This window comes from Dermacentor variabilis, chromosome 3 (genome assembly GCF_050947875.1).
Source record: "Dermacentor variabilis isolate Ectoservices chromosome 3, ASM5094787v1, whole genome shotgun sequence".
NCBI lineage: Eukaryota > Metazoa > Arthropoda > Arachnida > Ixodida > Ixodidae > Dermacentor > Dermacentor variabilis.
Window position 1 is genome coordinate 189,287,201 of NC_134570.1, and position 144,179 is coordinate 189,431,379.

The 144,179-nt window shown below is 46.9% G+C and overlaps 1 protein-coding gene across 3 annotated transcripts; it reads left to right on the top strand.

Moving 5' to 3' along the window:
* Positions 1 to 27,744: 27,744 nt before the first annotated feature.
* On the top strand, positions 27,745 to 101,550 carry LOC142576572 (3-oxoacyl-[acyl-carrier-protein] reductase FabG-like). Of its 3 annotated transcripts, XM_075686753.1 has the most exons (9): positions 27,745 to 27,835; positions 51,421 to 51,560; positions 64,868 to 64,960; positions 66,303 to 66,441; positions 75,314 to 75,354; positions 76,087 to 76,156; positions 95,662 to 95,698; positions 96,961 to 97,024; positions 100,917 to 101,550. In XM_075686753.1, the coding sequence occupies exons 1-9, from the start codon at positions 27,799 to 27,801 to the stop codon at positions 101,106 to 101,108; spliced, it is 813 nt and encodes a 270-aa protein (XP_075542868.1). In that variant the 5' UTR covers positions 27,745 to 27,798; the 3' UTR covers positions 101,109 to 101,550. The 3 variants fall into 3 exon arrangements, with proteins under 3 accessions (XP_075542868.1, XP_075542869.1, XP_075542870.1); XM_075686754.1 differs by lacking the exon at positions 64,868 to 64,960; XM_075686755.1 differs by lacking the exons at positions 75,314 to 75,354; positions 76,087 to 76,156.
* Positions 101,551 to 144,179: the final 42,629 nt, after the last annotated feature.

Sequence of the window (144,179 nt, forward strand, 5' to 3'; positions counted from 1 at the left end):
CCTTCTCATCGGGACCGGTGCTCTGTCATTCTGATGAGACTGCACCAACACTCTTGCATAGGGACCCTAAAAGCCATTGAATTGCTGCTGTCCTCCTCCAGCAAAGCACCTCTTTGCGGGGGACAGCCGTTGCATATGCAAGCCGCCTACTCACACCTGCCGAGAACTTTACCATCATCGAGCAGGAATGCCTAGCTTTAGCTTGGTCCGTCCAGAACTTTCGCCCTTGCTCTACGGTCGCCATTTTACCATCGTTACGGACTTATGTTGGCTCTGGAAACTCAGGAACTTGTCAGAACGTCCTGGTGGATAGATTATTCGTCTGCAAGAATATCATCTACAAGTCTGGTAAAAAGCACCAAGACCCAGACGGTCTTTCTTGCTGCCCGCTTCCTACAGCCGCACTCATCAATGACTGCGCAACCACCTCCAGGGACGGAATCACTGACGTCTCTTCAACAGCGATATTGTCATTCGCCACTTTTGACCATCTCCCTTCAGACGACCATTATTCACTTTCGTCTCAACAGCTTGCCGATTCGTACTGTCGATGTATTATAGACCGCCTTCGCGGAGCTTCGGGCCCGCCTCACGCCAGGCTGGGTGAACACGGACAACGCTGGGTGCCCGTACTGTCTCTCTGCCTTCGTGCTCGTGTCCTTCAGGCCTTTCATGACAATTTGAATGCTCGCCACCTTGGCGTCTTGAAAACGTACGACCGCATACGAAGTCGTTTCTACTTTCCTGGCCTCTCTACCAGTGTGGCGAGATACGTCTCTTCCTGGGCCATTTGTCAGCGTCGAAAGTGGCCACCATAAGCTCCTGCTGGGCAGCCACTACCGGTCTTGTATCCTGCGGAACCATTTGTGGTTGTTCGAATTGTTCTCTATGCGCCACTTCCCACGACTCCTGCCGCTAGTCGATAGATAAAGCCGTCGAACACTTCACGCGCTATGCCGAAACAGCTTATGACGATCAGTTGGGCATATGCTTCCGACGTTCCTACCGTCATTCTTCAAGCCATAATCCTGCATCACGGCGCCCCTCGTGTCTTTCTGAACGACCGCGGCAAGAAATTTATTGCAGAGCCGGCAGGCGAAGTTCTCAGAGCTTCTGGCACAACTCACAAGCCTATTTCAGGTTGCCATCCTCAGACCAACGACCTGACTGAGCGGTTTCGTCGTAAGACCCCTGACATGAGTCTCTGACTTCGTGGCCGCCTATTTTAAACCATATCACAGAAATTAGGATGCAATTTCGCCCTTAGACTTTCGCGTATAGCACCGCCGTTCAACGCACAACCGGTTACTTGCCATTCTACCTTGTTCATGGCCGTTCGCCCAGTTCCTTTCTCGGCGTTTCTTTCTTCTCTGCCCCTGTCAGTCAATCTCCATCTTCCTGCGAAGAATACGTTTCCCGCCTCGACCATGGTCGCCAGTGTGCTCGCTTCAACACCGAAGGCAGGCAAGAGGACCGCAAGGATCATTATGACGCATCTTTTTTTTTTTTATTGCGATGAAGGCTTGCCTTTAAGGCATAATTCGTGGAGCGTATATCTGTATTATATGTGTGCTGTGAGGCCTGTGTTGTGTATGAATTGAAGCAGTGTTTTGTGGAATCTGTTGTCATGTATCCAGCGGTCATAGCTGGTTGTCACACTGTAGCGGACGCCGGCTTGCAGTAGGAGACGCGAGCGTTCCGATTGTAAAACCGGACATGTCCATATTAGGTGGTAGGCATCTGATTCCACCACAAGAACGTAGCAGTATGGACACGTAGCACCCAGTGGTAAATGCGACCAGTTCCACCTTTTGACAACAGCCGGTGTAAGGGCCACCCCGGCCCGAAGCCTCGTAAGCACAACTTCCTCCGCCCTAGTAAGGTGAAGGGGGAGGGAGCAGACACACGGTGGGATAAGAGCGCGTGTGACCTGCCGGAGAACATTTTACGGGCTCGCAGCGAGTGACGGGGTTGGGGTTGGAGGGGTTATAGCTGGAGGATCAGGATCAGGAGGGCAGTGTGCCTGCTGGTCAGCAGCAATGTTGTGACGGTTCGCTGAATGGCCTTGAATCCAGTGTACCTTGACGAAAGTAGCTGTCTTACTATTCATAGTGTGTATTCTCTCGCAGAGTTCCATCGCCTTATCAACCTTCTTGAGTTCCTGAATAGCTGCTAAAGAATCAGTGAAGATATCTAGTTGCTTGATGGTAGGCAGCTTAGATGTCGCATCCTGCACAGCGTCGTGGATGGCTTGAAGTTCCATTACTAAAGCGCTGGCTTCCGTAGACAAATAGCGCTGGTGGCCGCTGATGAAATAATGCGTAGTACTCAGGAATGATGTCCTTCCGCCGTCTGGGAGAATGGCAGCTTCCATATAGACTTTGCAGGTGTTAACGCATGATGCATCGACGATGTTGTGTTCGTCAATAGTACCTGTTGTATCGCTGCGTCGTAATTTCGTTGGCTTATTAGTTGTGATGCTGGTGAATTCCCAGGGAGGCATTGGATAGGGTTGATTGTCAATCCGAGAGCCGCGGTGAAAATGAGCATGCAACGCAGCGACAGCCGGAATAAGTTGCTTTTTTATTTCACGTGCTTTTTCACGTTGCAAAATTAGCTCTGCAATTGTGTTGAGCTGGGCATGTTCCTGTAAGGCTGGTTTCGGAGTGATGCGGGGCAGTGCTGTGATTGTGTGCATAGCATCACGATTAATCGTCTCCAACTACGCATCTCATCGCGTAGTTTTCTACGAGCCTGGTGATGAAGTGCTGCTCTGGACACCAGTTCACACTCCTGGATGGTGTGAGACGTTGCAGTTCCGCATTTTTGGCCCATACAAGGTCCTGTAAATGACTTCTTCCGTTAATTATCGTGTGACCCCTGTTGTTGCGTCAAGTGGCCGCCGTTGCCGCTCTACCGAAGTGGTCCACCTTTCTCGTATGAACCCCTTCACGCGGCGTTCCCCGTATGTTTAGGCTGCGGCCACGATGGCCGTTCTAATGCGGAGGAAATTAGTGTGGGAATTTATTATGCACTTCGTCATCTGTATATCATTATCATCATGTGTGCGCCCTTATTTATTGTGCGGGTAGGGGCATCATCATAGTGGACTGTGCCGATGGTCGTTCGCCGCGTCTCTCAGGCTCAATAAAGGCCAGCCCTCACTGGGACGTCACAGTATATATACATATATATATATATATAAATATATATATATATATATGTAAACATGCTGTTCCTGTATCCTACATAAGTTTTCCGTCAATTTTTATTATCAGCGACCTTGCTGGACTGCAACATCGCCGTCAAGACGTTATTTCAACAAAGTTGTGAGTTAATAGAGGGGCAAGGCACGAATAAAAATGTGAAGTAACTGCGAAATGCACATCTTGAAGAGTACGCGGAAATAAATTGCGCACGTGCAATGAGCATTGACACAGGGATAACACACACAGGAAATGCATTAAATATCGTGATATTGAAAAAATGAAACGAACATGTCGGCACTAAATTTAGTCAGGAAGTTTTCTTAGGAAGTATGTATGTAACGCTGTTTATTTGCTTGCTTCTAATAAGGACATTTATTTAGGGGACGAAAAAACTGTACGGTTGCGCGCCAAGGAATATGGCAAGTTTATAATCATTTTGGAGCTGGAAATTAGATAACTGGTTGAAGGCTGCTACACGATAACTGCTACCTGTTCTTCTTTGAGTGACAAAAAAATGTTGTGAGCCCTAAAGCCTGTCTCGGTCCAGCTGCATAAACAATTGGGCACACACCAGCATCATCTGCTCTAATGTGCAATTCAGTGAGTCTTTCATTAGGCGTGTGCTAGATGTTGGCATCACAGCCAAGCCCTCGGCCGTGCCCGGGGTCATCACCTACCGTCTTCAAAGCCGGGGAATCGTCTTCTTATTGCTGACAATTTGTCCTTGTAGATTCATGATGCCCTTTGGATGTGGAGCGTATTTTGAGGAAACAGTAGTGCAGATCCCTGCAGTAGGTAGAATACGTAGAATTCGTGAAAACGTAGGATCAAGGAGAAAAGGTCGAGAGCGCGCGCATTATTTCTATACTGCAAATATTGCAGGGTAGATATTTGGGATTGTTCGTGTAACATTTTGCAGTTTTTTTTTCCTATAGCGCAACTAGCTCAAGGACATTGAAGAGAAACCCACAGGTGCTTACTTCGAACAACAATTTATATCCGCGACATACGTCACTTTTCATACCCTCACTTTCCCTATCGCTTTTGTTTCACAAGCACGTGTCTACTGACGGGGTAAAAGAACACATGATAGTATAAAACACTTGTAGACTAGGCAAAAGCTATTATGTTCAACAAATGCGCGAGATTCCCTACTCCTTAGTGGATAGTGACAGTATCGATTTGCTAACATAAACGTCGCCAAACTCTTCAAAGCGAACACGGGTTAATTCACATTTGCTTCTCGAGCTGATAACTGCATGTTTAAAGCGGGGAACGCGTCTACACTTGTGACAATTGATTGCGGGGCTGGGTTCCACACAATTAGGTTGTGTCAATTGCTGAAGCATTGCTCAGAGCAACGCAGTCTGGAAAGGCTAGTTTCCTGACCTCAGCTAGCGCACAGTCTGTTAAAAAGAAAACGTTCGCGGTAATTCCGTACATTCACCGCCTATCGCATAACCTGAAAAAGATAGAACTACGTGGAAAGGTTTACATGGTATTCTCAGCTACAAACAAGCTTATCGGCTTGCGTGGAAAAGCAAGGTCATATGGTATAATAAGAGACACGTGCGATCAGCAGCACAGAAAGGGCACGTTAACTGCAGGACCTGTGTTATTTACAGAATTCCGTGGACCCATGGAAATAGTTATATCGGTTGAACCGGCAGATGCATCAATGCTAGGCTTAGGGAGCACTTCAATCAAGGTAACAAGCCTTCGCCGGATCACTTCCTCCCAATTCATTATCACAAGTGCAGGGGCGCTTACGCGTCGAATACAGAGTTCATACTGGGAGAAGCAAATGCGAATTAACTCATCTTATCAGTGAAAGTGCTCACCGTGAAGAGTCTGGTGATGCTTGTGTTAGCAAATCGTCCCTGTCACTGTCAAACAGGAATTGATTTCTAGCGCATCCGTTCAACATGATAGCCTATGCCTAATCTGCACGTGTGTTGTACTATCATGTGCTCTGTTACCTTGTCAGTAGACACTTGCTTGTGGAAAAAAGCTGGAGAAAAAGGAGGGTATAAAAAGTGGCATCTGTACCGGAAATAAATCTGTGCTGGAAATTAACTGACACCACCGCTGAGAAACGGCTCTCAGAAATTATGAGCTCGAAGACCAGCTCTGGGCCGTCCGGCGAGCCGAATGTGCCGTCCGTGTTCAAGGACATCGAGCCGCCACGTGAGGCCACCACAACCAAAACCGCCTGACCATTTCTTTATTAAAGTTTATTTTCGTCTTCTTCTTGGTAATTAGCGCTTGTGTGTCTGTTTTGCTTCTATGTCCTTGTGCTATTTGCGCAACATAAAAAAAATCAAATTATTGCCGCGCCTGGCTTTCGAAAGAGTCCATTTTTTTCGCAAAACTGGCGCGCCATTCCAGCAGTTCCTTCGCGCGACGTTTTTGAAGAAAAGAGCAAAAAGGCTCCTGCACCGATGTACATGTGTTCATAGGCCGCATTTTTAAAGGAACTATTTTATTTTCTATTTTTTTCCAACCTCGGCAATGTTTCTAACATGGCTGGCAGCGGAAACGCTGCGACGCATGATTAAAAAAAGAATGCAAAATGAAATAGGACGCTACGAATGCGCTGCACCTATTTACGGCTTCAACGCCAACATGAACTCATCTGTTATTCGTTCATGCGGTTGAAAGTGACTAAAATAAATAGAAAGAAAATAATTAGGTCGCAACGCGCTACGACGCGCTGCTAGCCATGGCTCTAGCCTCTGCCACGTCGTTGGTAACCGATACGGCCGCCTGCTGGAATAAGTAAAGGAAAATAATTAACGTTTTACATTCAATAGTGTGTTTTATGTTATTTAACTGTTGCGAATAAGGTGTTTCGGTTTTCTCTTCCCGAGCTCAAATTAACGTGAATGAAAACACGGGACTCTTTTCGGGAGCGCTCTCACTTGTGCGCGCTCTGGCGCAGTAGCTTTCCCTTAATTGCCACAGACAGTTGTCAGCTCGGTCGTCGCGCGGCTCTAGTGGCCACCGCAAAGCCGTCAGCTAACGCGACAAGGCCCCGCCTCGCGCACCACTTCAAGCCCGCCGCTGGGACATTGAGTGCTCGCTTTCTCTCGAGCGTAGGATGCCGGACCTGAAAGGCAAAGTAGCCCTGATAACAGGTGGGTTCTCTGCATTTCCGGAAGATAGGCAATACGCGTTATAGCCAGCCTCATCGGAGCGGTGTTCAGGATGTGGCATTAGTCAGCGTTTAGAGCATTTCTCACAGGAAATCTTTTTGTCCCGCTTGTTCTTGTACTTCTAAAGTGCTATGGACTCGATCTTGACATTGCGCACTATTGTTTACTGGAGAGCGCCAGAAATAAATACTCGCACAGCCTGTTACGCAACTAGGTCAAAATTAGAGCATCGCACGCGAAATGCGAAGGTTGTGGGTTCACTCCCCACCTGCGGCAAGTTTTTTTTCATCCACTTTCATTTCGATTAATTTATTCGCTTCTTTATTTCATTTATTAAGCACAAGTAATTTCCCCTATTTGGTCCTCGGTGTCAGTGTTTGTTGGATTCTAATGATATGACTAATAAAAAAATCGGGCCCCTCGGTTACGCCCCTTCCTTCTCGTTTATTACATAACGAGGGTCTCGAATCCGGCAACATTGATGCCTTCAAGTAGCATGTGTGGGTTTTTTGATCAGTCCCCTTCACCCAAAAAGATCACGTTCTCGTGATGCCTGCGGCAGAAAGGACGGTCTACGTCCGCCATCATCATGATGGTGATGAGTACTTGAGAAAGCGTATGGCATTGCCGTGACAGTTTCTAGCGGTGCGCCACACTTCGATCCGTGAGAAGAGCCACACCCACAAGCCAACACGGGAGAAAAGGGACGCCAGCTTGCCTAATTCGGGAAACCGTGCAATATACGGTGCGTGAAATGTGCAACGGCGAAACACCGCATATATCGCTATACTGGCAACCACGTTTCCACTTCCTATTATTCAGTTGGCCATGCGTTTCAGTAGTGAACACACCTTAGTGGAATGGGTCTCTTCCTATGCCGCTTTGATGTAGGGGCAGAAATTAGGAAGACGAGAAGCAGCCACCTAAGGTTGCAGAAATGTATTGCACTACAGATATACAACGTAGGCATAAAAGTCAGCCAAGTGACGCTTTCGGTGATTTCGCCTCTTTTGCATACGCAAGTAGGCTTGAAGCTACGCCCTTTCGGTCGCCTTTCTCTCTCAGTTTTGCCGTTGCCATCGCTTGGACGAAATGCGCAGGTCTCATTGCTCATATCACTGCCGCTGTCGGCTTTTCACCCTTTTACCACATAATTCCCTCTTAGCGCCCTCCGCAGTCATGCAGGCTCTCGAGGAGACAAAAAAAATGGTATGGCTTTTTCATTACAGCGAGCTTGTGTGGTTATCGGTCACTGTATTGAAGCAACTGCTACAATTTTCATTGCTAGTAGATGGAGTGCAGAGCGGACCTGCTTATGCATAAATTATTCATAATACACAAGTACGCCATAGGCTCCCTACAGTCGAGTTTGCGGCTACACTGGCGCCAGCTGTCGCGGCGACGCCACAGCACTGGGAAGGTGGCTCTGTGACTCGAACTTCTCGACGCGTACTACTTCAGGCGCACTGCGTTTTGTGTCGCCCATGGTTGGGGCCATTTCGCTTTGGGCATTAGGCCCCCTCCCCAACCCCACCTTTTTTTTGTCACACCGCTTGCGACAGAGCGATGGCATGCGCTTTATGGGCAAGCGTCGAAATTGCGGGGGTGCGAAAAAGAAGTGGAACCGGCGTTACTGCTGCGTATAAGGCTCACGGCCGCGAAGCCCACCCGGGAAAAACTGGTACAGATTTCCTGGCAAGCCTTACGAAATAGAACGGCGCAAGAAATGGATCGCAGCTGTGGATGGAGTAAAGTACGTCAGATTCTGCCATCATATTTGGGTTTGTTTTGTTAATCGTGTCACACGTGCTCATGTCGCAGTTTGTGCGACGCCAGCGATCATGCCAGGGTGGCATTCTCGACATTCAAAAGCCATTTCTCCCGACCGTGCTGATTTGATGACTAATTACAGTAGGCTTAGCATTTGGTGTGACCAGATCTCCACTGGTGTGTACGACGAGAAATAATTCAAGCCGATGAAGCTTATTTGAAGCAGGCGAGCGCTAATTCATAGACAATACTCTTTTAGGCTAGTGGCGTCAAAGGCGACGTTTCACATGGTGCGATTTTCTTGCGCATTTGCATTTGCAATATCGAGTTGCAAATGCAAAGCGCATATGGAAGCAGAGGAATTCGCAAGTGCAATCAGACCATTTAAAAAGGGCATAATGAACCTCGATCCTTACACATGAAGAAAACCAAACATTCGTGTCATGTAAATTCTGATTCCTTGGTTAATAAATCTCATTTCCGCTGAAGGTGGCTACGAATGCGTCCCCAAGCGAATCAACCGGGATATGCTTAAAGCATTTCGTCAATGAAAAAAAAAAGCAAAGTCGAAGGTCATACTGACAACAACCCTACGCCTTTTGCGGAGGTTTACAAAGTGCAGCAAGCTGACGAGAATTATCTGACGAATAAAAAGACCTCATAAATATGGTCAAGTTTTTCTCACTTGCAGCGCGAAGCCACTCGCAGTTGCACCACTTACGTCGGCAAGTAGGTCCCGGTTGAGTATTTACAATTGCTAGTACGTACAGCAGGGCGTGGCGTTTCCCCCAGCGCTCCACGTTTCTACGCAGGCGCTAATAAAAGCGGGTGCGAGAGAGAAAACCTGGGGACCTTGCTCCTTGAATATGTGACTTCCTAAGCACTACGGAAGAGGTTTCTTAGCGCCTGTTGTATGCGTTTGTCCCTTAGACATGCCAGCAGTGCGCAGTGATGTCGAGTTTGTTCACGCTCCGCCACTGGCTGCCCGCGCGGTGAGTTATCGGGCACAGACGCCCCATTAGGTGATCGTTATGTCTGAATGGGCGAGGTTCTGACTGGCGTTGTAAAGGCGCGGGTCGCTCTTTTCGTCGTGACGATAGCGTTTTTTGCAAGCACTGCTAAAGGAGGGCACATGTAACTGGCAAACGGATGCCTCAGGAGAGCACCTAACGTTATAATAAAGCAGATGACAGCGAGCTCCAGGGCACCCCAGGAGTAGCGGGAGCATCAAATCTGCAAGCAAGTCGGCGACGTGGGTTGGGACCGCGGTGGCCGAAGCGTGTCAGGGGGTGGTCCCATAAAAAAACAACCTATCGTATATACACCTGGCACGCACAGGCCCCCATCCCCGTTGCCTCTTTGGTGTCCCGGAGGTCAGGACAGTGGTGTATAAGATCGGCTGTTAGCTGTCGCGGACAGCCATTTTTTTTATTGGAACACCACCTGGCACGCTTGAGCCTCGGCGAGCCCCAAACCACGGATCAGTCCGGGTCAAGCTTTGATGTCCTCCTTGCCACTTCGGTGTCCTGGAGGCACCGCCAATAATGCGAAATAATAAATAAATAAACTAGTAAAAATGCTCGATTGAATAAATATAACTACGTCCAGCCGCCAACTTGCAACGCTAAATTCAGCACTACCACGCCCTGCGACTTCTGCCTGCACGCCTAGGCACAAACGCCTACAACACGCGCTAAGAAACTTCTCCGTGGGGCCTAGGCAGGATCGTATATTCAAGGAGTGAAGGTCCCGCCATTTCCTCTGTCGCACCCGCTCTTATACGCGCATGCGCGAAAACGTCCACCGTCTCTGCAAGTGCCACACCCGGCTGTACCTACTAGCAATCGCAAATACGCGTCCAGTTTCTGTGTTCAGCAGTGAGCAATGACAGGGCCGCTTACAACTGCTTCCCAACTGCAAAAGCTTTCGTTTGGCACCGTGCCAGCCGACGACGAAGCGCACAGAATCTTAGAGCACCACGGCCTCAAACAGTTACTTTAAATCGAGATGGCGCCCTGTCGGATCAAATTTCTCGATTTCGATCAAGAATGGTCGCTGCTGTACAATCCGAATATTCGAATCGAGTTTATTTAGCTTACTCGGCATGACCTTGTTGAAGACAGCCTACTATCACAATAGTGAAGATCGAAATCGATGCGTGCATCGCGATCGACTGACCGCAGATCCAGTAAAATCGAGATTCAAACTGACTGTGCCAGCTGCAAAGTCAGTTTGAATCCAGATCGGTCGCGATGCAGATCGAATCCAGATTGAATCATGATTCCATCAAGATTGAATCCAGACCGGTCCAGGTCGAGCTCTATGGCGGTCCAAAGTAACAATCAGACATGGGCATCGAATAATGGGCCGTGACGCACAATGCGCAGGGTGGAATTGAGGTATGCATCGCCAACAGTGAGGCGTCTAATAAAAAAAGCAACTATATTATAGGATCTTACGTGCGAAAACTATTTTTTGATTGTAGGCGCGCCGTAGTACGGCTCTCCAGCATTTTGGATCCCGGGAGGTTCTTTAACGTGAACCTAAATCCAAGTACATGAAAGTTTTCGCATTTTTCGCCCATCGAAATGCCTTCGTCAATTGCTTTTCCTGCTGCGGATGGCAGTTAGCGTGAGCGACAAGGCCATCCACTTCTTTCGCGGAGAGCAAATGTGAAGTAGCGTATAACTTGTCTCCGCTGGTTAACGCCGCACAATGGAAATACTCTCCTATTCCTCTAATATGTCTATACACGCGAAAAGTATTTGCGACATCAGCGATGGCCACGCTTGCACCTTCATTTACACATGAAACGGCGAATCACGGATGTGCGTCTGGCTTTCGGCGACATGAGCACGAAATTTAGCTTCCACGGTCTTCCCACATTCCCAGTATTGTGCCGCTAGCTACAGGCAGTGCTGAACAGCGCGGATCCACTGCTTTTCAGTGGCGCCGCCTACCTACTGGACGGAGCCTATCGCTGTTTGTTCACTCCTGCCCATCGCTCGCTTTGATGTAGACGCGCTGACAGAAATGTGCCTCTTCGTCTTTATATTATTGAGAAACAGGGAATTGAATTATTCTCAAACAATATATATCGTGTAAGACCGAATATTTTTAGGCCCACTAATTTTTCACCACTTTTTGTTGGCGTCGGTAGTGGTACTATCCTTCTTAAGATTTGTCAACCGAGATACGTGAAAGCTGAGGATAAATTACCCTTCCGTCAATGCCGGGAACGTGAAACTGCTGAAATGAATATAGACAGTCTAATGATGTGCGCATTACACTGTTTAACGTGTTTCAATAATTCGGTAAAACTGTACGTCGTTTCTGTTTCGTGATGCAAGCATTGCTTAAGTTTTCTTGCAACGATGGATATTGCAAATGTTGCAGCAAGAGTACATAATCAATCATGTGCTTAAAGATGTTACGTGCTCGAGAAATATGCTGATCAGCTCGCTATCCACATGAACAAGACATCCGTAAGGTAATCATCACTAAAACAACGGCAAAACTTTGTTCTAGAAAATCTCCCGACATTACGAGATGACATTCAGCAAGAAATCATATCTATGCCATCACTCTCTTGTAATTAAGCATAACGCATAATACAGTGGGCTCGTCTATATAGCTTCTGCAGATTACTTAAAGGCGTGCGATACATGCTATGAAACTCAAAGGCGTGGAAAAGTTGTAAAGGCTACTCTATCAGCTGACTTGTTACATTTCACATATACGATGGTTTTCATAGAGTACATGTTCTCTAGCAGAAGTAGCGCATGTTTGCTCTGCCACTTCTAACTCTACTGAGCCGTAGGCGATTAGCTTCAGCAGCGCTGCTGCATAGCCTGCTAGAAGAGCTTATGGCTGCTGTAACTGCAGTACGTAGTTAGAGTAACTGCTGTACAGTTGTTGCAGCTGGTCAGAATAAGTGTAGTGGTGTTAATTTTACTCCATTGCAGCTGGTTGTGGCTGCTGTTCTCCTGCTTGTAAAAGGGAATTGTTACTGAAAGTCGTTTCACAAATTACAAGAAACCACCAACTCTGAAGGGGTGTAGTTATGCCTAGATACGCAGTTCCTGTCTCGCACTGCAATGTACGCAGAGTCCCAATTCTAAAGGCTGACTCATACAGGCGGCTTGAGGATGTCGCGCAACCATTAGCGACTGTTGCTCACACCTGCATACCCGGCTGAGCACGACTTGCAAGTCGCAATCCCGGTCATTTTTGTTCTCAGCGAAAACTCTGGGGTTCTACGCAGTTCGCGTGCACCATGACTGGATTCACTTTCCGGTAACAGCGACGGATTTTGATTCGAGCGACGGTAAAGACGTCGTCACTGTGCTCATGTGCTCTGCCGAGGTATCAACTGTGGCAATGTGCAAACCACCGAAGTAATATAAAGCGAAGCTTGTGGGTGAGCCCATGCCTCCGTTCGCGAGAAGTGGCCCACCATGCAAGCCGCCTTCCGCCACAACTGCGCGCGCATGACGAGGAGTATTCTCGAGAGTAAGTGGTAATTCTTGTTCGCGTTGTGTGGGGATCTGCGCCCAATTTTTCTACTTTATTTTGATACAATTTAGATTCCTGCGAATGCCGCAGTGTACATTCGATACGTTGCTGGAACATCTTCTTCGTCAGCGTGTCACATGACCCCCGGCTACCGAAGCACCGCCTCGGTGATGGTTAGGAGGCGGGCGAGTGATACAACTTAAGACGCGCGACGTGGACCACGTCGGGGCGATGCGGAGCCACGGTTGGCTCAAGAGGGGCAATTTCGTACGTGACGTCAGTTACTTGACGCAAGACACGGCAAGGGCCGGAGCAGCGTGAAAGTAACTTCTCAGAGAGGCCAACGCGTCGCGACTACAGGAAAACGGTGTGTAATGGACGTCACCATGGCGGGCGTCATACAAGCGCCGCTGTTGTCTTTCGACTCCACAAGTCGACGTCGAGCAATATGGCGTGCCTCTTGTGCTTTGAGGGTGGCTTCACGGGCGTACTCGGATGTGGAATTCAGACTCCGCAGTGAGAACGGTGTCTAACGGTAACGTAGGGTCGCGGCCAAACAAGAGGAAGAATGGAGAGAAGCCGCGGTATCATGGCGAGACGAATATAGGCGAAAGTAACGAGCGGCAGCTCAACATCCCAGTCGCCATGGTCAACGGAGACATACATGGACAGCTTGTCAGTAGGGGTGCGGTTAAGGCACTCGGTTAGACCGTTCGTTTGTGGATGGTAAGCAGTAGCAAGTTTGTGTTTAGTCGTGCACGAGGGTAGAATGTAATTCACAACTGTAGAAAGAAAGCAGCGGCCTCGGTCGGTGACGAGCTATCGAGGGCCGCCGTGGTGAAGAACGACGTTTTCTAGGAGGAAGTCGGCGAAATCGGTTGCACAGCATGTCGGAAGAGCCCGTGTGATTGCATTCATCGTCTTCTTCCGACGATGATTAAAACATCTTCTTCGTCAGCATGTCACAATGTAACGGGATATTCCAAAGTTCTGTAAAATTGTGAGCGAGGTAGATAACTATTAACCTCTAAATTGCCCATAGCGCAGTTGATCTTGGGCTGTAATGTGCTATCATATTGCAACGAACAATATTTAGCACATCTTTGAATACTAGAAAGTTCATTCGCAGTGCAGTTATTATAGGTTCCCTAAGCTTTTCAGAAATATTCAGGAAACAAAGCAACAGTTTATTCCTTTGTCCGAATAAAAAGGCAGATTTCATCACTTTGACACATTCTTTTTTTGCCAGAGGTGAGACGCAGCCGGACATGTCGCTCTACTTCCTTGTCGGCAGGTCAACTGAATCCTGAGTAGTGTCTGCAGTGTCCCAAGCTCTGTGGGCCGCGTTGAATCCTCTCTATCTTCGGCATCTACAAACAGCTGACGAGTGGCTATACCTATTTAACTATGTCTTTCCGAACAATGAGTTGTAACATATTGCTTGTTCCTACTATTTTTTAGCATATTTCATAAAAGAACCCACAATGAACATTTCTTCCCCACAACCGTCAAGTTACAAGATAAGCCGACTGCGATAAACATGTCACTGAACGCGCTTTCTTACTTATAGGGCTTCACGCTATTAAGGCATTGAGGGTAGTGATCGATGGATCGACTTTGCCGTGTGTCCAAGCTTATTCTTCACCAACGGACTTCGACATTGCTTACCGCTGAATAGAATATTATCAGACTTCACTGTAATTATACGGTGGGAGCGGACTTTTACAGCGCTCCGCAGGCCAACACCTGTTCGACTTCCACCAGCGCGATTGAACCAATGTAGTGTTGGCACAGTCTACCCCCGTTAAAGCATCACCACGGGAACCTCCACTGAAAACCGAGGTTAACTGTACAACACGGGTTAATTTGCGTGTTGTGCGTATTCCTACCAGGTTTCCCTTTAGTCGCACACATGGTAAAGCATATGCCTCGCTTGCAAATTCTTTTGTAAAACTGTTAGATGCAGCAGTTACTTCAGATATACCTTCAATGAATTCCGCATTCCAGTGCAGTTAGCATTCGCGAGTGAGTTCTGATACAGCTCTTAAATTAGCTGCAGTGAGTATTTCATGTTCGGCAACAAAACAACAGAATCAGGCACGATTACTTATGCTGGCGCTGTCGTGCCAGCATACGACGCATAAAGCATAAGCATAAAACGCTCAAGAAATTCCGCAACTGCAGATAGGTACACGCCAGCTACAGTCAGAAGGGCTGCCGCATCTCCACACTGCGCCACCAAGACAGATACAAGGAAAGCGAACAAAGAGGAGAGGCTCGCCCGTCCTGAAGAATGGCCTGAGCTACCGAGGGCACAACTCCCTGCTAAGTCACCTCAAAACGCCCCGACTTCAACGGCTTCTGCAACTGTTGAAAGGACGCTGGCTAATTATCTCCAGGTCATCAACATTCTGCGCTCGCTCTTGAGTGCCGTTCGCGTTATACTTACCAACATGAAGTCTTCGTCTTCGCAAAGCGCACTACAGGTGCTGGACACTTTGAGTCCCGTACTTGCAGCTCTTGGTTAAAATCATGGCTGTCCAGAAGCCGTCGTTTCGTGACGAAGTCCGAAGCGCGTCGATATTTCAGTGGAATGCCAGAGGACTGAAGTCACGCATGTCGGACTTTCGACAGTTTGTGTTCACGAATAAGTTCCCAGTCATCGTCATCTGCGAGCCCCTATCAGATAACATCAGACTGTCCGGGTATGAATGTTTCATGTCCGCCACCCACGGAGAATGCAGCAAGATCATCGTATTCATGCGACGTGATCTTACGTATGTTCATCACCCAGTGTCGCCTGACCAAGAAAACCAATACGTCTGTCTGACAGTGAAGAAAGGCAAACTCACTTTCACAATAATTGGAGCCTACATATCGCCCTCAAGTCGGCTGGACTGCGAGAGATTACGGCGAATCATCACAGCGACTCCACAGCCTTTGGTGATTACTGGAGATTTTAATGCCCACCACCATCTCTGGGGAAGTTCTAAGATAAACTCGAGAGGCAGAAGATTAGTGTCATTTGCCTCCGAACAGGAACTGTGCTTGTTAAATGATGGAAGCCCCACCTTTCTACGTGGAACTGCCTACTGTAGCTGCCTGGACCTGACCTTTGTTTCACGCTCCTTCACTAGAAAGGTCAGGTGGTTTCCGGATATTGAAACGCGGGGAAGTGACCACCTACCCACTTATCTTAGGGTTGAAGGGTTGACGGACTCCAGGTTAGCCGCCGTCACACAATGTATCGACTGGCCAATGTTCAAGTCAATTGTCGAAGACGGCTGTCCTGATGACTTGTCCACTAGCCTAGAGGGCATCATAAAAGGTGCCCTAGTGGCTGCGAAACATTCGCTTCTGAGAACGTCTACACGCACCGAATACGACATTGAGCTAGAGAAGCTTCGTGCAATTCGTCGTCGTGCAGAGCGAAGATACAGGCGCACGAAGTCTGTACATGACTTGAGGTTGGCCAGAAGAACTCAAAAGGAAATTCAGCGTCGCATGGACAAACTTGCATCACAAAGATGGCAATCATTCTGGGAATCTTTGAATCCACGAAAACCATTGTCTCACATATGGAGAACTGTTCGTGGTCTCCGTGGAACCCCTCAGCAGCGCCACCCTTTTAAGTCTTTGGCCCTTCACCAACAATGCAGCGAGCTTGACGTAGCGGAAGCTTTCTGCAGGAGGACTGCTGGTGATACTAGTTGCGCTGGAACATCGACGCTCCGCCACTCACCGATTTCACACGACTCCCGCATGGATAGTCCTTTCTCCATGGACGAGCTCGAAGCTGCACTGGCCTTGTGCAAGCGTTCATCTTCACCAGGATCCGACGGTATAACCTACCGTGCCCTGTGTAATCTTGGCGATGAGGCTCGAGAAGTGCTCCTGCTCCTGTTCAACAGCTCCTGGAGGACAGGTACGGTTCCCCAAGAATGGAAGACTAGTCGCCTAATTCCACTGCTCAAGCCTGGCAAGTCGCCTGTAGACATTGCATCATACTGACCAATTGCGCTTGCCAGTTGCATCGGAAAACTAATGGAGAGGTAGGTTCTAGCACGGCTAGAATGGTACCTCGAACATTACCAGGTATATCCAGATGCAGTGGCCGGTTTCAGGCGTGGCCATTCTTCGATAGACAACGTTATCGACTTGGTGACGTACGTCGAGCACCAGAAGTCCTGCAAAAGATTATCTGCTGCACTGTTTCTGGATGTTAAAGGAGCGTACGATAACGTAACGCACGAAGCGATTTTCAACGCGTTAGAGGCAGTAGGACTTGGCGGCAAAGTATATTTTTGGATAAGTAGCTATCTACATAAGAGATCCTTTTTCGTACTTACCGAGGATGGCCCGACCTCCCAGCATTACAGTAACCGTGGGGTGCCTGAGGGCGGAGTACTCAGCCCAACGCTCTTCAGTCTGACACTAATTGGACTCACCGTCATCCTGCCAGGCACTGTTAGACTCTCCATCTATGCCGACGACATTTGTGTTTGGACGTCGGCTGTGACGCGACTGCAGCTTCGCGCGCGGCTTCAAAAGTCAGCTACTTTAACATCATCCTACCTTCGAGAATAAGGGCTTCGTATATCATACGAAAAGTGCGCAGCGGTGGCATTTACCGGGAAATCAATGTCTCCATACGTGATATCCGTCGACAGACACATGATCTCGTACAGCACGAGTCACAGATTTTTAGGGGTGGTCCTTGACAAAAATCTCTCCTGGACCCCTCATGTGAATTATGTGAAAAAACGCCTGACAGGAATTTGCCATATGATTAAGTTCCTTGCAGGAAAGACCTGGGCAGTGCCAATACAGTCTATGCTGCAACTGTACAGGATCCTCTTTATTGGATTCCTGCGGTACAGCCTACCTGTCATGTCCAACACCTGCAGAACTAACCTAAACATAACCCAAAGCATCCAAGCCCAAGCACTCAAGATATGTCTCGGTCTACCGCGGAGTGCGTCAACGACTGAAGTTATTGCAGTGGCTGAAGATTTCACTATTAGAACGCACATTAGCATTGAAACAATGCATGTGCACATAAGACACTTCGCCCGGACCCCTACCCACCACCTAGCAAGTCTCCCAGTAGATAGGCCCCACACAACATTCAGTGCGACTGTCTTCGCGCACCGTGCCTCTTTCAGGTCAGATTACACACCTGCGGCAAGGCCTTCTATTCCTCCATGGTGTATGCGCCGTACTCAAGTCAACCTTACTGTCCCAGGACTTCATAAAAAGTCGGACTTACCATCATCAGCGCTTAAGGAACTAACTTTACTTCTCTTGTACGAGAAATACAGCAACTTCACATACGTCTACACTGATGGATCAACTACATCAACAAGATCCGGTGGCGCTGTAGTTATACCAGCAATGAGAATAACCAAGCGGTTCAAGACTTCCCATGTCACTACGTCTACAGGTGCAGAGCTCGCGGCTCTCCGCGACGCGCTTCAAGTGATAAATACTGAAAGTCCTAGAAAATGGCCAGTCTTCTGCGATTCAAGGCCGGCCTTGCAATGTGTGCATTCATTTCTCCGACATGGAAATCACGATCAGCTCACGTGCGAAATCGCGGAACTTGTCCATCACTTAAGAGAAAAAGGCCACGATATCTCTTTTCAGTGGATACCAGGTCATTGCGGTGTCATTGGTAATGATGACGCCGATAAGGCAGCTCGGACGTCAAACCAAGAAGACCGCTGCGTCCCCATTCCGCTCTCAAGGACCGACGCCGCGAGACAACTTGGCATTCTGGCACGCACGATCTCCTTAGCAGAGTGCAATACCGTACATACAAGGCGCACAAGACTGCACCGACTAAACTCATCACTTCAACTCAGACCTCCAGCCGGTGTGCACCGGCATGAAGCGTCTCTTCTGTGTCGGTTATGGCTTGGAGTGGCCTTCACGAATGCCTACTCAGCACTAATTGGAATGGCTGATAGTCCTGCATGTGATGTTTGCGCATGCGAGGAGAACAGTGACCACATATTGTGCCATTGTCCTCAATTTCAAGCACAAAGACAGTATTTGTCCGACACATTGAGGACACTAGACGATCGTCCTCTGAGTGAACAGACAATATTAGAGCACCGTCCCGACCGATCATCGGCTCAGAAGTCAGTGAAGGCACTTCTGTGTTTTCTCAGAGCTTCTGGTTTGCTCGAGCGACTTTAACTGAAGTGCTGTACGTACACGTATCTACACCTTCTCTCTCCCTTCTTTCTCTTCCCCTTCTCCCTTCCCCCAGTGTAGGGTAGCCAACCAGACTATTGACTGGTAAACATCCCTGCCTTCCTGTATTCTTCTCTCTCTTGTGCCCAGTCGAAATACACCACTCGCAGCCTAGACTGCTCAGTGCTTCACATGGTGTTAGGATTCTGTATGGGTACCATTTCAACGTACGGCTTTAGTACCCAGCCAAAATAAACTCCTTGCTTCACCTGGTAGGCGCGTAACTGAGCCTAATGGTTCAATGCAGACACCTTCAAAGGAATGACTGATGCGCCCTGTCTTCATGTTTTCTCTGAGCACCTAACGCTCACGTCTGCGAACCTTCTTGCTCACATGCAGTTCTCCACAAGTCTTCGCTCCCAGCTGTGCCTGAAGAGCGCGTCAGTGAATCTTGGGATTCTTTTGGATCCTGTCCTTCGCTTTCAGAGCCGTCTGACGGGCGCTTCAGTGAGCTAGGAAGCTGAAATCTCAAGTCTGCATCTCCACCCCGCTTTCGCCTGTTGCATGCTTAGCTGAGCAGCAAAGCTACAAAGCCACTTCGGACGCATAACTTCATGTACTGCAATTGCCTCAGTGGTGAAGACGGCGGCACCAGAAACCGTGCCACCTACAAGATTTTATTTCATGATCAATTTATGTGTTCACATTGATACGAAATAGTATTTTCAATTATGAAAGCCAAGCATTAAGAAGAAGACGACGACGATTGGAGGCTAGCGCGGGCTGTTGCCTCTTGACCAAGTGCGGCGTATTACGTTGTAAATATATTTGTATATAACTGTTCATCTGCGTCTTCTTACGTAACATATCTGGGGGAGGTGGATGTTCCCTGTACCTCGTCTCAGAGCTTCGCAGTGGACGGTACGTCGAGCCTTCCTTCATGGCTTTCAGCGATGACAACTCGACTCAGCTGCCTCCGACACCTGCTGTTACTTCGACGACCTACATCACTCTCCCTGCTCCTCGTGATCCTGGCGTATTCTCGGGCGAAGATGGGGAAGACGTGGAGGACTGGATCAGCCTGTACGAACACGTCAGCCACAATAACCGGTGGGACCCTACTATCATGCTCGCCAACCTAGTCTTTTACCTCGGTGGCACACCTCGAGTTTGGTTTCGGACGCACGAAGATGAGCTCACCAGTTGGGATTCGCTCAAGCAATAGCTCCGAGACTCGTTCGGCAGCCCCTACGGTCACCAACTTGCCGCGCAGAAGGTGCTTTAAGGCCGTGTGCAGACGTCAACAGAGCCGTATGTCACGTACATTCAGGATGTCTTGGCTCTGTGCCCCAAAGTTGACGCACACATGACTCAGTCAGACAAGGTATCTATCCCACATCCTCAAAGGAATTGCCGATGATGCCTTCAACTTGCTCGTATTGAACAACATCGCGCCGGTTAGATGCCGTCATAAAAGAGTGCCGCCGCCTGGAACTCCCTAAAAGCCGACGTATCGACCAGCAGTTTGCCCGTTTGCCCAACACCCCAGCGACATCATCCTGTGCCGACGTTCCTCGTCTCAACAGCACTGGCGATATTACCAGGATCGTCCGGCGGGAGATTGAGGACGCCTATCCGGCTGCCTTCGACTCCAGCCCCACCAACGCACCTGCAATCAGGGTTTCCCTGATCCAGGCAGTTGTCCGTAAGGAGTTCGAAAACATGGGTCTTCACATGATCTGCTCGGCCCATCGCCCTGATACCCAGCCGGTTTCTGCGATTCCGCCCCGTCCTACATGTTCTTACCCAACACGTTTCCGCAAAACATCTGCATGGGGCACTGCTGTCGAATTGGGCGCATTTCTCGCCACTGTCAGACACAGTCGCTGGACTTCCCCGACCTGGTCTGCTTATGCTGCCTACTCTCGCCCCTCAGGTGGCCCTTCTCTTCCCTATGCTGCACGCTCCAATAATGCCGCCACTGATTCTCCTGCGCCAAACCGCCCCTATTCTCGTTCACCTTCGCCCCAATGACGACAATCTCGCTCTCCCTAGCCGCGTCGCTCCTTTTCGCCGACTCCCTTCGGACGCCGCTCCCAGCCGGAAAACTAGATAATGCAGCGTCTCGAGGTGACGCTGCATTCCTCCCTACTTCGCCAAATCCTCTACTGACGTTGCCCACTCATCTGAACCTCCTTGACGTGCAAGTGGACGATGTTTCTGTATCTGCTCTTATAGACACTGGAGCGCATTTGTCGGTAATGAGTGCTGACCTTCGTAACCTCCTCAAGAAAATAATCACGCCCGCCACGACACCTGTTGTCCGTGTCGCCGATGGGGGAACCGCTCCCGTAATTCGTATGTGTGCAGCCCGTGTCTCCTTCGCCGATCGCTCCACAATCGGGCTATTCACAGTCGTCGTTCACTATCCCCGCGACATCATTCTCGGCTTAGACTTCCTCTCCGCACATCCTGCTCTCATCGATTGTTCCGCCAGTACTCTCCGTCTTGACCTGCCTGTTCTAGATCCCGCTGAACCACACCCCAGTCGCCTCAGTTCCGTCGACTTCGTTCGCTTGCGACCTTCGGCACTGACTTACGTTGACTTAGTATCATCCCCAGCAGTGCCCGACGGTCACTACATCGCGGCTCCTATGCAAGACGTCCTACTTACACACGGGATCACAGTACCTCATACCGTTGTATCTATTACGGCGAATTGCGTCGGCCTGCCTGTGGTCAATTTTGGCTTGACGACACAAGTGCTGCCATGCGGGATCTCTCTGGCCCAGCTTTGCTTATTCGTGGATCACTCAATAGCATCTATTGTAGTAGATGGCAATTCAGCCGATCCTCCTCTACCATCGCAGTCGGCAACTTGTACCATCGCCAACTTGCAGAAGATGATTGCGCCCGACATGCTGTCCGAGTACGCTCGTGAGCTCTACCGCGTTCTGTTTTCCTACCACGATATTTTTTACTTTAACGATCGTCCTTTAGCCCAAACTGCAGCTGTTAAACATCGCATTATTACCGATGATGCCCCTCCTATTCATCGCCGCCCGTATCGAGTGTCACTGGCTGAGCGTCAAGTTATTCACGCAGAAGTTCGCAAAATGCTTTCCAAGAACATCATGGAACCGTCATGTGGTCCATGGGCGTCACCTGCTGTACTGGTAAAAAAGAAGGATGGCTCATGGCGCTTTTGCGTGCGTTATCGGCACCTTAACAGGGTTACCAAAAAGGACGTGTATCCCCTACCTCGGATTGATGACGCCCTTGACTGCCTCCACAGTGCTCGCTACTTCTCCTCTATTGACCTTCGCTCCGGCTACTGGCAGATTGCCGTGGACAATCTCGACCGCGATATGACTGCTTTTGTAACACCTGACGGCCTTTATCAATTCAAAGTGATGCCGTTCTGTCTATGTAACGCCCCTGCCACTTTTGAACGCATGATGGACTCCCTTCTTCATGGTTTCAAATGGCCCACGTGCCTGTGCTACTTGGACGACGTTATAGTATTCTCGCCAACGTTCGCTACGCACCTCGCGCGTCTCTCGGCAGTCCTGGACGTTTTTCGTCGAGCCGGTCTGCAACTGAACGCATCGAAGTGCCCATTCGGCAGTCGCCATATTACCGTCCTTGGGCATCTCGTTGACGCTAACGGAGTGCAACCGGACCCAGGCAAGATCCATGCTGTTACGCACTTCCCTGTTCCGAAGTGTGTCAAAGATGTGCGCAGCTTCATTGGCCTTTGTTCGTACTTTCGCCGTTTCGTGAAAAATTTCTCGGCCATAGCACGACCACTAACCTAGCTCTTGAAAAAAGACACCCCTTTCTAGTGGGGCGATAACGAGGTCTCTGGATTCTCGCATCTAATCGACCTTCTCACAACGCCTCCCGTTCTGGTCCATTTCGATCCTTCTGCGCTTACCGAAGTCCGTACTGATGGCAGCGGTCACGGAAGTGGCGTAGTACTGGAACAACGCCAGCGCGGCAACGGCCGTGTTATTGCTTACGCCAGCAGGCTCCTCTCACCCTCCGAGCGCAACTATTCCATCATTGAGCGTGAGTGTCAGGCTCTAGTTTGGGCGGTTGCGATGTGCCGCCCATACTTATATGGCCGACCCTTTTCCGTTGTCACAGGCCATCACGCGCTTTGCTGGTTATGCTCACTGAAAGATCCTACAGGAAGACTTGGTCGCTGGGCCTTACGCCTCCAATAATATTCGTACACGGTCACCTAAAAATCTGGCCGTCTGCACAAGGACGCTGACTGCCTGTCACGTTACCCGGTAGACGAGCCTGACGACGCCGACAGTAGTACCGCCACCGGCATTTTTCTCTGTGTCTGCCTTCGCTAACATCGCCGATGAGCAGTACCGAGACCTATCGCTACGAGCACTCATCGATCGTCTGCGCTCTACACCTACCGACGCTTCCGTTCGCCGATATGTCCTCCAGGGGGGCATTCTGTACCGAAGGAACTTCCTCCCTGACGGATCTGATCTTCTTCTTGTCGTGCCAAAACATCGACAACAGACTGTGCTCTTTGAGATGCATGACGGACCGACTGCAGGACATCTTGGCGTAACCCGCACGTAACGACCGCGTCCGCCGCCATTTCTATTGGCCTGGTCTCGCTCGCTCCGTCCGACGCTATGATGCTGCCTGTGATACCTGCCAGCGTCGGAAAACACATCTGGTACTACCTGCCGGTCTTCTCCACCCGATCACCGTCCCTTTGGAACCGTTCTTTCGTGTTGGATTAGACCTCCTCGGTCCCTTTCCCACGTCATCCTCTGAGAACAAATGGGTAGTCGTCGCAACTGATTACGCCATCCGATACGCTATCACGCGGGCTCTCCCTACCAGTTGCGACGTCGCGGACTTTGTCTTTCGTGACATTATCTTCCTTCATGGCGCCCCGCAGAAGCTGCTTACTGACCGTGGTCGTAACTTCTTCTCGAAAGTCATCGCCGACATTTTGCTTTCCTGCTACACTCAACACAAGCTGACTACCTCATAGCATCCTCAAAAAAATGGCCTGACAGAGCGGTTAAACCGTACTCTTACCGATTTGCTGTCCAAGTACCTTTCCAAGGACCACCACGAGTGAGACATTGCTCTTCCTTGCGTCACATTTGCTTATAATTCTTCCCGGCACGACACCGCCGGATTTGCTCCCTTTTATCTACTCTACGGTCGCGAACCGACCTTGCCCCTTGACACGGCAGTTCCTCCTGCTTCTATCTCAACAAGCGAGTATGCGCGCGACGCCATCGCCCTCGCCGACCATGCACGCCAGCTTGCCCGTGCTCGACTGACGGACTCGCAAACCACTCAGCAGCGTCACTACAACGCCCGCCACCGTGACGTACAGTTTTCGCCTGGTCGCTCGTGCTCTTGTGGTCGCCCTCTCGTCACGTCGGACTTTCAGAAAAGCTCCTTTCGCGATACACAGGGCCCTACCGCGTGCTGCACCAGGTGACGCCTGTGACGTACGAAATTGCTCCTGTGAGCTCAACCTCGTCATCTACTCTGGCATCTAGTGATATCGTGCACGTCAGTAGGCTCAAGACCTACTACACTGCTTCCGAGTCCGGCCTTTAGTCGCTCTGGGACGGCGCTTTTGCCGCCGGGGGTAGTGCTACGGGATAGTATTTCCAATGACGAAGAGCCGAGCAGTAAGAAGACGACGACGACGATTGGAAGCTAGCGCGGGCTGTTGCCTCTTGCCCAAGTGCGGCGTATTACGTTGTAAATATACTTGTATATAGCTTTTCATCTGCATCTTCTTACGTAAGAATATTATTATTACTTGCATTTCTGTGCAAGTAATAATAAGTAACACACTGTGTAAGTAACACCTGAACACCTGGACAGATGTTCAGGTGTTTTGTTGGGTGCTGTGAAGTGCATTGTGTTCCATGTTCATTTTTTGTTACGTATTTTCATGTGCATTGGAAAAGAACACCGAGTGCTCTATTTGGCAGTTTTTCGTTCTTCATGGAGGAGAGGGTTGAGAAAGGATGCCAAAGTAACGTATACTATTAACAGATGTATAATGATGCTTCCCCTGCCTTCTTTTCAATACGCCTTCTGGCAATTGCGTATTCTGACAATTGAAATTGTGTACTGTACGTATATCCTTAACCTGCTGGCCCTCGCTACGATGTACAACGCCTTACTCTGCGGGCAACTTTACACCGTCTGGACTCAAGAGCGTTCTCCGAGCCAAAGATGCTCGGACTGTGGCCACACCCGTCACTGGCACGAAAAGCGATTCGTGCACTAATACAATACTTGAAGTGCACCGGCTTAAGAGACCATTTATAGTCTCCTTGTGCATCATCCCATACGCACTCAGTGCTAACGCACTCCCTTTGTCCTCTTTCTATTCCCCTTTTCCCCACCGCCAGTGTAGAGTAGCAAACCGGGTGCTCGTCTGATTGGCCTCCCTGCCTTTCCTGTCCTCGCTTTTTCTCTTCTCTCTTCTCTTAACAACTGTGTGATGTTCCTTCTTCCCAGAAGTATTCTTAAATTCATATTTAAAGCACGCCAAAAAAAAACATCGACAAGGGAGGACACAGGACGAGCGCTGACTGCCGACAACACCTTTATTAGAGCCTGCACAAATATATACAATTTGCAACGGGCATAAAGAGAGTGAAAGAAGAAGGGAAAAGCGAGTCATCGGCGGTCAAGTCCTGCTGCGCATGCGTCAATAACATTAAACAATATAAAATTAACCATAAAATGGTGCACACAGGCCAAACTTATTAACTTCTAAGGAACTTAAGCTCTTTATCACAAAGTGCTATGGAAGGGGAACTAACACAGGTGGCTCCTAACTGACACATTGAATATACCGCAAAGATTTCTCTGGCCATCTAATTGCTGTACCTTTTCACCACATGTGTGTCGTCAAGGAGTGGTGAACAGCCACACTTTGCACAATGAACAGCCACATTACTGCCGGTCTTAATCTTGACACAGTGCGCACGCTCACGAAAACGTTCATTGATACAGCGTCCTGTTTGCCCTATGTAGCTGCAGCCGCAAGAGGTGGGAATGGAATACACTACATTGGTACTGCCATCTACAGGCTTTGCGACATGTTGCTTATTGCACAGTCCAGGTGTTCTCCGGCCTTCGTTGATTTTTTTGCATATCCTTCCTAACTTCTGAGTTATTCCTTCATAGTTATTCTGAGTTACTCTACTGAGTTACTTTTTTTTAAATATAGGGGGATGGTGTTACATGGGGTTTTCGGTTTCGACACCGCAACTTACTCCCCCTCAGCGGGCGATGTGATAGCGATGCTGAGCCTATTCAAGAGGAAGCTGTTGCTCGGCCCAAACTCCAACTTGACCTATTCAAGTACATGTAAAATGCAAAGAAATCTTCTTCTGAGATAACCCCTGGACTGATTTTAATGACATTTCTTGCAGTTCAGGGAGAAATTTAAATTCCAGTTACTGTTGGAAGCAGAATTTCGATTTATTGCCTGCATTTCGTTAAAAATATTTTCAGAAATTTCAAAACGAAAAAAAATAGAAGCACTAAGTTTAGAATGTAATATATCTGTATAAAGAACAGATATCGCGGTTGTGTAAACGGCGCCTAGTAGATCTCTGAAAGCGGACAAATTCAGTTTGTCATTTTATATAGTACGTCAATTTGTTACGTTGTGTACAAGGGTTCCGCAAAAGCTCTATTTTCATATTATAAGTTTTCTTTAGATTCATGTGTAGCATATCAGTATTGTCTGAAATTTTCCGATTTTTACAATTTGTAATAAAAGAATGACTATTTAAATAAGAAAATCGAAACTTCTGTAACTAGATTTTAAGTTTTTCTTTTAAATCCAACAAACCTCGCGATATTTGGTGTAGTGGTTGCCGAGAAAAACGAATTCTCCATTTACGTGTATTTAGATAGGAGCACCCGAACGTAAGTTTCCTCTTAAAGGGCCGCGCTTTCAATAAACACTCTCTCAGCCTCGGTCCCCGTCTGCGTCTCTCTTCAGGCCACTGTCCTGGCGTGCCCAACGTGCCCGGTGACGTGTCGATCATAGCGGCCACGCCAACGTTACAGAGAGACAGACAGAAGATTCTTTTTACACTGTACACGCTAAAATAATTTACACCCATAAAAGTGATAATTGGTGTAAATGTGCCTATAACTCGCACCCTTAGGGTGTAATTTACATAACGGACACCCTAAGGGTCTGAGTTATAGACAGATTTACACCATTTTTCACTTTTAAGGGTGTAAATTATTTTACAGTGTGTTCACGCTGCAAGATCGACACTCGCTCGCGCCAAGAGCCCAGACACCTCATTGCCTTTTTCGTGGAGGCTGGGGTCTCCACCGTCTGTCGATCGTATGAAATCACATTTTCAGAACCTATGAAATGCAATCAGGCATAGTGTACCTGCTTCATGCACAGAGAGCAGATGGTGCGGAAAATGGCAAACGCGAAAGAAGCAAATAATGTCTCGTCGTGTCACAAACGAGCCCTAAGATTTACTATGGACAAAGAGGATACAAAATTGTGCAGCTAACAGTCAGTGGGTAACGGATGTTCAGCGCCCGTTGCACAAGCAGCTGCATGCTGCACTCCGCCATTCTGGCTTGAGTACCCGGCTGCGAAAAAAGTTTGATCTTTTATATTGATGGACGCTCGAGATGCTGCGGAAGAGCACGGAATAAAAAAGAAAGCATTCTCGTGAAAAAGATCCATCTGGGTACAGAGGCCGAAAAGCACTCCACGAGAGGCGTCATCGTTTCAAAAACGACTCGCTGAAACAGCCGCAGTCTTATCTCGGTGCCGTTATAGTAGCCTGAGCGGCAGAGCGCGACTGAATCCAGCTGCATCGGGTGTCTCCACTCGCTGCCAGGCAAACGCGCTAGGAGGTTGCTGGAGGCTTTTTTTTTTCAACATGCAGAAACTGAAAGACAAGGTCGCCTTGGTTACTGGTGGGTATAACGTCTTCGTTGCATATCATCAACTGTTACCTTGATTTAGTGGAACGCGGTGGATTATGTTTGATCACGTGCAATACTATTGATAAGGGGTTACCAGTGTTAGCGCATCTCATCTCTATGTTGACTGAACCACCGCATTTCGCGTGTTCGTGTGGGAAAAGCGTAGCACTCGCTGTCTACAGAGTGTTTTTCTTTAGCTGCACCAAATTTTTCTAGAAAAATATAAATAGTGCTAACGTTATCTTTATCATTCGAGCGTATGGATTGGCAGCCTCTAATTATAGAGAATTTTCCGCAATCACGTTTGTAATTAGAGAATTAACATTAACTAACTAACTTTTAATTATGAGCAATATGCGGCCACAGCCAATGAATACTTTGGGGCCCGTTCTCCACACTACCTCTCCCAACGATCAAATTTTGCATATCAGTGTTCATGTGGGAGCTACGCGAATTAATAGTTCCGCTTGGATGGCTCCTTGAAACTGAAACTGGCTGGCAAAACAGCGCCTGTGCCGTTGATATCTCGCCTTTCGTCACGTCTCCGATGTCCCCGTCGGCCCGACCCCGTGAGCAGCTTGCGTTATGTCTTTGCTGTCTGCCGCGTCGGCCTAGCGCTTCAATGCCGGCGGGCCGTAAGATTTATTTCGTGTTAATATATAATTATGGGATTTTACGTGCCAAAAAAACTGTCCGAGTGGAGGACTCCGGAAATTTCGACCACCTGGGGTTCTTTAACGTGCGCCTTAATCTAAGTACACGGGTGTTTTCGCATTTCGCCCCCATCGAAATGCGGCCGCCGTGGCCGGGATTCGATCCCGCGACTTCGTGCTCAGCAGTCCAACACCATAACCACTGAGCAACCACCACGGGTAACATTTCGTGTTCACCACCTATGACTGTAAATGAAAATTGAGGATGGCAGTCAGAATTTGGCATTGCGAACATTGCAGTCATCAATTTCAGTTTCTGCGACTCAAGTATTTCAAGTTTGTGCGACTCCGTCATTGTATTTCAGCAATGGAACCAAATAAAGAAAGAAAAAAAAAGTACGAAAGAAAAATAGTTTTTTCTTGCGGCCGTCTGGTCGGTATACATTTGCTCACAAAAGCACCGCACTAGATGCCTCAGAGAGCAGATATGACTTGAGATACCTGAATAAAACGTCAATAATCAGCGAGAAAAGGATGCCAAAGAAAATCAGCGTCGCACGGGATTTCTCGCGGCACGTTTACTTGCTCGTCATCTTCATGTCTCATTCCATTATTTTCCTTTGCTACAACCGATAGCCGGGAGCAGTCGCGGGTTCCGTTTAGCTGATAGCAACAACGGAATTATACACAGGCCAGAAAAACGGATTTTAACTAAGTGAGTGCACCTGTCCCGTGCGCATCTCTTTGTGTTGCGTACCTTTACTAGCGAGGACGAAGTTTTAACGAGGTATGCTCAAGTTATCCACAAAGAAAGGTCCTCATCAATTACGTACATAGTTATATGATTCATGCGTCTGCGCTCTACCAAGGTCAGTAAACTGGCTCTTATCTCACTGCGCAGTTATTGCAAGCACGTGCGCACAACACGGCAGCTCTTGTTTGTCCGTCAATTGCGGCGCTTGCCAACGCGCTCGCAGACCTTATTCCCCTGCCTCGGTCCTTGTATGAACTCCTTGACTTTGAGTCAACCCGGCCATGGCAGCGGCATTTCGATGGAGGCGAAATGCGAAAACACGCGTGTACTTAGATTTAAGTGCACGTTAAAAAATCCCAGGTGGTCAAAATTTCCGGAGTCCTCCACTAAGGTGCACCTGATAATCAGAAAGTGGTTTTGTTACGTAAAACCCCATAATTTATTTTGTTTTAATTGAGCCCGCATTTAAAGGTTGCGTTATACACTTTCATTTCAGCACATCTGGCACAAAATACATGTATACTCTGTGCTAAATCAATTGCTTAGCACTTCGCACTTTCGTCCTAAAATCATAAGAGGCTCGATCAGGCTTTTTTAGAAGCCATGGATCGATCGATCCCATGCTGCTTGTCATATGTGCGCGAAATGCACGGTTCCCATCCTACCAGTTGCAATCATGGCCACATTTAAAGTCATATATTCATGGTTCTGCATTCTTCACTCTCCTTTATTGCTTGTTTTAATGAGTTTGCGAGATCCTCTGTCCTTGCCAATCTGTGCTGCTGTTAGCAGTAGCGCATGCATCTCTAACTGACACCTCTCTTCTCTTGCGGGGTTTGAATTACTTTTACACCTTTAGTTTGTTTTACCAAAGTCTCCAGCTTTCCAATAATTTTGGGTAGTTTTCCAAAGCGTCGAAACAGTTAAAAATTAAAATAAATTATTGCTCCATCATTACCGCGGAAACAGCCCCGCATAATTTGTCTCAGTTCCTTTCCAAACTTCAATAATTCTACACTTAACTTCCCCAAGAGTTTGCTTTCCGTATTCGATGCCGCAGACAAATTCGCTCCTGAATCGCACTATGAATGTATTACACCTGGACACCCAGTATGCGTGTTTCCTGAAGCAATCAGGTATGAGCTACAGCGTTATAGCAATGGCTAAACTTGAGCTGAGGCACAAAGTATTTGATTTTGGATACCACAATGCTAGATTAACTTGAGCACACCCCAAGCCGACTTCTATAAATTATTGTCCTCTATACGCCTCGTGCACTGCCTATAGAGGCGCCACTGATAGCCACCTAGCGGACTCTTCGAACAGTACGCGCGGGAGCAGTAGCAGACGACAACACTTTGCAGCAGGGATGGCTGAGGTTCGCGGCTGCGATTTCTCTTTTGTTCGGGTGCCAGGCTGCTGCTTCTGCGGTGACAGCTGTACGGAAGACGGCTTAGACCTCAGTAGGAGCGGGTATGAATATGATGTTACGGGTGTTTGGGAGTACATGGTCCACATACATGCCAGGTGCGTCCCGTAGCCAAAGGCCATGAACCCCATTTTCATCAAGTGGAGCTCATGTTAATTAGCCGATACATTTTGTTGCGATCTTGCGATCGTTCTTTTTTAATTCTACCCTTGCCGTAATGCTGTTTCTGTACCTCAATAATTAGCACCCGTCGTTAGTGCAGACTTATATAAAATAAATTCGCATGGTGCGATGTCTGCATATGCCGTTGTGATCTTTATGCCGATGAATACATGTGACATCGCCGAATAAGTGCAATCGAGAACAGTAATTGCGAATTTATTAGTGGAAACGCGCACATTACTCAATGATGTCATTAAACGCAGGGGTTAATAAAAGCGCGTGTTAGTGCTGTATCGCCGATGCAATTCTGCTGCATACGCCGATTAACTGCCGTTCCCGTTGCAGTTTTTGCTATATTGAATTTCCCAAGGGAGCTGCTTGCAAACGCACAAAGCTAAAGTCTGACTAACTTTTCAGTTCTTTTTTATATTACTAGGTTGAAGTGCCACATGATATATTTAAAGACAAAGCAGCGCCCGTCAAAGTACATGAGCGCTGGCGGCACGATATGAAAGATGCCCTCGGGCGAAAAGAATAAAGCTGTTAAAGAAGCACTTCCTTGGTATCATTCCGACAAGACACAGCGTGATTTATACCCTTTACAAACTAGGCAGGGTGAAAATCTCGCAGCTGTGAAGAATCAACAAGAGTTATGCATGAAGTAACTAGCAACAGTTAAACATGTGCGAAGCCACGTATAAAATTGATGTAAAAACATCAAATGCGTCATAGCAGGTGCGAAGATTTACCGGGCCAAATATAGCTAACAATTTCAATGCTTAGTGTTTCTGGCACAGCTCCAGAAACGCCGTCAGCTGGAACCGCACGCTGTGTTTGTTGCGACATGAACGAAACGCGTCGTCGATGGTGTAAGCGGCTGCGGCAAGCTCCCGCGCCGCCATCTCCTCGCGTGAATGCGAGGATGCGTTGCTAGCAATCGGACCCCTCGCCCACAAGGCGCGTCTCGGCGGCTGGCGAGGTGCTGAAGTACTTTGCGGTTGTACTCTCTCCTCCCTACTACTGCGGTTGTACGCTCTCCTCCCTACTCTCTCCTCCCTTTGCCTCAGGCGAAGGAAGGACAGAGTAGGGAGGAGAGCGGCGCTGCTCGGTGGCATCCACCGCACTTGATGATTTATTGGCGTCCCCTTTGAAACGGTGTGGTGGCAAGCCTGCTTGAAATTATCAGGTATGCTATACGTGGCTTTCATTCTAGCAGAATTAGAAATGTCTCTGTAATCTCTGGTATCTTAAGATTTCTCCATGTACCTTGCACAGCTAACTATGCTTGTAGCGGATCCCGTCGTATCAGTCTCTTACCTGCTTTCTTTTTTCTACCAATACTCTAAACCTCTCTTCCTGATCCCGACGACTGATTGGTTGTTGCTTCGATTCACTTTACACCCAATCGCTTCCGGAAAGTGTACGGCACCTACAGGTCTTACTGCGCGAATCTCTTCGCATTTCATTGGATGTGCTGAGCGGTCTGGGATTTTTTCTGCAGCATACGCATGCCTCATGTGGTTACGATTATTTGCTCAAGTATGTTTTTGTCTTTACGCAACCAGGTCAAACTGCAAACAGCGAGGCGCGGCTCTTTGTGTTATCGTACCAATTTTTCCTTCTGACTTCTTTCCTCTCATTCTTGCACATCCGCATGGTCTTTCTTTCTCCATTACTTGCATCCAATTCACTGTCTTTGTTTCCCCCACTTCTTTGATGCCTTCTGGATCTCTATTTACATTCAGAATAATCCTCAACTTGTTTGCCTACTTTCTTGACCTCTTCTTACATTATGTGTCCATGCTTTTCAGGTACAGATACGTGGGTACTTTAGCCGCCCATTATTTTTTTCAGATCCCTTTTACTGAGTCTCCAAACTAATTTCACTCTGACTTAAGAGATGCAACCAATGTCACGCTGCACTACCCCATTTGTGGTTTTACCGTGGGCTCCCAGACGCGGTAACCGTCTCAACCATCTAAGGGCTCAACCGGCCTAGAGATCTTTGCTTAACTTCTAATGCCTACAATACATGCGATTGTAAGCACACAATGACATTTGCAAACTTTAGCGCTAGCACCATTGCTCCTTTTCAGAATTCACGCTCGCCTCATATTTGTTGTTGCCCCAAAATGCTCTATGTTGAATTGTTGCAGCATTCCGCTTCCGCTTTATTTTCAGCTTATTTTGGTGGTTGCTTGAGTAAGTATTTCGTTCGTTCATGTATACGTCAAGTTATCTATATATATTGCTTGACTATGAGCATGACTTGCTGTTGGATTCGCACCACGGAATTACTTGCCTCTTCGTTAAAGATCATAATTTCCAATTTCTCTGTGCTATACATAAGGCCTAGATTTGTCCCAGCATTGCTGCATATGTGTGCAAGTGTCTGTAAATCACTTCTTGCATTGTCCGCTGGTAGCCCTATGTCATATGCACACAGGTGTCCGGGGAACTTCTGCTGCACTATTTGTACATCAGACGTGAACAATAAATTCAACGTGAATTAACGGTTTTTCTCCAGTCGTATTTGTATACTCTTAACGTAAAGCGTGAACAATAATGGAGACAAGAGGGCATATTGCCTCAGCCCTCGGAAATTTCCTTTACTTCATTACATATTCGGTCGTCTGATACAACTTGTACTCAGTTCTCTCTATATGCCTCCCTCAACAGCTCCACCGAATAATCATGCCCGCGTGCTTGAGAATATCACATAACAATGTCCTGTCTACGCTGTCGTAGGCTCCCTATTGGCTAGAAATGCCATCAGTGCTACTTTACTTTGAGCTAATAAAATCTCCATGAAATGAGTTTGTACAAACGTATTCTCCACTAAGCATCTTCCTGGTCTTAACCCATTCAGTAGTTCTCCCAGTACATTATTTCTGTCGACCATCTTCTACAGCTTTAATTTTAGGGCTTGCATAGCCATTTTGTATATCACAAATCTTACTGTAACTGGCCTTTACGAGCTCGTCTCAGGCTTAGCACATTTGACATTGTAGATGAGGTTTTGATGAGGCTTTCACGCCATCCAGTTAGAATTTTCTTCGTTATAAGCAATTGTTTCAGCAATTCAGTATTTCAATTCAATAGATAGATAGATAGATAGATAGATAGATAGATAGATAGATAGATAGATAGATAGATAGATAGATAGATAGATAGATAGATAGATAGATAGATAGATAGATAGATAGATAGATAGATAGATAGATAGATAGATAGATAGATAGATAGATAGATAGATAGATAGATAGATAGATAGATAGATAGATAGATAGATAGATTCAATGTGCCAATAGCAGGCAAAAAAAGCATCGCTCTAAAATGGTGTGGACGCCTCATGGTGGTGACTATTAAGTGAAGCATATTTTATGGAAACAGATCATACATAAAGATTTCAATCACACGACAATAATCCCTAATAACTTTTATACCATGCGATCTATTTTAATTGCAAAAGTCAAAAGGAACGTAGCGGCAGAATACTGCACAAGGCAGGCCTCGTTGTTGCCGCTTATTGGGCATTTCCGATCTGGCGGCACCTGCACTAGCATTGCCCCACTGGCTCTCGGTATTTTTTTCTGAGTCTCAGTTAAGGCGCCACACTATGCCAGAAAAATGTGGTAGACGAGACAAAGTTTCGAACTTATGACATGAGTTAGAAACTTCGAGGTTAAGGAAGATTTCAAGAACAAGGTAAAGACCACGCAAAGAGCGATGGAACATAAAAATGGGCCCCTCACCAGGTCTGCCATTTTGAACTGAGAAGCGCAGAGCATACAATGCGCGCCAACGATCTAATTTGCGAAGGACTGCATCGCTACGCGCCCCGGAAAGGTCCGCAGTTATAATCCGAACTTCGTTTTTCCTTCTCCTCACGGCTACGTCGCTCCAAGCCGGACAGTGACGTACTCGCGTCCCCCGCCCATGTACTTGGGTCCGCAGTGTGACGTCGCTCGTGGTGACATGTGACAACGAGAATTATTCAAGGCAGCATCTGTTATTTGTGTGATCTGTTGCTTGAATTGACGAATGGAGTTATTATTATTATTATTATTATTATTATTATTATTATTATTATTTGTTATTAACACATATATACCATTAACAGGAAAGGGACAGCGAGGAGCAGGCTGGCAACTGCCACCGGAAGGGGCACAACGCCTGCCTACACTTGAGAAGGGAGGGCACAGCAACACAGAAATGGAAGATAGGAAGGAGGGGAAGAAAGAGGAAAGGAAGAGCACCAGGCCAAGTCCAAAGAATAAAGTAGAACTCAGTACAGATCGCACAGAGTAGGGCCGATCACTGAACGTCACGCTACTACAGAATGTGGAATAAAATAGTTTCTACGCTACAAACGTGAAACTAAGTTAACTCTAGAAAAGTAAGCAGAGCTCGATGAGCCTGATCACGTTTAAAAGCGCAACCACGGGGGTAGAAACATTCATCGAGTGTCGTACACCACAGGCCAAGGAGATGATAGTCTCTCACTAGCGACATGCGCTGCGCACTGAAAGCGCCACACTCAAATATAGTATGCTGAACTGTCTCGCAGAGGCCACAAGACGTACACGATGGACTCGCCACACATCCTTGTCTCTATAAACGTTCTTGCGCGTTCCCACTACCCACCTTCAGTTTGAGTAGTTGTGCTCTAGCACAACTACTCCAACTGAAGGCAAGCCTGAAGGCAAGCCTTGGCCGCGAACAGCGGCGGGAACATTGTATTTGCGACGCACTGGCATTGATGCTGCTTGGGTAGGTGGGGACGAATCAGCAGACGAGCGTCATCAAGCTTGCACAAAATTTCTGGGCAGTCACAGTTATTATGAGCGCAAGTTGAAGTGAGCCAATCAGCCTCTTCGTTTCCGACGATTCCTACGTGGGAAGGTATCCATTGAGCAACGACAGATGCCCCACGTGATGAAATTTTGCTCGCACCGTCAGTAATCTTGTGCACAAGCGGACAGTCAATCTCGCTGCTTTGTAGCCTGCTAAGGGCAGCGCGGGAGTCCTTAAAGATGACAATCTTTGATGTAGTTACCTCCTCTTGCACGTATTTCACCGCAACATTAATTTCTGCTAGCTCAGCGGTTGTTGACGAAGCTGGATGAGGGATTTGAAAAATACGCCGTACTTGAGTCGAAGGGCGGAAACAAGCTGCAGAGGCGCCTTGACCGTCGCTGTGTACAGATTCGTCTATGAATACTTGAAGATAATCTGGAAACATTTCGAACATGTGAGACTGAGCCAATTGGGATATTGCCCAAACAGGAATACCAGACTTTTTGTGCATGTCAGCGATTGTGATATAAACGCGGAATACGTGTTTCGTGACATATTTTGAAGGTGGAGACGTAACTGAAACAGCATATTCAGAAATTCCAGTGGTATTCATAAATAATGCCGCCATTTTTCCCATGCGAGATAACGGGTGGTGAATGCAACGATCATGCAGCGAATGGCCGTTCAATGCGCGGTGCAGACGCTCAATATGACAGAGCTCTCTGGTCTGCTTGTATCTTCAGGTAATCTAAGCATTAGTCGAAGGGCAACGCGATGAGCTCGTTCCAGTTGGACCATCAAACTAGGTGGTATGCTCAGGACTGGTAACGCGTACATCATGCCTGAGAGCACAGATGACTGGTACACCTGGAGAGCCGTTGTTTGGTCGCAGCCAGCACCTCTAGCAGTCAAGGCAGCTAGATATTTGAGGAGGGAGTGCGATTTGCGTTGCATACATTTAGCGGAAGGACGCCAATCAACCCCAAATAACAGAGTTATCGCACCCAGTTTATAGGGGTTTCGTCAAGGTACAGTCGGCTCATTGTTCAAGGAGCGCGTTGTTTAGGGTGATATGCTATTGCAGCCGACTTAGCAGGTGATATAAGCAGGCCAACTTCACCCAAGTACTCCGAAGTAGCGTTTAGAGCTCCTTGCAGGCTCGCACGAAGCCGCGGACCAAGGTGCGAATGGCCGCTTATCCACTAAGCAACATCATCTGCGTAGACAGCTACGCTCACAGGAAAGTCACTGTCATCCCAAGGCAAACGACTTGGAAGCGCAGCTAGTAGGGTATTAAACAAAAGCCGCAATAATACGCTGCCCTGTGGGACACCGCACTTCAGGTTTCGATATGCACTAGTTGCTTCTCCGACACGCACTTTCATCTGGCGCTCCGATAGAAAATTATGCACAATGCGGAGAAGACAACCCGAAATTCCCGTGGTTGCAAGAGCGAAAATAATCACCTAATGCGGAACTGAATCGAAAGCTTGCTGTATGTCTAGGAAGAGCATGTAGGCGGAATGCTTGTTTCCTTTAGCAAATTCGAGCGCTGAGACAAGGTCTGATCTGCTGTCCAGAGCTGAACGGCGGCGACGGAAGCCATTCATGACATAAGGGAAAAATTCAGCTCCTTTAGCCTGACATATAAGCGAAGCAAGACCATGCGCTCCATTAACTTGATGACATTTCAAGTTAGGGATATTGGCCTGTAGGACATGATGTGTCTTGAAGATCGCCCGGGCTTTAAAAGTGGCACTGCCACGGACAATTTCCATTCAGCATAGTTTATACCCATTCTCCATACTTCATTATACTCCAATATATTGTCATGAAAATTCTTATCAATGTTCCGCAATGCTTGATACGTCACACCATCTTTACCTGGAGCAGTGCGGCGTTTGGAGAGGCTAAGCGCGTGTCGCAGCTCCTGGTTGCAAAGACCAGGGGCCCGATTTTCCAGCATTACACACCTATTGCTATTGTCATCCCTCGCTCCCGAGTACCTTCTAAGCACGCTCTTTTCTCCATTGAACAGCTCAATGCCACACTCGGTGGCTGCAGACGTTCTGGTCCCCTGGTCCCGATGGTATTACATGCTCTGAAATTGCATAGGTAAAACCTTCGTACAACGCATCATGGAGTGACGGCTTTGTCCATATCACGAGAAAATCTAGTCACGTTGTGCCACTTCTCAAACCTCGCGAATCTCCATCGGAATTGTACTCCTACCGTTCAGTAACACTGGTCTGCTGCTTCGGTAGGGTAATAGAGAGAATGATCCTTACACGGTTACATTGGCACTTGGAATTTTACAACGTGTATGCAGATGCAGTGGCTGGCCTTCGGTGCACACGCTCGTCAATATTGACCTTGTAACAAATGTACAGCACCAGAAACGCCGTAAACTTATCACTGCAGTGTCATTCTTTGAGGTTAAAGGTGCCTACGACAATGCAGCTAACGATGCAATGCTGGATGCCTTAGAAGCTGCAGGAATTGGTGGAGTCATCTTTCACTGGATACGCCGCTATTGGAAAAGAATACCTTTCTTTGTTTTCATTGGAGAGAGACTAAGGCCGTCTAGTGAAATGTTTCGTCGTGTACCGCAAGGCGTAGTACCCTGTTTAACCTGGTGCTTGTTGGTTTCGCCAAATCCTTGCCGCCAACCGTGCAGCTCTTTGTATAGGCGGACGACATTTGCATATGCGCTTCAGTAGTGACACGCGAACAACTCCGCGCATAACTTCAGAAGGTTTCAGTGGTAGTGTCAACTTGTCGAAGAAAGCAATGTCTGCAGCTTTCACCTGAAAAGTGTGCACTCATCGCTTTTTATTCGCAATAGGATGGCTCCATGTGCTTTGCAGATTATTTGTCAAGATGTAATAAACAGAGAGCGCCCTGATTACTTGGTGTCATCACCTATAGAAACTTGTCTTTGAGCCCTGGCGTCCGGTAAAGGAAGAAGCGTTTCGCCGTTTCTGTGGACCTTGTTGCTCTCGGCGGGAAGTCCTTGGGCGCAGCAGTATCAGTGATGTTATAATTATATCAGTCATTATTTTTTTAGCTTGCTCTGACAGAGCTTAGCTGAAATAGGAAATACTCGCGTTACAAATACTCGCAGATTTCACAGAGTAAAAACCACGTAACTCAGAACGTCTCTTGGTCTCCCAAAGAGTACATCAATTGCGACAGTGGCTATTACCAGAGACTCCTATGACAGTTACATTGTTATAGGTTGGTCTGGGCTCTCAGGACGACGGCTGACTTGGATTTCCGCTTATAAAACCAGTATATATAAAACCAGTCCCACTTGCTAAGAGAAATCAAAGCCGCTACCCGATTGTCAGCCACATTGTGGTGTCTGCACCGGCCGCAAATACAATTGGCCATTTCGGGCATAAAAAGAAAGCTGATGCGCCATTGCAAGCTTTGAAGCAACTCACTTCGGAACAGATTTACAAAGTGCACGGATTCTGGCGACATGTCTACAGAAATGGTTTGGTAAAAGTCAACAGATCTGCTGATGCAGTCTTCATTCCGGCTATATCTGAGAAAAGAATAGTTATCTCCCCTTCCACTCTCTCTCTTTTTATCCCCCTGAACGTTCCCCCCGTGCAGGTTAACCAACCGGAACTACCTCTGGTTAACCTCCCTGCCTTTCTGTGCATCCTTCCCTCTCTGTCTCTCTTTCTGGTTAATACTTCATGTGTGGTCACATCAACGGGTGCCGAGCTTGCGGCACTCCGTCCTGCCCTTGACATTGGCAATCAGGCATCGCCGAAACAATAGACAGCTTTTAGTGATTCCAAAGCAGCCTTTCAGTGCATGCAAAACCCAATGCGCCACATACCCAATGAACAACTGGCCTCAGAAATTCCACATATATATCAATGCAGCAATAACAAAGGGCACAACATAATTTTTCAATCCCGTCCGGTGAATTGAAACATCAGCGGTAATGACCATGCCGACGAAGCCACGTGAGATTCACGTGAAAGTACGGAATGTGTCTTGTTTCCGCTCTTGCGAACAGACGCTGCGGTTGGGCTGCATTTGGTATACCTGTGAATGTACTTTGTTTCTGTCGGACTCGAACAATTTCACCTTGTGTCGTTTGTGGTCACTGTTTCCTGATATACAGATGCATCGACTACCTAGGTTACCACGACGAGGAGGCAACATCAATTAAACGAAATATGCAACTTGTATTGAAATACTCGTTCACGAAGATTCAAATTTTTTCGATCCGATACCGAAATTAGGCACAGAAAGCGGTCGTAGAACCGTCCACTTGAAGCTTACCGGCTTGCTTGTTTACATTACGTCATGATTTCGCAGAAGCCCACGTAACAGCAGCAGTGGCATAGGTGGCTCGAGGGAATGCTATGAGGAAACAATGCTGTGCCGCCTAAGATTGGGCGTCGCATTCGCCAATGCATATAGCTTATTTATTGGAATAGCTGATAGCGCCGAGTGCGATGCTTCCGGTGTCGAGGAGACTATACAACATCTACTGTGCTACTGCCCATGTTTTGAAAATGGAAGACATGACCTCTGCACAGCTCTAAATCAGTTAGATAGAAAACAGTTCACCGTGAAGAAGATCTAGGGACCATTATCTCGCCTATATCAGTTACAAAAGACTAGAAGAGCTATGCTGCGATATGTTAAAGCTACAGGTTTGAGCAACCGTCTGATCGGGATTTAATGACCATCAGTGGATATAGAGCAGAAAACTGTTACCGCGTCGGCAATATTGTGACGTGGTGGTGACGTCGGAGAACACAGTAGCAATACTGTTAAAGACAAAACTAACTTTTATTGGGTGAACCGGTGGCCACAAGAACAGGCTACACTTATAGCACAACGATACAGGCGAACACAGTCGGCGGTCGTCGAAATTCTGACCAGCGGGTCAAGCGCGTCGGCTTTTATACATTAGTCGTCGAATGTTCCAAAGTAATCGCTGGGACCCGCGTGCCTTCCACAAAGTTCTACATTATTCGCGTCGCGCACACATGCGATCAGATTACACAAGGTTCGGTCAGAGACAGCGGATAGAAGCATCGATAACATTGCAGACACTTCCGATACATGCAGGCGCGTCCAGCGCTGTGCGGAAACATTCGTTAGGCGGTTAAACGTGTCGCCCGATAAAGACAAAAAAGTACACGTGTCAATATCCGCAGTGGACTTTCTCTTCTCCTCATCATTCCCACCCCTTTTCCCTTCTGCCAGTTCAGAGTAGCCAACCGGGCTCAGTCCTCGTTAACCTCCCTGCGTTTCATTTATTCCAGCTCTCTTTCTTTTTACCTCATCAGGTTGACCCCGTGTGCGCACATTAGCATCTTACCTCGCGAAGACCATGTCTCGACGAGGTACTGACACTTGCAGCACAAGCTTTCGCAGGTCACCGCATCGATGCATTGTACGTCATAAGAGCGTCGAGTATCACGGATATGGTTCTTCCAGCGACGGGTGCGCGCCCACTTTCGATGCCGGAGCGACCAAAGGGGATTTCTTTCTATCTATCTATCTATCTATCTATCTATCTATCTATCTATCTATCTATCTATCTATCTATCTATCTATCTATCTATCTATCTATCTATCTATCTATCTATCTATCTATCTATCTATCTATCTATCTATCTATCTATCTATCTATCCACCCTCTCAGCCGACGCAGAGGCCCAACTCATCTATTTGATTGGACTATCATGTATGTGCCCCTGGTACTGATACCGCCGTGCTTGTTCCATCGTCGTCATCGCAGCTTCGTGGTCTTACTATCGTCATGCCGCCGTCGCCAAGTCTTCTGTCTCAACCCAGCAGCCAAAGTTGTCTCATAGCTTGGGACGAATGATTATTTTGTAGTCATTTTTCGGAAGTGGCGGAGGTCTAGCGACTCTCCGCGTTGTTGATGTCTTAGTGGTAGTTTCGGGGTCTTGGGGCTTCACACTACCGCGTCGCCTCTCCAAGGCTTCTTGCTGGCGCTGCTTTTGTGTTCGTACGGATTGCCAATTGAGATCTTCTCTCACAGTGCTATGGTACAGAGTTTCTTGGCTCACCGGTTCGGTAGTCTGGTCCATGCGTTCTTCTTCGTGTCCTGCGGAAGTTGTATGGAGGGGGTCAACGATCGTAGTCGCTTCGTTCACCATGGTTAGGCCAAGTCCAAACCAAGGTCTGCCATTAAGAAACGTGCTCACTCATACACTTGCACGAGCGATCATCGACGCATGCCACAACGAGTTCAGGGATGACAAATTCATACTGAGAATCAACCCTGGATCCAACATAGCCATCCTATCGACCCAGTACGAAGAGGTCGCCGAAAAAGCAAGGCACATCCACACCTTAACGCTTAGTGGCAGAAATCATGCAGTGCGTGCATACACCGCTCAAGGAGAAGGCGTCCTCAGAGGAGTGGTACATGGAATACCGTTACACACAACCACTGAAACCCTCATGGCCCACCTCAGAGTGAGAACACAAGGCGTGGAAATCCTTACAGCCAGGATGATCGGTGCCACTCAAAGTGCAGCGCTTACCTTTATTGGTCCCCATCTACCACGATTTGTGTACTACTACGGAGGTGAACTCCGTTGCTACCCATTTAGACCGACGCTCAAAGTCTGCAAGATCTGCAGGGAAAAGGGCCACCGTACCGACGTGTGCCCAAACCCAGACAGACCCATCTGTAGATTGTGCGGACTGCTTAACCCAACCGACGGACACAAATGCGAGATAAACTGCGCCTCGTGCGGGGAGGCCCACCCAACCGGTGACCATTCGTGCAAGCAGCGACTCAAACCGGTTCGACCCCGACCCACACCATCATCAGCCCCGATGAAGTCGAAAGCCCCACGATGGTTCGCCTCGGAAGACAAAGAAGAGACCTACAGGGCGGACACTCGCGGCCGGCCGGTCAATACTGAGGAACGCTCCCGCTCCCAATCCCGCTCCCGTTCCCGGTCAGCGAGCCGCGAGCATCGGGCACCACGGACACCCAAAAGGAACCCGTCGCCTCTGGCAAGGAAGCAGAAGCCTTCACACGAGGTAAGCTGGGCGGAAGTCGTCTCTCCCAAGCCACGAAACACATCCACACCGATCGCACAAAATCCAGAATACCAGAGAGTCATTGAGGAAAATAGACAGCAAAAACAGCGTCTAATCGACTACGAGCACAAAATCGAAACTTTAATGAAAAGAGTAGCCATGCTTGAATCGGCACACGCTGCGACCTGTGAGCGATCGCCAGAATCTCAATTACCACAGCTAAGCACTCTCACCGGACATCCGCCACTACAAACACAACTGCTCCCCTTCCCCCAAACAACACAGCCACAGCAGCCTCAGGCGCACTCACCGCCTGAGAGCAACCTGGTAACCCAGGACCAAATGCAACAAGCACTGCAACAATCACAACAACAAATAATACAACAAATACAGCAACAATTTCAACAGTTCTTTAAGGAATCCCAAGAATTAAAGAAATACGTTAACGAATCCCTAACCAAGGAACCCAAGCGTAAACGAAAAAGTAGCAAAATGCCCTCTCAGACAGATGACGGTACCATGCTAACTTCCGACACAGACAGCACAATACCCTCTAAGTCCCATCATGGCCCGTAAACCTCAAATAGAAACCGAAAGCATCACGATCTGGTCTTGGAACTGTAGGTACATTAAAAGCAAGCACGCATCCCTCTCGCTATACGTACAGGCGGCGCTAGTACCCCCAGATATTATCTGCTTGCAAGAGGCGGGAGAGCAACCGAAGCCAATTATGGGGTATAAAATACAGTACGACCCCAGCTACCGTAGGGTGGCCACGCTCGTCCGCAAAGATTTGGCAACAACCCTCACAGTGCTCTCCGGTGAGGAAACCCCACATCTCATCACCACGATATGGCCTGTCAAGAAGGGAAGCCCTAAACAAGTCGTATGCAACGTATACAGTCCCCCCCGCGACAGAAAGGCTGACTTCGCGTCATTGTTCCGGCACCTACAGGGAATGCTGGAGCACCGCGATCGCCTAATTATAACCGGAGATTTCAATGCAAAGCACAACACGTGGGGCTACTCGAAAGCAGACACCAAGGGCGCCAAGCTCTTAGAAGCCATAGAGCGCCACGAATGCACACTAATTACAGTACCAGGTACGCCTACTCGAATAGGAAACAGTGCCAGCAGGGACACGACTCCTGATCTCACCATCACCAACGATACCGTGGGAACAAGCTGGAGGGTCCTAGACGACTCACTGGGTAGTGATCACTACATTATCGAAATCACCAGCGCCTCGGCCAAACTACGCCGACCACTAGGGAAGGCTAAAATTACAAATTGGCCTAAGTTTAGGGAGAGGCAACAGCTCGATTTAGATACAAGTCTGCCCTTCCCGGAACATCAAGGCCGCTTAACCACGATCAAAGAGTGGGCCAAACGCACCAAAGAACTATATGACGCCAACACTAAAGTGTACCAAACCGATACCGACACGCCGTCAATCGACAACCATCTAATACACTTATGGGAAGCATGCAGAGGCCTCACAAGAAGATGGCGAAAACAGAAGCTAAATCGCAAACTTAGACTTAGGATTTCAAACGTCACTAAACAGGCCAACGATTATGCCCTGAAGGTTCACAGGGACAATTGGCGCACGTTCTGCGATTCGCTTAAAGGCACGCTAAGCACCAAAAAGACATGGAACATACCCCGCAGCATCATCGATCCTTCAAATACCAAAACAGAAACAAACACAACCCTACAAAAACTCGTTGGCGAATATCCGGGAACCGAGGATGAACTCATACAGGAACTCCAGCAAACGTACACGGGAATCCGGACCGGGCATCCGAAACCATACCCTCAATATCCGGGAGCTCCGAACGAGATACTTGATGCACCCATCACGTATGCGGAGGTATACGCGGCAGCACAGAGCTTCAAGAAAAACACGGCACCGGGTCCCGACGGAATCACCAACGCCATCTTGAGAAACCTAAGCGATGAAACCCTGCGAGCCCTTACAAAGCAGCTGAACGAAGAAATATGGGCACCGGGCGGAACATTACCCGAGGAATGGACTACAGCTCACATAGTCCTTATACCCAAACCTGGAAAACCGCGCAGGCTCGATTAATTACGACCGATCTCGCTTACGTCTTGCCTAGGCAAGTTTCTTGAACGAATTGTACTCACTCGAATGGAACAACACATGGAAGAACATGGTCTACACCCCAATTGCATGTACGGATTTCGGAAAGGCGTGTCATCACAGGATGTCTTCCTCCTCCTCAAGGAAGAGGTCCTCAACCCACAACCGGGCAGCAACAACAACATACTCCTAGCCCTCGACGTAGAAAAAGCATTTGATAATATAGCACACGAAACCATCCTAGATGGCCTCGCCGCCATAGGATGCGGAGAGCGAGTATACCATTATGTCGTGGCTTTTCTCAGCCACCGCAAAGCTCGCATCGGCATAGCAGGCGTACAATCGGACATATATGATCTACCGCAGAAGGATACTCCGCAAGGGTCAATATTATCTCCTTTCCTCTTCAACATCGGACTTAGAAAACTTGCTTTACAACTGGAAAACATCCCAAACCTCGGATGTGCCTTCTATGCCGACGATATCGCTCTATGGGCAACCAAGGGTTCATACGGCGACAGAGAAAACACGTTACTCGCAGCTATCGGATACATCGAGTCATACCTAACCACAGCAGGAATGAGGTGTGCCCCACACAAGTCGGAGTACCTTCAGATCCGGCCTAAGCAAACTAAGGAACATCGAGCCCCGCCAATACATCTCGAGATTGCCGGGCAACCTATAAAGCGCGTCCCGACCGCACGCATACTAGGTATGCACATCCAGGAGAACAACGGCATCAAGCTAGCCTCAGAGAAATTAAATCACGTTATAAGACGCACCGCATCCCTCATCGCCAGAGTAGCGCGCAGCAAAGATGGTTTCACAGAGGCCGAAACCTTAAGACTGGTACAAGCCCTCGTCATCAGCCGTGTCACGTACGCGCTACCGTATCAAGTCAAGCGCAAAAGCGAGACAGAACGCATGGACACTCTTATAAGAACCGCGTACAAAACGGCCTTACAGCTACCGTCAAGCACAAGCACAAAGAAATTACTAGCGCTAGGCGTATACAACACCTTTGAGGAGCTAGCAAGTGCCACGCTCATAGCGCAGAGGGAGCGCCTCAACAAGACTCAACAGGGAAGACACTTTCTTCAACGGCTAGGGTACCCGCTGACACCTCAGTACTGCAAAGAAGAAACACAACTCTTGCCTAACCACATTAGAGAGAACATTGTAGTAGACCCTATCCCCAAGAACATGCACCCCACCCACAATCAGGAGAGAAGAGCAGCGCGTGCCCGCATGTTGCACAAACGTTGTTTCAGAGACCCGGATACGTACTACACGGACGCTAGCCCGTATCCCTCGTCGCCACGTTGCGGGCTCAAATACACAATCGCCGTTGTCAATCAGGGGAACCTGGTAGCCTCAGCCTCCATCCGCGCCACATGCAGCGCAGCAGCAGAAGCAGCAGCAATCGCTCTCGCACTTCGCGACGCCGAGAGCAAGGGAAGGTCCGCCCGTGTCCTTACTGACTCACAAGCGGCTTGTCGTTTATACCTGAACGGAACACTCCCTATACAAGCCATTCGAATCCTGGGTCGCACACTACAATGGACCCATGGTATCGTGTGGTGCCCCGGGCACGAAGGCCTGCGGGGCAACGAAGAGGCGGACTGCGCAGCTCGAGGTCTCACTAGCCGAGCGGTAGACCACACCGTTCTTCAGCCCCCGACAGACCAACGAGCGACCCACGAGTTATTAACTACAGGTCAACAAATACTACAGGACCAACGGCTCGGAAGAACGCAATACGCTCCCCCACACAAAGCTCTCAATAAACTCCAGGCAAGGGACTGGCGCCGCCTGCAAACTAACACATACCCACACTTGTCTCGTCTACACGCAATCTACCCAGACAGTTATACGTCCCGAACATGTCCCTGGTGCAGCAACCACACAGCGACACTCGCGCACATAACACACGAATGCACCGACCGTCCGGGCGACGCAATTTCGCCACGAGTCACAACACACACACTCACTACGTGGTCTTGGGAGGCGAGACTCTCCGAACTGGACCTGGGAAGCCAACTGGCGACCCTCGACCAGGCCCGGCGAGCCGCGATCGCCAGTGGAGCCCTGTCAGAGGGAACTACCCAGGAATAAACCGCGCAACAGTTTCTGCAATAATAAAGTTTCTCCTCCTCCTCCTCCTCCTCATAGCTTGGGTTCATAATTATGGACTCGTGGTCGTGATGTCTTCATGGTCGTCGCGCCGCCTTCATTCCACCTTTGTCCCTCGACTCTCGTCATGCCATCGTCGTCGCGCCATCATCATCATCATACACTCATCATGCATTCTCTTACACACCGCCATTGTAAAACTGTTATGCTCGTACAATCGTCGTCATTCCTGCTTCGTGATCTGACTCTCGTCATGCTGACGTCGTGATGCCTTTTACTCCACCCTAGTGGTTAAAGTTGCCTGAAAGCCGGGGCGACTAGGGATGCGTTGTCGGTCATGAGGCCGTCGCGGTCCGTGTATCATCATCATTCCAGTTCTGTCATCTGACTTTAGTCATGCGGTCGTCATCACGTGGTCGTTTTATAATTGGCAAAACTTCTGTACCGACATCCCATTGCCGTCAAGCCTTCGTCATTTCTTAGACGTCAATCTTTCTTCCATATTCACTTGTAACCACCAAACCTTCACCATTCCATCAACGTAAGTCTTTCTTCGATCGTACGGACGTCATTCAATCATGATTACGCCTCCATTGTCATGCCGTCATCGGGAGACAGTCGTTATTATGCATCGGTTGCCAGATCATTCTCGTCATAGCGCGGTGGTTGCGCCATTCTCGTCACCGCAGTTTCGTCACCCGATTCTCTTCATGCCGCCGTCATCATCACGCTATCGTCGTCATAGAGGTTTCATAATACAACGATCGTTACGTTATTGTGATCACACACTCGTCGTCATCCCCATCTCCTCATGAAGTTGTCACGCCATCATCATCTTTGCGTGGTCGACATATTGTTGTCGTCATGTATTCTTTCTCTTACTATCGTCATGATGCCGTCGTGGTCGTGAAATTGTCGTCATTGTAAGTTCGAGATCCGATTGACATCATGCCATTGTATGAGCCATCGTCGTGATACCGTTTTAATTCTTCATCGCTGCAAGTGGTCGTTTCCCCAAGGTCATCACATCAGTAACGTCAACCATTGTCGTCATTTGGTCATCGTCATACCGCCTTCGTCCAGCCATCAACGTCCTTTTGTATTCGTCATTTCATCGTATTCATGCTGTCGGGATTATTCCGCCGTTTTCAATCGGACGTCGTCAGACAGAAGCTATCATACTGTCTGTAACACTGTTGTAATACTGTCCTAGTAATTCTGCCATTGTCGGGTCATCGTCGTCATTCCAGCTTCTTTCTTCGGTTCTCGTCATACTGTCACCGTCACGCCATGATGGTCATAGTCATCGTTGTCTCATTGCTCTCATATCGTTGTTGTCTGGCTTTTGTCCTTACCCATCGCAAAATATAATAATCGACATCTTTTCGACATGCCGTCGTCGTTATTCCGCCTTTGTCGCTTGATCGATATTTTCTTCGTCATGCCATCATCACTGCGTTGTCTTCATGTAGTCTTCGTCATGCGACCATGCTCATGGGCGATGTCGGCAAGCGAGTGGAATAGCAAAGTGGGACGATAACGGAGTATGTGGCATATAGCCTTGACCACAAAACTCTCACAATTATCGCTACACGTATTAAATAAACGTGACATCAGGTATCTGGTTGGTCTCTTTATTGCTCAAATGCTGTTCGCATTACTATCGACAATCATCTGTGCGATCAGTTCTGCTGTAAAATTTCATTTAAATATATAAGAACAGATCGCATTTTTAAATCCACGGAAATAGATTTTGGCTCCGGCGGCATTCACCGCCAATATTGACATTGCAATGTTGACGTTAACAGTTACAAAGCAGTAACTAGAAGTTATTTAAGCAATGTTAGTTAAATAACTGATGCTTCTCGACTATCAGTGTCCATCATGCTGAAAGAACGAGCGCTGAAGAAAACATCATCGCATCGGTTAAATCATTATCTTTAACTGTTTTCATTTCAGCGCACATATGGTGTCGATTCATTTTTCATAGCCTTCGTCTAGTCGCGGTGTTGCAGGCATGACTCTATACCAACAAACCTGGTTTTCCAACAACCTAATAGGCTGTACAAAGTCATTTTTCATTATACCATCATCAAAATGAGGCTGCAACGGCAGGAGACAAGCGCGTGACCTATTGCTCTGCAGCGCAGTCACATAGTCACGGAGCTATCGCGGAAAGTGAACATCTCAGAAATTGGTAGTGGTGTCGCGCGAGCCAACAAAAACGAAGCAGAAACAGCAAAGATTCGCAATTTGAAAGACTTCCGCATATATAACGCGTGAATGCCCAGTAGCAAAAGACACAGCGCCTGCAGTCCCTACCTTCATAATAATGGCTACGCTTGACGCTGACTCGATATAATGCCGCCTCGGCTATTGCAGAGGCCACAAATCCTACGGATAATGACGCGCAACAACGCAGTAGTTACAAAGACTAAACCTAAGGACGTGGTGGAGTTAGTATTTATGAAAGCGCTGCGAAAAAGTTTCAGAAAAACTGAAAACCCCTTCTCCTGGGGAAAACATTGCGACTTTATAACACATAATATGCCAGGCGCCGCCTTCATCTCATATGCTGTATATGAGTAGGGGTTCTGAGCGGGCACAAAAATCGGTCGCGCAAAATGAAAGCCCACCTCTTAAGGTATGTCCTAAACTTGCGCAAAAAAGCGCGTGCCACGTTCTGAAGGCCATACCACTGCGCGTTCACGGTCGCGTAGAGCGGCAAGCAGGTGAGAGTTCTCGTCTCCTCTCAAGATGTCTCGGGAGCCCGCGAGAATTTCCGCGCGTTTCAATCGTTGTTCCTCCCCGCCTGTTGGGACATGGCGTGCGCGCCGGTCGGGCTCCCCGGAGAGAGCATTCACTTTAGCGCCCGTGTGACGACTTCCGCGCCTGTTATTGGCTCGCTCGGGTTTGCGGAAACGGGGCGCAGCAAAAAAAATGGATTCTGTACCCATCCTCGCGCGGTAGAGAATGCTTGCCGCGAAGGCGCCTTCCGCAAGCTTATTTTCGCAAAGGAGAACGTACCTTTAGACGCCCGTTCCTGCGGCGAGCGTCGTCGGCGGTTTCATTACCGAGCGAACGAGCTCCGCGAAAGTTGAAAGAGCGAACGCGGAGCGAGAAACGAAACAGGAGAGCTACGACCGGCAGAGACCAATGAGATCTGCAACCTTAGTGACGTGCTCAGGGAAATTAGCGTCATGCAGACCCGCCCGAGCGCTAGTTTCCTACTATCCTGTGCCCGCGTCAGCGCTCGCTCGCGCTTGTTTGGTTTGCCTGGTTTCGCATCGTTCGCGTTTGTTTCAATCGCTATGGTTTGCGATTTTTCAGTCTAAATGTGTGCGCGACGCGAATTATTTGGTACTTTCTTCAAGCTACGGGGGTACAAGCAATTAAACTCGAACCTTCGACGAGCCATGCATAAAAGCCGACGCGCTTGACTCGTAGATGAGATTTCTGGTGGTCGCCGACTCTGCACACCGCTATTGTCCTCGAGGTTTCGCCCAATAAATAAATAGTTAAATTTCTAACTCAGAGTTTTCACACTGTGTAGCTCTTCCCTATCACTATCGTTACAATATAGTCATAATACAAAATAGTGTCCGCAAGGTTTCCTTGCTTTCCTGAACAATGAGCGACGTGACCGGTTGTAGTGGTTCGTTGGCCGCAGCGGCTAAACTCGTTGCCTGAGTAGAGGTTCAGCGCCTCCGCCGATAAGATCCTGTCGCTGAGAATGAAAATCTGTGGCACAAAATATTTCGAATTCAAAATTCCTGAACAGCTGCGATCAAAATTAGCATTATTGAGTCTCGCAATCGTCGACGAATTTTTTTTCGTTTCTTCTTGTTGCGCTACTCGCGATAAGTGAACCATGTACAATCACCTTATTTGTTGGGTGTTCCGAGTTGTTTGTCCAAAAAAAGCGTGCGACAAACGCTTTTTTGCCGGCGCATAAGGGAAACGCACTCCATCTGGTGCAAAGTTCAGAATGCCACTACGACGGTTTTTTCTATGCGAACATCTATAGAATACTCCTGTATAGTATTGAAATAGCATGCTCAGGCACCGGCCACATATGTGGAGTTTGTTGAGTGTCAAGAATATTGCAACTATTGTGCGATCTACCGGATTTCGGTAATTCGTTCGTCGATATTCTCAGAGCGACGTCGCGATGACTGTCCTGTTGAAACACCATAGTTCTTCTCCCGCAATGCTCCCCTGGCTGTGGTGTTTCTGTAGAATTTGGAATTTCCTAGAAGAATCCAGTGATTCAGCCGTGAATGGCGAGTGCACCGTGCATAAGGTCTCACCGTATAAAGGAACGGGGCTCATTTCGTGATAACCTGATTTGTGGGTTGCAATGCCGCCCGCTTTGTTGTCTGCATATTCACTCCCTGCATGTAGGTTAAAGGATAGTGCTGATGCTGCTACTATTAAGCAACATTTCACAGAAACTCATGCTGTGTTGACGTGCAGGCGCATCGTCGGGGATTGGAGAAGCAACAGCACTGCACTTCGCCTCCCTAGGATCTTGGCTGTCGCTGACGGCGAGAAATTTGACAGAACTTCAGAGAGTCGCCCAAGAATGCCATGCCAAAGGAGTGCCAGAAGAAAAAGTAAGATGTTTTGCAGCTTTTAATTGTTATAACAATCATACGCACTCTCTTTGTGCATTTCTGCCGTCACCGTCGGCATCGTTGTGAGGTTCCGTGAAAGGTTCAAGGGCGATAAAATCGTCCCATGTGCGAGTGAAAGCGTGAAAAGCCAAGTTGATGATGGCGGCTCAACCTCGCGCCCGCAAGGGAGCAATGCAGGGAAGCGTGGAGGGAGCACCGGGGGCATTGGAGGGAGCGATCTACTTTGGCGGCTGCTGCGTATGGGGCGGCCCTGCAGCCTCTATCTTAAAAGCGAACTGTGATGGCGACAGAGTCCAGGCGTCTACGTGCACAGAGGGCCGACAGCTTCGTGTGTGCTGTGTTCTCACCGCTTAGTTCGCGATGAAACGAGAAGCCACACGAAAGTCAATTCGCTCGATTCTTCTGCCACGCTTCCTCACTCCAGCGTTCTGACAGCAAGTTTGTGTGCTCATCGAGTGAGATGTATTCATGTCTGCTTATGTGCCTGTACACCATGCTTGTTCACTTAGTGAGTGAGCGAATATTTACAAGTTTTACGGCCGATAAAATTTCTATGCTTGCATCGTCTACTAATTTTGTATCCGAATCTATGCTTCGCCTTACGGGCAAAAGTGCGACTCTTTTTCCCAGCGAGTGCGTCACCGTTTTCTGTGAGAACTTTATCTTGAGAATGTTTCTGATAGATCTCCTATATATGACATTAGAAGGGTTGCTGTACGTTGGCATAATATATTACAGAACAGAGCATAGATACTTCCAAAAAGTTCATTGTTAAATCTAACATAGACGGGATGGCCTATATTTGTAAGTTTTATGCCAAAATTTGTTTGATCAGAACTATTCTAGTATACGGCTAGCGCCTTTATTTGGCCCAGAAATAAATTTTCACGCATATACACCAAAAAAATTCAGCAAGACCCAGAACTCGAGTAACAGCTACTCACAAAACAGGATTGCATAGTACAAGAGAGTTGAACACATACTTCCTACCGTTCGTAGTTTACCGGGTTACCCGAGAGTGTGAACAACAACTAGGCTGGCAGTGACAGCTTGTGACGCTGAGTTTAATAAAAGAGCACAAAAAACCCATTGCCGGAAACCTCCCGTATTTTGCTTTCCTGCTGGTGTAAAGCGTTGGTAGGGACGTATTAAGTGTTCTTGTAGAGCGCTCTTTTCATTTTACATCGACAAGAAAACGCGCGACACGCACACAGGAAAAAGTAACCCCTCTTCCAGTCCGTGAAGACGGTCGAACAGCGATCCTGTGTTAGTTATACGGAGTGTTATACCATGCAAGTCTATCTTCGCAACCAGTCTATATTGTAAACCTTTTATTTCACCATTCTTTCACCTTCCGACGCTGCCATTGTGTTTGCGCCTTTCGGGCGCGCACTTCAGTATCGGCTTCTCGGCGCAGCCGTTTAAACTACGCATCTCTGGCGCGCATGTCGGGGTAGGCCTTACGACCAAGAGCCTGTTCACGAGCCAACTCTCACTGACGCTCGCGGTGGGCAGCTTCTTCATCAGGAGTACGCAATACACGTGGTCGGCCCATAGTTGTAACTGTGATGGAATATGGGGAACCACTAATCCAAATCTCCGTATATTGGACGTGAGACCCACCACTGGAGATGCGGGGGCAACAATTGTTTTGAGGATTGGCTGGAGGATTGACGTGGCTGCCGGCACTTCTTGCACTAGCAAGAAGTACCGGCAGCCACGCGCTTTTTGTATCGCGTTTCAATCGCTGGTGACTGTTCGCTGGCCACAAACCGCCAGCATAACATTTATTTCTTTTGCGGCAGGGTAGAATCAATCGTTGATAAATTCGATCGATGTCCATCAGGCTCGGTCGCCGAAACAGCATGGTGTGACTACCGTATAAGATTCGCGTATAAGAGAGCATTCTCACAGGGGAATGGGGTCACTCGAACCCCTTTCCAACGGTTGAGCTCTTCTTTGCTTCGCCCGCTAGGTCACGTGACCCCTTTTTAGCGAAGCCCGACAACGCCGGCATAGGGCCGCATAAACAGCTTCGCTGTAAAAATCATGAGCCATTTCACTCTGAAGGAGGATGACCAGCGAAGCTGTTTAGCATACGACACAGAGGTGCCAACAAATTTTGAACATTGGTACGGACTCATTTACTGTGATTTTCGTATACATTCGCTTCGATGACGGGACCGCCACCTTGAGGCACCGGAGGAAACTATACACGCGTGACGTTTAGACGGTACCGCAACCACGGGAGAGCGGAAAGAAAAGAAAGGAGATACGCACGCGCGTGGAACGCGGTCGAAATGTATTATCCTTTCTTATCAATTTAATATCTGATACCGGTTCCATTTGGACCTAAGGTAACAAATTGTAGTGAAGAGGAATGCCCGGCGCCGCAGCCACATCGCCAGTCGTCCGGGAGGCGCGAGCTCGAGATACACTGCCTGCTGCTCTCTTGTGCTGTTAGATTCTGGTGGAGGTGCGACGGTTTTACCCAACCTGTAATTATGCACCCGAACTCTGCCATCCGTCATGCCTGACGACCCCAGCCCGACATCCCCACCGGTTGCTCCAGCCATCGTATGTGCAGGTGCCCAGCGTTAGCGGGATCCTGATATCTTCAGCGCCACCGATGAGAAAGACGTTAAGATTGGCTGGAATCGTATTAACGTGCCAGCAACACCAAGAAATGAGACGATCCCCTAAAGCTCGGCAACACGATCTTCTATTTATCGGGCGTCGCGAGGCTGTTGTTCAAAAACCACGAAGCCGATCTCCGCACGTGGGCTAGCTTTAAAACCGGGATTATAGAAGTTTTCGGCCGCAATGGTGTGCGCGAACTTCGTGCTGAACAACGCCTACGAAGCCGATCCCAGCAAACTGGTGAAACGTTCACCAGCTACATAGAGGACGTCGTCGACCTCTGCCGGCGTGTCAACCCGACGATGTCGGAGGCGGACAAGGTACGTCATATCATGAAGGGCATTTTCGACGATGCCTTTCATTTGCTCCTCTCCAAAACCAAGGCGCTGTCTCTCGGGTCAACGAGCTTTGCCAAAGTTTCTACGAGCTCTGCAGACAGTGCCTTCTCACGCGACACCCCCCTGTGTCCGACGAAACCCTCGCGAGCAGGACCGCGGCTCCTGAGATAGACTCCCTGCTTTGCCAAATAAAGGAGTTCGTCCATGCCGAGGTCGCTCGTCAGCTTTCGCTGCTGTCCTCAGCCACACCACCACCTTCGCCTTTGCCGGCCAACCTTCGCCAGGTCATCCAGGAGCAAGTGTGCGCAGCTCTCCCTTCTGACCGCGAAACTCCGCCTGTACCGAATCTAGTAGCTTTTCCCGAGGTGACTGCACCTCTTAGCTATGCCGAGGCTCCCGCGCGGCCAACCCCTGCGACCTTTGCGCCATCCCCACGGTCGTGCCACCGCGTCCAGCTCCTCACTTCGTTCAGCCGCGGTACAGCAGTGGACAATGGCGCACTCCTGACAACCGGCCAATATGTTTCGCGTGTGGTGTACCTGGCCACGTTGCATGATTTTGTCGTCGCCGCGCAACGTCCTACGGCCGTAGCTTCGACGCCGTACCATACGTTTACCCATACCCGTCACCCTCCGCATCTCAGAACACGGCCAGATGTCTTCCTACTCGGACCACCGCCCTCTTGTTGACCGCCGTTAGCCATCACCTCGGCGCCGCTCGCTTTCGCCGATGCGCCGTTGTCCTTCTTCGTCGGAACGGAAAAACCAATCGTCGCAGTTTCAGAGGCAAGAGCTGCGTACCCACGAACAGACGAAGGCCTTTCCCTCCTCCGACTAATGTTATTGACGTATACGCGGACGGCGTCGCTGCACTCACCCTCGTTGACACTGGTGACGCAGTTTCAGTTATTAGTGCCGAACTTTGCCGATCGCTCCGAAAAGTCACGACGCCACTGTCCAACGTGTCACTTCGTACTGCCAGCGCAGACCACATCATCGATCGCGTTGTGATCAACGACCTCCTCTACATCGTCGAATTTTGGTGCTGTGTTCTTGTTTCCACGATCTTCTTTTGGGCTGGGACTTCCTTTCCGAAGGCCGTCATCGACTGTTCTCGTGCTGAAGTGGAATTTCAAACGCTGTGTAATGCCCCACTCCTTGACGCTCGTGAACCTGAAGCTAAAGTATTTGTTGCCGAAGACGTTACCATTACACCGCACTCATCTGCACTTGCCACAGTGTCATGCAACATTGTTGCTGATGTCAGCGCACTTTTTACGCCATCGGCAATTTTCGCTCGGCGCAAATGTTCCCCGCTGCCTTTCGCTCTTTCGGACGTTCATGCCGGCGTCAGCAGACTGCTCGTCGCCAACCGATTATCCTGTCCCCTCACTTTGCTTCGTGGGAAGTGCGGTGCCCGTGCCCACTTTGTCGACCCTGCTGCCGTCATGTACATACCAAGTGGTCCCATCGCCACTCATGAGGTCGCCGGAGTGACCTGTAACCCCGCGCAGGAGCCAACTTCGCCCGATATTTTACATAGCTCCATCGCCGACACGTCGACTATTTCTCAAAGCGTCCTGCTTCTACGTCTTCTCGACAAGTTCCGTTCGTCTTTCGACTGCCAGCATGTTCCCTTGGGCCGCACGTCAACTGTTTGTCATCGCATCGACACGGGCACCAGTGCGCCACTGCCACAAAGACCATATCGCGTATCCGCGACAGAGCGCCGAGTTATCGACGACCAAGTAGCTGACATGCTCAAGCGCGGCGTCATTCAGCCTTCGGACAGCCCCTGGGCATCCCCCGTTGTTCTTGTCAAGAATAAGGATGGATCGATACGATTCTGTGTCGATTACCGTCGTCTTAACAAAATAACTCGTAAAGATGTTTACCCTCTTCCGAGATTTGACGACGCCCTTGACTGTCTCCAAGGCGCGGAATTCTTCTCTTCTATTGGCTTACGCAGTGGCTATTGGCAAGTCCCCATGGCACCCGAAGACAAACATAATTGATTTATTCAGTTTACCCTACAGGCTCGGAGGAGCATTGAGTAGAGGGGGGGGGGGGGTTACAGAAAAATGCTAAAATTTAACGCAAGGAAGGCAACTACATAGTAAGAGAAACAAATAAGTTTGTACATTGAAAAAAAAGGAACACTGTTAAACATTGCAAAAATACATACAAATTCAAGAAAATACAAAGGCGAATACAAAACGAAGTCGTACAACAAAGTCAAGCGAACATGTGAAGTTCTAAATGTTCACGAAATTTGGCAGGATCTTTTATTGAGACAATATTATTTGGAAGGCTATTCGATAGTGCGATGGCGCGCAGTAATGCAGAGTTATTGCACGACTGTGTGCGGCCAAAAATGCGCTGAAACTGAGATGATTATGAAGTCGAGTAGACATGCGAGAAGGAGTTTCTAGCGACAAGCGGCTGGACCAAGAGTTATAGTAGTATTTATGAAAGAGACATAGGAGAGCAATAGAGCGGCAGGATCCATGTCCCGCAGGGAAACATCGCGTTTAATTTGGGTAATGCTAGATTGACGACTGTAGTTAGAAGTTATAAAGCGGGCAGCACGATTTTGGATTGATTCCAATTTATCTATTAGGTATTGTTGATGAGGGGACAAGATCGATGAAGCATATTCAAGTTGAGGGCGTGCAAAAGTTTGGTAGGCTTGTTGACGGATGGTAGATGGCGAGAGGTGCAGATGACGACGTAAAAACCCTGAAGTTCTGTTGGCTATAGCGCATATCTTCTCGATGTGAAAGCTCCAGGCTAGGTTAGTACAAAAATAAACACCAGGATATCTGTAAGTAGAGTCACGGGGAACTTCCGACGAGTAGATTTTGTCTGATCCTGATTTCGTACGAGTGAAGGAAAGAACGCAGCACTTAATGTGCTAAGTGTCATTTGCCAACGGCGCACCACTGATTAACTAGGTGAAGGTCATTTTGCAAAATTAGGTGATCATCATGACAGTAATCGTTCTTTAAATGACGCAATCATCCGCAATAAGTCGTATGCTGGAAGAAATGTTGCTCGGTAAATCATTTATAAAAATTAGGAAACGAAGGGGGCCTAGCACACTACCCTGGGGTACACCTGACCTTGCAACAGACGTCGAGGAGCTAAAGTTATTCACAGATACGAACTGGTGCCGATTAGATAAGAAATTCCGAATCCAAGATAATGTTAATGAGTCAATCCTAAGAGCAGGTAATTTACCTATTAGACGACAGTGAGCAACTCCGTCAAAGGCTTTTGCATATTTCAGAAAGATGCAATCAATAGTTTTGCTGTTATTCATGCCATAATGTAAATCTGACGTAAATTCCAATAGTTGGGTGTCACAAGACAACGCTTTACGGAAACCATGTTGATTTTGAAAGAAAAAGTTATTAGGTTCAAGATGGTGGGATAAATGGGAGGCAATGATGTGCTCAAGAAGCTTACAACAAATGCATGTTAGTGAAATGGGGTGGTAGTTACCAGGTGAGTGTCTGTTTCTATCTTTAATTATAGGAATAACTTTGGATATCTTCCAGTGAACAGGCAGAAGACCTGTTGATAAAGACTGATGAAAGATGTAGTACAAAATCTGACAGGATATTGCTGACGTGTTTTTTAGAATTTTAAAATTAATATTGTCAATGCCACATGATGTAGACACCTTTAGATCGCGTATTAGTTTTGAAATGCCTTCAACCCTAATATTTATAGGGGACATGAAGAGATAATGAAGGTCGGACACACAGGGAACGGAGGAGCAGTCTTCATTGGTGAACACAGAGCTAAAGAATGAATTGAAACTTGAAGCACACTCAGATGCACGGACAGGAACATTGCCAGCGTCATGTAATGATACTGTATTACTGTCACGACCAGGAGAGATAGCTTGCCAAAACTTTCTAGGGGTAGCGTGTAGAAGTGAGGACAGATCTTTGGAAAAATTCTTCTTTTTGGCTTCACATATGGCTAGGCAGGAAGATTTTAAATAATCCTTATATTTAGACCATGCCGAGGGACATGATAGCCCTTTAGCAGAAGCGTATAACCTTTCTTTTTTATTTCGGAGTGATCTAAGTCATTTATTAAACCATGGGTTACGTTTGTCATTAGATATAGTGAGTAGTGGCACATATTTGTCTACTAGGAGTGACATAGTATTTCTAAATGAATTCCAATTCGCTTCAACAGAATTATTTGTGAATGACGGAAGAAACGCTTCCTGAAAGAAAACCTCAAGTTCATTGTTCATTTGTTCATGATTTGCTTTGCTATAATCGCTTATAATCTTACGTTCAGCACCAGCGAATTTCAGTGGAATATAAATTAAGAACTGCAGTAGGTTATGGTCACTAAAGCCATCAAGTTGCATGACAGGGCTTATGCTATGTGGCTCTGTTGCGAGAATAAGATCTAATATGTTAGTACCGCGGGTAGGCTCAGAAACAATTTGCGTAAGATTGAACTCTAAACACAGCTCAATAAAATCACGTGAATCAATGCTCGATGAAAACAAGCGAGACCAATTAATATCAGAAAAATTAAAATCCCCAAATAGGTAGATTTTATTAGTGGGAAACTGTTCAAGGGCCCTGCTAATACTTTTATGAAGATCGGACACGAACAAGCGGTCAACGGCAGGTGGGCGATAACAAACGCCCATCAGTAACTTCCCGTATAATGTGCGACAAGCCACCCAAACTACCTCAAGAGCAGCGTCAGTGTCAACGAGAAAAGAAGGAATAGCTTTACTGATGGCCACCAACACGCCGCCCCTCTTCTTATGGGAACGATCATGGCGGTAAATGGCGTACTGATTAGAAGTATGAAATAACTCAGAGTCACCTACATCTGCATTAAGCCAGGTCTCGGTTAGCAATACATCATCATACATGCTATCTTCAAGATATTATTCAAGCAGGACACGTTTCGGCAACAGACTGCGGATGTTAGTAAATGATACTGAAAGTGAAGGTGCACGTGTAGTTGATAGCCGCTGGATTCCAGCACTGCGCACATCGGGAACTAGCTATCGATCAGGTATTACGGGATCAGAACAACTGTCGTAAATATACGTAGTATTATCGATACGAAGTTCGTCGACATTCAGTTTGTAAGTACAATTACGTTCTCTGGAAAATTGAAGTAATTTCTTACGTGCCTCTCGAGTAGCTAGCGAAAAATCTTCTCTAATAGAGATCCCAGTATTTTCCAGCCTATATGCACTAGTCAGAATTTCCTGCTTATCCTTAAAGAGCGTAAACTTGGCAATTACTGGTCTAGATTTATTTGAAGCAAGTTTTCCCTGCGGGTGCGCACGTTCAAACTGAGAACCGGCAGTTGTTATTTCTAACTTATCCGAGCATATGGCAATAATTTTTCTTTCTGTAGTCGACCAACTTTCTTTATCCTCGTCGGGAATTCCAAAGAACAACAGATTGCACCGTAGCATTTTGTTCTCAGCTTCGTCACACCTTGACATTAGTTCCAGAAGTTGATTGGGAAATGAGCAAGTAGCATGATAAGAGCTGTTAGACAGTGAGACAGTGAACAGACAGTGAGACAGTGAACAAGCTTTGCCTCCAAAGTGAACACTCTCTAGGTCAAGCTTTTAATTTCTTTATCGGTAGCATCTTGATTATCGCTCAGCCTTCTTAATTTCACCGATTAATGCATTCTGACCCACTTCTAGCCTACGCACAGTTTCAAGGACAATTTCAAGTGTTTGCACGACGGTAGGGCCGGGATTTGATTCAATGTCACCCGAAAGCAACAACAACAGACGTGCAGAATTTTTGCGCAAGAATCAAAATAACAGCAGCGAACGCCGCATCTTATCATACAATTCAGTCGGGCACAACACCACAACAAGGCAGTAATGGCTGCATTTTATACAGGATGCATCTTTGAAGTAACCAACCTGGAAAAACAGCAATGGTAAGCGTCCCATCCTTTCAGCGGTGTCGTGCCCGACCGAAGTGGTGCCTTGCTGGCCTTTATATCCCGCTTCATAGCTGGCGAGGGCGTCTGTGAAGGAACCATGTTGCCAGCCACCAGTAGCCGAAGGAACCAAACTTGGCCATCCTTGCACTTTTGGAAACCGGGGCAGAAATGCTTGATCAGTCCAGCGCGGCCAAAGTTCGACAACCCACGGACATAAGGCACCGACGAACGTAATCTGGAAGAACAGCAACGGTAAGCGTCCCATCCTTTCAGCGGCGTCGTGCCCCTAACATAAAACGGCCTTTGTAACACCAGATGGCCTATATGAATTTCGTGTCATGCCTTTCGGGCTTTGCAACGCCCCCGCAACATTGAGCGTACGATGGAGAATATTTTGCGTGGTCTCAAGTGGAACACGTGTCTGTGCTACTTAGATGACATGGTTATTTTTTCGCCCGGTTTTCCCACTCATCTCTGTAGGCTGGAGGAAGTGTTGCAGTGCCTAACTGCCACTGGCCTTCAGCTTAACCTGAAGAAACGCAACTTTGGCGCAAGTCAGCTCACCACCCTTGGTCATGTAGTATCTAAACACGGTATTCTTCCTGACACCGCCAAGCTCCTTGCAGTATATGATTTTCCCAAACCTTCCTCCGTAAGAGAACTTCGCAGCTTCCTTGGCCTGTGTTCTTACATTCGCCGCTTCATTCGGAATTTTGCGTCCATAACAGCTCCCTTAAATCAGCTTCTACGGAGCGACTTGAATGACTACGCCTGGTCGTCCGCTTGTGACGATGCCTTCCAAGAGTTGTGTCGTCTACTGACCTCGCCGCCTATATTGCTTCACTTCCACCCGGCAGCTCCGACCGAAGTACACACCGACGCCAGTGGTGTTGGACTCGGCGCTGTGCTCCCGCAGCGTAAATCTAGATTCGACGAGTAGGTCGTTGCATACGCAAGCAGCACCCTCACCACAGCCGAGAAGAATTATTCCGTTACGAAGAAGGAATGTTTGACCATATTCTGGGCACTTGGTAAATTTCGAACCTATTATTTTTGCTTATTATTTTTCTTTACAAACCTATTTTTCCAAGTTGGCGGACTCCCTAAGTGTGGTGAAGGCGTTAATGTCACTCTGCAAATATAAAAATCCCGCACTCACTGAAGTCTATTCCGACCTGTGCAAAGCTTATCTGACCAGCATATCATTATATGCTGGGTACCTGGCCATAGGTGAATCGAAGGTAACGTACTGGCAGACCAGATGGCCCGGCCAATTGCATCCCCTGCTGTTAATCCTACTGCTTCGGTCCCTGTCACAGACCTAAAGCCTTTCTTAAGAAGGAAACTACGAAAGCACTGGCAACGCATGTGGGACGAAGAAATAAATAACAAACTGCACGTGATAAAGCCACAGTTAGGCTGTTGGCCCTCCGCAACAAAATCACGGCGAACAGATGTCCTATTCTGTCGTCTAAAAATAGGACACACATTTGGCCCTCATTACTTTTTACTCACTGAAAATGATCCTCGAACCTGTGGTAGATGTGGGGAGAGGCTGACCGTCCTCCACGTCCTCGTGTATTGTTGGGCAGCCGAATCTGAGAGAAAATACCATTTTCCCCTAGCATACCGGCAACACATCCGCCTTCATCCTGTAATGTTACTTCGCCCGGAACCACTCTTCGACACCAACGCAGTCCTAGGTTTTCTGAAAGATGTTGTGCTGCATGTTATTAGCCCCACACGTTCGTAGCGCCTCCTCTCTTCAGAGTATGCCGCTGTGATAGCTGTTCCGTATAGCACGTGCCTCCAGGCCCTTGTGTTTCAAGGGTTCTAAGGAGGCAGTAGTCCTCTAGTAATTTCTTTAGAATCAGATATATTTCATACATCGTATCATTCTTTTGAAATGCATCTCAACGTTCATAGTACCAGTCATATGTCATTGCCATATTTTATTATACAGAGTTCACGCACTTTAGAGCAATTATTTTTAATTCCCATTTACAGCCACGTTACACCAACTTCATAGAAATCGTAATTACACTGCGAACTCATTATCACAGACATGGCGCTCTTTGGTCATATTTGGCCCTTGCGCCATTAAACATTTAACATTCATTCATTCCAAGTTGGTGGAGCGCTTGAAGCCTGCTTCACCTCAGCCGCGGGCCGGCCTGGTATTGCACTATCTTCGAGATCGGCCCATGGTTTTTGATTTACGCACATCAATCCGCTGGAAATAGCCATATACAGCTTCGCTGTAATAAATCAGCCAATTTGACGACTCATAAATGAGACACCGAAATTGATCAAAGGAGTCCTCAAAACCATAGGAAGTACTATGGGTCCGTTTCCTGTAAGAACGCTTATATGCGGTGGCCGGGCTGGATCGAGAAGACAACGCTTCTACCGAGGACGTTATGCAGGGCTTTAATTAGTAAAGGCAAGGCGCAGAGGACCAGGACTCAAGAAGAACACAAACGACAGGACCGGTGTCACTCGAGACTGGCAAGCTGAGGGCGATCAGGTTGACGCACTAAATGGCAGGATCGGTGCGAAAGCTTTGTCAAAAGAAAGGGCCCCATGTAGAAGAAATATGCTCAAGTAAAACACTTGCTTGGGCTAGTTGGTTCATGCTTGAATTAGTAAAGGCAAGGCGCAGAGGGCCAGGACTCAAGAAGAACACAAACGACAGGACCGGCGCCACTCGAGACTGTGAAGCTGAGACTTGAGCATATTTCTTCTACATTGGGCTCTTTCTTTCAGCAAAGCTTTCGCACCGATCCTGCCACTTTGTGCATCAACCTGATCGCCGTCTCTGCTTGCCAGTCTCGAGTGGCGCCGGTCCTGTCTTTTGTGTTCTTCTGGAGTCCTGGTCTTCTGCGTCTTGCGTTTGCTAATTCAAGCATGAACCAACTAGCCCGAGAAAGAGTTTTACATGAGCATATTTCTTCTACATTGGGCCCTTTCTTTCAACCAAGCTTTCGCACCGATCCTGCCATTTTGTGCGTCAACCTGATCGCCGTCTCAGCTTGCCAGTCTCGAGTGGCGCCGGTCCTGTCGTTGGCGTTCTTCAGTCCTGGTCTTCTGCGCCTTACCTTTACTAATTCAAGCATGAACCAACCAGCCCAAGCAAGAGTTTTACTTGATGCAGGGCTTGACTAAGCGCGTAGTAATATAGAAGGTAGGTGAACCGAATTAAGGTGAAATAATATGAATCAAGGGATAATAAGTGGATTAAGGTGGACTAAGGTGGACTAAGGTAAGTACAAATTAGAGCAAGGTTAAAAATTATAGCATGGTAAATTAAAGTGGATTAGGGTGGACCAACCTTGGTACTAACTAGAGTGAGGTGTATAGAAGTGTATTAAGTAGAACAATGCGGATTGAAGTGAATTACGGTTGGTGCTAATCAGAGCCAGGTGGAGAAAATTGGAATTATGTGGAATAACGTGGATTTTGATGGAATAAGATAAATTAGAGTTCGTAAAATTTACAGCAAGGTGGAATAAAGTGGATTAAGGTTGGTAAAAGATAAGAACAAGGTGGATTTAGGAGGATTCAGTTAAAGCTGTGGTGCCATACTGTTTTCGAATTCAAATCGCGTATAGAACTAAAGTGACTGACAATTTTGTTGTCGTCGCTGACATCCCACACTTTATAAACCTACGGTTCCGAGCCGCCGACGCGGCAATAAAATGGCCCCTGCGCCCAGGGCGAAAAATACAGAAAGGGGCGCTGCTAGCAGGTCGCTGAGGGAAGACAGCTTCCCACGACACGCCGCTAGGAAAAGCCCCTCCCCTCCATCCCCGGGTATGCTGCTTGCTCTCGCCTAACCAATGGGCACACTCGCGAGAGCTCTGACGATCTCCGTCGGCTTCGGCCTCTGATAAGTGCGGCTCAGTGCAGCAGGAGCACACGTTACTAGTGTTCGGAAGAAGGATCAACTCAAGGAACGCGTTCGCTGTAGATGCAAAGGAACCGTAGAGGAGCTGAAATCCGAGACCCTAACAAAGGTGGTGGCTGACGGGAGCAAAAAACGTGTACATACCCAATGCTCCACCTAACGCGTTATCTGCGCCACCATAACGCCGTGGCCGTCACGATCTGCCCTAAGAAGTGCCACCCCCGGGAACCGGTTCTTGGCAAGGCCATCATAGACAACCATCACGATTGGAAAGGGTGAGGCGTAGAGACGGTATAGCAGGTTAATGCCCGCAATAAGGCGCCGGGGCATACCTCAATCCCCGCAGGCTTTACTATTTCACGACTCGACAAAATGCTTCACTCAGCTCTTTGCAAATATTCTATTATTTCATATTGTGACCGATGGACTGTTTGTTAGGTTCTGGTCACAAAAGGCGACGTGTTGCATGAAGAGGATGTGGCTGCTGTTGTTCAGAAGACCATACAGAAGTTCGGCCGAATCGACATTCTCGTAAGTTGGATTACGCCTATAATGCCAGGGCAATTAGGCGTGCGTTGCGCCATCTGTCATCGTAAAGTGCGATGTGATCTGGCATGTTCCCGCAGTAGTGTGAGCAGGTACATTGTCACGTACTTTCACTCGCGTCTTGCATACTTCCGTCCAGCGATGGCGATTCATAAAAATTGCTCTTGGCAGAGGAGATGTTTCGAAGTGAATCTTTTCAGAAGCCTTGTAGACTTTACGAACAGAGTGTTGAGAGGCCTACAAAGTACGCGTTAAAATTCTAAATACCTGTGCAATATTTGTCGAAGTTCGCGAAATCTCCGTAGAGCAGGAGGCGCAGGCCCTACGACAGCGATAGGCCGATGACCGGAATATCTGTAAGAAGCAAGTACAAATAAAGAGAGACACTGGTGGGAACTCTCTGCGTGCTCGTGTTGCGTGCTAAGTGTAATACATCATATATCTGAGAGTGCCGACACCAGTGATTTTTTATGGGATAGCATTAGGATGGCCATAGTGGAAAAAAGTGTGTGGGAAGCCAATGACGGGGTAGAGGCACGCACGCACGCGCACGCGCACACACACACACACACACACACACACACACACACACACACACACACACACACACACACACACACACACACACACACACACACACACACACACACACACACACACACACACACACACACACACACACACACACACACGCACACACATACACACACACACACACACGCACGCACGCACACAAGCGCGCGCGCGTATTAAAAATCAGACCTCAAAGAGGTGCGGCGTAAAACTAACGCTGTTCGCTGGCATTTACTTCAAAATTGCGTCTGAATTTAAAGAAAAGGTTTAGCAGTAGAAAAATAGGAGGGTATGCTGCGATAGATCCCGCTATACCAAAATCCAAGATTAGTTACTAATGCTATAATAAAAAGGAAAATATAAACAAGAAGTACACACATGCAGAGAGCACACTGCGTGTAATGTTTAGTTTTTGTTTCTTGTTCTTTATGTGGTGCCGCATAACCTAGCATTTCACAAATGGGCTACAGCGGGACTCGAACCACAAGGATAAACTGCGGTCGAGATATTAGTGCGTTTTAGATGTATGCTGAATTTTATTGTTCCATTGTGATATTAAATTTGGCTAATGGAGCGCTACTCAAAAACGAATCCCGCAGTAAAATTCGAAATATGTGTTTTAGCTGACTGATCTAATTTGTAACGTTCGTGCGTCGTCTACAGATTTTTCACTACTCGCTACGAGGTTGGTTCATGGAACTGTGTACCTGCTTTGCATCTCTGTGCATGAGATTGAATACCCTTACTTGCCCAGGTGAATAACGCCGGCATTTACTTGGAAGGATCGACGGACAGTCCTTCGCTTGACAACTATGACCAGCTGATGAACGTCAACTTGCGAGGCCCCATACAAGTATTAAGATGCGCCTTGCCGTACTTACGGCAGGTTAAAGGTATGCTCAGTCACCGAAATGTCTACTCTTAGGTATTTTTCTGAAGTGGCAAGAAGTGATGCAATATTGTTAATCGCATTACCAGACTTAATATTCTATCATTGTGCCTTGCATTTACGTAACATTGAAAGTACGTGCTTTGCACTATGCTTCGGGTGCCATAAGATACAGAAAAGAACAGAAATCTCGGCATTGACGCTGGCGTACAAATTTGTAGTTGTACAAGATGTACAAGTTGTAAAACATTGTAGCATTTTTATTTTTAAGTGCAATAGCAATTGCAGAGACACTCCGGGCGAAATTCCTTCGTCGGCATCGCCGCGAACGTTGGCGCAATGTGCCGCATAAAATCCAAGTGTGATAATGTTCTATCACGCACCGCGGCGTCAGTTGTTGTAGGCGCGAGGGAAAGCATGAGAGGGTGAGCAGAGAAGGATGAGGGCACTCGCTCGCCCAATGTTTTGCGCTAAATGTGGGGGCAGGGAAGTGCTTGAGTGCGTGCCAAGGGAAAGGAACGCGGCATTGGAGCATGAGAGTCCTAGCTCTGTGGCACGTGGCGCCGCCACGCACGGCATATCTGGAAGTTAGCCTGCGGCGGGTACCAAGGCTACAAGAACCGAGATCGCTTGTGCCTTTGTATGCACGGTGTCCTCACGTGCCTAGTGTTGGAGGTTGCGTAATCTCATCTATAAAAGGCCCATCGAAGCTAAACGCTGTAATTAGCGTTCCCTCGACTGTACTTTTGCTCTTCTTGAGGGAGCGTTGTCTTTATCGCTTAATCAGCTCTTCATATGCCCTACCTGCTTTCACCATTGTAGTATAGCCCTGCTGGACATTTTTCTTGCGAACATGCATGTGTTCAACATGCATGTGTATTTCTTTTCACATTCTCTTTTTGTTTAGTACAATAAACGTGTTAGAATATTCCTCGTTCGTATGTACGAATGTCGTAAATAGAGTATTCGGTATTTCAGTGGTACTTGTGGTCATTACGGCGACCAGAGAGAGAGTGAGAGAAAGAAAAATCTTTATTGTGAAGTTTGAGTGGAGTTTTCTTTCCCAGCGGTGTGGGCTAGCGTGGCGTCTGCGTTGCAAATTAGTATCTGCTTTTCAAAGGGATGCACGGATCAGTTGGCAATCTTCAATGTTTATTTTGAATTGCACTTAACAAGCGCCCACATCATGCGACACAGAGCCGGCATTCAACTAGTCCTTCATACCACTGGTACAGTACATTTGCCTCAAATGAAGCGCGTGTAACATGAGCCAAGCACTGAGCACCAGCACTCAGAACCAAACACCGTTACGTTCAGTGCGAAAACAAACGCAAACAATGGCGTCCACCGTGTGCACACCATTACAAGCATCACCGTCGGAACGGCGCTTTACATGAGAGCATTAGAAATATAGATGCAGCTTTTTCAGCGCTGCGTTTGATGTAAGCCGCCTAACTAGTTTCGAAATTGAGTCTAGACATTCAATAGTTCGTTTGTGCATTGACCCCTGGCTAAATATTTTGCCAAAATTCCTATGACAATTTCACCTTGCCGATGAGCACCAAATTATGCTACTGAGAAACGCTGCCAAGGCACCGCGTAAGCGGTTTTCGTATAGAACAATGGTAATAAGGGCATCTCCCTGATGATTACCCCCCGCAGGGACGTCTGCGTAAGCAGGCGTTTGGTGTGTTGCGACACCACGTACCCGAGCACACGAGGGTTGGACCCTCCCGCGTTTAACCGTGCGTGGCTTAGCCGTGTCCGGGGAAAGGGGGATCCTGGTGGTTGAGCCGACGGCGGGTGTTTAGACCTTTACGGCCCCTCGGCGGAGACAACACACCCCTTTGGCCTCGGCTTCACGTAGACGGCACCCCCGGACTGACCCACCCGGGGGAAATCGGTAGTTGCCTTTTCCTGTCTCTCTCTCCCTATTACCTTCGCCTTTCCTTTACTTTCCACCTTTACTGTCTCCTTCTCATTTCTTTATTACTTCCGACCTTCCTGGCAGCAAGGGTTAACCTTGTGTGAGTAGCCAACCTTGGTTATGTCATATTGGGTTATAGTGGCAACGTACAGCTGGCGTTTGCAGGCCCTGTTTTTCAGGCCCTGCAGCGTCCCCTTGTTAGACTCCATGGTGGGTGGCTGGCGTTGCTGCCGAAAACTACACGTCCACACATGGCTACTTCCTTCCCTCCTCTACCTGATCGCCCTCAGAAAAGAGGGCGCACCGATGAAGTCTTCCAATTTTTTGGCCGCCAAAAAGAATCGTTCCCGCGTTTCCATGTCATCCATTCTGCAAAACCAGATAAACCAGTAAGAACTATCTCACCCTTCCTTGTTTCGAAGTCATTGACTGAAGCCTTTGTTCCTGGATATAAGGCATCGAGGATGGTAAGCGGTGATCTCCTCTTGGAGCTCCGCGATCAAAAAGAATAGGAAAAATTGTCAACACTAGTGTCATTTGGGGAAACCCAAATAATTATAACCCCGCACCGCACGATGAACACCACCCGTGGTGTTGTCTCTGACGATGACTTGATGGAGCTCACTGAGGCTGAACTCTTCGAGGGTTTCAGTGACCAGAATGTTATAAATGTTAAACGGATTAAGATGAGGCGAGATGGAAAAGAGATCAAGACGAAACACCTGACACTCACTTTCGGCTCAAGTGTCCTTCCCGAGTGCATCGAGGCTGGTTATATCAAACTTCGTGTTCGGCCATAGGTTCCCAATCCTCTCAGATGCTTTAAGTGCCAACGTTTCGGCCACGGTTCACAGAACTGTCGAGGCCGGCTGACTTGTGCCAAGTGCAGTGACAATGAACATTCCTCCGAAACGTGCCAGAACACTCCACATTGTGTCAACTGCCTCATGCCGCATACTAACGCGCCTGCCCGTCCTGGAAAAGAGAAAAAGAGATTGTTACAATCAAAGTCAAAGAAAACATATTTTTCAGGGAGGCACAGAGGCGGGTGTCATACCTGTCTAAGAGCAGCTTTGCCGATGTGGCGCGTAAGGGGGCAGCGTCACAACGCCCTCCGGCGGCTGTCCGACCCACAAGCAGTGAGTCGGCAGTTACGCCATCTGCCCCCGCGGCGGTTGCAGCTAGCGCTGCTCCGTCAACACAGCAGGGGGGACCATCGACCCCGAAGGTGGGCGCAGCCGAGGCTGCCCCAACCTACCCGGCCCCTCCCAGCGCTGGCAACTGCCGGCGCAGCCAAATCCCGCAGGGTGCCCCATCGACCTCCGGGCTGGTGGGCGCAAGGGTCTTGCCTTCCGAGGCAGGACTCACTCGAAAAACTTCTCGCTCTCAAGAGGACGTGTCCGGCGCCTCGCTAAAGGCAATGGACACTACACCTATCCTCACGGCGCGCCAAGCGCCTAAGGAGCGGCAAGGCTCCCTCGAACGCTCCAGAAAGGGCAGAACCCCGGTTACAGGGCCTCGAAAGAGCTCTGTAACCTAAGGCATCACTTCCGTTTCCGTACACACAGCACCAATTTACTCTAAATATGGATACACAAATTATTCAATGGAACATCAGAGGTCTTCTTATAAACCTGGATGACGTACAAGAACTCATACACAAACACAATCCAAACATGCTGTGTCTACAGGAAACACACCTAAAATCAAAACACACAAACTTTCTCCGACGGTATATATCTTATCGCAATGATCGCGATGATGCTGTCGCATCATCGGGCGGTGTTGCCATTGTTATTCAGAGGAGGAGGAGGAGGAAAAACTTTATTTGCTCTAATTGGTTAGAAATTAGCGGTGGCAGATGCGGTCGGCCGTCTTCACGGTCTTCTTCCCCATCTGCGCAGGGTCGACGCCCCTATTCCAGGGCACCACTGAGGGTGGCTACTCGGCGAGCGTGCCTTACTAGTCCATGCTGGACTTTCGGGTCGCTGCTGGAGAGCACCCTCTCCCACTGCTCCGCACTCGGGTCTTTTATTTGAAGGAATTGTTGATTCTGAACGCATTCCCATGTAATGTGATATAAGGTGGGCTTGGCGCCGCACCAGGGGCAAATGTCTCTATACTGGGTGGGAAACATCTTGCTTAGTGTGTTTAGGTTTGGATATGTTCCTGTCTGCAGCCTCCTCCAAGAGGTTGCTTCATGCTGATTTGAAAGGCATAGCGTGTCAACGTTTGCAGCTACAAACGCCCGTTGAAGCAGTGGCGGTTCGTGCTGTTCTCCTAAACAAACTTATCACTGTGTGCTCGCTCTACATACCCCCACATTACAAATTAACTAAATATGAATTTCAGTCCTTCATAGATGAATTGCCAGAGCCTTATATTGTTTTTGGCGATTTCAATGCACACAACTACCTGTGGCACGACCCTCGTATAGATGCGCGAGGACGACTTGTTGAACAGTTCCTTCTTTCTTCTGGTGCGTGCCTGTTGAATAAGAAGGAACACACATATTACTCTCTTGCAAACAGAACCTATTCTTCAATAGATCTTAGCATAGTCTCCCCGTCTGTAGTGCTTGAACTTGAATGGGAAGTTACCAACAACCCTTACGGCAGTGACCACTTCCCTATACTGCTAGGATCACCTAAGGAAAACGAATATCCACCACACGCTCCTAGGTGGAAGAGTGAGACAGCTGATTGGGAGAAATTTCGATCTCTTAATAGTATCTCATGGGCTGACATGTCTTCGTTAGGAATTGATGCTGCAGTGGAGTTTTCACAGCCTTCATAATAGATGCCGCATATAAATGCATATCACAAGTAAATGGCTTGGCATGTCAAAGGCGTGTCCCGTGGTGGAGCGACGATTGTAGAATCGCTCGAAAGAAACAAAACAAAGCGTGGAGGTTGCTACGCGCCTCCCCCACTGCGGAGAATCTTATCAACTTTAAAAAAGTAAAATCACAAGGCAGGCGAACCCGCCGACAGGCCAGAAGAGGCAGTTGCCAGAAGTTTTTATCGGGTATCAACACGTATACAGATGAGGCAAAAGTCTGGAACAAGGTAAATAGCATAAGAGGGCGACAAACATACTCCCTCCCTTTGGTGAACACACAAGGCGATACCCTGCAAGACCAGGCTGATGCTCTGGGTGAACACTTCGAGCGAGTGTCCAGCTCCACTCACTATTCAGAGAACTTCCTTAAATATAAAGAAATGGAAGAACTCAAGCATCTGAATCGGAAATGCACGCCAAACGATCCTTAAAGTCTCCATTTTACCACTGCTGAACTTAAAGCCTCCTTGTCAGTATGTCGGAGCTCTGCACCGGGCCCGGATAGAATCATGTATGATATGCTTAAACACCTGCACTCGGACGCACAAATCACACTACTTACACTTCTCAATGCTATCTGGGCTGCTGGTTATCTCCCATCGAAGTGGAAGGAGGCTATTGTGATCCCTATTTTGAAGCATGGTAAAGACACTTCATTGCTTACTAGCTACCGTCCCATAGCGCTTACAAGCTGCCTCTGTAAGCTTTTCGAAAAAATGATAAATCGCCGTCTGATACATCTCCTAGAGCCTAGTAAAATGCTTGACCCATTTCAATGCGGTTTTAGGAAAAGGCGATCTACAACCGACCATCTCGTGCGCATCGAAGCGAGCATTCGCGATGCCTTCATACACAAACAATCCTTCTTATCTGTATTTCTGGTAATGGAAAAAGCATACGACACAACCTGGCGGTACGGAATCCTGCGCGACCTTTCGGCGCTAGGCATCCGCGGCAATGTGTTAACTATCATAGAGAGCTACCTAGAGAACCGTACATTTCGGGTGAATATAGGTCCTGCACTGTCGTGTACATTCATACATGAAACTGGGGTACCCCAGGGTGGCGTACTCAGCTGCATGCTCTTTGTCGTAAAGATGAACACGCTTCGTGCATCATTACTACCAGCTATGTTTTATTCCGTTTATGTAGACGATATACAAATAGGCTTCAAATCCTGCTACATCACAGTCTGCGAGAGACAGGTAGAGCAGGCCCTAAACAAGGTGTCCATGTGGGCAGACCAAAATGGATTTAAAATCAACCCCCACAAAAGTTCCTGCGTTCTCTTCACAAGAAAGAGAGGCCTGGTCCCAGATCCTTTTCTAGAACTGGGCAGGCAACAAATTCCTTTTGACAAAGAGCACAAATTTCTAGGTGTTATACTGGACTCCAAGCTTACTTTCATTCCACACCTAAAATGTCTAAAAACAATGAACCTACTTAAAATCCTATCCCACACAACATGGGGTAGCGACAGGAAGTGCCTGTTGAATCTTTACAGGAGCCTAGTTCGATCACGAATAGACTATGGTGCCGTAGTATACCACTCTGCCGCCCCGAGCGCGCTAAAGATGTTAGACCCCGTTCATCATCTGGGAATCCGCCTTTCCACTGGCGGATTTAGAACAAGCCCTGTTGAAAGTCTGTATGTCGAGTCCGATGAGTGGTCACTCCATTTTTGGAGAACATACATCAGCTTTAACTACTTTCTGAAAGTGCGCTCTAATAAGGAACATCCGTGTTTCACAACCGTGAACGACTTCACGTGTGAAACACTTTTTTGTAATAGACCCTCTATGAGATTACCTTTCTCACTGCATGTAAGAGAACTTGGGGGAGAAATGGACGTCCCATTTCTCGAACATCGCCTAATGCCTGCTGTTAAGCTATTACCCTCCTGGCAGTGGCAGGTGGTAGAATGTGACGTATCATTTGTAAAGGTCACAAAGCACGCTCCTGAGCTTGAAATTATCATGCATTTCCGGGAGTTTCAACTGAAGTACTCCTGCTCCAAGTTTTACACAGACGCATCGAAATCACATGCTGGCGTATCCTACGCTGCTGTCGGTCCCTCTTTTACTGAATCTGACGCGTTGAACCCCATAACAAGTATCTTCACTGCAGAAGTCTACGCAGTACTGTGTGCAGTAAAACATATAAAGAAAGTAAAACTGGACAAGGCCATCATATTCACAGACTCCTTAAGTCTTGTAAAAGCACTCATTTCTTCTCAAAAGCATACGAATCCTATCTTCAATGAACTCTACTCACTCTTATTTAACATCTACTTTTCACACAGGCATGTAGTAATATGCTGGGTTCCTGGCCATAGAGGGATCGAGGGAAATGTGCTTGCCGACGAGATCGCCAAATCAATAGCATCCCAAGGTACTCGTTCTGCTGCTGTCCCTGCCACAGACATGAAGCCTTTTCTAAGACACAAACTCCGAAGCCACTGGCAGCGCCTGTGGGACACACAAACAAGTAATAAGCTTCACCTAATTAAGCCGAAGCTAGGTCCCTGGCACCCAACTATGGAAATACGAAAAATAGATGTCCTATTCACTAGACTGAGAAAAGGACACACATTTGGGACTCACAACTTTCTCTTGTCCGGTAACGAGCCTTCAACCTGTGGCAGATGTGGCGACCGGCTGACCGTACTCCATGTCTTTCTGGAGTGCCGGGAAGCCGAAAGAGACAGGAGGAAACATTTCCCGTTTGCATACCGCCATTGTATTCCCCTGCATCCGGCCATGTTTTTTGGTGAAGAACCGCTTTTTAAGACCGAAGCAGTCCTCGCTTTCTTAAAAGATGTTGTACTAGATGTTACAAGCCCATTCATTTCGTAGCGCATCCTCTTTCCAGAGGATATCACTAGGATAGATCCTCTTTATAGAACATGCCTCTAGACCCTTGGGTTTCAAGGGCCCCGGGTAGGCAGTAGGGCTCTAGACAATTTTATACATCTAGATAGTCACATATTTTATATATAGCATCATCCTTTCTTAATGCATTTTAGTGATCATAGTACACGTCTTTAATCATCGCCATAATCTTATTACGCGTATTTTTACGCAATTTACACAAACTCTTTTAGGCCCCTTTACAGCCACGTCACATTAAATTCACAGATCCAATCAGACCACGACATATCCATTGCCACTAGCATGGCGCTCTTTGGCCATACCTGGCCCTTGCACCATTAAACCTCAAACATCATCATCATCTGATGATTACCGAATACATGGCTTTCGCACGTTACGCGACACTGTGAGTCTACAAGTACGCATCTCCGTTATGCCACCTTCAAGCTACAGAAAAGAAGAACTCCTAGCTGAGTACTCGGAATTTAGATGTCTATATGTACTTTATGTGCATAGAGGCCTATGCTAATCGATGTAATCAAAACATTGATCATGAACAACTTGCTGTGAAATGTTATGTTCTCTCCCCTTTACGCGATTGTCAGTTACACAACGCGAAGCGTCAGCCTCTCACCATTCTGACGGTGGCATTTGCAGTAAACACCAATGTCTCAAATTTCAGTTCCGGTGAAGTTCAAGAAATGCACTTATGGAAAGGTTAGCTAACACTGCAATCTTGGTAGCTTCTAGGCTATAATGATGTGAGTGCTTGCTTAGGCTGAAGCACAGTGCTCACATGTCAATGAAATCGATTCTTCCTTGAAGCTGAAGGCTTCACAAATATCTTCAAGTTCACACAACTAGGTTGCGAGCTTACGTCATTAGCACTTCTGGGAGATCTTGCATCAAGCACCTCTCTAATATATTGCCTCCATCACTCATGCCATCTCTCTTCTCTTTCTCCTCGCATGCCTGTGCCGAGAAATAGGCTAGTGCATAGAATCTCCGCCCGAACTCTCTGCCCTTCCAGGAATAAAATACATGTCGAACAAACCAACGTCTCAAAATACAATGTTTGTTTTGCCACTTGTTTTCTTTCAAACGGTTTTTTACTGAATTGTCTTCATATCTGCCGTGTTAGCGTTGCCTGCATGGCTTCTGAGATTTTCCAGTTTTTTCTCCATCTACTGTCGGAATGAATGTCATGTTAACTCTTGATTTAAATTATTTGCTCGCAGGTAACGTTGTCAACGTGTCCAGCGTAGTGTCGCTGAGGGCGGTAAGTGGTGAGGTTACACGTACTAGCGATGAATTGATTGAATGAGTGATCCACGGTGTCGAGCGCCCAAGCTACACCACCACCGTTTATGATATCAGGGACAAGTGTCGCCTAATTTTAATATAGAACACGTGGTCAAGGTAGCTGACACGCATGTAGTGATTTCGGCTAACTTAAGGAGTAAAGGAGCAATTAGAAAATGCGCTGCTATTGTCAGTGTCCTCACGAAGCATTGCATGCCTCTCGAGCGTTCGCCACGTTTTCAGTAAACCACTGTTTTAGCTAGGTTCGTTAACAACCTAAGAAACATTAGAACATCATCTTACCGTTCACATGTAGCATGAGACTTTGTAGAACTTAAATGCTCGAGTAAATTGTGTCAGCGCAGAAACATACTCCTGGCACTAAAATCTACGTTATCGCTGCTGGGACTTTTCTAAAATATCTATTGTATATGCGTAATCAAGAGAAGAAACAAAGCAGCAGGCGTTTCAATGTTGAATTACTCGCTGAAGGTCCCTCCCAAAATGTCAACCTGAATAAGTTAACCTTTTTTGATGTTGTTACTCGGAAATTTTTTGTCAGGAAATAGCTTCGAATGTACTTACGTGCTTGCTCATGCTTATCTGCCTGTACCGTTTAAACTCGCATAAAGCCAACCGCATTACTGAAGTGACTTTCTGTAGGACCTACAGCGAATCACAATGGTTTTCTGCGCATTCGCCGCAACAGGCACACGGTGGAATGTTTTACAGCATCAGCAAGGCTGGCCTGGATCAACTAACCAAATGCACGGCCCTTGGTGAGTGTCACCTCACCGTTGGCGTGGCTTCCCTATCACTTTCTCGCTTTCGTTTAGATGTAGTGAGCTGTGTGAGAACGCTGTCAAGAAATTGATTAATTTATATGCGAATTTTTACAGCAAATCCACCTTATACTTTTATTTCTGGTGGTCTCCTTTATCAATAACTTGATACAATATCCGGCAATAACAAGTTGAAAGGTAGAGACGTCAATTAGTAGACGTGCTGAGGAGCATTTACTTCTTTAAGCCTCGTTAACATGCCACCACTCACGGACAATCGTCATATGAAATGTTTACCCAAGACAATTTAGAGTCGCAGCACTTTATTCCGGCCAATTTATACTTTTTTGAGGCGAAAACCTTTCTGGCTCATAGTAAAGTTTGTGTCCGCAGAGCGGACCGCCGGAGTGTCCGATGACGCTTCATTACGCCATATGAAGACAGATCAAATACAGATGAAAGAATGAAAACCGATTGATAGTGACAGTTAGTGAATGATAACTTTATAATAGAGATTGGTAAATGTTAATAATAATAATAATCTTTATTCAGTATAGTTAAAACAGTATACAAAACGGAAGCACCGAAGCCACAAGAGGGCTTGTGCGGCGACAACCGGCAGCCGCGGCAATCTACGCGCCACACCAGAACTCCATCAGAAGCTGGTTGTGCATTCGGCACAACCATCACACATTATCAAAGAAGCACAGATAACATCAGTACATATTAAAGGTTCTCTAACGCTTGAACAGCAACTCTCAGTGTTTTGCGGGTGGACAAAGAAAATACATCGTCCGGTAGTTCATTGAAGATAGCAGGAACATAATAGCGTCTTGTTGCTTTACCGTAGTGAGTGCGCACTCTCGGTTCAAGATAACGAGGAACTTGTCTCAACGGTACCGGTTTCGTATTTATGTGCCTGTATGCACTGCTCCAAAAATATTGAAGTACTACGATTTGTTTAAAAAGATTCTCAAAAGAAGGCAAACCGGCTGTTCTAAAGACACTGCTGGGCAAATTCTCCTGTGGCATGTAGAGGACGCTTGTAGCGATGTTTTTCAAAATCCTATTAACTCGACATTTCCATGTGAAAGAGCAGTTAAAAAAACAACACATACCGTATCTTAAAACACTATACCCCAAAGCCTGGGCGATTAGTTTTCTGATAGAAAAAGGCATCATGGTTTTTAAATTAAACAACAAACATGCAACACTTCTAAGTTTCTTACAAATGTGGGTCAAATGAGTATTCCACGTCAGATCACTGTCTATGTGCACACCAAGATACTTAACCGACTGGACGCTAGCTATAGGTTGACAAGAGCACAAAGAGCAATATGAAGGGTGTAAATATATGGAAGCGACGCTTGGTACATCTTTGTGCGGGTTACGAAAACAGACAAGTCTGGATTTGGTGCTATTTATTTGTATTAAGTTTGAGGCAAACCAATCACTAACTTTAATAGCGTCCTCTTGAAGGTTAGCCAGGGCACATGAAAACTCAGGGTTGCTTGACACTAGTAAAGTGTCATCGGCATAAAGGAATACGGTGGATGCTTTCACGTGGTCACATATATCATTCACATATAAGTTGAACAACAAAGGAGATAAGATAGACCCTTGCGGGACACCGCACACCAGACTTACCGCGTCACTGCAGATAGGCCCAAACATGACTACTTGTGAGCGATTGTGAAGATAGTTTTTAATTAGCGACAAAAAAGGACCCCTAAATCCATATGAATACAGTTTAGAGATTAAAATTTGATGATTTACTGTGTTGAAATCTTTTTTTACGTCCAAAAAAAGCCCAAATGCCACCTCATTGTTTTCCAGGCTTTGGTGCAGTAAATCAGAGAGATTTTCTAATAGCACCTGTGTTCCAGACCCACTAACAAATCCGTACTGATTCACACTCATTAGGTCATGTTTAGCAACAAATGCATTCATCACAGAAAGTACGTGTTTTTCTAAAATCTGGGATATGCAGGAAAGAACAGAAATAGGGCGGTAGTTGGCAATATCATTCTTTTTCCCACTTTTGTACAGAGGAACAACGCGAGCACTCTTCAGTGAATCTGGCCATGTACCAGTTGCAATTATGCCGTTTGAAATAAATAACAGAACATGTTTCAGAGCTGTAATGTTTCTTATCAGATCAGCTATGAAAATGTTGTCAAGTCCGGCGGATTTATTACGTTTCAGACTAGACAAAATGCTGAAAAGATCAGATTCTGTCATAAGAGGAAGGAAGGCTGATGGCGATACACTGTTTTTAATCTTTGTCGAGCTCAAAGTTTGGACTGCGACCCGTTGCTCAGCCGAAAATACGTTATTGAACTCATTAGCCAAAATAGGCGACACTACACCGAAATTATGCTCCACTGCTTCTTGGACGGACAAGCGTATGTTACCACGTAACTGGTTTATCAGAGACCAAGTGTTCCTTACGTCGCGACGAGTGTTGTAAAACTGCTGTGCAAAGAACTTCCTCTTTGATAAGCGGATAAGCGCAGTTACCTTATTTCTGATGCAACGATATTCTGCTCGAAGTTTGTCATTTTTTGGCGCCCTGCGGCATCGAGACCAGAAAGTGTCCTTTTCTTTGATAGCAGCCAGGATTTCCGCAGTCAGCCACTGGCAGTCAATTTTACGTTTCTTCACAACCACAGTTTTTTTGCACACGTTCTTTATTTCGCCTAATATCCTGACCAAGCTATCGTACGCAGTGTCGTTAGTGTTATGATGAGTAAATGAATCCCAGTCATATTCAGTGACATGATTATCGAACTTTTTTTGGTCTAGAATGGTCACAACACACCTGGTAGAGTGAGCGTGCTGCATAGAGTCTGTTTTCATAAGGCGACACGCAATGTAATAGTGATCTGCCAGTTTCTGTCTGATTACTGCTCCGGTCACTGAAGAAATGTCCGACGCACGGACGTTAGCGTGGTCAATGCAAGTAGTTGTAATGCGATTATTAAGAAATTCTTCTCTAGTAGGATCGGCGACATGTGGTTCAATGCCAAATTCTGCGAGTACTGTTAAGTAACTTTCAGTGCCATGGCGATCACCCTTCATCAAATCGATATTGATGTCCCCTATCATGCACACGTTTTTAGCAACAAAGTTGGTTTTCAGTATGGTTTGTAATTCTTCAATAAATTGCAACACATTTTGACTAGGAGGTCGGTACAGAGCAAGAAGATAAAATGAAATACCGCGACAGGATACCTCAAAGGCCATGACCTCCGCTGTGCCGAAGGAAACGGTAACCTCGGAGATCATCAGTGATTCCTTGAAGTATACCGCAATGCCACCACCCCTGCTGTTGTTGCATGTAATGAAATAGGCATGGTAACCGGGAAGCCTAAATACATCGGTTAGAGTGTCGGTAATGTTAATTTCCGTTAATACAAACTAGCAATAAAATGACTAGTAATAACTAACAATGACTACTAATGACTACTAACGACTCCGAAATGACCAATATGTCTAACGACGGCTTGTAATGTCCGCAATCGATTAGAAATGGCTAGAAATTTCTAGTAATGAACGTTAGTAGCTAAAATGACTACTAATGACTTGTAATGACTACTAATGACTACGAATTGACCAATACCTCTTAGGACAGCTTATAATTGATGTCGTGACTTCTTCAAGAATATGATTCTACTTTCCTCACTGATGCGATCCACACTGTTTCATTTTTCTGTACTTCGCCTTAATTCGTAGCAATTGGAATTCCTTCACTGAAATTCTGGAAGGTATTTCCTCTTTCTGCAGCATGCGCTTTGACGCGGCATCTTGATGCCTCGCTGTTTTCCCTCTTATTATTTAGAGCCATAATGCTTAAGCTTCCTACATTCATCCTGCAATAGATGAAGCAACATATATATGATTTATGTGGGTGTACATTCTATCAATTACTTTTGTCTTCGTAAAAGTAAGTACACGATGTCGAAAAGGAATTTCCAAGAAAATAATAAAGTGTCCTTATAATAATAATAATAATAATAATAATAATAATAATAATAATAATAATAATAATAATAATAATAATAATAATAATAATAATAATAATAATAATAATAATATTATTATTATTATTATTATTATTATTATTATTATTATTATTATTATTATTATTATTATTATTATTATTATTATTATTATTATTGGTCCTCTCCTTGTCGACCAGTAGGCACGCGCACCGCTTTTGTTTTTTCTCCGCAAGACTGCTGCAGCACTACGCCGGGCAACGCTGATTCGCGTGCGTCGCTTCTTGCTGCGGGCTGCCCTCAACGTAAAAGTGCCTGCCTCGCTTCCTGCTCACCATAATGGTTGTTTTGAACTGCTTTCTGCGAGGCGACGAGCTGCCACCTACGACAGCGGTTGCTGCGGGACGTAGATGTCGTCCTCTTCTTGTTGACCCGTAGGCACGCGCACCGCTTTTGTTTTTTCTCGGCAAGACTATTGCAGCACTACCCCAGGGCAACGCTGGTGCGCGTGCGTCGCTACTTGCTGCGGGCTGCCCTCAACGTAAAAGTGCCTGCCTCACCCCCCTGCTCGCCATAGTGGTCGCTTTGGGCTGCTTTCTGCGAGGCGACAAGCTGGCAGTTCCAGTGACAGTTACGGCGAGGCACTAGCGATTTCTGCGCTTCGCCTGGTGAGCGATACTAGCTTTGTGGGTTTCAAAGAGAATTCCTTCAATGAACAGTTTTCCCCTTCTAACACCTGTTTTGTAGATTAGTTTCCTGGCTGTTGTATATTAGCATATGTTTATATTACCTAACTAGATTGCTCTATACAATGGAAAAGACGACAGGTACATTTCCTGTATTAAGGCTCTGCCTACTGATGGAGAAATAATGATGTGTGCTCAATGCAAATATTCGTATCACTAGGACAGTCGTGTTCTGGAATAGCAGCTAACACTTTCACTACTATGGGGGATGCTAAGAGAGATGCGTGGGTCTGCAAAACGTGCAGAAGTAACGAGAAACTAAACAGCGGCACAGAGGTTGAACTGGAGGAAAACAGTGGTTCTGAGTCTTCACTGCTGCATGAGCTAAGGAAAATTAGAAAAAGTTTGTAATCATTGCCGATTCTGCATAAGAAGGTTGATTCCCTCCTATTTCTGCAAAAAGAGTTCATGGCTGTATCGAAATCAGTTAAGGAACTAGAAGGAGCGGTGTCGTTTTTGTCCGAGAAGTATGATTCTGTTTTGAAACAACAACCGAACATTCAAGAAGTCAAATGTGTGATTGCACTGAACTAGAAGCTCTGAAAACAACGGTGGTAACTCAGGCAGCAGTAATACAAAATATAGAAGAAAACCAAAATGAAAGTGAGCAGTACAGCAGACTAAAGAACCTTGAGACCCACGGTTTGCCACTGAAAAGTAATCAAAGCCTAGCACAAATGATCACATAAATGGCAGCAAATCTGGACCTCTCGGGGTTTTCATCTGACAAAATTGCAACCGTACACCGCTTAAAAGTCAAAATCAGTGGTACACCTGTGGTCTTGGTGCGCTTTAAATCTGTAATTTGGAAGGAAAATGGCTTGAAGGGCGGGGAAAGCTGAAGAAACTACGTGAAAGTGCATCATTTCCAAAGATCTACTTCAAAGATAACTTGACCAAAGTTAACCGCGATCTCTTCTGGAAAGCGAGAACTAAGGCAAATGAGGAGGTTTATCAGTTCTATTGGACGAAATGAGGCAAGATCATTGTGAAAAAGAATGAAACAGCGTCTCTTGTTCGAATTGGCTAACAAGCAGACCTGGAAAACATTGCTCAGCCAACATGCCTTTTTCTTTCAGTGAACTACCGGTTCATGTAAAACCGAATTTCCGTGCAGTTCTGCTGAAGATTTTACCATTGTAAGCGTTAATATTCGAAGTGTGCGTAAATACTGGGAAGAATTTAAATTTCTGGCTGAATCGGCAGCTAACTTTGTAGACCTATTTGTAAATACAGAAGTCAATGTTTCCCAGGCTTGCATTGATACGTTTTCCTTGCAGGGCTTCTCCGCAAATTTTGTCACACGAAGCGGGCGTCGTGGCGGTGGTATTGCTCTCTATGTAAACGACAACTGTGAAGTTTCTTCTGTTGATGCATCTTTTGTACATGCTGAATCTATGATTGTCAAACTTTGTAAGAGGTCATTTTCTGTCCATATCTTATCGATTTATCGACCACCCTCATGCAGCCTTTCACGGTTTCTTGTTGAGCTTGAAGAAACTCTGCGGCAGTGGAGCTCAGTGGACCAATTTTGCTTGATCGGAGACTTGAATATCAAAATTTTATTCCCTGAAAAAGTGACTGTTTGTGATTATTTATCCAGGTTGTCCGCTTATGGTCTGGAATGTACAATTGCTGCTCCTACTACAGTGGAATTAGTTAATAATAGCCTAGTGCAATCTTGTTTAGATCACATAGCGTTCAGAGCTCCCTGCTGTTCATTTAGGTCATGTACTATTGTACAACGGATGGCGGACTACTATTTTGTAGCATGCCGCATTGTTTTACGAGACGCGTCTAGAACGTCATCGGTGGAGACTGGATCTGGGCAGCGTAAATGCCCTGTCCCTACTGATAATCAATCCAAGCTTGATAACCTTATCGTTTCGTTTGACTGGGCATACTTAACCAAAGAAGATTCTTCGGGTATATGAAAGGTTCTGTATGAAAATGAAAAATATTAAATTGCGTTGCACACGGCTCATAGCTAAGCCGATAAGAAGGGGTCACTGCTGGATGAACACGGAAATTCTTGCTTCCATTCCGTATTGAGACAACTTTTGGAAACGCTGCAAAAACAATCCCAGAAACCAAAGACTGCAATTAGAGTACAAGTGGGCAATTTAGTAAAGCAATGAAGGGGGCTAGTTGGTGAACGTTCATGGTTATATTGCGCTCAGTTTTACAAACACGATATTAAGGAAGGACAGGACGTGGACGGACGAAGCGCAAACTACCAACTGTTTGATACTGTTAAAGAACGCGCTTACATACAAGGAGATATGGATCGGGGCGGGAGGGGGGGTACATATAAAAAGATATGACAAGGTGACGACATGTGATTATAGTTTGGGTCAGGCATACATCCTTCACATGCACCCGTTCGCCCTGGCAAACTCGGCCTCAGCTTTGATAAGCGCGATGGACGGAGTGCTTACGCACGTCTCTTTTGCTTTAGCTATCGCGAGCGCCTCCCATATTTCTCGCTCCGTTTTTGTTTTTGATGTTCCAATGACTGTGGTGCTTTCTATTAGCGGGGAGCATTTGCACTGTTTGCAATGTGCGGCCAAGTTGCTAGGTGCTGTCAGAAGCTGGCACGTGTATTTGTGCTCCCGTAACCTATCGTTTAGACAACGTCCAGTTTGCCCAACGTATACTTTCCCGCAATCTAGTGGGATTTGGTAAACAACTGAAGTAGCGCATTCCACGTACTTCTTCGCGTGCTTAGTCTGACAGACCGTAGCACTAGGGTTGGCCTCTTTGGATCATGCGTTCACCTTCTTGCACATGCCTTTCAGTTTTTGCGGGGCGGAGAACAGAACTTGAACGTCATGGCGTTGGGCTGTCTTTTTTATCCGATGTGACAAGCCATGGATGTAAGGCAACACCACGCGTTTTTTCAATTTTTTCTGTGTTTTCTGCCTTTTCCTGTTGGCTCTCATTTCGGGCAACAAGTTTTCACAGATTTGCACCACCATGCTGTTCGGGTACCCACTGTTTCTTAAGCGGCTTACTTGCAGATCGATGCTCTCCCTCACAGCATGGTGGCATGATTTTTCAATTGCTTGACTTATGCAAGCCTTGGCGATGCCTCTTTTAATGATTTTAGAATGGCAAGAGTCGTACCTCAGGATTTCTTTTTCTCCTCTAGTTTTGAAGCACCAGCACATGTTGGAGCCTCTGATCCTAATGTTTATATCAAGGTACTGCAATCGACCTTCGGTAGGAGTCTCGTACGTGAACTCTAAACCTTCATGTGCTTTTTTGAACAGGCTGATGACAGTTTCTACGCTACATGGATCGGTTTGGTTTTCTTTCATGCACACCAAATAATCGTCAACATATCTGAAACAGGTAGTTATGTTCGTTTCTCCAAACAAGGCGGCAAGTTTCCTGTCTCCCACACTCAAAAATAAGTCGGAAAGCACGGGAGCTATACAAGAACCAATAGCGATGCCATCCTTCTGCTCATACACACTGTCACCATATTCGAAAAACGCACCATGTAGATACAGTTTTAACAAGTTCACAAAACTAGAAATACTGCACTTGCACACGTCCTGAAATTTGGTGTAGCCCAATGTGTCGATGGCTTCTTCTACTGCTTGTACCACCGCTTGCCTCGGGACACTGTAGAACAGGTCCTTCACGTCGATTGAAAAACAAGACGTCGGCGGGCTACTCTTTAGTGTTGCAATAACTTCGTCAGAGTTGCGGATAAAGAACGGGTCGTCGAAAGGTAAAGAGTTCAAGCAGGCTGAAGGTAGTCCGCGATGCATCTTTGCCATGTTCCGCGATCTTCAATAATCGTCCTAAAAAGGATTCCCTCTTTGTGGGTTTTTACCGTGATACTCGCAGACTTTCAGCGCATGGTCGCGTCTCAACGACGTATAAGTAGGCGACTTAATATATCTTTCTCTCTCAATGCCTGTTTTTGAATAATAAACAGCGTGGAAAAACTTGAACCTTAGGTTTTTTCGCCGGTCTTTTAATGCCTGCCACGATAATTTAATTTTACTTTCTGTCATACTTAATTTTCTGCTATAGTCATTAAGAACAAACTGAGCTGCTCTATTCTGCACTCTTTCAAGCTGTTCTGTGAGGTCAGCCGTGTACGGATCCCAACAAATACAACCGTAATCAAGTAAACTACGAACATAAGTGAAATACAATTGCTCTTTTAATTTATTAGGTATTTGACTGAAGTTACGGCGGAGGAAACCCAATGAACGTATTGCCTTATTTTTAATATGCGTAATGTGCCTGTTCCATCTTAAGTCAGACGTCATTAAAATTCCTAAATATTTGTATTCGTCAAGTTTCTTTAATGCCATATTACTCAAGGTATAAGTTCATGGCTCAAATGCGCCCTTCCTTGAAAAGGTGACGTGAACACATTTTTCAACATTTAGTGACATTTCCTGTCTGTAATAATGAGGTGTCATTTGCGTTATCTCTGACTCTATAAATGACACAGTCATCCGCAAACATTTTAAATGAAGACGTAAGATCACTTTCAATATGATTAATAAAGAGCAGAAATAAAAGGGGACCTAAAACTGATCCCTAAGGAACACCTGAGGTAACTGGAACATATACAGAAGAAAAACGGTTGAGCACCACAGACTGCTCTCTTGCACGAAGATATTCGGCCATCCAAGCTATGACACTATTGTCCAACTTGTAGGCCTTAAGTTTTGAGATGAGAAGATCATGTGCAACGACATCAAAGGCTTTTTTGAAATCTAGAAATATGCAGTCTATTCTTTTGGTTTTGTGTATGGCCGAGGCCAGATCATGAAACAATTCTACTAACTGTGTAGAGCATGAAAAACCTTGTCGAAAACCATGTTGACTAGAGCTTAGAATATTGTGCTTGACTAAGTGCGACATGATTGAAGTATAAATTACATGTTCCATTAACTTGCATGTGAAACTTGTTAAAGATATCGGTCTGTAGATTTCAACGGCACTTCTCGATCCGCTACCGAATATATAACTGTATGTTATCCATACATGTTATGTTATGTATGTTATGTATGTTATCCGTATGTATGTATGTTATCGTAGATAATCGAATGTTACCTTGTTCTTTTCAATTTTTTGCCTGTCGTTTTATTTTTATTTCTTATTTTTTCTTCATGTCTCATCAATTTATGTATATTTTTTTACTTGTGTATAATGTTCAATGGTACGCTCCTACAAGCCAACTGAGGCTTAGACCGGCCTGCCTGTGTTGTTTTGTATATTTTGTGGCAATAAACATTATTATTATTATTATTATTATTATTATTATTATTATTATTATTATTATTATTATTATTATTATTATTATTATTATTATTATGAGTAACGGTGCCATTATTATGATACTATGATTATGTTATTTATCATGTTTTGTATTATAATTGACCTATATTCCCAAATTTTTACTGTTATTGTGTTATATAACCTGTACGCACCTCTCAGTAATGTCCCTTATGGGGCCCTTGAGGTATAATAAACGTAAGCCATTTATCTAGTTCTAACGTAGTTCTGTGAATTTAAACAAGGCCCAACTCGTCAATAAACAAATCAGAAATCCTACCAGCCTTCAATAATTATGTTATCTTTCATACAGACAGGAAGAACAGTCTACGTGGTCGTGGTGTTCTCCTCGCAACCCAGCACCAATTATCTTCCTCTACCGTTGAATTACCAACTCCCTTAGAAATGTTCTGTATATCCTGTAGAACTAATATTCAACCTGTACTAATTGGTATCTGCTATCGTCGATGCAGCACTGACTCGTCGTTTATATTATTGTTTCATGACGCTGTGTGCACCATTACCACTGCCTATCCAAGTTCGCCGATTCTGCATTTCGGGGATCTTAATTTTCCTTCCCTAGACCGGTCTGATAAAGCAACTACATTATCAAGAAAGAACTTGGCTAGCGAGTTCGCGAGCGCATTTCTAAGCTTCGGCTTATCACAAATAATCACCTACACTGCCAACACTCTCGATCTTATATTACTGACACATCCCGATAGCTTCTCCGATCTCACGCACTTACCAGGCTTCAGCGATCACGTAGTCATCCGTAGTACGTTCCCTTGCAATGTACTGATCAGGAAAAGCGCCAAAAAGGTGCTCACTCTTTACAATAATGCCGACTACGTGAGAATAAATAATGAACTAGCAAAGTTCTGTGATCATTTTACATCTGTTTTCACTCACGGACTGTTGAGTCAAATTTAAGTTGAAATCTATTATGCTGCGCTTAATTAATCTACATATTCCCGCTCTAAACATAGCTGTGCGCGCATGCTCTCCATGGTTCAATACAACTTTGAAAAGATAAAAAAATAAGAAGAAGCGGGCATTTCTATCAGCTAAGGCCTCGCGTACATCCTTGGGATCTTAACATGGGAAAAGTATCACGCTACAACGAAGCATTATATCTTGCTTAAAGCGCAACCAAATACAGTTTCCGTTCCTTTGCACTCCCCTCGATGTTACAGTGTAATACAAAACATTTATGGCGAACCATAGGTTCTCATGAGGCGAGCATAATCTCATTTTGTGATGACATAGCAGTATTATACCGGAAATCGAAGTCGCTAATGTCCTAAATATGACTTTGTCTTCGGTTTTTACGCAACGAATACACTGACAATAAGCCCTAAATATTACCATACTGTAATACCCACATAAATAACATTATGTTTCACCCGCCTGGTATTGTTAAAATAATGGATTCACTAAAAAATTCACTGTCAACCGGAATAGAGGCAAACATATTCAAGGTAATACAAACCAACCTTCCAGCATCACTCTTGCCAAAATTTTCCAGCAATCTCTTAACACAGGTACTATATTTGTTGACTGGCGTATTGGCAGAGTAATCCCAGCTTCTAAACAAAGGTACTAGGTCTTGTCGCAAAAATTACCGCCCTATTTCAATCGCAAGCGTCTGCTCCAAATTATTAGAAAGTGTAGCGAAAGTACTGGCGTAGCGAAATTTCTATCATCTATCAACTTTTTTCATTCCAGTCCTGCGAGACACAGCTAGCTTTATTCGTGCACGACATTCACTCATCCATTGATAATAATACACTTGTCCATGTATTTGGCCTTGACTTCTAAAAGCGTTCGATAAAGTACCTGATGCTCGATTACTACTCGAACTTTCGCGATTAAATTTACACCAATCAGTTCTTAATTGGATCCAAGCATTCTTAGAGTACCGTCATCGGTTCGTATATGTTAATTCATCTTGGTCGTCATTCTCACAATTCTTATGCGGTGTCCCCCAGGGCATGACCCTCGGGCCACTTCAGTTTTTATCACATAGTAACCATTTACTCATTCACGTGTCATTGAAAATGCGCCTCTTCACCGATGATCGTAGAACGACGACGACGAAGTTGGAAGGAGGCTTGTGTGCTTTTATGGGTCTGTCTTGTCCGAAGATTCCGAGCCTTTTTTGGTCATCTAGTGGTGCAGACTTCATATCATCGGATCCGTGAAGACGAGAAGATTCAGCGGATACCTGATTTTGAGGAGGGCCACCCTTTTTTCGGACTTTAGTGGAACTTTTGTGCTCAGGCTACGCTGGCCGAGCGCTACCGTCTGGTAGACCTAGCGCGGCATGGAAGCAATGCACGTTGAAGGGGAAGTGCTCCCAGTGGAGGACTTTACTCAAGACCTGGTATGGCGGACAGGGTCCAGCCGAAAATCTAGAGCTACGACGAGGCCTGGATTGGGTGATGGCGGTTCCTCAAGTTAGAACCCTGAATGACGGGGCTCAGATGAGCGGCGCGGAGGCTCGGCAATCAAGAATCGCATTGTGATGGCGTCGCGCATGTCACCGATGCCACAAGAACCCATAAAAATAGTCATTCGCCCACGGGATGGACTGAATTTGGAGAAAGTTAGCTCTACAGCAGTGGGCAATGCAATCGTAGAGGCGGCAGGCTTCAGTATTGAGCACATTAGGGAAGATGGCGTTTGCCCTAACTTCATGCAAAATATCTTCGTAGCTAGTACGCCAGAAAGGAGCAACGATGAATGATATGTGAGACTCAGGTCAATAAGAGTGTCAGACAAGGATATTGAAGTCAGCGCGTACGAGACGGCCCCACACACTACTTGTAAGAGGGTCATTCGCAATGTGGATGTTATGGATGGCCTCGCGACACGTGAGTGGAACATTGTTAAAGATCGCAATCCGCTGGCTATGGCGGTCAAACGAATCAAAAACACAGCATCAGTTATCATTGTTTTCGACGGGTTAAAAGTGCCCAATTTCGTCAGATATAGGCCACCTCTGGTCCGGTGCTACCTGTATTGAAAGCAGTTGGATCTATGTTCGGTCAGTGGCAAGATTGGACATCGGGCGGATGTCTGTCCGGCGCCCGATTGTTTTGAATCCCGAGGATGCAGAGCTCGGAACGCTGAAGAGGATCACAACTGTGTGCCTTGTTGCAAGCTTTGTGGCGAACGACACCTGACAACGGATAAACAATGCAGACAACGATACGAGCTTGCCTACGTCGTGCGTGTTCGACGAGAGGAGAGAGCCAGGGCGCAGCTAACGGCGGAACAGGAGGCAGCCGAGATGGTGCAGCTTTGTGAGTGCCCACCAACGCTCTAAGGGACGCTCGCGCTCTAGGAGCCATTCCAGGTCGAGGCAGCGGCCATCGTCTGGGTCTCCAACGACCAGGAGCCGATCCGCTTCTGGGGAGGCGCGGGTGCGCTTTCGTGCAGCTGGTGGAGGTGGCGGCGCTGCTGGAAGCCAGACTACCTGGGCTTACGAGGTCAAGGGCGGCATCAGTGCCGGCCGAGCGCGCGAGCAGCGTCAGGAGCATGTGGATGGTAATAGGGATAGGGATAGAATTGCGCAATTGGAGAGAGAGAATCATAGCTTAAAAGCAGCCATTGACGGGCTTATCAAAGAGATAGCTGAACTTAGGAACAGCTTACCTTCCGGTAACCGCGATAGCTTAGGACAGGCTAGGAAACATGATGACTCGGTTGAGGTACCAAGGTCTGTGAAGGTCGCAGAAGAGAACATGGCGGACGAGGAGACGCCTGCTCCGAAAAAGAGGGCCCTATCCTCGACGATGCGAATTCAGGGCAAAGTTAGTTCTGAGCTTAAAGCAATGATGGCGACATTGCAAGAAAGTGTAAATCAGATCATTAGTAGACTGGAGCGGATAGAAGAACGGGAAATTATCGCGGATCAGAGATTAGGCAAAATTGAAATATATCTAAACGAGACGGTGGTTGGTCCCTGTTATGAAGCGGGAGTGCACTCGGCCGCTAACCCAGCAGGGTAAGTCGTCGAGTGGACTTGAGCTCATAACTAGTTCACCAAACTTCCATGGTCAAGAAGGCTCTAATAAATAGTTTATTTAGTTTTTGGCAGTGCAATTGTAGGGCGTTCAATCATAAGAAAGCTTCTCTGCAACAGTTTGTTAGAACGCATAGTGTGAGACCTCAAGTTATCACCTTATAGGAAACACTGACGTCTAACGTTACCTTAGCGGATTTCAAAGTGGAAGTTATGAACAGGGCAGAGGACTCGCTACTCTCATTGACAGAAGGTTGGCGTATCTTAGACATGATGTTCACATGGTGGATTGCAAGATTGAATATATTATAGTGGAGGTAATTTTACGTCGGCAAAGGTCATGTCGGAGGAGCGTTTACCTGCTTAACCTGTACAGTAGCCCCCGGGACACGAAGCACAGTTTCAAATCTCCCTTGACCAAATCAACCAATCTGGCTAAGGTTGCACCGTTGCTTATTGAAGGGGACTTTAATGCATCATATCATGTGTGGAAGTATGTTTATAGCACTATTAAGGTGGAGAGATTATGGCAGCAAGCCCCAGACTTGAATTTAACTCTGATTACAGACCCTTCGTATCCCACCAGCTGTGGCATGCCGACATGAAGAGATTCGACACCTGATCTCACTTCTGTTCGGGGGGTGGTGGATTCGTCCTGGTCACATTCTAATATAGATTTTGGTAGCGATCATTACGTACTTATGATTTCTTTGGTAGTGGCTAATAAAAAGGAGCGCACATTCAGGATGGTTGACTGGGATGCCTTTAGGAAACGAAGAGCACACAGAATCGAAGATGAGGCAAATGAGTTGACCTTGGAACAGTGGACTACTCAGCTTAAAAGTGGCGTTGAGGCGTCCACTAAAAAGGTTCAGACCGATATTGACACGGAACACATGGATAGTCACCTGGCGCATTTGCTGGAAGCGAAAGAGTCGATATTAACGAGATATAAGGGTCAGCGATTGAATAGAAGGCTTAGAAAGCGTACAGCAGTGCTTGATCAGGAAATTGAAGGCCATTGTCGGGTACTCTGCAAGCAGCAATGGGATGAAGTACACAATTCTATTGATGGTCGCATTAAGAGGGGAGGCGCCTGGAGTTTGCTCAGACATTTACTAGATGAGACAAACACTAAATCTAATCAGAGGACTGTGACATGTAAGCTGGTCCATCAAGCGTGTCGCGACTGCACGGAGCAGGAGTTGCTGAAGGATTTGGCTGAGAGATACCTTCCGTTGGAGACCTGGCACGATAGACCTGACGTGACTTTGGGATATAGTGGGGACGAAAATGCAGCTATGGATGAAGAATTTACTGAAAGTGATATGAGGATGGCGCTGCAGAATCTTAATGGTCGATCAGCATCAGGGCCGGATGGCATTACGTACAAAATCTTACGGAATTTAGACGACGGGTCTGTAGAATTCCTTACGCCAGAGATCGATTGCCGATGGAAGGAAGGCTCTTTCCCGGATAAGTGGAAACTTGCAACTACTGTTCTGATACCGAAACCGGGGAAGGCCATATGGCTTGAAAATCTCACACCCATTTCCCTCACATCCTCTTTGGGGAAACTCACTGAGCATGTCATTTTAAATAAGCTAACGCGTTATGTTGAGGGCAATGGGGTCTTTCCACACTCGATGATAGGATTTCGGCCTGGCCTCTCGACTGAGGATGCCATGATCAGGATTAGGCATCAGCTTCTTGACCGGCGGACAAGGAATACTAAGGCACTAATTGGACTTGATGTTGAAAAAGCTTTTGATAAAATCCCACATTCTTTCATTCTCCAGGTGCTGTCGGACTTGATTATGGGGCAGCGGCTTTTCCATTTTGTCAAGGCTTTCCTTATGGATAGAAGGACATGTCTCAGGTTTGGGGAGTAAAGTCGCAAGTCTTCAAATTGGGTTGCTGTGGTACTGTGCAAGGATCCCTACTCTCGCCTATGTTATTCAAGCTGGCGGTGTCGAAGTTGGCTAATACACTGGACACTGTCCAGGATATTGGCCATTCTATCTGCGCGGATGACATTACTATATGGGGTGTCACTGGTAGCCATGGAGAGCTTGAGGCTAGACTGCAGAAGGCGGTAACGCTTAAGGAGGAGCATCTGGGTCTCATGGGGCTCAAGCGCTTCACTAAAAAGTCGGAGTTGATCTTCAAATCTAAGAAGCTAGGTCGCAGGCCGAAGGGTTGGGTACCGGAAATTGAGGCTTGCATTACAATTCATACTAGGGAATACCCAAAGTTGAAGCAATCAGGCTCCTGGGTTTTGTATTTGAAGCGAACGGATCGAACATTAGAACCACTCAGCGCATTACCAAGATGACGGAGGAGGCCATAAGACTTATAAGAAGGACCTCTAATAGACATAGGGGTTTAGGAGAACAAGGTGGGATGCGCTTAGTTCACGCATTTATTATGTGTCCCTTCTCGTATGTGGCAGCTATGCTAAGTTGGACTAGGGTGGAGAAAAATAAATCGGAAGCATTAATCAGAAAAGCCGTCAAGGCTGCGCTTGGTCTGTCTATGACTACGTCAAACGATATGTTACGACGGGGTTTGCATAATACTTTAGATGAAACTGCCGAGGCTCAGCGTACTGCACAGAGGGAGCGGTTGCTCGCGAGTAGGTATATTTTAGAATCATTTGAAGAATCGGTGGCTGTGTCGCACGATAGGGCGCCCCTACACGAGTTGAACGTGAACCTTAGGGCAAATATCATGGTTCGTCCGTTGCCGCGAAATATGCACCCCGTGCGCAATGTAAGGAGGTGGGTCGCGAGAGCTAGGGCTTTGTTGCGAGAGGCAAAGGATCAGGAGGAGGAGTCTGCGTTTGTTGACGCCGCATCGATTAATGGTAAAAATGCTTATTCGGTGGTCGTGGTAGATGGCAAAGGGAGCGTTAGAAATGCCGCTTCCATTTATACCAAAGATCTGGGGGTTGCCGAACAGGTGGCTATTGCTCTATCACTAACTTATTCAAGAAGAGTTTTGGTGTTTAGTGACTCGCAATCTGCGATTAATGCCTTTTCGAGAGGACTTGCTGCGGAACCGGCTAACAGACTGCTGCAGGGTAGGGATATCACTTCGCACACAGTTACTTGGTTCCCGGCGCATATGGGGACAGTGGAGGGACAGTGGAGTAACCCCAACGAGGTGGCGCACAGGGAGGCACGAGGATTAGTATCCTGTGTACTCCCTGAAGGGGATGGATCTCCCGCTCCTGAATACAGGGACCAACTGTGAACCTACAATGAAATAAGCAAACACTATTACTTAGGGCGCAGGGCATTCCCCCGGCCACAATCTCAATCAATTAGGCCACATGAGGTTACATTAGGGCTTCTGCAGATATTAACGTACCATAATCCGGTCATCATGAATAAGATTAATACGGACTTCGGTGATCGGCATGGCCACAATTAGTACATGACCGGGGTTGTTGGAGAAGTATGGGAGAGGCCTTTGCCCTGCAGTGGGCGTAACCAGGCTGATGATGATGATGATGATGATGGACTTCGGTGTTTCAGCCCATTGTAGTAAGTGTGGGTGTTTGTTCGATTTAGAACACATGCTTTTGCGCTGCTTGGCATTGGCCGGTGATGGTTCTCGAGGTGAACAGTGGTGGCAGTGGATGCCGCACAGTGAAGTGCTGGCGGACCAACTCAGGGCTGTCCAGAGGGCCCGTGTGACGGCAGAGGGGCTCGGCCTCTCTGACCGACGTGGGAGCGGCCCGCATCAGTCCCAGACTGATCCCTCGGGACCTAAATATAGTTCTTCATACCATACCGATGATCGTATTTCATACCGCCCTATAACAAACTCATCCGATATTTCTATCCTCCAGAACGATCTTCTTCAGATAGAAGAGTGGTGTAGAACATGGCAAATGCCTCTCAACGTTAATAAAGCTGTACTAATTTCATTTCACGGTCGCAGCAACATCTTCAACCCCTGAATATAATTCAACTCCTGTTTTATAATTCCCTTTGTCTTGTTCAAATACCTCAGTGTTCACATCTCCCACGACCTAACTTGAACAAATCATGTTAATGAAGTTACTAACTCTGCAAACCGTGTCTTGGGCTACATGCGTTGCAATCTTCCCTTTGCACCTTCGTCTATTAAGCTCATGGCATGCAAAACGCTAGTTCGTCAAAACTACATTAGGCATGTGCAATATAATTACCCTTTCCAAATAAACCTAATTAAAACCCTCGAAGTAGGCCAGAACCAAGATGCTGGATTCATCTTTAGTAATTATTCATACAACTGTAGCATCATATGCGCTAAAATCACACCTTGATCCACCCGCCCTGGCTCATCGCCGAAGAAATTCTCAACTAAATCTTTATCACAAATTCCTTCACTGTTTACAGCCTAAAATTTAACTAATCGTTCCCGTCCATCGCATGTCACGCAACACCCATTTGAACGCCGCCGTCTTCCCTCCAGGTGCTCCGCACCTGAACTATTCATCAATCATTTTAACGCGTTAGCGCTAAGCAGCCCGTGTCGCAGAAAAGTCGGCGTCCCGCGTCCGGCGTTTATATTTTCGAATTACCAATACCCGGGCCCTCCATATAAAGCAAGCAGTTGACTGAAATAATTGAACTTCTCAACCTAGAACACGTCAAAAAATTATAAACTACCACCTAAACACAACCTATAGATATGATAGCTCTCGGTTTGTAATTTGTGTATACGAGAAAAACGTTTACGCGAAAACTCCTTTTCTAGCGTTTCTACGATTCACAGACCGGCCGCGGCGTCCGCAATTTGTGCGCAATGGCGCCCAGGTGTCTTGGGGGCAACGCAGTGGCGCGCCGGCTTCCTTGCAATAACCCCAACTGGTACTCGACTCCTTGGCATCGCGGCCCACGCAAGAGGCCGCGTTTCTACCACAAGGCCCGCCTTCGTGCAATAGCGTTCGCGGCCAGCGCTTCCCTGTAAACATTATGGTTAGCTACGCATCAGTTGGCAGGAATCATGAGAAGCAGTCTTCTCCTTTGCACGCTATCGCGTTCCAGTCTTAAAGTAGAGTCTTAAGCGTCCTACAAATTTTTTGTTCGTACTGCGCGTGACTGGATTCACCTTCACGGCCAAATTGTTACGGTCACCGACCCTGCAGCAGTCAAATCTGCCGTCGAAGAACTCACGCACATTGACGTTATACATAGGATTGTCGTGTATGCTGCTACGAACCGTTATTATTTATGATGCCTTGTATTCACTAACTGATTTGTAGTCATTTGACCTTTATAAAGCAATTTTGACTGTAATTATGTTATATCCCGGTACCCACCCCTCGTGTAATGTCCTTTATGGTGCCGTTCAGGTATAGTAAAAAAGAAGGCACTTTTGGAACGTTCTCTAATAGTGGTGACAATTCTTACTTTGCTATTACAGAAAATGCACAGTATGGAGTGCGTGTGAATTCTGTGAAGTGAGTATATGGAAGTCTACTTTTAATGTCTCTACAAACATGCACACCATTGTCGAATTAGCGGAACTGTGTTCTTTCTTTCAATTTTTCATTCTCAACACGTGGTGCGGACGCACATTCGTGTTAAAACGATAAACATTTGATATGGCTGGATGGCACGAGATCTTCTGTGGTGCTAGACGAAAAAAGAAAACCTGCGATGACATGAAAAACGTTGTTATCCTTCGTGGTTATTAATGCATATCGAAATTCTCAGAGCCATGTTTCGTCCTTTGTTGAGGGCCGCAGTGTTACCGAAAATCTCGCTCGTGGCTCATTTCTTGCCGATTCACACAATGAGTAGTTGAAGACAGGTGTGCAAGTGTCGATTGATTTCATTACCTTTCACGTGTTTTAATATATTGGAGCTATTGACCAGTGATTTCCATAAACCAAACAATTATTTTCAGAAAGACTTCGGTGACAGCTCGCAAAATAAATTCGGGTGTTTGTACGAGGCAAACTTACAATCTGCTTACCTGGCACGCCGGAGTGTGGGCGTGCCTTGCGACTGCTATGGTTTCGGCACGGTTTCGTATAGTTCCGTATATAGGTCCGTTTTCCTTATATTTTCTGATTTGCCGTATGGCTTCTGAATAACACCGAAACTATACTGGAACCACATAGGAAATTTTCGGATTATTAATAATGCCATGCGCAACGTTTATGTAATAGGTATGTGCTGTTGAAAGATGGAAATGTATCTACCCGTATCGCAATATAGGCTTCTTATACTTTAAACATGACTTACATTGTGCGAGCAAATGTCGTCACCGTTTTGTAACACGGTAAATGTTTTGTCCACAGGCGCAATCTACCTTGTTTGTGTAAATGGAGGGAACTAAATATCCTGTTGTTTCTCACCGTCTGTTTGGAGTGTGAGAATATTGTGCAATAGTAGCGAAATATACAAATGACAAAATTCATATTTCTGTTTCATTTGAGCGTAACAAACGACGAACGATTAACATGTAAAAGAGTGTTTACGTTTCGGACACGTTGCGATCTATCACGTCCTTTTTTTCTTATCTGATTGTTAGCCTGATTTCTTATCGCACTCCTATTGAGAATAAATGATTAAGAGGCGCGCACACAAAGGCCCGACTAGAAAATGAAAGCCGACACAACCGACGTGTGCCATGTTGTGGCAATTCGACAAACTTGTCTCAGCACAAAGGCACTTTGTTCTTTCACATTCATATTACTAATTATGTCCCTTTTAGCCCTGGCGTGATTGCTACTAATATGGGCCGGAGACCCGGCGAAAGCAAAGAGGATCATTTTGAGGTGAGCAAAATTATGCCTATATTTGTGCTGGATAAAGACTTCTAACAGGTCTTGGCATGTGAAGTTGTCTGGAACAGAGGCGTTCTATCTTGTTCTGTAGAAACCGACATGCGAACACAACCGCATATGCTGTAAGGAAAATTGTACACGCCCACGTGTATTCGGAAATATGGAGATAACGTAGGCCTGACGTGAACCAGTGATGCCGCACGAGAGAAAATTTTGCTCGAAGCGTCTTAGATGGCAGTACCCTTAAAAAATTCGCCCACAACTCCCCCAACGATGACTATCCATGTAGGCGTGTAGCCAAAAAACGTCATGCGAGAGGTGTGTACTGCAGCAGCGCTCTTCTCTCGCCCTTTCTTCTCGACATGCGGTGGCAACTAGCGGCGCCGTCTGGAAGTTCACGTGATGCCCCTTGCATAGGCTTCTAAGATCTCGTAGCCTGCGACATTGCACCGGTGGCAGACCGGTGCGTATGAGCCGTCTGCTGCTGCCGCGCTCCTATCTGGAGCGCTGATGATGAGCTTTATTGGACCGACAGTGCTGGTGGTGGTGGGGGTGAGGATGATGACTGATTGGCATCAACTTTGGGGCTGGGCGGGGACAAATATTCACCTACTTTGCAAAGGCTAATCAGGTATGCTACAAATGCATGTCAGTGAAGCACTTCGCGTACACCTCACTAACCTTTTCTGACTTCTTTACAACCTTGATATGCGTATACCGGTAACTGATCGGATCTTATCCGGTCCTAATTTTTTCCCGCCAGCAATTTTAACACCTATTGCTTACCTCCACTGCAGACCTAGTAATGCTTCCATACGCCATAAAATGGAGTGCTTGTGAAAGGTGGGCGTTACAAACGGGTATTGCTAGGTGGATGCTATTGGATTTCATTGAGATGTGCTGAGTTGTCTCGGTATTTTTTCTGCAGCAGACACATGCCTCACTGTGTTGAAAATCTTTGCCCCAGTATGTTTTGCCCTTGGTAACCCAGTTATGAGGAAAACAAGGAAGATTAAGGAGATGTTCACAGGAATGCTACAACAAAAAGCATGTACAGAATACCTAATTATTTCATGCAGGCTCAGTGACTGTTTGTCATTGCGCCGTTGCAGAGGGGATACCAATAAATTGTTATCACCCCCTGAAGTTAGAAAAGCACTGAGCGAATTTTGGTCTGCAGACCGACTCAGAAACATAAATTAAAATGGAAGGCACAAATGAATAAACAAACGCACATCAAGAGCGGGAACTTGTAAAAGCTAAAGAGCAACGAAACAGAAATATTGGAAGTGCGAATAGAAAATCTGGAGCGATGGAAAAGAAAGCGAAACGAACAGTGACTCTATATTTTTTATGGAAACGAAACAGTAAAAAAAATTGTGGAATTATATATATGACAAGAAAGAAATGTTTAAAAGGACTTTGTACAAAGAAACAAAGGGTAGTGCCTAATATTCGATGCCCTAGCTAGCTGCCTCTTATGCGACAACACATACAGGGGCAAATCTTCGTACCACACCAGATTTTTCTGAAGGGACGAGGGCAATTTTCCAAATTGTGCGCAAAATCATATATATATATATATATATATATATATATATATATATATATATATATATATATATATATGCCAGGTGTTCTAAATTAAGCATTCTGCGTTTTTTAAAGTTAGGCACTGAGAGGCACCTGAAGACCGCCTGGGCAAAAAAGTTATCTAGCTTGTAGTACGCACAGTGAGATGAAAATTATCGCTGCCAGCAGCCCAATTACCTAACATTGAATATTGAACTTTTTGTTAACTGCAGTAAGTGGCTACGTTTGTATTGAACGTTGAAGGCAGTCGTGTTTCTTCACTGTATCAGTCGGAAGAATTCTTCTATAGCGTGTCTGTGCTTCGCGATATCCGACCTTAAATTTTATTTGTTCCCATGGTTACGCATGCAAGAGAGTTAAGAGCGGCGCAAAGCTCCTCCCTGATGTTACATGGTTCTTGCATGCGGCGTGTAGTCTAGCAGCCGGGTGGAGGTGCTGGCTGTTCCCCTACCCCTCTCAACTGGCGAAATATATGACTGCGCGGTGTGCCTTCCAGTTGTTGCTCTTGATTACAATAAATGTTATAACACTTGGTAATCAGCAGTCACCTTATTGGCGTATCCGCGGCAAGGGCAATGCCCACTCCTCTGGTCACCATTACGCACGCGCACTGCCCCCTGGCTTCTCCGCTCGCGCCATTACCTCGGCTTGGCAGCTGCCGTCGTAGTCGCGTGTTACGACAGCGGTTTCGGGATGTTCGATTTTAATTTTTTTATTATATTTATATATTTATATATATATATATGCGTGTCTGTGTGTGTGTGTGTGTGTGTGTGTGTGTGTGTGTGTGTGTGTGTGTGTGTGTGTGTGTGTGTGTGTGTGTGTGTGTGTGTGTGTGTGTGTGTGTGTGTGTGTGTGTGTGTGTGTGTGTGTGTGTACGCTCAACCAGTAAACAGACATTGCCAAGGAGCAAATACATATTTCATGCACAGATTGCACTAAATCCAATGAAAGGCCCAACCCGACTTATTGCTGCGCAGACTACATTTTAGGCCCAGTCACCGTGCCTTCGTTTCTAATTCATGCAAAATGTTTGAAAACCAAGAAACTTCTGTGGACGTTTAACAGCACCAATTAACAGCACCAAACAATTCTATCTCAAAGCGCCTTTCTTGCTCCGGAGGCAGCTTTGCATGCGCCTGAGTGTTGAAAAAGGCATCTTAATTGGAAATGTCGTTACTAGGACTGTCGCCATTGATTGAAGCAGCTTGCGAATTTCCCCTCCCCCCCCCCCCTCCCAAAGAAAACGAGCTTCCAGAAAAATACAGGTCCGTGAAAATAGGGTGTTGGCTGTGCACCACTGGGCAGACGCAAATGCTTGTGCAGGAAAAATCAGGAGAGGACTCAGCACATTGTGCTGAAATGACACAATATTCGCCTACCAGAAGCGCTGAAATTCAATGCTGATGCGAGCATCAGCTGGCCAGCGATCAAAATAAACAAGAGTTGTTGAGAGAACCCGTGAAAAAAAACATGAAACAGATGGTGCTGGGCTCATGACAGTCATATATATCTTTACCGTAGAGTCTGAGATGCTTTGGCGAAGAGACACAATATCAAGCTCAATGGTTAATTATTTGTCACTGCCTCGTTGTAAAGGGGCGCCATTATAGTTCATCCATCAACATGATGATCTGGGTCACAGGGGTAATTCAGAGGAGTCAATATGCGTTCCTCAAACGGTTCCTTCTAAGTCTAGGTTAGTTATAAACCGACCAGCATGATGCAATTGAGCCTGAATAGTACATTTCCTCTACTATTAAGAATGAACGCTTGAATAATAGTCGCTCCTACGTTTCAATGCGGCTAGAGGCCAAGGAAACGCTAAACTAGTATGTGGTGCACAAAGTCACAGCGGTTAATGTCATAGTTACAGAACCATTGCATTCGGTTGAACAATTTTAATGAGTACTGTAGAACATTTCCGCCCTGACGCATGCCACAGCGTGATAGTGTAAGGAAGGTTAGTACGAAGCCGGTCTCGGTCTGTGATTCCATCGGTATTAACGAGCTCTTGATTCCTTACACGTACGTAACCCTCGGAGCTTACTGGTTCATGATTCAGTTAGTTAGGCTGAGCGTGCTTGCCTCTAATTTTGTTAGTGAGTCCGAATCAATTTGGCTGGGTTTTCTTTCCGTAAATTTGAATATTAAAGCATCGTTGACCGTGACCTTTTCTTGTTGTTCCGAGGAAAAAATGTGTGGTTGAGAACGTTTGAGGGTTTTCTGTTCATTTACCCTGCGAATATCTAATGCTGATACTATTAATACTGCTTTTCCAATCGCGTAGCGCCAGACCAAGGCTATGGCTCATGCCCACCTCCTGGGTCGTCTTGGAACCATGGATGAAGTAGCGTGTGCCATTGCATTCCTGGCCTCAGACGAGGCATCTTTCATCACAGGGCATGCCTTGCCGGTGGATGGAGGGCATCTGCTCATGACGCCTCTGGACATTACGCCACCAGACCCATTGAAACAGTGAAAGCATTAGACGGTTGCATTGTCTACATAATATATATATATATATATATATATATATATATATATATATATATATATATATAGGCATGTTGAACACATAAAGTTGACTGCAGTAAACCGAGACTTTTCTTCCTTAGAGGGCGCCTTCACCTGATATCCCTCGGCACAAAGCTGTTGGCATATCGCATGATTTTTCAATCACTCTTTTTGTTGGGCTAACTCTCGTTGATTTGCTTTCAGTAACGAACTTGTTGACAGACTCGTGGGTGTCCAGAGAAAGGCATTAACGTTTATTTTTGATAAATACAAGCCAACTGATTCACCAACTAGTGTACTAAAGCAAGCTGCTATGCTAACCTTTCAAAATCGAGCAAGACCAGCCCGTCCTACGTTTTGGTTTCAGTTATTCCATGGCGAAATAAACAGTGGCACTTCTAAAGTTATCTCTTTATCTTTATCTCTATGTCTTTTTACGAGATATACACGTAATAAACATCCTTATAGCCTTGTTAAACGCAGGCACAACTGAAAGTCTTTCAAATACTCTTATTTTAATTGAACAATCAGAGGGCGGAACGACTGGACCATTCAGCCACGAGCACTCCGATTTTAGAATACGTTCCAGTGTTGTTCGAGAAAACAATGCATGCAAAGCTGTTCGTCAGTAATATTGCATCTTATTTTCTACGTTTCTCCATGGTATTATGTTCTCTGTAGTTCAATTTCCCGCTTGCATCTCAAAAGATGTTCTACCATTGGTTTTGTTGTATTGTTTTTCTTTTGGTTACTTTTGTTACTGTTCAAGAGGTGTACCGCAGCGCGATTAAAAGACGGGATAGAAGAACACACACAGGGACACACACGGCGCTTCTGTGTTCCATGTACTGCTGTGCTACTGTGGTCCATGTACTAATGTTCTTCCTATTTGCCATAGTTGACTTGATGCATAATAATTGTAACAGTCTATTGTATTGTGCTTCACGTACCCCTTATGTCTCTTTTACACAGTGCTGATGTATGTGCCCTCCCATCGAAGACCCCATGGGATATTAGCAATATTGCAGTGTCAATAAAGTAACTAAATATATATATATATATATATATATATATATATATATATGTGTGTGTGTGTGTGTGTGTGTGTGTGTGTGTGTGTGTGTGTGTGTGTGTGTGTGTATGTATACGCACAGTTACACTTAGAGAAGCGCAAATTTATTTCTGCATACCAGCCACAAACCGGACTGCGTGCGTACATATTTCAATTACTATAACAATAGGTGGAAGAGCCTGGAAATGCGTGAGTCAGAAGCGTAGACTGTTGGGCAAGTTGGTGCATCATGTGGTGTCGTTGAGCGGAAATGCGGGCGGGAAGAAACGGAGTGGACAGTACAGAGCGCCTGTCCTGTTCACTCAGTTTCTTCCCACCCGTATTTCCGCTCAACGACACAACATGGTGCATATGTCAGTTATATAAGGAAACATAGACCGATTTATCAATCTGACATGGTGAGCCATGAGTGTCTGAAAGATCATTTGAATGAACAGTTATTTCTTCCAAATACATAAACTTTCAAGTTGATACAGGGACATGAGGCAATGGGTGCTTCACTGAGATCTCTGATTGCGCCCAGTAGATGCAGTACAGCGTACACCAAAAATGTACATTAGCAACAAACAATTTGAATTATTAAACAAGAAAGCATAAATTTATTTACTTATTTTTTAATTTATCTATCTATACAGCTTTCTACAAGGGCCTAATGGGCATTAGTGTACGGAGGACGTATGAAATGTGGACTGTAGACATGCGGTAAAATATACAGAGTCCACCCAGAATACAAACGAAAAGCAACGCAACAGTTTAATGATAACACAATGGTGAACAGAACACAATACAAAAATACAAGATCTACAATAAAACTGGCAAACGATGTACAAGTTATTTATGTCAAGATATAGAAACGTAGTCTTCTAAAAGTGTGGAAAGGGATGGAGGAGGCGCATTAAAAATCACATCCGGCACACAGTCCTAATCGTGTGTATAACACGGGGAAAACGAATATTAAAAAAAATATTCATTCGGCAGTTATACTTTCGTATTTTCTCACTGTTCTACACGCGGGCGGACACGTAAGCGGGTTACTGTGGGTAAACTTCACTAGTATTGCCGGTTTTATTTTTGAGAATGTTAAATGCAATGTTAGTCGTAACTACTTACGCCTCTCAGAAAGGTAGAGTCACCCCAAGCGTTTCACAATGTATTAGCCGACCGGTTCGTGAAGTCATGAGATCTCCCAAATCGAGCTTCAGCTTCTGTATGTGCTTCAGTATATCTGTATTTTTGTTGCCAGGTCCCATACCACGCACGCATACTCTAAGATAGGGCATACCTTTGCAATGTACAAGGAGCATGTCTGAAAATTGCGTCGCAAAAAGTTCAGCACCCGGCTTGCATTTGCTGTTAAATACTCTACGTGAGCATGCCAGGACATCCTGCTCGAAAAAATAATGCCGAGGTACTTAAACTGTGTCACAACAAACAAGGTAATGTCATTGATGAGATATTTCATGAAAGGTCGTTTTTATTTGTGAAACTAATCAGTTGGCACACTGAAATATTAATTATTATGTTCCACCTGCCGCACCACGATAGAACAGAGTTTAGGTCATGCTGCACGAAGTGGTAATCCGCTTCACAGCCAACGTTGCAAGAGATGCAGCAATCGTCAGCGCATAGTTTAATTCGGCTACAGCAATGTCATCAAGGTCATTGGTGAGTATCAGAAAAACAAGTGGGCCCAGAACGGATCCTTGCGGAACGCTGGATAATACATTCGCGTAAGATGACGATACGCCATATAGAACCACTCGCTATGTTCTATTAAGTAGATAAGCATCAATCAAGATCAAAAGTTTAGCAGCTATGCTAAGAACACACATTTCATTATGTTATGGCGTTTTACGTGCCAAGATGCCTTTCTGATTATTAGGCACGCCGTAGTGGGAGACTCCTGAAATTCCGACGACCTGGGGTTCTTAACGTGCACCTTAATCTAAGTACGCGGATGTTTTCGCCCCCATCGATATGCGGCCGCCGTGGCCGGGATTGGATCCTGCGACCTCATGCTCAGCAGCCCAACACTATAGCCACTGAGCAACCACGGCGGGTTGCTAAGAAGGTACAGCTTCTGTAATTGCGATGAGTGCGAGCAGGAATCAAGAGCCCTACTAAAGAACTGCTTCGCCAGGCGAATGTTGTTCTTCAATGTTTTGTTTTCTTTTTATTCGGTGTCCTGGGGATTGTTCGTTGCAGTCGCGGTTTAGCCGGAAACTTGGCTTTGCCTGAGAAACTCAACCTCGTTCACAATGCTCTGTCAAATATGATCCGCCGCCAAGATACACACTTGCGAATAGAGGTAACTGCATTTACTTAATAATTGCCTTGCCTCGACGGTATAAAGGTAATACGGCTCCACTATTCTGAGATGTCGAATAATTCGGCGAGATTTTGATGGCACGTCTATATTTGTTGGACCGGCGAATATTTCTACTCAATTCCGCCGGCCTCAACGAGGATGCGCCATCCGTAAAACTGACACATATTTTTTGGAGTGAGAGAAAAATGCCCTCGAACCGTGCCTTTTATGCAGCTCCGTTGTAACTAATGATTCAGTGATAATTTCGAAGCAGGAAGGCGGGAGCCTATTGTGAGCCTACTGCAACTGTATTACAAATATCAGAAGCTTCACTGCTTTGCACACGCTAGCTTGCTTCACCTATTTACCTGTGGGGCGCATGTGATGTTGCGACAAGCTACCATGGCCATAAGTGGGAGACTCCTGAAATTCCGACGACCTGGGGTTCTTTAACGTGCACCTAAATCTAAGTACACGGGTGTTTTCGCCCCCATCAAAATGCGGCCGCCGTGGCCGGGATTGACGTTAGTAGGGAGGGAGGATATAAAGCAAGGTGTGGTTAAAGAATTCAGTTTGCGAGACTTAACATCCCGAGACTGCTGTGGATCACGAGGGATGGACAGGTGGAGATTGTGACCACCTGGGGTCAATAAACACGCGCTAAAAAAAAACGTTGCGTTCGCTTTCCCGTCGAAATGCGAAGTGCTTGAGCCACCAGGTTACCGCGGCACCTATCCTCAAAATAACGATTCAGCTGTATGAAAAAGTATAACGAGAGGCCATTTTGCCCGGGTATAGACGCTGATCACGACGTCATTCCTAGCGTTTCAAGTCAATGGTGCCTACGAAAATCAACCTACAATAAACGTAATTTTCCCATTGTTTTGCACTACATTTGTATGATAAGCACCACCACAATGAGCACTTTCTGACATCTTGAATGCAAGCAATACTCCGTAAGGAAGATGAGCCATATTCATGCATCATGTGTGCTGCAGAAATTACCTCTCTCCCTCTCTCTCTCTCTATTTATATATATATGTATATATATATATATATATATATATATATATATATATATATACACACACACACACACGGTGGTTCTTGAAAGTTCAGTAATCATCATCATCAGCCTGGTTACGCCCACTGCAGGGTAAAGGCCTCTCCCATACTTCTCCATCAACCCCGGTCATGCCGTTCCTGCAAACGTCTTAATCTCATCCGCCCACCTAACTTTCTGCCGCCCCCTGCTACGCTGCCCTTCCCTTGCAATCCAGTCCGTAACCCTTAATGACCATCGGTTATCTTCCCTCCTCATTACATGTCCTGCCCATACCCCCCACTTCTTTTTCTTGATTTCAACTAAGATGTCATTAACTCGCGTTTTTTTCCTCACCCAATCTGCTCTTTTCTTGTCCCTTAACGTTACACCCATCATTCTTCTTTCCATAGCTCGTTGCATCGTCCTCAATTTAAGCAGAACCCTTTTCGTAAGCCTCCAGGTTTCTGCCCCATACGTGAGTACTTGTAAGACACAACTGTTATACACTTTTCTTTTGCGGGATAGTGGCAACTTGCTGTTTATGATTTGAGAAGGCCTGACAAGTGCATCCCAGCCCATTCTTATTCTTCTGATTATTTCAGTCTCATGATCCGAATCCGTGGTCATTACCTGCACTAAGTAGATGTATTCCCTTACCAGTTCCAGTGCCTCGCTACCTATCGTAAACTGCTGTTCTCTTCCGAGACTGTTAAACATTACTTTAGTTTTCTGCAGAATAATTTTTAGAACTACCCTTCTGCTTTGCCTCTCCAGGTCAGTGAGCATGAATTGCAATTGATCCCCTGAGTTACTAAGCAAGGCAATATCATCAGCGAATCACAAGTTACTAAGGTATTCTCCATTAACTATTATCCCCAATTCATCCCAATCTCGGTCTCTGAATATCTCCTGGAAACACGCTGTGAATAGCATTGGAGAGATCGTATCTTCCTTCCTGACGCCTTTCTTTATTGGGATTTTGTTGTTTCCTTTATGGAGGACTACGGTGGCTGTGGAGCCGCTATGGATATATTTTAGTATTTTTACACACGGCTCATCTACACGCTGGTTCCGTAATGCCTCCATGACTGCTGAGGTTTCGACTGAATCAAACACTTTCTCGTAATCAATGAAAGCTCTAATAAGGGCTGGTTATAGTCCGCACATTTCTCTGTCACCTGATTGATAGTGTGAATATGGTCTATTGTTGAGTAGCCTTTACAGAATCCTGCCTGCTCTTTTGTTTGACAGAAGTCTAAGGTGTTCCTGATTCTATTTGCGATTACCTTAGTAAATAGTTTGTAGGCAACTGACAGTAAGCTGATCAGTCTATAATTTTTCAAGTCTTTGGCGTCCCCTTTCTTGTGGATTAGGATTATGTGAGCGTTCTTCCAAGACTCCGGTACGCTCGACGTCGTGAGGCATTGCGTATACAGGGTGGCCAGTTTTTCCAGAACAATCTGCCCACCATCTTTCAACAAGTCTGCTGTTACCTGATCCTCCCCAGCTGCCGTCCCCCTTTGCATATCTTCCGAGGCTTTCGTTACTTCTTCCGGCGTTACTTGTGCGATTTCGAATTCCTCTAGAGTATTCTCTCTTCCATTATCGTCGTGGGTGCCACTGGTAGTGTATAAATCTCTACAGAACACCTCTGCCACTTGAACTATCTCATCCATATTAGTAATGATATTGGCGGCTTTGTCTCTTAACGCATACACCTGATTCTTGCCGAGTCCTAGTTTCTTTTTCACTGCTTTTAGGCTTCCTGCATTCCTGAGAGCATGTTCAATTCTATCCATATTATACTTTTTTATGTCAGCTGTTCTACGTTCGTTGATTAACTTGGAAAGTTCGGCCAGTTCTGTTCTAGCTGTAGGGTTAGAGGCTTTCATACATTGGCGTTTCTTGATCAGATCTTCCATCTGCTGCGATACCTTAATGGTATCCTGTCTAACGGAGTTACCATCGACTTCTGTTGCACACTCCTTAATAGTGCCCACAAGATTGTGGTTCATTGCTTCAACGCTAAAGTCCTCTTTCTGAGGGAAAGCCGAATACCTGTTCTGTAGCTTGATCTGGAATTCCTCTATTTTCCCTCTTACCGCTAACTCATTGGTCAGCTTCTTATGTACCAGCTTCTTCCGTTCGCTCCTCAGGTCTAGGCTAATTCGAGTCCTTACCATCCTATGATCACTGCAGCGCACCTTGCCGAGCACGTCCAAATCTTGTATGATTCCAGGGTTAGCGCAGATTACCAGGTCTATTTCATTTCTAGTCTCGCCATTCGGGCTCCTCCATATCTACTTAGGCTAACCCGCTTGCGGAAGAAGGTATTCATTATCCTCATATTATTCTGTTCTGCAAACTCTACTTATAACTCTCCCCTGCTATTCCTAGTGCCTATGCCATAATCCCCCGCTGATTGTCTCCAGCCTGTTTCTTCCCTACCTTGGCATTGAAGTCGCCCATCAGAATAGTCTATTTTGTTTTTACTTTACCCATCGCCAATTCCACGTCTTCATGGAAGCTTTCGACTTCCTGGTCATCATGACTGGATGTAGGGGCGTAGACCTGTACGACCTTCGATTTGTACCTCTTGTTAAGTTTCACAAGACCTGCCACCCTCTTGCTTATGCTATAGAATTCCTGTATCTTACCGGCTATATCCTTACTAATCACAAATCCGACTCCTAGCTTTTGTCTCGGCGCTAAGCCCCGGTAACACAGGACGTGCCCGCTTTTTATCACTGTACATGCTTCTTTTGTCCTCCTAACTTCACTGAGCCCTATTACATCCGATTTACTGCCCTCTAATTCCTCCAATAGCACTGCTAGACTCGCCTCACTAGACAACGTTATAGTGTTAAACGTTGCCAGGTTCAGATTTCAATGGCAGCCTATCTGGCGCAACATAGACTGCAAGATTTCATCGTGTTGATAATCAAACCGAATTTTCAATTGAGCAATATACTGGGAATTGATGACACGGATTGGGATACGTCGCACATTTTTATCGCCCTACCGTCCTGCTTCAAATGGCGCTGCAGAAAGTGTCGTATAGACTGTCAAGAACAAGACCAAGAAGAGCGGCTGTGGATCCTTTCACATCTAGGTTTCAAGGTTCTTATTTCACAATAGAACCACACCACATGAGGTCACTGTCAGACCACCATGGGAAATGATCACGGGAAGAATTTTCAAGACACCTGTGGATTTTCGCCGCCCAATTTACACACTTCAGTGCCGCTGAGACAGCTTAAAGGATAGCTGCATTCCGACAAAGAGTGCCGTTCCTCATCCACTGCTGAATGTGGGAGACAACATAGTTGAGAAGGACTGCCGTCAAGGCCTACTGCGGGTAACTGCACCTGTCATGAGCACCACAGGTCAGTCAGCATCTAGTGTCTCAGTGATCAATCTCGTGCGCGCAAGGCAAGAAAGCGGGGTGGATGCGCGCCGCCTTCCGTCGCGCGCAAGGCGGCGGCGCTGCGCGGCGCATACGTTGAAAGGGATTTTCGATGCGTACAGAGGGCGCCCAGTGTTGATTTCTACGTGTACGCTATGTTATCGCGGCGTAGTTCGTGTGAGGCATCACGATGGTCCATTCGCTCGCAGCTGCTGCCATGCAGTTTTACTCCATCGCTTTGACTGCGAGTGTGCGCGCTCATCGAGTGAGATGTGTTCATGTTTGATTGTGTGTGCATGACATGCTAATTTACTTAATATGCGAAGGTGTACAAGTTTACACAGCTCATCACACTACTATCCTTAATTCGCATAACTGTCTTCTAATTTGCTATCGCAATGAATGCTAAGTATTTCGGACGAAACAGCGACTTCCTTTAATACGGCAGAGTCTATGCCAGGGTCCACCATCAATCTCCTGTACAGGATGTGACGTCGGCGAGAGCGCCATCTAGGAGCAGTGAAGTGAAGTACTGCGTCATGGCACTAGCGAGTGCCGAGATTGAGTGCTTCGCTAGTCTCAGCGCAAAAGAGGCTCTAACGCGATGCAGCCTGGTGTAGGTGGTGTAAGCTTTCTGCTGAGGTCACAAAACAGTTTCCGCGCATGATTCATCTTTCGCGTCGGATTTGCCTGTGACGCCTCGTCACCTGCTGGGCGGAGTTTCGGCATGCATCAACAGTCCTTGCGTGCCGCCTACTCCTTCGCTTTTTATGGCACCAACTAAGAGTAAGCGGCACAGAAAGGCCGTGACGTCGACGGGCGAACCTTGCTTTGGTGCGGCGAGACATGCCAGCGTGAAGTAGAAAGCCTTAGCGCGTTCGCGGCGCATCCTGGGAACTCTGTAACTCGTATGTCTGAACTTGAGCGCGTCGCAACTGAACTCGCTGCCCCACACACTACTGAACCGGAACGAAATTCTCGCACGTTCGCCGAAGCTACTCGGGAGTAGAATGTCTCGCGTCATGCAAACTTGCACTACGGTCACCGACCTGCAAATAGTGCGCCTTTTCAGTGGACCGTGAGTTCACGAATCTTTTTGAGTTGCCGGTGCGGTTGCGCAGGGCGGCATCTTTTAACGACCAGCAAGACGTTCGTCGAGAGACGGCGTGGTCAGTCTGGCCACTGATAATTTTATGCGAAGCATATTACTAGAGCTCAACCCAGCTCCTCAGGCGCGGCGGTGTCGCCTTCAATACCACGTGACACCGTGACGTCACGACAGAGGAGAAACGGGGCGCCAACTCGCGCCGTCGCTCGCGGCGTCGCGGCGGTATATAAGCAGCTGCGCTTGCCTCTGCTAGACACTCACGAGGTGAGATGCCTCCTGGAGACAGAGCTGCTCGTTGGAATGAGAAGCGAAGGTTGCGGCGTTCTACAGAGACTGTTTCTAGGTGGCTTTGCTACGGCGCAGCGACTACGCGCCCCGCATCGGACGCGGTGAGCGTCGTGCAACGCAGCGTTCGGCGCGACAACGAAATGTGCGCCTGAGCAAGCGCCGCACGCCTGAGCCGACGCCGACGACACCGGCTTTTCTGCGACACGAGCTCCTTAACGCTGTCGCGTTAAAATAAAGGCTAGTATGCTTCGCATCCTGGGCTTAACCTTAGCTAAGCCACAGCCATTTTTTTTCCATAATTTGCCAGAGATTTTGTTCGAGAGGCAAAGGAAAAAGATAGCTGGCGTCGTTGGTAGTGTTGTGTTCACGCAATCTGAGAGAGACGTGCCTGGCTGCACCGGTAACATAATTTGTGAGCGAGGCGTAGGCCCAGTGATGCCGTAGTGTGAAGCTACGACCTGCAGCAGGTTCTCGTAGATGCGCTGATCTCGTAGAAGTTGGAGATCCGGAAGAAGCAGGTCTGACAGCTGGCGACTTGCGTGGAGATAGCGCAAGTTCTGGTGAGTCAAGAGGTTGACGCAGAAGTGATTCACCAGCTGAAGAAACGAGATGGCAGAGTTGCTCCTGCGAAACTTCGGTAGGTTTTACATCCGTGGAAGGTGCGATCACAGAAAAGAGAAAGGCTCCCCTGCTGCTACTTGCAGTGAAATCACGAAAGCCGATAGCATCACATTTAATGTAGTTGCTTACCAGTAGGTTATTTGTCAGAGTTTACTAATAGGTAAGCTCTCCGAAGTAACAAAGCACCTCATGAAGAAACGACAAAGAATGAAATCCTGCAACTCAATAGATATTTTTCGCTGAACTGTCAAAAATGCTTAACAAGGAGAAAATAAGGGATATCTGAAATTCAATCTTAAGACATACTGAGGAAGCTGTAAAAATGGACACAGCATGAAATCAGTGGGAAGATATATCCGCTGAAAGATAAGCAGGGTAATATCATCAGCACTTTGAAGGCATAGTATAAGCAGCCGATGAATTTCATATTGACAGGTAGAGTGGCCAGAGGTGCCACGATACCTAGATTCCAAGTACTAATGAACAGGTTACAGAGGTTCCTTCTGGCGATGAAGTTACAAGCGTCTTGCAAGACACGAAACGAAGAAAAGCGGCAGGAGAAGACTGAAGGACAGTCGATTTAATCAAAAATGGAGGAGACTTCATGCTTGAAAAGCTCGCGGCCCTCTATACGAACTGTCTCATGACACCAGGTGTAATGCCAACATTATACTAAACAACAGAAAGGGAGACGTTAAAGGACTAAACTATCATAGGCCCATCAGGTTACTTCTACAATTGTATAAAATATTCACGAAGATAATTGTCAACAAAATAAGGGCAATCATGGAATTAAGTCAACCAAGAGAACAGGCAGCCTTCTGGAACGGATATTCAACAATGGGTAACATCTATATCATCAAGCAGGTAATAGATAGACCCGCCCAGTAAAATTTGCCTCTCTATACAGCTTTAGTAGATAATCAATGAAGGGGGCTAGTTGGTGAATGTTCATGATTACGTTACGGTTAGTGTTTCACTGCCGATATTAAGTGAAGGACAGGACGTGGACGTACGTAGCACAAACTACCAACTGTTTAATAATGTAAAAGAACGCGTTTATATACAAGGAGATATGGCGCGGGGGGGGGGTGAGGGGAGACATAAAAAGATATGGCAAGGTGACGACATGGGATCATAATTTATGCCAGACATACACGTTCACTTGCACCCATTCGCCCTGGCAAATTCGACCTCAGCTTCCATAAGCGCGATGGACAGAGTAACTTGGCTGCACACTGCAAACAATGCAAATGCCTCCGCTACTAGAAAGCACCAGAGTGACTGGCACATCAAAATAAAAATGGAGCGAGAAATATGGGAGGTGCTTGCAAAAGCTAAAGCAAAAGAGATGTGCGTAAGCACATCTCTTTTCACTCCTTACTTTTTATCTTGACTCATCGTTTCACAACTGCAATGAATCTGTTTGCCTCCAGAAAAAGCTGGTGTGTGCATTAATTCATGCATAGCTCCGATCTTAAGTGATACTTATGTCGCGCTCTCCGACAGGCTTCTCGGCGAACAACTAGACGATAGCTTGCCTCGAACTTTTAGATTTGTATATGATTTATATATGATATAATATATGATATATATATGATATGATATATGATGTATATGATATATATATATATATATGAGGTAATCGCAAATAGAATCAGGAACACCTTAGACTTCTGTCAAGCAAAGGACCAGGCAGGATTTCGTAAAGGCTAGTCAACAATAGATCATATTCACACTATCAATCAGGTGATAGAGAAATGTGCGGAATATAACGAACCCTTATATATAGCTTTCATTGATTACGAGAAAGCGTTTGATTCTGTCGCAACCTCAGCAGTCATAGAGGCATTACGGAATCAGGGTGTAGACGAGCCGTATGCAAAAATACTGAAAGATATATATAGCGGCTCCACAGCCACCGTAGTGCTCCATAAAGCAAGCAACAAAATCCCAATAAAGAAAGGCGTCCGGCAGGGAGATACAATATCTCCGATGCTATTCACAGCGTGTTTACAGGAGGTATTCAGAGACCTGGATTGGGAAGAATTGGAGATAAAAGTTAACGGAGAATACCTTAGTAACTTGCGATTCGCTGATGATATTGCCTTGCTTAGTAACTCAGGGGACCAATTGCAATGCATGCTCACTGACCTGGAGAGGCAAAGCAGAAGAGTGGGTCTAAAAATTAATCTGCAGAAAACTAAAGTAATGCTTAACAGTCTCGGAAGAGAACAGCAATTTACAATAGGTAGCGAGGCACTGGAAGTCGTAAGGGAATACGTCTACTTAGGGCAGGTAGTGACGGCGGATCCGGATCGTGAAACGGAAATAATCAGAAGAATACGAATGGGCTGGGGGGCGTTTGGCAGGCATTCTCAGATCATGAACGACAGGTTGCCATTATCCCTCAAGAGAAAAGTATATAATAGCTGTGTCTTACCAGTACTCACCTACGGGGCAGAAACCTGGAGGCTTACGAAAAGGGTTCTACTCAAATTGAGGACGACACAACGAGCTATGGAAAGAAGAATGATAGGTGTAGCGTTAAGGGATATGAAAAGAGCAGATTGGGTGAGGGAACAAACTCGAGTTAATGACATCTTAGTTGAAATCAAGAAAAAGAAATGGGCATGGGCAGCATATGTAATGAGGAGGGAAGATAACCGATGGTCATTAAGGGTTACGGACTGTATCCCAAGGGAAGGGAAGCGTAGCAGTGGGAGGCAGAAAGTTAGGTGGGCGGATGAGATTAAGAAGTTTGCAGGCATGGCATGGCCACAATTAGTACATGACCGGGGTTGTTGGAGAAGTATCGGAGAGGCCTTTGCCCTGCAGTGGGCCTAACCAGGCTGATGATGATGATGATGATGATGATGATGATTTCTTTAATTTTTATGACATGTGCGGCTATGCGCGTAGAGGCCTTGGTCTCGAAAGCTTTAGTAGACTTTTACACCTGTCTTGACTCTCTTGTCTTAACGCATGATATGCCTACTGAAGGAATTTTGCGTTTTTTTCAGACCTTTCCATGCGCCTTGGCGTTAGCCATATGTGCTGGCAAAGCGAGTCAAGATGCCTGGAGCCTCTCACGCCCTTCGCTTCTGCCCATTCCAAGCTTGTCATGCGCGGCATTGCAAAGTTATGTTTTCAAAATGCCGTAGTAAAATTATGCCGCCATTTCATGCATGAGATTAATCAAAATCGCACGGTGCGCCTCCAGGCAGCACGCTACCCAACCGATGTTCTCATTGCTGTATCAGAAAACCTGTTAAGAGACACGGTAAATTTAGGCCGCAGCGAAGCCACTGAAAGGCAGAAGGAAGTAAAAGAAAATCTGCAGTTATCCCTTAGCCGCATCGCATTTCACATAACTTGATAAAGGTGGTTTCTAGTGCCAATGTGAATGTTCTGTTTTTTTTCCTCACCCGATGAACTATCGAAACTCTGCCGCATTGTAAACTTATGCAACGCAAGGAAGGAGGGCTCTACCAAGAAACACTAAAAATGTTTTGTACCGTGTAGCAGCAATGTCGTTTACAGGTTTCTGCTATCCTGCGGCAAGCACTACACGGGAAGACTGGTCGATGCCTTAGGGACCGGCTACGAGAACATTACACCAGCGTGAGCAACACCGCGTCCGGTCATCTGGTTATTCATTGCAGAGACTACACGGGAGAAAGAAAAGGGGACAAGAAAGCACCTTGTTATCCAATTTGCAGTCAGTGCACCGTGTTGTCAGATAATCGCACGAAAACTTACTAGAGAGATTACTGAAGCCCATGAAATCCACAAATTCAAAGACAAACGCGTAAGCGCCCCCTCAATAGCTCGGACCGAAAATGAACTGCGTTTTCTTGAAGATAAATAGGAAACACGTGCACAGTTGTTCATATGGCATTGTGGCCCTGTGCTCAGGTACTGTCATTTCCGCCAATTTCGTGTATCTTTGTGTATTTTCCTTTGACATTAGTTGGCACCATATCTAAGCAGTGCGAAACGCCTCAATAAAACCACTTTAAGTTCAGCACTTTAATGTCGCACCAACTTGGCCAAGCTTCCACAGGTCAGCAAATTTGGCAACCAAGTACAGGGTAATATGCACGATCCAACAGACAACCAGGAATCGTCAAAAAGAAAGTTAAAGAAACAGGTGCAGTGATTCGCATGCAAAGAATGGAAACAAAAAAAAATGGCATGGAGATTTACAGGAATGAAAAGAAATAAAATGGAAGGCAAAAAGTGTAGGTCAACAGAAAGGTCAATGCCTTGCTGTTTTGGACCCGAACTAGTCGCCTGAGGACAAAACATAAGAGAGCAAATATTTGCAACAAGACGAGCGACATGTATGCTTCGGTAACATACGTAGACCATTCAGCACATCTTTACGGAATGCGAGGGGATTCACCCAGTGCGACCTTTAAGGTGACTTACACCTTCCAGAAACCATCAGACTTCAAGTAGACTGAAGCGTTAACCAGTCAGCAGTCTAGATAAGCAAGAGACATTTAGAGTGTTCATAGAAAAAGCATGGAAGAGAGTGATACAACTGGATCGTTTGCCAGCATAGGTAGCGGCGCGGGCTAGGTAGGGAAGTTCTATGGAAGAGAAAAAAAAATTGAGGAAATGCATAGTACAGCCGACGAACTTAGGCAAGCAAGTTGACCATATGACATCGCCCCGTTTCAAACGGAATGCCATTAAATTATTATCATCCTCATCCTAATTATGGGATAGTGGAGACCAAGTTCGGAGAAGCAGTGAGAGCAGAGAGCTGCCGGGTGCGCGAAGGTGTCGCCTGATTCTTGGGCATGCGTTTTTAAAGAAGCCTTGAACAATCGGGCCTATTAGGCGCTAGGCCTCGCGGTAGCATGAAAAAGCAACAAGAAAACCTTGGCGAGGGACGCATTCCACCTTGTCAAACGCTTAAAAAAGAATGGGTCAACCAAGTGTCGAAGCTAGACAAGACAAGGTGTATGTATCTCAAATGACGTACGATATCAGTAAGATATGAAATGAGCAAATAATGAATGGAAATAAGCGACAAATTACATAGATAACATAAATATTTATTCATCGAATCATTTGAACCACCATGTTCGTCGAGCTTGTTTTATTTGTTGTTAACACCTGGTTCATTTTTTTTGTTTTTTCTTAACGAAAATGATGAGCTGCAATGTTTTGTTACGGTTACGTTATCGCACAGTCACAATAGAAATTTATACAACGTTGACGCATCTCTGAAAACGCACTATCCAATTCATTGATATAGAGAACCACCCAAATCACACTGGTTGACACGTTGAATAAGAAAAACGTAGTAATCGCAGCACTGGTCATCACACCTCTAATGCAGGCTTAATGTACATGCCCATATAACTTCGGTACTACTGCGGCAGCGTCACGTTATTGTCGTAATGACAATATTGGGACGCGATAAACTTTGGTACAGCCTGACAGAGATTGTGTGCATCAGGAAGCATAACGTGCATTTGTTAAAGCATTTGTTTCCTTGGCCCAGCGGCCCCATAATAAATATGCTCAAAATTATGCAAAAGACCCCCGAAAAACAACAAGTGACACTTTCTACAGCGCGGAAAGTGGATGACACCAATAGAACTTAGCTTAAATAGGCATTAGGTGGTTGTTGTCATTTGTGCCACAAACAAGAAAAGAAGCAAAACTGACAGAACGTACCATAAACACTTCACTGCGTGATGAGGATTCTATTTAGGTACTATTGATTCACGAAAGTCATACTTACCGTTGATGTCATAGGCATGGATACGTTGATACAGTGCGAAACAAAAATAAAATGGCCAGGAAAGAAACAACACGAAAATAACAATGAAAGTGATAAATTTTCTTCCACCCAAAAGTCGCACAAAGCTACAAAGAAAAGCAATACGAATTGCTCTGAAAGCTTCGAAATGCAGAAATATGTTCATTAGGGTGCTATGCAGGAAGGCGAAGTTTGGCAAAGTGCGGAATCTCCACGAACTCTTATAATAATAATATTTGGGGTTTTACGTGCCAAAACCACTTTCTGATTATGAGGCACGCCGTAGTGGAGGACTCCGGAAATTTTGACCACCTGGGGTTCTTTAAAGTGCACCTAAATCTAAGCACACGGGTGTTTTCGCATTTCGCCCCCATCGAAATGCGGCCGCCGTGGCCGGGATTCGATCCCGCGACCTCGTGCTCAGCAGCCCGACACCATAGCCACTGAGCAATCACGGCGGGTTCCACGAACTCTGGCGACGCCCTAAGATGAATGTGCGTATGTTGTCAGGGCGTAAAATTTGACCGTCGGCACACCACCAGCTTTGTTGGTTCATCCAGATTCGCTCTTGCCTCATCATTCCTTGGATGTTACCTCACGGATGGCCGAAAAAGGAGTCACGTGGTCAAACCGTCTGTGCCTTGTTTCATTTGTTTATCGTTCCACCCTGTACAATACTTGTGTAAGCAAGTTAGAGAAAAAGTTGTTTTGAAAGCATTCGAAAGAAAGAGAAGGATGCTCCCGTACGCACAGTTCGCATTCGATGATGAATATACAGGTAAAGGAGACAAGCCCGTGTCGCGCTACACAATGGCGATGCAAGTGGCTTGTGCCCAGGGCGTAAATAGCGGGACAGTCACAGTATTGCGGTATTAAGATATAGCGTTGATAACAGTAAGCGACCCCGACGCCCAACATCGTGCAGTCTCCTGTCTTTAAAGCGAGAAAGCGGCGTTCACAGGGTGCGCTCATGCTGAGATGCGTCACTTTACCTCGGCACTTTTTTCTATACTGTTGCCGGGAGTTCCACTCTTTGTTCACTGAACGCCGCTGAACGAAGTGAGGCGAGCGCGAAACTCGGGGCATCCTGCAGAGCACCGTTGAGCTGGAGCTCAAATCTAGGATCAGCACCTTCGCGGGGCAGTGGCTAAAGTTGCCATCCTAACCATAATAACCATGATAATAACCTAACTATCGAACTAAGAAGTGAATGACAAAGCTCATGGCGAGGGCGCTTTATTTTATTTTAGTGTGTTAGGGTGCCGAAGCAGCTACCTTGCCATGACGGACGCGGTAACGGGGGTGGCTCTCGGTTAATTTTGACCACCTTGCGCTTTTTTACCGTACAAGAAAGTCACGCGGCACGACGCATTCTATCGCCATCTTTATGGGCCTGCATGATTCGGATTTAACGCGTGACCTGGAGCTCAGCAGCGAAAAGCCAAAACCACTGGGCTATCACAGAGGGTACATGCGAGAAATATTTAGAGGCTTTAAATATAATCGACCATTCTAATTGTAGAAAGACTGAATTTGGCAAATAACCTCTGCGGGAACCAGAAAGGTGCAGGAAGTAGCGATGAATTGTAGGTAGGTGTTGTTGTGTATGACCCTGCAGCGTAGTGATGACAAGAAACATTCAAAGTATTATTACAATTGCCGTCGTCTAATCGTAATTATACTTCAAGAGGCAGCCTAGTTTTCTACATTTTCAATTGACCCCTTCGGCTCAGCGGTTTTTGCCTTTTCATCGTTTCGTACACACACGTTGTCAAGACTAACTTTGAAGCTGACACAAATTTAGATCCGATGCTTCACTGAGGGTCAAGGCCCTACGTGAACTTAGAAAACAACGCGTTCTTAAGTAGCAGAAATCGTCCGTGCGCCTCCATCCCCGTAATTGATAACTGCTCTTCCATGCTCATCTCTTCCACATTGAACACTCTTTCCGGCAAGGAATCATGTGAATTCAGAACCAACGCGATGCTTTCGCCATAGGGTTGCGCTGAAGCGAAGCGCCTGTTACAGCGAAGCTTGAAATAATCGGACGAGGAATATATTTGAGCAGCGCGATTATGTGCGGTCGAAGGCGAGCAGTAAGTCACAATTAAAACAGCATCAGTACTAGATATCTGACCACAATTATGGCGTAGAAATAGGGACACAGGCGACAGAAACAAGAAATAATTTGCACTTGTATCACAATACTATACAAGACACTCGGGCAACAAGTATTTGAGATACAGATATATGATACTAACTCCATTATTGTATCTGATCGGATACTTTCGATTTATATCTTAAGATACTTCGATACATTCACAAGTGTCTTATTATAGATCTACACAATGTAGCAGCAAGCACGTATGCACAAAAATGCTTGCTGGGAAATCTCATAACTCTGGCCAACCTTGTTTCTTTTACATGAAAATGATGTTAGTATCTCAAGTTTTTTTGTCTTTCTTGCTCAAATTATTCTATTTTTATTCCGGAACAATTTATTCGGGTTGCTTTAGCTGCTTAACATGAAAGCCCTTTATATACTGCGCTGTTAGTGGCTTTGGTTGTCGTGTTTGTAACTGATGAGAGTCGCTGTTCTGCTTGCCGAACAGCTAGCGAGTCACCTTCTATACCGCGTTTCAGACATCCACTGCGGCGCTGTGGAAGCTACCCAAGTAGTTCGGTGACCGAAAATATATGCCTCCTTACGATGCATTCATGCTTTTCTGCACACCTACGGCGTCTTTGTTTTGCCCGAGCATGCACGTGAGGTAGCCACCACGGGCTCCCACAGATCGATTTATGGATTTTTATGGCGCACGGGCCAGTTCTGGCCAAAGAGCGCCACACGCAACATGTAATAACGATGGTAACAAAGAATGAAACATTGCTATAACGGGGCCTAAAATACGCCTGTGTATTTTGTAAGGTACAAATGCACTTCAATAATGGCAATAATTACTGATGGGTTCTGCGATAGTAAAATCTTTGCAACAATAACTTAGCGAGTCATATGGCATACAGTATCACTAGTGCCTCAAGAGAGCTCCTAGACTCAAAGGCCTGGAGGCAGGTACATGCTCTGCGGATGTGCTTGTATTCAAGCTACAACCTCCAAGGGGGAGTTAGGGCTACAAATAACCTGGCGAAATGATTTTTAAGGTGTCGGTTTCTATAAAAAAGTGTAAGACCATGTTAAAATCAAAAAGCGCTTCGTTGCCGAGAAAAAAATTATGAGTGGAGAGGTACGTGCTCACGATACAGGGACAGGAAGTATTTTCTCTCTCCGCTCCTATTTCAGGGCACTGAATAAGAACGTGGGCAACTGCAAGGCTATCGCCACGTCTACTATATGTTCGAGGATGACTTTGAGACAGTAGGTGGAGTGCCGTAGTTATGTCCTATCCTTATTCTCCAAAGAAGCATTTTGAGTCTGTGTTTTTTTCCCGTTATCCGGTTCCCTAATTGTAGTTTTATGATGTGCAGCTTATCCGATTTCTCAGTATCCCGCTGGCTTGGCCAATACTTCCTTAACTGATGCCGTATGGAGGGTTTGATCTCTGTGGCTGCTATGGGTATATTTATATCTGTATCACTGAATGCTACTGATGTGGCAGTTTTGTCAGCAGCTCCTTTGCATTTTATTCTTTTGTGACTTGGTACCCAGGAAAGAACAATGACGTGGTTACACGCGTATGCTGCGCGTAGCAATGAGTATGGTTAACTTAAAACAGGATTCTTATGTTTTTGGAAGCTCATTATGGCTCTAAGGAAGCTCGAAGAATCCTTGAAAACAATACGTTTATTGATATTTGTCGGCTTTATATGTTTGATGGCCGTAAGTATCGCGTACGCTTGCACAGTGAATATAATAAACTGGTCTGTGCATTTAATTCTGCGGATGTGGAGAACGACGCTCCCACAAATGCATAAGCCGCACCAAAGGAAGACTTGGAAGCATCTGTGTAAAATTATATGCAGGAGCACTTCTCTTGAAATTAGAGGGAGGGATAACGTATGTGCGTCCCCGCAGGGGCGCCTGCATCAGCAGGCATTTGGTGTGGTGCGACACCACGTACCCGAGCACACGTGGGCTGGACCCTCCCGCGTCTAACCGTGAGCGGCTTAGTCGTGTCCGATGAAAAGGGGATCCTGGGGGTTGAGCCGATGCCGGGTTTTTGGACATTTCTAGCCCCTAGGTGGAAGCAACACACCCCTTTAGCCTCGGCTTCACGTAGACGGCACTCCCGGACGGACCCACCAGGGCGAAATCGGTAGTTGCCTTTTTCTGTCTCTCTCTCCCTCCAACCTTCCTGTTTTTCTCACTTTCCATCTTTCCTGTCTTCTCCTGGCTTTCCTTTACTTGCAATTTTCCAGGCAGCAAGGGTTAACCTTGTGTGAATAGCCAACCTGGGTTATTCCATATTTGGTTATAGTGATGACGTAGAGCTGGCATTTGCAGGGCCTGTTTTAGAGCTCCTGTAGCGTCTCCTTGTAGGGCTCCCCGGTGGGTGTCTGGCGTTATTGCCGAAAACAACATTTTTCTATGGCAACTTCCTTTCCTCCACTTCATGATCACCCTTAGAAAAGAGGGTGCACCGAAGATGTGTTCCAGTTCTTTGGGCTTCAAAGGCTGAAATTCCGCGATATCATGTCATTCACTCAGAAAAATCCAATAAGCAAGTACGAAATATCTCCCCTTCTCTAGTTTCCAAGAAATTAACTGATGTGTTTGGTCCAGGCTACAAGGCATCAAGGATGGCAAGTGGTGACCTCGTTTTAGAGCTGCATGATCAGAAACCATCGAAAAAGTTACCCAGCCTAGTGTCATTTGGGGATGTTCCATTGGCAGTAACTCCACGCCGCACTCTGAACACCACTCGTGGCATTGTCTCTGATGATGATTTGCTCCCACTGACAAAGGCTGAGCTCTTGGAGAGATTCAGTGAGCAGAATGTTGTCAATGTCAAGCGAATTAAGATGAGGCGGGATGGCAAATAAATTGAAACCAAGCACTTAATACTCACCTTTGGCTCAAGTGTCCTGCCCGAGTCTATTGAGGCCGGGTACATTAAGCACCATGTTAGGCCATACGTACCAAATCCCCTGAGATGTTTGAAATGACAACGTTCCAGCCACAGTTCGCAGTGCTGCCGAGGCCGCCATACTTGTGAGAAATGTAGTGTCCGTGACCACACCTCTTACGCTTACAAGAACTCGCTCCACTGAGTAAACTGTGATGGGGAGTACGACGCATACTCGCGGTCTTGCCCATCCTGGAAAAAAGAAAAAGAAATTGTAACAATTAAAGTAAAGGAAAATATAAGTTTCAAGGAGGCACTCAGGCGGGTATCCTACCTGCCCAAGAGCGCTTTTGCCGATGTGACGCGTCAGGGGACAGCGACACAAAGGCTTCCGGCGGCTGTCCGACCCCCACCCTGTGAGGCGGCAGTGATGCCATCCGCAACCCTCTCCCCCCCCCCCCCCGGCGACTGCAGCTAGCGCTGCTAGGCCAACCCAGCAGAAGGGGCCATCTACCTCCGGGCAAGTGGCTTGAAAGGTCTCGTCCAACGTGTCGAGGCCTTCACGTCAAACAAAGCGCTTGTAAGAGTGCGCATCCAGCACCTTGTAAGAGGCGATGGACACAACGACCAGCCAGACGGCGTCACCAGTGCCTAAGGAGCGGCGAGGTTCTCTCGACCGCTCCAAAAAAGACAAAACTCCCATTACGGCGCCTCGAAAGGGCCCATGAAGTAATCTTATTATCTTCAACACACAGCACTCAACACATTTATGAAAATGGAAACAAAAATATTACAGTGGAATGTGCGAGGACTACTACAATAGCTCGACGACATTAGAGAACTTATTGTTATGTGTGGTGCGGGACACGGTGCGGTGATCGGGACGGTCGGGAGCAGACAAGGAGTGCGCGCGCAAAGGCAAATTCCGTGCTGGAAGGAGAAAAACGACAACGCCGAAGAGCGTCCGGCACGTGAACGCGCGGCGCTAGAAAAACTACTAACCGAAGAAAAGCAAACCAATTAGAAAAGACCACGGGGCGTCAGGCAGCCAATCCGAGAATGCCTAATCGGCCAGAGAGAAGAAAAAGCGTGGTGCGCTGACAGAAGCGGGGGAGACGCAGGGAGACGCAGAGGAGTCGCCGGGGAGACGCCAGGAAAGCCCCACGAAGCGAAGGCAGGAGGAGGTCAACCACCGGACCCGGAGTTGAAGACGGGCCGTCGGGTTCCGGACCCGAGCCGCCAGGACTTCACCCGACCGGGGCCTCCTGCCAACCTGTTCCTGTGCGTCGCCCGTCTACCCGAGCGTGCCGACAGCTCCTCAAGGCCGGTGAGCTTCTGTGCCCGTGGGCAGGACAAGAGCAGTCGGGCTACGGGCCCGACCTCTACACCCAGCTGCCCGGCCAGAACGCCGCCGCCGTCTGCTCGTGCCACCAAGCCGCCTGGTTTACCTCTCCGAGCCAGAGCTGGCCAGCCCCGGTCGCCCGGTCAACCAACGTACACCACGACCTTTGGTGAGACCGGCGCCACTCCTTTCGTCAGCTTGTCGCCGCGTCGCCGCGTCGAGACTCTTGTGTGTCCCTGCCGCCGTGGCAAGCCCGGACTCGCGCACTGCTTAGCTCCACACTAGCCCCAAATGTGTGTCTTGATGCGTATTTGAGTGTTTCTTCTATGTTTGCTATTTTCTTCTATTTAATTTTAAGCCTTCTTTAGTTCCAATAAACGTGTGTATGTGTGTTCGAAACGAACGGCTTTGTCCTCAATTGGTTTCTCGGAGGCTCCACCTAAGAGAACCATCAGAACCTTTTCAGTACACGAACCGTTGCCCGCATATTGGAGTCATCACACTAATACACAAACACAATCCCAAGTTGCTGTGTGTTCAAGATACACATCTGACACCCACATTGACAAACCTTTTACGTCAGTACATTATCGTAAAGACCGCAACGAGGTTAACGCCTCCGGCAGTGTTGCAATAGTTGGGGATAAATCTGTAGCTTGTCAGCAGATTGCCCTCCAGACGCCCCTTCAGGCCGTGTTGATTCGTGCAATCCTTTTGTACAAACTGGTGACTGTGTGCTCTTTATGCATACCACCTAACTATCACCTGAACACACAAACGATTTCCATAACCTAATTAATCAGCTTCCTGACCCCTACATACTCGTGGGTGATTTTAATGCCCACAACACGATGTGGGGAGATTCGCAATGCGACGCGAGAGGTCGATTAATTTAATATTTTCTTTTGACCTCTAGTGCCTGCCTGTTTAATGAGGAGGAGCCGAGGTATTAGTGTCCAACACAATACATATTCAGCAATAAATCTAGCAACTGGTTCTTCTTCTCTTCTGCCTCACCTAGAATGGTCCGTAATCAATAAATTGTATGGAAGTAACCACTTCGCTGTAATTTTAAACATGAAAACTTTGCATGAGAACCCTCCGCAAATTCCTCGATGGAAATTAGCATCGGCGGATTGGGAGCATTTTCAAGAATCATCTTATTTACCACAATATTTTATAAATAATTTAACTAGAAATGATGCCGTCGCATATCTTACCGCTTTTATTATTGATTCAGCCGAAAAGTTCATCCCACAGGTGAATGATGGTTCACTACGAAGACGTTTTCCCTGGTGGAACGAAGACTGTAGAGAGGCGCGAAAGAGACAGAAGAAGGCATTGGGTACATTGTGCAGATCGCCTAAGGTCGAAAATCTCATTCCCTCTAAACAAATTAAATCACTGGGAAGGCGGACACGACGTCAGGCAAAAAGAGAAAGCTGGGTGAGGTTCCTCTTCGGCATAATTTCATACACGCTGGAGGCAAAAGTGTGGAATGGCTTGAGAAAGCTACAAGGGCAACAAATTCATCCGTTGCCTCTGGTGAACGACCAAGGGGATACCTTGCGAGACCAGGCAGGCTCTCTTGGGGAACACTTTGAGCGTGTGTCGAGCTCAACACACTATTTTGAGTCTTTCCTTAAATACAAAGAAATAGATGAACTTAAGCCATTCGTACGTAAATGCAGACACGACGAAGCGTATAACCGGTCATTCAGTATTGCCGAGTTGAGAGCTGCTTTGATCTCATAGAAGAGTACTGCACCGGCACCTGACCGAGTCATGTAGGACATTATCAAAAACTTTCACACTGACACACAAGTTACACTCTTCAACACTATTTGGGATGCCGGATACTTTCCCCACAGACGGAAAGTAGCGACTGTAATCCCTGTTTTGAAGCAGCGGAAAGACCCGTCCCTGGCGGCAAGCTATCGCCCGATAGCTCTTACAAGCTGCCTGTCTACCTTTTTTGAAAAAATGATTATTCGCCAACTCATACATTTCCTTGAACTCAACAATATACTTGATCCCTATCAGTTTGGCTTCAGAAAAGTCCGGTCGACAACAGATCATCTGGTACGCATTGAAGGATATAGTCGTGATACATTTGTACATAAACAATTTTTCTTACCAATATTCCTTGATATAGAGAAGGCGTATTACACATCATGGCGTTACGGGATCTTGCGAGACTTGTCGGGAAAGGGCATCTGTGGGAATACGCTGAAAATAATTGAAAGCTATTTGTTGAATCGTACCTTCCGCGTGAAAATCGGCAACGTATTGTCACGACCTTTCACACGAGAAACAGGTGTACCCCCGGAAGACGTGCTTAGTCTTGCGCTCTTTAGCGGAAAGATGAACGCGCTTCGTGCTTTATTACCACCTGCCATTCTTTATTCCGTCTACGTGCACGACATTCAAATCGGCTTCAAATCATGTAACCTCGCAGTATGTGAGACACAGGTGCAGCAGTGATTAAACAAGGTTTCTAAGTGGGCAGACAAAAAGTATTTAAATTCGACACCCACAAAAGTTCTTGTGTTCTTTTTACTGGAAAGAGAGGCCTGGTTCCGGATCCTTGTGTTCAACTATGTGGACATCGAATACTTGTCAACAAAGAACACAAATTTCTGCGTATTATACTTGACTCCAAGCTCACTTTTATTCAGCACGTTAAGTATCTTAAAGAACAAATGTTTAAAAACAACGAACTTAAAACTCTATCCCACACAACATGGGATAGCGACAGGAAGTGTCTGATAAATGTTTATAAGAGCCCAATTCGATCACGATTGGACTATGGTGCCGTCGTATATAACGCTCCCACTACGAGTGCACTAAAGATCCTAGATTCTTTAAACCATCTAGGTATCCGCTTAGCCAGTGGCGCTTTCAGGACAAGGCCTATCGAAAGCTGATACGCGGAATCAAATGAATGGTGGCTCCATCTACACAGAACTTACATCAGCCTTACATATTTCCAGAAAATACACTCTAATCATCAACATCCATGTTTCAGCACTGTTAATGATATGACGTGCACTACAATTTTCCGTAATCGTCCCTCTGTAAGACAGTCTTTCTCGCTTCGTGTGAGGAAGCTTAGTGATGAAATGCATGTCCCATTCTTCGAGCTTCGCCCCAATGAAACCAACCAAGCTGTTTCCACCTTGGGAGTGGCAGCTGATAGAATGTGACATATCCATTTTTCGAAATAACAAAACACGCAGCAGAGATCAAAATCCGAACGCATTTCCTAGAACTCCAGCACAAGCACTCCTGCACAGAGTTCTATACAGACGCTTCGACGTCAAATGCCGGGGTGCCCTACGATGCCGTCGGCCCATCCTTCTCAGAATCCGATGTACTGCATCCGGAAACAAGTATCCTTACGGCCGAGGCCTACGCATTACTGTCTGCTGTGAAACATATAGGAACATCAAAACTTTAAAAATCAGCAATATATACAGACTCCCTAAGCGTCGTGAAGGCCTTGACGTCACTCTATACACACAAAAATCCAGTACTTAATGAACTCTATTCCTTCTTGTGTAAAGCGTAAATATCTAACCAGCATATCATCATATGCTTGGTGCCTGACCATAGGATCATCGAGGGTACCTTCTCGCGGACGAGATGACCTCGTCAATTGCATCGCAAGCTGTTAACCCTACCGCTGAGGTGCCTGTCACCGATCTGAGGCCTTTCTTACGAAAGAAACAGCGAAACTACTGGCAACGCATGTGGGACGCGGAAACAAAAAATAAGCTGCACCTGATAAAGCCACAGTTAGGATTCTGGCCCTATACTACAAAATCTCGATGAACAGATGTCCTATTCTGTCGTCTCAGAATAGGACACACATTTTGCACCCATAATTTTCTACTCACTGGAAGTGAGCCTCCAACCTTTGGTAGATGCGGGGAGAGGCTGACCGTACTCCACCTCCTCCTGGAGTGTCGGGAAGCCAAATCGGAGAGAAAGATACATTTTCCCTTAGCATACCGGCAGCACATTCCTCTTCATCCTGCAATGTGTCTCGGTCCAGAACCACTTTTCATACAGACACAGCCCTAGGTTTCCCCAGAGATGTGGTCCTACAAGTTATTAGTCCCATACATTCGTAGCGCTTCCTCTGTTTAGAGGATGCTGATGGGATAGTCGTAGTGTAGGACACATGCCTCCAGACCCTTGTGTTTAAAGGGCTCTGGTGAGACAGTTGTGCTGTAGCTAATTTTGCATCGTACATGCCTCCAGACCCTTGTGTTTAAAGGGCTCTGGTGAGGCAGTTGTGCTGTAGCTAATTTTTGCATCGTACATGCTCTGTATAGCATGTAATTTTTCCTTAGTGAAGTGTAGAGCTCATAGTACTCATCATTAGTCATCGCCATCAACTTATTGCCCCTAGATTTCACGCAATTTACACCGACTATTTTAGGCGCTTTACAGCCACGTCACGTCAACTTCACAGAACTAGTCATTCCACCGCGAAATCACTAACACTGTCTTGGCGCTCTTTGGCCATACCTGGCCCTTGCGCCACTAAACAACACACATTCATTCAACGTATTTGCGTCTTAGATGCATGTTTTGATACTTCTACGAAAAAGATGTCACATTCTATGGTCTGTCATTCCCAGGGTGGTAGATAGCGCGCAGGAGTTATGACGCTTTCCGTAAGTGGGGCACCCGTTTCCTCTACCGTTGCTTCCAAATGCAGGGAATAAGGAGGTCTCAGAGCTGGGTGGTTGCGGTAAATCCTGGGAGTGGATGCGTCACCAATAATTGAGTGACATGCAGTTCAATATTTCACGCTAGCTTCAGGAACTAGGATAAATTTAAACATGTATTTTGGAGATGTAAGGACCATTGATTAGATTCTACATACAGGTTTTCTGTAGGACTAGTCTTGAATGCACCTCTAGCCAGGCGGAAACCCAGATGGTGAACAGGGTCCAGAATCGTTAATGCAATGGAATCATAGAGTTATAAATAATTGCGCCGTATTCAAGACGTGATCGTATCAGACTCTTATACAAGCTGAGGTATGATCACCTGTCGCTTCGCCAGGATGTGCACGACAGAAAATTTAGTAGATTCATCGTTTTGAGGTACCTGTCTTTAAGATATTTCTGGGGAGGGATGACAGTTAGTTTGCAATCTAAGATTATACCTAGAAATTTCGGGTGAGGGCTTACAGGAAAATATCTGAGTGTGCTAATATTCCTCTATTATTTGAGAAGCGCATACAGGTACTTTTCTGTGGGTTAAACTAAATCCATTCTCAACCCCACACTAACACACTTTCTTTTAGCCAAGGTGTACCTGTCGCCCGCAGATTGCAAGATTACATCATTTGAATCCACTCTGCACATCATCCACAAATGCGGAATAAAGAATTGTGCTCAGTATAACAGTATACAAACAATTCACTTTTACAATGAAGAGGGTACAGCTCAGTACCTCGAGGTGCACCTGTCTCCTTAGTGAATGGTCGGGATAGGACACTGCTAACTCTCACACGAAATGTTCTATCAGATAGAGTGTTTTCAATGACGATCAGCGAGTTGCTGTGGATACCCTTCTAGACAAATCTCGGATAAAATCAAGGTGCCAGGTAGTATCGTAGATCTTCTTCACGTGAAGAAAGGCTGATAGGAAAAATTGCTTCGGAATGAAGGCATCACGGATGTTCGCCTCCATAGCGACAATGTGGTCTTCAGTCGATCTAGCTTGCCTGAATCCACAATGGAGGGGATCTGGTAATTTGTTATATTCAATGTAATGGATCAAGCACCGGTGTACATTATATCAAATAGTTTGCCCAAACAGGTTGTGAGTGCTATGGGTCAGTAGCTGACGGCTAAAGAAGGGTCCCTGCTCTCTCCGCGAATTGGGATAACGATGGCTGGTTTTCAAGCGGGCAGAATGTGACGTGTAGTCCACATAGCATTGAAAAGGGAGAGGAATGTTTGGAGAGTTTCAGGATTTAAGTGTTTTATCACGTCGTACACTATTCCGTCGGTTCTAGGGGCAGATGTGTTTCAACTATTCAGTGAAGCTTGAAACGCAGCCTTGCTAAATGGCGGATTATGTGGTTCGTTTCGCAAGTTTTTCCTTCCTAAGGGCATTTTCTCTGCTTGTTGTTGATATTTTTACGTAGAAAGACGCAGAGGAAAAGCTATGTACAAGTACATCTACAAGAAAATACGCTGCGCTTGGCCAAGTGGCAACCACCCACGCTAGCTTCTAATCGTCGTCGTCGTCTTCACACTGCTCACCTTTTCGTGATCGCACATATTGTTCCGTAGCACTACCCCCGGGTGCAAAAGCGCCGTCCCGGAGCGACTAAAGGTCGGGCGTGACGGGAGGGTGACCACAGGAGCACGAGCGCACCAGGCGAAAAGTGTACTTCACGATGGCGGGCGTTGTACTGACACTGCTGAGTGGTTTGTGAGGCCGTCAGTCGAGCACGGGCAAGCTGGCGTGCATTGTCGGCGAGGGCGATGGCGTGGCGCGCATACTCGGTTGTTGAGATCGCAGCAGGAGGAAGTGCCGTGTCTAGGGGCAAGGTAAGTTCGCGACCGTACAGTAGCTAAAATGGGGAAAATCCGGCGGTGTCGTGCCGGGAAGAATTGTACGCAAATGTTACGTAAGGAAGGGCAATGTCCCAGTCGTGGTTGTCTTTGGAAACGTACTTGGACAGCGTATCGGTAAGAGTACGGTTTAACCGCTCTGTCAGGCCATTGGTTTGAGGATGGTATCAGGTAGTCAGTTTGTGTTGAATGGAGCAGGAACGCTCAACGTCAGCGATAACCTTCGAAAGGATGTTTCGACCACGGTCAGTAAGCAGCTGTCGCGGAGCGCCATGAAGCAAGATAATGTCACGCAAGAGAAAGTCCGCGACTCCGCGACGTCAGTGGCGCAACCGGTAGGGAGAGCCCGAGTGATAGCCTATCGGGTGGCGCAATCAGTCGCGACGGCTACCCATTTGTTCCCAGAGGATGACGTGGGAAAGGGACCGAGCAGGTCTAATCCAACACGAAAGAACGGTTCCACAGGAACGGTGATGGGCTGGAGATGACCGGCAGGTAGCACCTGAGGGTTTTTCCGACGCTGGCAGGGATCACAGGCAGCAACATAGCGTCAATAGAAGGCCAATAGAAGCGGCGGCGGACGCGGTCGTATGTGCGGGTTACCCCAAGATGTCCTGCAGTGGGTGCGTCATGCATCTCAAGGAGCACAGTCTGTCGTAGCTGTTTTGGCACGACAAGAAGAAGATCAGAGCCGTCAGGGAGGCAGTTCCTTCGATACAGAATGCCGCCCTAGAGGACATATCGGCGAACGGATGCGTCGGTAGGTGTAGAGCGCAGACGCTCTATAAGCGCTCGCAGCGATAGGTCTCGGTACTGCTCATCGGCGTTAGTGAAGGCAGACACAGAGAAAACGTCGTTGGCGCTACTACTGTCTTCGTCGTCAGGCTCTTCGACCGGGTAGCGAGACAGGCAGTCAGCGTCCTTGCGTAGTCGGCCAGATTTATAATAGGTGACAGTATACGTATGTGATCACTCTGGTGGGAACAATATCTTGATCTTGATCTTGATCCGTAGGTGGGCGAGCTGTCCGGCTTCTTCGGCGCGCTGGAGATAGGTAGCGACGTCAAGATTCTCCTCGTCAGTGACGTGCGGCAGCATGGCGTCGAGCGTCGTCGTCGGTTTCCTGCCGTAAACCAGCTTAAATGGCGTGATCTGTGTTGTTTGTAAGCGAATGTTACCTACGGAAGGACGGCATCCCAGGTCTTGCGTTCGATGTCGACGTACATTGCTAGCATGTCGGCGAGGGTCTTGTTCAGGCGCTCCGCGAGACCATTCGTTTGCGGGTGGTAGGCAGTTGTCCTCCTGTGGCCTGTCTGGCTGCATTGCAGAATGGCTTGGTTGAGCTCTGCTGTAAAAGCCGTTCCTTTGTCGGCGATGAGGACTTCTGGGGCGCCATGTCGTCGCAGGATGTGCTCGTCGAAAAATTTCGGCACTTCCGCTGCGTTGCCTTTTGGTAGAGCTTTAGTTTCAGCGAAGCGGGTAAGGTAGTCCGTCGCCATGACGATCCACTTATCCCCGGATGTTGACGTCGGAAACGGCCCCAACAAATCCATCCCAATCTGCTGGAATGGTCGACGAGGAGGTCCGATTGGCTGTAGTAATCCTGCTGGCCTTGTCGGTGGTGTCTGGCGTCGCTGACAGTCTCGGCATGTCTTGACGTAACGGGCGACGTCGGCGGTCAGACGCGCCCAGTAATACCTTTCCTGTATCCTCGACAGCGTCCGGAAGGATCCGAGGTGCCCAGCGGTTGGATCGTCGTGTAGGGCGTGCAGTACATCTGGACGCAGCGCTGACGGTAAAAGAAGGTAACTGGCGCGGACTGGTGAGAAGTTCTTCACGAGCAGGTTGTTTTGTAGCGTGAACGAAGACAACCCGTGCCTAAATGCCCTAGGGACAACGTCGGTGTTCCCTTCCAAGTACTCGAAGAGGCCTTTTAGCTCCGGGTCTGCTCGTTGCTGTTTAGTGAAGTCTTCCGCGCTTATTATCCCAAGGAAGGCGTCGTCGTCCTCGTCGTCTTGCGGCGGGGGGTCCATGGGGGCGCGTGATAAGCAGTCGGCGTCAGAGTGTTTTCTTCCGGACTAGTATATTACGGTGACGTCATATTCTTTCAGTCTGAGGCTCCACTGCGCCAGCCATCCTGAAGGGTCCTTTAAGTTAACTAGCCAACACAGCGCGTGATGGTCGCTGACAACTTTGAATGGCCTGCCATAAAGGTAAGGGCGGAATTTTGCTGTCGCCCAAATTATGGCGAGGCATTCCTTTTCAGTCGTAGAATAATTACCTTCCGCTTTTGACAGCGACCAGCTAGCATGAGATATCACCCGTTCAAGTCCATCTTTCCTATGAACTAGGACGGCACCGAGGCCTAGGCTACTGGCGTCAGTGCGGATTTCAGTATCGGCGTCCTCGTCGAAGTGTGCAAGTACCGGCGGCGACTGCATGCGTCGGCCTGCGGCGTTACCCACTTGAACTCGACATCACATTTCGTTAGATGTGTTAGTGGCTCCGCGATGCGTGAAAAGTCCTTGACAAAGCGCCTATAGTAGGCACACATGCCAAGGAATCTGCGCACTGCATTCTTGTCGATTGGCTGGCTGCGGGAACTTTGCGATGGAGCTGTCTTCTGCGGGTCGGGGCGTACTCCAGATTTGCTGAGGACGTGGCCTAGGAATAGAAGCTCATCGTAAGCGAAGCGACACTTTCACGGCTTCAGAGTGAGCCCTGATGACTTGATGGCCTCTAATACTGTCGCAAGCCGCTTAAAGTGATCGTCGGAATTTCCGGCGATGACGACGACGTCATCTAAGTAAACAAGACAGGTCTGTCACTTCAATCCTGGTAAAACCGTGGCCATCACGCGCTGCAACGTTGCAGGCGCCGAGAACAGTCCAAATGGCATAATCTTGAACTCATAGAGGCCGTCTGGCGTGATGAAGGCGGTCTTTTCGCGATCCCTTTCGTCGAATTCTATTTACAAGTAGCCAGACTTGAGGTCCATCAATGAGAAGTATTTAGCATTGCAGAGCCGATTCAATGTGCCGTCTATCCGTGGGAGGGGGTACACGTCTTTTTTGGTGATTTTGTTCAGTCGACGATAACCGACGCAGAAACGTAGGGTTCCGTCCTTTTCCTTAACTAAAACAACTGGAGGTGCCCACGGGCTTTTCGACGGCTGGATGATGTAGTCGCGCAGCATTTCGTCGACTTGTCTTATAGCTTCGCGTTCTCGCGTCGAAACTCGGTAAGGGTTCTGGCGGAGTGGTCGAGCGCACTCTTCGGTTATTATGCGATGCTTTGCGACTGGTGTTTGTCGAATCCTCGACGACGTCGAAAAGCAGCCTTTGTATCGTCGAAGCAGACTTCTGAGCTGTTGCTGCTTAATTACGGGGAGACTTGGATTTATGTCGAAGTCTGGCTCGGGAACTACGGTCGTCGGGGTAGATGCGACCGAATCCGAGAGGACAAACGCATCGCTGGTCTCCTGAATTTCCTCGATGTATGCGATCGTCGTGCCCTTGATGGTGTGCTTGAACTCCTGGCTGAAGTTTGTCAGCAACACTTTCGTGTTTCCTCCGTGCAGTCGAGCGGTCCTTCGTGCGACGCCAATTTCACGGTCGAGCAGTAGACGTTGGTCGCCTTCGATGACGCCTTCTACGTCAGCGGGTCTTTCGGTGCCGACCGAAATAACAATGCTGGAGCGAGGCGGGATGCTCACTGGCTCTTCGAGCACACTCAAGGCGTGGTGACTATGAGGGCTCTCCGGCGGTATCGCTTGATCTTCCGACAGCGTTATTGACTTCAACTTCGGGTCGATGATTGCGCCGTGTTGGTTCAGGAAGCCCACGCCGGGTATGACGTCTCGTGAACACTGTTGCAGAATAACGAAGATAGCAGGGTAAGTCCGGTCATGAATGGTTATTCTTGCCGTGCAGATTCCACTCGGCGTGATCAGGTGTCCTCCAGCGGTTCGAATTAACGGGCCTTCCCATGCAGTCTTAACTTTCTTCAATTGGGCTGCGATGGGTCCACTAATGAGGGAGTCATCGGCTCCTGTGTCTACTAACGCGGTGACTGCGTGGCCGTTGAGAAGAACGTCGAGGTCGGTGGTTCTTTGTCTTGCGCTACAATTAGGCCTTGGCGTCGGATCACGGCTGTGTCGCGTTGACCTGTGGCTAGTATGGGACGTCGTCAGGTCGTCCTTCGTCGTCGCATTCTTTGCTTCCACCCTTCGTGGGGACGGCGGCGTGTCGTTATGTCGTCGAGGTAGTTTCTTCGGCGACTCCGTCGGCGGCGGAGGATCTTCGTCAGTTCGACGAAGAGCAACCGCACCTCCATCGGTTGCTGCTTTTAATTTTACGGATATGGGCTCGCTGACCGGCCCCGGGCTGGGCAAGTGTATGGACGACGCTGCGGCTACAGGTAGCGGCCTGGTGATGGCGAACGGGATGGTCGTCGAGGGCTCCACTGAGTAGCGGCGAGGTAGTCGGCGATGTCGCGAGGGCATTCACCTTCCCTCGGACGCTGTGCGTTGACGGCGAAGCCTCGCATTCCCAGGTCGCAGTATGGGCATCGGCGGTACACATGGCCGGCTTCGCCACAGTGGTGGCAGCGGGCGGTGGTCGAGGGCGCGCCAAATGTCCGTCTTCCTCGCGTAAGTGCGCTGGGCGACGGGTGGCCGTGCTGGCGGCGGTGGCGGCGGACGACGGAATTGCGGCGTTACAGGGGCCTGGCGCGGTCGCGGAGAGGGATCTTGACGGCGTGCGACGGCGCCGTAGCTCATCGCTTCTGGCTGTGGATGCGGTAATTGAGGTTGCACCTCAGGAACTCCCAGCGATCGCTGAACCTCTTCTTTCACGATGCCAGTGATCGAAGCTCCACGGAAGGTAGGGGGCTCTCTGGGTTGTTGAAGAACGACGGGTGACACTGGGGCTGCCATTGTGGTTGTCTTGGCCACAATCTTTCTGGTCTGCTCAGGTAGAAGTTTGTGCTTCGGGGGCAGCTGTTGTAGAAGACGGCTTGCTCGGTGGTGCGGGACTACGTTGGTGCTCTCTTTGCGGTCCGGGCTTGGATCACGGCTTGTTGGGGGCGTCCGGTACATGGACGAAAAGCACCTCCACCAGATGTCACGTGGTAGTGACGTTAAGAACACAGTAGAAATACTGCGAAAGACAAAACTAGCTTTTATTGGGTGAACCTGTGCCCACAAAGACATGCTGCACTTAAAGCACGATAGCGGCGAACACAGTCGGCGATCGTCGAAAATCTGATCAGCGGGTCCAGCGCGTCGGCTTTTATACAGCAGTCATCGAATGTTCCAGACTGATTGTTGGGACCAGCGTGCCTTCCACAAAGTTTCACACCATTCGCGTCACGCGATGAAATCAGATAACACAAGGTTCGGCGGCAACAGACAGCGGGTAGAAGCATCGATAACTTTCCAGAAACTTCGGATACCTGCAGGCGCGTACCGCGCTGTGCGATAAGATTTTTTAGGCGGCGAAACGTGGCCGCCCGATAAATATAAGTACACGTGTCACTATGAAGCAGCCCTCTGTCCGAGTCAAGAGAGCTTCAGCTCGACACGCCTAGAGCGCTGAAAACGGATTACCGGGCGACTTCCGCAATTATGCGACGGAAGCACCGACAACCCCGCACAACAAACAGCCAAGAATACTGGTGACTACCTACTTTGTCGCTAAGAAAGCGTAAGTGGTGGACGTCACGTGTTCGGATCTCGGCGAGATCTCAGTGACGCTCCTATCAAGGAAAAAGTATGACACCTCGCCCGCTGCTATTCCATGTTACTGTCACTTACTGCTCTCACCGGGACAAGCATAGCAAACCCGGAAATGAAGTGATGAGCCATGAAATTTCATGCATATGCATATATATTATTCGCGGGAAGTAAAAACAATCACCGCCCAAGCACTCCGTACAGATATTTAACTAGCCAAGCTTAAAGGTGCGGCCTCGGTGTTTAAGAACAGTATAGGATTAAGCTTGTTGGCGAAACAAAAAAAAGTTATAGGGCTTTACGGGCTAAAACCACTTCCTAATTATGAGGAATGCCGTAGCGGAGGACTCCGGAAATTTTGACCACTAGGGGTTCTTTAACATGCACCTAAATCTAAGTACACGGGTGTTTTCGCATTTGGCCCCCATCGAAATGCGGCCGCCGTGGCCGGGATTCAATCCCGCGACCACGTGCTCAGCAGTCCAACACCATAGCCACTGAGGAACCACGGCAGGTTGTCGTTGAAACGTGCTTTCAACTGCTGTGCTTTCTGAAAGAAAAAGAAATTGTTGGAAGTTAGCTCTATGTTCTCTCTTCGGTCCCCTCTGCTGTCTTCGCGCTATGTTGAAATTTTAAAGCCCGGTGTTTATCACTTCATTAATCTAGACGGTTCGATAAACGACGGCTTGGTAGGCTACCGGATCCTCGATAAGCTATAGCTCTTTTCTCTGGGCTATAAGCGCCTATACTTGTGCCCGGGCTGTAAGGTTGGCACGGCGTGGACGAGTTTGTTCTCGGTTCTACTCGCGGCGTCACTCATCAAAAGCTGCCTGCTCCCCAGGAGTACGTATGACGCGTGACCTTCCTCCTTCGGAGGCGGAGAGAAACTGCTGCCCGAGTGCTCGGCTGTGACAGTGAGCAACAAAGTTACTACTTGTGCAGCTAATCCAACACCACCTAGATACGACAAAGGATTTTCACTACAAGCCGTGACGTCATGTTACCTGGCTCGACTTCCATAGAATCTAATGGGGATGCTCATGAGTAGGCGACTGTGATTTTGAAGTCACTGCTATTATCGCACCAGCCTGGCCAATGAAAATTTCGGGCCAGGTAGCGTAACGTCAGGAATCGAAGTAAACAGGCCAAGGTAAATATGCCTGGTAGTGAATCTTCCATAGGAGCCCATACGTTCAAAACGTGGCGGTTCATCGCCGGTTCAGGGGGCGTAGCACCATCTGTATGGGGAGGGAACGCTTCCGGCTGAAGAAAAAATAATGCGACGCCATATCCGTTAAAAGCATAAGTGACGTCATTTTGTTTTCAGAGACGCAAAATTTGTTTTCTGAGCCTGCTTTTGGAGCTATATGTTAAAATGCGCCGCCATTCTACTTGATGGGTGTTTCGAGCTTTCAGCGCGGAAAGCGATGCAGGAAATGGCCAGCCGTACGCTTGTCCAAATTGCACCCCAGCACAGAACATACTTTCTTTGGAGGCTGACGAATGCTTTAGGTGTAGAGTGCTGATCCTATCGTCGGATGACACGCGTGTCACCCAGCACTGTCGCAAGAAAACAACTATGAATCAATCAATCAATCAATCAATCAATCAATCAATCAATCAATCAATCTTTATTTAGCATTCATTCATTTACAAAAAGATGAACACTAGGACAAGAACTAAAAGCTGCTTTTTTGCAGCGTGACAAGGATCTTGTCCATATCCATGACAATGGGGATATGGGCAAGGACCTTGTCAAGCTGCAAGAAAGCAGCTTTTAGTTCTGTCCTAGTAACTTACTACTTTTGATTGAACAGGTTAAGAAGCGATGAAGCTACCCGCGTCACGAAATTCAGACAAATGTCAACAAGCAAAAAAGCACAACCTGTGAGAGGGGCGTAATTGAACAGGTGAACTTTACGGGCGCGCCTTCCTGCACATTTCGAGAGGTGCATTGCACTGCGAGCCATAGCGGCGCCAACGTGCCCTGTAACGATGGGCGCTGAAAATAAATCAATTTGTTAATAATAATAAAATTAAATAAACGTGTATTTTCTTAACTCGTCACGAATGCAAAAAGTTCGCCAGAAATGTTATTTTCCTTGAATGTATCTAACTGTGTCTTGCTTGAATTAAAAAACACTTTTTTCTTTCCCAATGTTTGTTCCCTGCAAACAATGTCGTGCGTCAATCGCTGCTCCCATAACCACCCTTGCTTATGACGGTGACAATTTGTACAAAACTGCTTTTCTCCCGAAGCTTCCCGACCTATTTGGATTGAACTTTAACAGGCCTTATGCTGTCTAGGCGGTGTTGGCTAATCGCGCACCTCTCTTCATTTCTTTTTTTTTTTTTTGTAGCGCGTGCGCATGGAGTTGTGCCGACAAAGGGATGGACGGGCGAATCAGCTAGCCATACAGAGTTTTGCTGTAAATGCATCTTGAAGTCAGCGCTTAAATGTCCTAGTCATTCCCTGTCCTTGTCCCGGTGTGCGCTGTAATTAACCGACCATATACACGGAGCGGCTCCGCTTGCCCTAAGGGACGGAAGCTCTTCGCCAGATTCGATCGCCAGGATGGAACCAGCCGAACACAATACCAGCGCTGCGTTTCAACCAGGCGAATAAGACGTGACTTGTCAGAGCGCTTTAGGGTGCTTGACAACGACCTGCTGGAGATAACAGAAATGAACTCGGCAGACGCGCATATTTGAATCAATTTAAGCAAAGCTTTGATGAGACGACAAGGTGAAACGGTTCATCAGGAAATGAAACGTGAACCGTTTCTCTGTGGCCAACGCGTCCCAGAACTCGCCCGCACAATGATCAGCCGTGTTGGCGTACAGAGAGCCAGAAAACGTTGGGTTCAGAGTAGGCATTCTCTTGTGATCACTTCTGGTGGTACATCATCTACGAGAGATTTCGTGTCTTTCAAGATCGGACGCCTCTATGTGAGCGGAAGAAATTTTTGTGGTACAGCGCCAGAAACGCCGTCAGCTGTAACCGAATGCTGTTTGTCGCGACACGAAGTCAACACGGCGGCGATGGTGTAAGCTGTTGCGGCAAGCTCCCGCGCCGTCACCTTCTCGTATGGATGCGAGGATGCGTTGCTGGTAATCGGGCCCCTCGTGCACAGGGCGGGTCTCGGCGGCTGGCCAGGTGCTGAAGTACATTGAGCGTATGGGAGCCCTCGCGTGAAGGAAACAGAGAGTGGGGAAGTGAGCGCTGGGAGCGTCGGTGCTCGGTGGAATCCGCAGCACTTGATGATGAGTTAGTGGCATCCCCTTTGAAAAGCGGCCGTGGCAAGCCTGCTTTAGGTAATCAGGTATGCTATACATGCTTTTCATTCTATCATTTTTGTAAACGCCTGTGTAATCTCCTTTTACTTGCTCAAAATTTCTCCACATATCTTGCACGGCTACCTATGCTTCCAACGTATGTGGTCCGTATCAATCTGTTCCATGCTTTTCTGTACACCAATACTCTAAATGTCTTTTGCTGACTGCAACTGCTGACCGGTTGATGCTTCGAGCTACCTTATATCCAAGTGCTTCAGAAAGCAAGAGAAAATTATAAATGAAAGGTAGGGAGGTTAACCAGGACTGAGCTCGGTTGGCTACCCTACACCGGGGAAAGGGAAAGGGTGACGGAAAGATTAAAAGAAGAGAAAGTCCAGTGGGGATATCAGTCAGCCACTCAGTCCGCATCACAGACGCTGACTGAATCCGGTATCTTTCAAATATCGCAGCAGTGCTTTTATGGCCTTTTGTAGCTGCGATACGCGAGGCTATGGTCCCAAGATCTTGTTCAAGGTAAATGCCTTTCCACCGCAGGCATTGTACTCGGCGCTGTCAGCCATTCCAATCAAAAATGCATATGCATTGGTGAAGGCGACGCCCAAACGTAAGTGGCACAGCACTGTTTCCTCATTTCGCGGAAGACCTGGTAACAGCCGCAGTTGCATAGAGGGATCGAGGGAATGCAATCGATGTTGAGTGAATTCAGGTTTGTGCCACTTCTCCAATGTCAAAGAGTGCGCTAGCTTGCCTAAGTGTTGGGCTGCGTCGGTCCGCGATAAAGGTATAGAAACAAGAGTTGCTGCTTCGTGTGCTTTCCTAGCAGCTTCGTCAGCGAGGTCGTTGCCGAAGATACCGCAATGACCAGGCAGCCACTGAAACACGACGTCGTGTCCTTTCGTGATCATGTGATGGTGCATTTCTCGTATCTGCGACACGAGTTGTTCACATGACCCGCGACGAAGAGATGATAGAAGACATTGTAAGGCCGCCTTTGAATCGCAGAATATTGCCCACCGATTAGGCGGTTGGTTATTAATATAATCAACGGCACCTCGGAGGGCAACAAGCTCCAAACCTGTCAATGCTGTCAAGTGAGAAATCTTGTATTGGATGCTTAGTGATCGTGATGGTATAACCACTGCGCTGTTGGAGCTAGTCTGAGTGGAAGAACCATCCGTATATATGTGGACTCGATCAAAGTAGAAAGTGTGCAAACAATCCAGAGCTGCTTGCTTCAAGGCCAAGGTAGGCAGGTCGGTCTATTTTTTATATCCATGGAACCGTAATACGCACTTGAGGTTGTTTTAAACACCACAAAGCTGAGGTTGAACGTGCTCAGGGTGTGAAGCCCTATGGTAAGGAGGTAGGATGGATGCTGACCTTGTTGGAGAAGGACGCCTGTGGTCGTCGTTCTGGCAGGCACGCAAGAGAGCTTGACTGCATCCGTGAAACATGACGAATATGGGCTCTAAGCGTTTCGGTGCTAATGTAAGTCGTGATCCGATGGTCTTGGGCCATTTTAATGGTTCCTTGCTTTTGAGGCGCTCCGCGGAAGGCTTAGGCAAACACGTAGTGCCTGCGCCTGCACGCTTTGAAGTTCTCGAAGATTTGACTTGCATGTTTTAGCAAGCACGGGAGAGCTATAGCATGGGAATCCGATGAAAAGTGCTCGATATAACTGTAGCATGGACTATAACTGTAGCATGGATATAACTGTAGCATGGACCACTGACTATCCCCCTGTTTTGCCGGCGATGAGCTTGAAGACGTGAACAATAAATGTGAGCTTCTTCTTTAAGTGGGCAACCTGAGGGCTCCAAGTGAGGCCCCGGTCTAAAATGACGCCTAAAAACAAGTGATTTCTCTTGTAGGAGATATGCTCACCATTGATGCATACTGGATAACGAGTCATCGCTTTTCGCGTAAAAGTAGCTAAGGCGCATTTTTCTGTTGAGATGGGAAGGCCTTGTGTGTGAAGGTAGTCAGATGCCTGTAGCCGTGCGCGAACCTGCAGGCGAGTGACCGCTCATGTCTAGATGCCGATGTCGTTGGCGCAGATTGAGACAAGTGTTTCAGAGAGTGTTATATTACCTATGGGTCTCACTGGGGGAACCACGTCGCGTTTCTTTAAAATGTGCTGAGTGGTCTCCGGATTTTCGCTGCAGCATGCGCATACGTCATCTGATAGCGCATATATGTTCAGGTATCTTTATGACCTTACACAAGCTGCTGGAGCCTGAAATACCAAGGCACGGCGCTTTGAGTTATTGTACATATTTTACCTTCTGATTGCTTTCCTCTCATTCATGTACACCCCATAGTCTTTTTAACGCGATAGCGTTAAGGAGCTCGTGTCGCAGAAAAGCCGGTGTCGTCGGCGTCGGTGTCGGTGTCCGCGGCGTTGGCCGTGAGCGATAAATCACGGCAGGCACTTCATAAATAAAAAGTAACTTCCAAGATGGGCTGGGTGGGAATCGAACTAGGGTCTCCGGAGTGTGAGACGGAGACGTTACCACTGAGCCACGAGTTCGATGCTTCAAACCGCTACAAAAGCGCCTCTAGTGAACGCGGTGTTGCCTTAGAAACGAGCTGTTTCTAAGGCTCAGGCGTGCGTCGCTTGCTCAGGCGCACATTTCGTTGTCGCGCCGAACGCTGCGTTGCTCGACGCTCACCGCGTCCGATGCGGGGCGCGTAGTCGCTGCGCCGTAGCCCATTGTCTTACACCCCTTGGCGGGTCGACGGGAACGCTGTCGCGTTCCACTCTTGAAGGCGAAGCTTAAGCGTCCTCCAATTTTTTTCTCCATCATTTGGATCAACTTCATTGCGTCTGTTTCTCCCATTTTCTCTTCGATGACCTTTGGTTGACCATTTTCAATTAGAATCATCCTGTACATGGTTTCCAACTTTCTGGCCCTCTTCTTCCACTATATGTCCACGCTTTTCAGGTATGGATATTATCATTATCACAGTCATTACCATTATTATTACAATTGTACGGGTTACCATTATCCCTCAAGAGAAAAGTGTATGACCAGTTGTGTCTCACCAGTACTCACGTACGGGGCAAAAACTTGGAGGCTTACGAAAAGGGTTCTACTGAAATTGAGGACGACGCAACGAGCTATGGAAAGAGGAATGATGGCTGTAACGTTAAGGGATAAGAAAAGAGCAGATTGGATGTGGGAACAAACGCGAGTTAATGACATCTTGGTTGAAATCAAGAAAAAGAAATGGGCATGGGCAGGACATGTAATGAGGAGGGAAGATAACCGATGGTCATTAAGGGTTATGGAAGGGATTGCAAGGGAAGGGAAGCGTAGCATTGAGCGGCAGAAAGTTAGGTGGACGGATGAGATTAAGAAGTTTGCAGGGATGACATGTCCACAATTAGTACATGACCGGGGTAGTTGGAGAAGTATGGGAGAGGCCTTTGCCCTGCAGTAGGTGTAACCAGGCTGATGATGATGATGATGATGATGATTTCTTAAGCCACCCATGTTTTTAGATCCCTGTTACTGATTCTTCAAAACTAATATTCGACTTCGCTCCTCTGACTTGAGAACAAACCCAACCAATGTTACCCTCATTGACCCACTTGCGCGTTCAGCATGGACTCTCAGACGCAACCAACCTACGCATCTTTGGATAACTTCAAACCCCTACAATAAGTCTGATTTTAGGCACAGAACGGCATGTGTAAACGTTAGCGCTGGCACCATCATTCTTTTCTTATATTCACGCACCACCTCATGTCTATCGTGGCCCGATAAGGTTCTATGTTTCATGATTGCTACATTCCGCGTCCCTTTTTTTTCAGATTATCTTGGTGGGTGCTTGAGTAAGTATTTCATTCGTTTATGTATATAGATGTGTATTTACAGCGTTTGACTACTGGTATGACTTCCTGTTCAATTGATTGCTCGCCTTTTCAATAAAGATAATTACCGATTTCTCTGTGATTTCTTGTCTTGGTAGCGGCATGCTATATTTTATCCGTGAAAAGAACCACACCCAGAAGCCAGCACAGGAGAAAAGGGACACCAGCTTGCCTGATTCAAAAACTCGTGCAGCATATGGGTGTTTCAAATGTACCATGGCAAAACACCGCAAATATCACTGCTCTGAAAACTACGTTTCCACTAGCTGTTATTTGGTTTGCCACGCGTTTCAGTAGTGAAAAACCCATCAGAAGAATCGGTCTACGGCTATGTCGCTTTGACATAGGGGCTGAAACTTGAAAGTCACTTGGAAGTCCAGATGCAATCACCTATGGTTAAAAAGATCTAGTGTACTGTGCTTATGCACCATAGGGATAAAAGTCAGCAATGGCAATTCCGGATATTTCATCCCTTTGCATTCGAGGGTAGGCTTGAAGCAATGCCTTTTGGTCGCATCTCCCTCGTCGCTTGTGCGACATTCGGAGCTCTCAGAGCTGTTATCGCTGCCTCTCTCGGCTTTTAGCACTTTGGTAGCAGCATTTATTATGTCCGAGCTTAGCGTACACTGTGGTGCGAAGATGAAGTGGAACCTGTGTTGCTGCTGCGTATGAAACTCACAGCCGGGAAGACCAGCCCGGGATAAGATTGTACAGGTTTTCCTGGCAAGCCTTACGAGCTAGAGTGGCGAAACAGGTGGATCACAGCTGTGAGGAGAGCAAAGTAGGTCAGATTCTGCCATCATATTTGTTAGAAGTGTTTGTTCTTTCAGTAGTACTACACGTGCGCGTCTCGCAGCCTTTTGTGCGATGTCAGCGGTCATAGCCGGGTTAGCATGATAATCATTCAAAAGACATTTGTCAGAAATGTGCTGATTTGATGACTGATTACAGTAGCCTTAGCATTTGGTAAGATCGGGATTACACTGACGTGTGGGATGAGCAATATTTCATCCCGAGGAAGCTTATATTATGTGGGTATGTGTGATCACGTACTTTCCTTCGTTTGTGAATCTATTTGGCTCTTAGCGCCACCTTCAGCCATGCAGGTTCTCGAGGAGACAAAAAAAAAACAGAAGGCTAAATATGGTCATCACTTTTACAGCGAGATTGTCTGGCTATCTGCCGTCGTAATGAAGCAGCTTGTGCAATTGTAATTACTAGCAGATGAAGTGCCGATATGACGCGCCTATGCAGAAATTGTTCATAATGCTCAAGTATGCCATAAGCCACGTTTAGAAGAATGCGACAACTGGCCCATCGCATCGCATCACATCGACTCCCTAGCGCATCGCATCCATGTAAACGGAGCTAATGCGCTAGGAAAGTGCGTCACAATGATGCGCCAGACAGGGGTGGATTGAGACGCGTAAGTCGACTTTCACCGCGCATGTAAACGCGATCGCGTCGTGTTAAGAATTATGGGAATTCGACTTTGTTGCGGATCAGCTGCACTCGAAGAGTTGCGAC

Bases quoted from the DNA above. Each gene is read 5' to 3' on its own strand.
- LOC142576572 (XM_075686753.1), top strand. From the start codon at position 27,799: ATGCAGAAACTGAAAGACAAGGTCGCCTTGGTTACTG. The intron at 64,961-66,302 runs GTAAGTTGGATT...TTACTTGCCCAG, and splicing joins TCGGCCGAATCGACATTCTC to GTGAATAACGCCGGCATTTA. The intron at 95,699-96,960 runs GTGAGTATATGG...TGTCCCTTTTAG, and splicing joins GTGCGTGTGAATTCTGTGAA to CCCTGGCGTGATTGCTACTA.